At 34.9% G+C, this 144,179-nt stretch overlaps 1 protein-coding gene across 4 annotated transcripts; it reads right to left on the bottom strand.

The window, feature by feature from the left end:
* Positions 1-41,726: 41,726 nt before the first annotated feature.
* On the bottom strand, positions 41,727-109,469 carry LOC149547623 (uncharacterized). Of its 4 annotated transcripts, none has more exons than XM_089791732.1 (4): positions 109,004-109,469; positions 42,352-42,397; positions 42,168-42,246; positions 41,727-42,061 (listed from the first exon to the last, which is right to left on the bottom strand). In XM_089791732.1, the coding sequence occupies exons 1-4, from the start codon at positions 109,273-109,275 to the stop codon at positions 42,012-42,014; spliced, it is 447 nt and encodes a 148-aa protein (XP_089647858.1). In that variant the 5' UTR covers positions 109,276-109,469; the 3' UTR covers positions 41,727-42,011. The 4 variants fall into 4 exon arrangements, with proteins under 4 accessions (XP_089647858.1, XP_089647857.1, XP_089647859.1 ...); XM_089791731.1 differs by having other exon boundaries at positions 41,727-42,064; positions 109,004-109,447; XM_089791733.1 differs by lacking the exon at positions 42,352-42,397 and having other exon boundaries at positions 41,727-42,064; positions 109,004-109,450.
* Between the last annotated feature and the right edge of the window lie 34,710 nt (positions 109,470-144,179).

The raw sequence follows: 144,179 nt of genomic DNA, 5'->3' as shown, positions 1-144,179 counted from the left end.
GGGATTTCAAATTTTTGAATTCCAACAGTCAAATCCCATTTAGGAAGGAAACTAGTTTTTAAATGTTTAAACATCTTGTAATGAGTTTGAATGGATGGAAATTGGTTGAGGGATTTTTAATCCATCATATAAAGCATGGTCAAGGCATACAATCAAGGGGGCAAGACAAGTAGTACAAATCTATCAGCATTTGTATGAACTAGTGATGAAGAAGCAATAAAAACTCCATTTTGTAAGCTTTTGGTCTATATCTTTGATTGGATTGGTTTTCGTATATTTGGATGGAAATATAAACATATTTGAATATATTACAACCTATTTCTTATGCTTTAATCCAAATACTAGTTTCTTTTTCCAAAAGTGTTAGTTGCAATTTTGAAGATTTCATTGTTTTGTGAGGTCTTGAGTGTTTAAGAAGAATTTGATCATTCCATGGATGTAGGAATATAATTCTCATGGAATGATCCTATAAATATATGTGAATAAGAATTCTAACAATCCTTGGGTTGAAGATTGCAAAGATGGTGATAAAAAATGGAGGCTATGTGGTTATAAGTAGATGAAATGCCTGGCTAGGGAGCAACAGTGGGAGTTCTAGCCATTGGAGGGTGATATTTTATGGTGTAGTATGCCTACATATGTCATGGAGATGATAAATAAGCTCTTAGTTGATTGATATAAGGTTGGGAAGGCACATATTAAGGAAGCCCTAAGTTTGAGGGTTTATGGGAGACCAATTTGGGGTTTTCTTACTTGCAAAGGCTAGAGCATCAAATTGACTTGATATTCCTTATATTGGAACCATTTGAAGGGACTGTTGAAATTATTGAGTGTTGAGAGCAAGTAGAACTTGTAGTTTCTTTGGAAAATAACCTTGTTTTATGCTTAAAAAGGGTGCACAATTAGAGGATCTGTTGGTTGAGCCAAAACAACTTATACCTGATTAAAAGATGCTTGTGTTAAAAGATGAGTTAATGCTTTAAGTTGCGAGGTTGTGATGAAAGCAGTAAAATATTTATCATCATTTCACAATGGTTAGTAGAAGGAAGCAGTAAGTAGCTGCAAAGTGGCGATAAAGCATAGAATGAAGAGGTCGTAGTTTCGCAAAGCCATGCAGTCAATGAAGAAATAGGGTTGCAGAGCAGCGAACAAGATCAAGTGCATCATTGCAGGTTTGGCATGGAAATTAGAAAAAATAGAATGATCTGGCATAGTACTTCAAAGATATAAGGCCATGTGGTGAGGTTGACTATTGAATTTAATTGACTCGATGACACTGCTGACCTGGCATTGTTGTAAGCACTATAAAAAGTGGCTCATTGATGACAAACAAATTTCATTCTACCACCACCATTTTTATCCATCTACCTGTTAGAGCAGTTATGGTCATTGTTCCTATCTCTTCAGGGCTCGAGCTTGCACATAAAAATTAGGTTTTCTGTATAGGGATGTGCATCTGATTAAATCTTCCTCGAATCAGTAGTTATTAATCTCAATAGCTTGAAGATAGTGGTTGATTTTTAGGGTTTTAGTTGAAGTCTTCTTACTTATGCCTAAGCTATAAAGGCAATTTTTGTAACTCTTCCAAAGGGTCAATCTCTTCTCTAATTTTGTATCAGTTGTATTTCATACTCTGCTACTATAATTTCCTTTGTCTCTGAGTGAATATACTTCTCTATTGTACCTCTCTCTTCCACTAATATATTATGCAATATCTTCTTTCCTTCTATTAATGTGTTGCTTCCATTCTTCAACTTGTATGTCGTACTTCCTTATAACATTCTATTGGTTTATGATCTACATGTGGTTGTTGAGTTAAAGAAAAGATTGAATCTATGTACTTTGGCATTATATCGATGAATTGTGTAGTTCTAGGCAGAGATGAGACTGAACATATTAGTTGGTGTATCACTCCTCTAGATTGGACTAGGGAATTTTATTTCATGCATTGTCTTCTCCCTTTTCCTTCAAAAAAGTAGTTAGGTCCATCTTGATAGTGAGGAATTTGGCCTTCTTCGGAGACTCAGTCTCATTGTTTAAGTCCCACAACTTGGAGATTGTTTCCATGTTTCATAAGGTTGCCTTTAGGTCAGACTTCATGAAAGGGTGCAAACTTTTGTGACAATAGTAACTTTGTATTGAAATAGTCTTATTATAAGACAAAAGAAAAAATATTATTGGGAAATGCAAGATTGTCCTTACATCCAGGATGCTTTTACATCACCATTTATGTTAATCCATTTGTTAAAATTTATTACTACTTTAGGAAGTTTTTGAGTTTTGCCTCATTTTCCTGATGCCTTATCTATAGTATTGAAATTCCCTCCTATGATTGAAATCTCACCTTTATAAACAATTTTTTTTTCATCTCTTTCTAGACTCTAATTTTCTCCATATCTTGAATAGGGCCATACACATCAAAAATCTCAAACCTCAAATTCATTTGGGAGCTTCATACCAAGTCATGACTCAAATTTCCATGATCTTCTAAAGATGTTATAGTTAGAAAAAATTTGTCCCATTTGAAAGCTATAAACCTCCTAAGGGTCCCCTAGTTGGAGATCCCCATATCTCCCTATATCCTAGCTTCTTTTTAAAACTATATCATTCCTATCTAGCTTTATTTATTGTACTAAAATGAGTTCTATTTTTTTATATGTTGAATTTTAAGACTTGATGCTTTGTTAGGGTCATCTAAACTTGTAACATTCCAAGTTAGGACATTCATGATGACTTGGGAAGGATCTTCCTATTCCCTTCATTAAAGATATCTTTTGATTTGGATTGACCATGAGCACATCCATCCCTCATTCTCAACTTTTGTAGGGATTTTCTTCCTCTCTTTTTTTTGTACAATCATGGCTATCCCCAACTATTTGTGAACATTTAGTTTATGATCTTCTAGCTCTACTAGTAGTTTTTCCATTTCCACTTCCTCCATTGGATCATCACATTTTAGCTTTTCTTTGACTAGCAATTCTTTCTATCTCAGTAGTTCTTCCTCATCAAAAATTTCATCCACAAATTCATTCATTAGTTCATTAACTACATACTCACATAATTCTCATAAATGATCCTAACATCTTCCACTACTCTAGATTGGCTATCGATTTCCTCATTTGAAGGGCTTGATGGACATAATGTTTCCTATTTAATATATATGTCATTATTTAGGTGATACCCTCATTCTTAATCATTTTCCTCTCTCCTTTTACTTGTTTCAATTCATAAGCCTCCTTCTTTATCATTAAGTATAATTTCTCTATCTTTTGAGGCTTATCCCTTTTGAATCCCTGCTCCCTACCTTTTTGGTTTCTACCCTTACATTTTTGCTAAGATATTTCTTGGAACTTTTTCCACCCTGTATTTATCTACAACTATCTCTAAATTCAGTTAGGTTGAAGGGGTTGTTGGCAATATAGTTAGACAGATATCTTGATGGTTGTCATTTATGGTAACATGTATTCAACATTTCATTTATACATTTAGAGATAGAAAATTGTCTAAGTGTTAGACAATTTTGCAACAAAACAGAGTACATATCTTAGGAGTACATACTACTCATTGAGAGTTAGCCCATGCACAATTGAGGGAAGCTTCATGACAGTATCATGATGATGAGTACTAGTGCGCAGATGTGTATGGATAGTACATCACAAGTTATAATAAGATTAACACTGCGGGTATTTAATAATGCAGAATAGAGCATAAAAATAAATAGATTTCTATGGCTTTAGGAATTATTTTGGTTACAAAATAATTACTAAGTTATGTTGAGCTGACTACGACCATGTTATTTCATAAGTTATTTTATATTATTTCAAGCATGTGAAGACATAAAGGTCAATAGTGCAGAGTTTTGTAAATGTAAAAGGTATGATCTTATCTTGCATAGATATTGGGAAAGTTGTGTGCTTAGATGTGACATGAGAACTATTGTGAGCCTTATATGATGGAAAATCTAATGTAAGATTAGAGCAAGTGTGACTTACAATAGTAAAGAAAGTATTGCATGTGTACCTATCTTGTGAAGGAATTAAATTGTATAATTGCATGTTAGGGCAGTGGGCTCTTCTTGTATACATTGTGATTGTTCTACTAACTCCTAACAAGGTTGTAGCAACTACTAATAGGGTTGAGGCTTCTAACAAGGCCTAGTCCTCTAACAAAGACTCGAGACACTATATGTACTCCATAGACTCCTAACAGGGTCAATATCCTTAACATGATCCTATTGTTTACTAAATCATCTAGTGGGTATCAACCCCACCAAGGTTTTCCCTTGGCTAGGGTTTCCCTAGTTAACAAATAATGGTGTTATGAGTTCTTTATGTGCATGGTTATATTTATTATTTAGGATTGTTGGTTTACTTTCATATGCAGGTTATAAAGTAAATAACAACATTCAGTTATGGGCAAAAGCTTGTAGAATACTGATTCACCCCACCCACCTCCCCCCCGCCCCCCCCCCAATGTTATCTATTTCTAACAATTGGTATCAAAGCCCAATTACTTTGAAGAGGCTTAACAACTTAAGTAAGATACCAATGAATATGGAACAGTTGAAGAAGATTCTTGAAGAAGCCCTTGAGTAGATTAATCGTCTTACTAAAGAAAGAGATAACTTGAAAGATAGATATAAAGATGAAAAATTTTACATTGACAAACTAAAAGATGAAATTGATGTTGAAATCAGATTGATAAATGTGTTTCAATCATTGTTTTGTCACTGATGTCAAACCTTCTTTTTTTTGGTAAGACAACTGCATATATGATTTAAGTACTATTACATATTTGATTAATGAAGAGGATTTGATCAAAAGATGTAACAATAGCACCTAGAGGAAAAGTTATGATATACAAAGGAGCAGAAGAATCAGCTAAGACAGTGATATCATAGTGCATTGATAATCTACTTAAGGTCACCAAGGTTGGTTACACTAAGCAAGTTCATAAGAATAGGTTAAACAAATTTTGTCTATCAAGCTTGACCAAATGGATAATAGGTGTCAAGCGAAGATAGTGCAAGTCGAGTAGAAAGTCAGTTGGAGCCAAGTAAAAGTTCATTTTAGCATATGTCGAGAAAAACAATGGATGTCAAGTAGAGTTTAGTTGATGTCGAACACCAATAAACTTTAGTTTGTGCTGAGTGATTTTATAAAGGATGTCGAGCAACGCAGTATGTGTCAAGCATCATAAGCAAGTTAATGATAAGTGCATGCCAGCATTAACAAAAAGATCATGAATTCAATGGATCTGAGCCAACAAGTTTGTTTTCTTGGATTGTGTGAACCAGGTGAAAGATAAGATTGATGAGTTGGTGGCACAGAATTTATGTTAAACTATTTTGAGGTGAATTCAAAGAGAATTAAAGGAGAAGTTTCTAGAAGTAATATGGAATGAGGGGTAGATTCATTGAATCCTACCTAATCTATCCTAACCCTAAATTGAACAATGAAGAATGAATGACAAAAGATCTTAATTCTCTATTTATAGGGATAGTTGGTCAAAACAAGGGTTCTCATGTGTGAGAACCTAAGGAAGACAAGGAGTCAAGGGTATTGCTTCATCAAGTGACCTAAGTGAAGAGTCTACATCGGCATGTTAAGCAAGAAGGCCTAAAGGTATGAATTCTTGAAGGGTGACCAAGCTATCATAGCTTAAATGTGTGAAAGCCAAGTAGCATGGAGGACTGAAACAAAGATCTGTAATCTAAAAATGGAGTTGTAAGTTGTTATCAGATCAAGCCTTACTGTTACTCTCTAATAATCGTATCAGTCTATGGTAAATCCTTTGGATTACGGTTGATCTAACAGTTATTTGTAAATCCTTTAACCAAGTGACATTCCAAGTGAATGGTCTAAATTCCTCTAACAAGGCTCACTCCTAACAGGGTGATTGAAATCTTTTAATAGATCACATTTAATAGTGTATTGTAACCTTTAACAGGGTTGGCCTTTCACAGGGCATTACTTCACAAGAGTGAAAAAGAGTAGCATGTTACTATTGATTTTTCCAAATTGGGTTTTCATGTAAATCATTGTGTCAAATGTGTTGTTGAATCTATTATATTTCATATTTACATTTCAACAAATAGATTTGGCAGTAACCTACAAGTTTTTAAGTGATTGAATAATCTTATGGATGCATGCATGATGATATATATTTTATGGGTTCAATAAGCTGTGAAAAGTTTTATTTATACATCTAGACCTTGGATAACTGATTCACCCTCCACCCCCCTCTCAGTTATTCTAAAAAAATTCAACAATTTGTATCAGAGCCATCTACTTAAGAGGGCTAGTTTGAAAGTACTAGAAGCACAAAGATCAAGATGTCAAAAAGAGATGTACCCAAACTTAACAGAGATAACTTTCTTGCATGGCAAAGTTTGATGAAGCTACACCTTGGAGGACCTAGAGATCATGCACAATATACCATTACTATTGAGCATGTTGATCTTTCTGGAGCTCTAACTTTCGAGGATATGAAAAAAAAAGGAACACAACCAAACAATGTTGGAGATTTCCTCTGCCCTAAGCTATGCTGAATTTGATGATATCAAAAGTCTTGACAGTACAAAGAAAATGTGGGATGCTTTAACCACCATCTATGGAGGAGACAAAAATGTTGTAAGAGCCAAAGCTGAATGTCTCAGAGGTAAGTTTGATGATATGAGAATGCAAGAAGGTAAAAATATTGCTCAATATTGCTCAAGGATAAAAGATGTTAATGCAATAAGAGGAGCTACTAGTACAATAGATGATGATACTATACTAAGCAAAGTTTTAAGAACATTGATGCCTATATATGCTATTAAAGTTTCTGCACAATACAAGAACTGAGATGTATATAAGGGAATACTCTATCTTTTGAAGGTCTGGTAGGTAGGCTCACTGCTTTTGAGCTACCTAACTTTGATAATTACAGACCTAAAAATATTGAATCTACTTTCAAAGCTAAAATATCACTGAAGGAACCTGGTGAGAAGAAGAAGAAGAAAAAGGAAAAATGTGTCCAGTGATAGTGATACAAATGAGGGGGATGTAGATCAACTTGAAGCAATACTAGGAAGGATATTTCACAGAGGTAAAGAAAATTTTTAAGGTAAATTACCTATCATTTGTTTCAATTTGCAATGAAGTTTGTCATATTGCTACTAGATGTCCAGAGAAGAAGAACTATAGAGGTGGTGACAAGTATGAAAGTAGAAGAGATGAAGACAGCAAGGATTACAAAGATAAAGGCAAGAAGTCATGCTACATTTTTGAAGAGGAAACAAGAGATGAATTTGATGAACGTGATGATGAAGTGGTGTATGTTGCAATGAAGGATGAATCTGATGAAGATGAGGAAACTGCACTTGTGTCTTGTGTGAACAAGAATGATTAATGGATCATTGACAGTGGATGTTCACATCACATGACTAGAGATAAAAGTAAGTTCATTACCCTAAATTGTTATGATGAAATAGTGTAAGATTTGGTAATGATGCACCGTGCTTGATAAAAGGAAAAGATTCTATCAAACTCACTGAAAAGATTTTATGTGACAATGCATACTATGTTGAAGGACTTAACTACAATATGTTGAGTGTGTCACAATTGAATAATTTAGGATGTAAGGTTGAGTTTGAAAACAAGATTGCTAAGATATATGATACTGATGGATAATTGATTAGAAAGGATGATTAGACTAGGAGTAATCTATTCTACCTTGATATAGAGGATGCTACTTGTTTAATTGAAAAAATTTGATGATATGTGGCTATGATACAAGAGATTATGTCATGTTATTTTTTATAACTTGGTTAGTATCAGTAACATGAGAAAAGTTAGATGTTGCCTAAGTTGAAGAAGCCTGATAATATAATGGGCAAACAATGTCAATTATGAAAAATGGAAAAGTCAAGTTTTAAGAGTAAAAATCATACCTCTAAAGGAATACTAGAGATTATTTATAATGACTTTTGTGGACCAATTGAAGTACAAAGCTACAAAGGAGATAAGTACATTATGCTACTTGTTGATGATTATTGTAGAATGATGACAGTTATGTTTTTGAAACAGAAATTTGATGCTTTCCAAATGTTTAAGTGGTACTTAGCAAGAGTTGAGAAGGAAATAGGTAAAAATTTGAAATGTTTGAGAGCTAACAGAGGAGGAGAATTTATATCAAATGAGTTTGAGATGTTCTATAATGACAGAGGAATCAAAAGACAGACATTACTCCTAGAACCGCTCCACAAAATGGAATTGCTAAAAGGAGGAACAAGTTTGTAATGGACTGTGCTAGGACACTCATGATGGATCAAAATGTTTCTTTAATATACTAGAGAGAAGTTGTAAGTTTAGTTGTCTATACCTTAAACCGTGTACAAGTCAAGAAAGGTACTCATTCAAAACATTTTGAACTATGGTATGGACACTCACCCTATGTAAAATATTTTAAGGTATTTGGAAGCAAATTCTTTATTCTCAAAGATTTTAGGAATGGTAAATTAGATGCAAAAAGTGAAGAAGGTATATTCCTAAGTTATTCCACAAGAACTAAAGCTTATAAGTGTTTAAATACTAATACTAACAAAGTTGTGGAAAGTGCAAATGTAAAATCTAATGAATATATAGAAGTATATGAGGCTGAACCTATGAAGGAACCATAAGAATAAAAATCATTTGTATACTTTTATGAAGGTATTCCTATTGAAGAAGATGCTACAGATCAAGCTACAAACGAATGGCAAGTTTTAGTGACTGTCAGGTCACATACTATGAATGTCAAGCTGCATTCAGGAATTAAGCTACATTCAGATGTTAATTTAAAGAATGAAGTTGAGGTACATTCTAATTCTGAGATTAGTGCACATGAGAGAGATGTTGAAGTACTTGACAAAGATGTACATAGTGACTCTGAAGCTAAGAGATAAAATGAAGAAACTAGAGCTGAATCGAGATTGTCTAAATATGTCAAGAGACATCATCCTACTACACAAATCATTGGAGATAAAGATACTAGACCAATGGAAAGAAACAAATTGAGAAATGATACATGTTTTCTAAGTATGAAAGAAACCAAATCAGTAAAAGATGCCTTAAAAGATGTAAACTGGAGTAAATCCATGGAAGAAGAGATTGAACAAATTGAGAAAAATAAGACATGGACTCTAGTTCCTAGACCAAAAGACAAAAATGTGATTGGCACCAAGTGGGTGTATAGAAACAAGATGGATGAAAATGGTGAAGTCACAAAAAACAAGGCAAGATTAGTCTACAAAGGATATGCACAAGAAGAAGGAATTGATTATGGAGAAACATTTTCTCTTGTTGCTAGATTGGAAGGAGTGAGAACTCTACTTGCTTATTCTGCATACAAAAATTTCAAAGTTTATCAAATGGATGTTAAATTTGCATTTCTAAATGGTATATTAGAGGAAGAAGTTTACATAAAATAGCCAGAAGGATTTGTTGATGTTAATAATAAGAACATGGTATGTAGGCTACACAAAGCTCTATATGGTTTGAAACAAGCACCAAAAGCATGGTATGAGAGACTTAATAATTATCTTATAAAGATTGGATGTGAAAGGACTGATGATAACATCAATCTGTACATGAAGACATAGAAAGGAAAAGGTATTTTTTTATCTAAAATTTTTGTTATGTTATCATATTTGGAGGTCAAGATGCTTTATGTAAGGCTTTTGCAAATGAAATGAAGCAAGAATTTGAGATGTCTATGCTTGGAGAGATCAAGTTCTTTGTGGATTTACAAGTACATCAGATAAAATATGGTATATACATCACTCAGTCAAAGTATGTCAAGGAGATACTAAAAACTTTTGGATTGGAAGATTTCAAACAAGTACATCTATGGTGATAGGACATTAATTATCAAATAATGATGATTCAGCTAAGCTGAATCAAACATCATATAGGTCTATGATTGGAAAATTACAATATGTAGTACATAGTTGACCTGATATTGCATTATCTGTAGGGACAGTTGCAGAATTCTCTACCAATCCCAGGGAGAATCATTTGATGGTTATAAAGAGAATAATGAGATATCTGAAAGGAACAGAGGAATATGATCTATACTATAAGAAAAATGAGAAATTTGAATTAAGAGCCTATTCTAATGCTAATTCAGCTTGAAACATTGATGACAGAAAAAGCACTAGTGGAGGAGCATTTTTCTTAGGTAAGAGGCTGACTACATGGACTAGAAAGAAACAAAATTGCACTTCACAATCTACTGTTGAAGCTGAATATGTTGTTGCTACTATAAATTGCACAAACATTGTATGGATCAAAAAACTACTCAAAGGTATGAAGGAAGAGATCACTAAACCAGTGATACTTTATTGTGATAATACAAGTGCTATAAATATATCACAGAATCTTGTGATGCACACAAAGACTAAGCACATTGCAATCAAGTATCATTACTTAAGAGAATTAGTTCAAGATAAAGAAGTGAAGATGGAATATGTTAACACAAAAGAGAAAATTGTTGATATCTTCACAACAGCATTACCTAAGGATGCTCATGAGTATCTAAGAGGTAAAATTGGGGTGATACCTCTATCAAAGGCTATCTAAGTAACAAAAGGAGTGCCCTGCATCAAACAAGCTAATTGCCATATGTTACAAATTGATGTAGTGGATCTTACTTTAGGAGTTTCCTAAAGTAATCAGAGTGCTGAAATTACAAATTAGTCACAAGCAAGGTGACTAAAGAGAAACTGAAGAAGTTCATATCTACATATTAAGATGGCAAGTCTTTGGCATTGTTGTCAAATAGGGGGAAATAAGAGATTAAATTGATCGTGAAGGGAGAAATATGAGCAAAGAGGGAGAAATCCTAACACACAATATGAGGGAGAAATGTTGACTACTGAGAAAGAGAAAGAAAGTGTATCTATTGAAAATATCTACCTAGTAAGAGGGAGATAATGGTAGAAGGGAGATACAAGAAGTAATTCAGAGGGAGTTATAAGGATGACACAAAATAATTTTGTATAGAGGGAGAGATTTGAATATAAGGAATTATTATTTTTTTGGTATTTTGTTGGTCTTACTGTTTTAACCTAAGTAGTTTGGTTGATCAATTAGGTTTGCCATCAATGCCAAAGAGAAAGATTGTTGAAATCAAATTGATACAAGAATAATAAATGTGTTTCAATCATTGTTTTGACTCTAATGCAAACCTATTTTTTGCTAGTAAGACAACTACTTATATGATTTAAATACTATTACCTATTTGATTGATGAAGAGGATTTGATCAAACGATGTAACAATAGCACCTAGAGGAAAGGTTGAGTTATGATATACAAAGGAGTACAAGAATCAGCTAAGACAGTGATATCATAGTGCATTGATAATCTACTTAAGGTTTCTAAGGTTGGTCACACTAAGCAAGTTCTAAAGAACAAGTTAAACAAAGTTTTTTTTCCAAGCTTGACCAAATGTATAGTAGGTGTCCAACAAAGATAGTGCGAGCCGAGCAAAAAATCATTTGGAGCCGAGTAAAAGTTAATTTTAGTGTATGCCAAAAAAAATAGTGGATGTCGAGTAAAGTTTAGTTGATGTCAAGCACCAGTAAACTTTAGTTTGTGCCAAGTGATTTTACAAAGGATGTCGAGCAACACAGTATGTGTTGAGCATCAGAAGAAAGTTAATGTTGAGTGTCTGCATTAATAGAAAGATTGTGAATTTGATGGATTTGTGCTGACAAGTTTGTCTTCTTGGATTGTGTGAACCAGGTGGAAGATAAGATTGATGATTTGGTGGCATAGAATTCATGGTAAACCATTTTGAGGAAAATTCAAAGAGGATTCAAGGAGAAGTTTCTAGAAGTAATATGGAATGAGGGGTGGATTCATTGAATTCTACCTAATCTATCCTAACCCTAAATTGGATGATGACAAATGAACGAAAAAAGATCTTAACTCTCTATTTATAGGGATAAGTAGTCAAAAGAAAGGGTTTTCATGTGCAAGAACCTAAGGAAGACAAGGAGTCAAGGGTATTGCTTCATCAAGTGACCTAAGTGAAGAGTCTGCATCGACATGTTAAGCAAGAAGGCTTAAGGGTATGAATGCTTGAAGGGTGACCAAGCTATCACAGCTTAAATGTGTGAAAGCCAAGCAGAATAGAGGATTGAAATAGATATCTGTAATCTAAAAATGGAGTTGTAAGTTGTTAACAGATCAAGCCTTACTATTACTCTCTAATAATTGTATCAGTCTAGGGTAAATCCTTTGGATTAAGGTTGACCTAACAATAATTTGTAAATCCTTTAACTAGGTGACATTCCAAGTGAATGGTTTAAAGTCCTCTAACAAGGCTCACTCCTAATAGGGTGATTGAAATCCTTTAACATGGTCATATTTAATAGTGTATATTGTAACCTTTAACAGGTTGGCCTTTCATAGGGCATCACTTCAAAAGAGTGAAAAAGAGTAGCATGTTACTGGTGATTTTTCCCAAATTGGATTTCTACATAAATAATTGTGTCAAATGTGTTATTGAATTTGTTGTGTTTCATATTTTCATTTATGCAAATTGATTTGACGGTAACCTACAATTTTTTAAGTGATTGCATAATCTTATGGATGCATGCATGATGATAAATGTTTTGTTGGTTTACTAAGATGTGAAAAGTTTTATTTATACATCTGGACCTTGGATAACTGATTCACCCACCCCCCCCCCCCCCAATTATTCTAAAGAATTCCAACAATTGATGTTCTTAAATCTGGCAAACAACCATTTGCGCAGATTACTGCTAATGATGATACAGAAAATCTCAAGAAAGAGAATGAGATCTAGAAACATGAGTTGAAAATTGTTGAACTAAAGTTGAGTCTTAAGACTAGTGCCAATAAGAGTGAACCTAATCTAAAATATAAGAATGCGAACCTTAGATCCTAGTTGAGTCAAGTGACATCTGAATTAGATTCTATTAAGATAGAGCATGCTGAGTTGGAAAAATACAACATTATTATGAAAGGAGAGTTGACACAAGCAAAACATGAGTTAGAGAATCTTTAAACAACTTCTGAGAAAATTGATGAACATATATTTCATCAAAGACCTTCTTATGAAAAGATAGGCCTTGGATAGCTTCTTGGAGAGCATTTAGCCAAGAAAGATGATATTATGATAGAACCAGATTCTATACTAGAAATCCCCAAAGAAAAGTTCAAGTGATCTGATGAAGTTGAGAAAATTGATTTAACAGAGAAATTTGATGAACCTAGAACAACAGAGCAAGTTGAGGAACCTAAGAAAGATAATACATCCAAAGAAGTAAGACATGAATTCAAAGGTAGATGTTTCATATGCAATGAAGTTGGACATATGAAGAGAGATTGCATAGGTAAGTGTTTTAAACCTATTACTAATTTCTATTGTTATAATTGTCATGGTTATGGACATAAGGCAGTGGAATGTAAGGAACCTAAATTTGTTGATAATAATGAAAATAGTAGAATGTTTAGGAATACTAACCCTACATGTAATAGAAGAGATAGATCCCAAAGCAGATCTAATGATGGAGAGAAATCTGACGGTAAAAGAAAGCAGTTTGTTTGTTACAAATGTCACAATCCTGGACACATTGCAAGAAATTACAGAGCTCCTGAAATTCAGAATGGAAATAATCAGAGGAGAAATGCACCTGTATGTTAGTTGTGCAATAAAATTGGACACACAACAAGATTTTTTAGAATGGATAGAAGGAACCTTAACAAGAATCCTAATCACAAGAGGAACAACAATATGAATGATAGAAGGAATGAAAATGGAAGTGACAATAGTTAGAAAGAAGAAATTAAGGAACATGTTGATGAATTTAAAGAAGCATTTGTGATGCTTGTAATCTAGAGAGTTCACATACAGTATTAGAAGAACAATTCTTTGATGCACCTAATGGAAAGTCAAAGTCATAGATTATCTGTGGCTCAACCTGTTTGAATTAAGCTATTATAGAAGTAGCACGACATCATTTGGTCAAAATTGATGTTAGAGAGTGAGTTAGAGATTGTGCAGTTAAAAAAAGGTAGAAGACATAGAGAGGAAGCTATGGTCAAGTGCGCAAGTCTGGATGTGATCACAGTAAGAAGGAATTGTAAGAACAAGGTCACTAGTAAATAGAGACAATATTCTGAGTTTGTGGTAGACATGCATTTAATGTGCAATGCAATTTGAAATTATTTAAGGATCGCAAGCAAGATTTAGTGTACCATTTGTTCATGCAAAGTGTCTTGAGTGAGTGAATTGAACAACAATTTGATAGTATATTGAAGTGCGAAGTAAAGTTCGTGAAGCTAAAAGTTGTAGAAGCCTTAAATTGTGAATTTGAAGTATTTTACGGAGTATTGAATCCAGTTTATTGTAGTATTTAAAGTTATAGAGAAATGGCTAGTCAGAAAGTATACGACGTTAGTGACAAACTAGGATATGAGTTCAAGAAACAACCATTTGTTTCTTTATTGGATGATCCAATAGGCACATTTTTGCAAGTTCCAAAAAATGTGTTGCATGTAGAAGAAATTAGAAGTTATATACATTGTAAAATAGAGAGCGTGGGTGATGAGGAGATTCAAAAAGATTTAGGAAAGATGTGCAATAATGACTTGTCCCTGAAGTCTAAGTATGCACACCTAGAAGAATTGAATTTGGTGAAGTATATGTTTTATACAGAATTCGATAACCATGAGTGGACCCGAATCATTCTAAGTAGAGTACATGATGATATGTTTTGGTTAGGTGATGTAGTGATTTTATTGGCAATGACCTAATTCACAAGGTTATAGGATTGAGCAATGAAGGTTGTAATCCCGTCAATGAGAGAAATGTTAGGAAAATGGTTAACTTTGTATCAATTGGATTTCTTCATGCAACATATGTTATGGTTGTTGAAGAAGAAAAGTAAACTTATGTGACATTATCAGATTGTAATTGTTGGACAACATTGCAAAGATCAAGAGAATGAAGAGCACAATGTTTAGATTTGAGCCCCTATTGAATCATTTGTTCTTTTATGTTACAAAGAAGTTTCCTAGAATAATTAGTTAGGATAGTAGCGAGTGCACAATGAAGATAGTGATTCAATGCTATAGATCCAAACCTGAGAATGTTAGAGATAATGACATTGACAAAATGATAAAGAGCTTTCAATCAGGAGATGAAACTAAGGTAGAGGATACCTCCTTCTATGGTGGAGAAGTACAAGGATGATTATGCTTCATGGTCAAGACTGACAACACCTGTATAGAAATAGTAATACATAGAGTTAATTCATTGAGCCTATGGGCTATGAGATGAGCATAGAATTGATAGAAGGGTATGCACAGATCATACTTGAATATGAGAAGGGTACAAAATTCCCTAGATGAGGGACCTTTGATGAAAGATCAAGAATAGTTGAATCTGAACTTCATGGCAAAGAGAGCAAGAAAAAGGTTGAAAAGGAGTTAGATTCCATCCTCAAGGAACTTGGTATGTCGAGAAAAGAATTCAATGACCTAGAAGGAAATGTGTAAGAGATGAAGGCGAATGGGTAGTCTACAGTGTTGGTAGAAACACCTATTGCACTGGTGGGACCTTCAAAGGGAGTAACAATGGCACAACCTTGTGCGCAATCTCCTATTGCACAATATGCAACAATTGTGCAAGTACAATCAGTGAGAGATAGTTATGAATAGGCAAGGAGGCAGCCAAAGGTGGAAGCACCTACTGCGTAGAGGAAGTATGGTAGATTGGTGAAGGTTAAGCAAGAACCTGCACCACAAGAAAAGAAAAGGATCAAGTAGACTACTAGTGGACCAAGAAAAAGAAAAAAAACCATGCAAGTTAACAGTTCTAAGAGTTTAAGAAGATGATGTTGAAGATAAACTTGTTGAACAAGATGCACATGAAGCTAAGAAAACTATAGACAAGAAAGCATGGAAACCAAAGGTAGAGAATCTGAATATGTAGATTATAAATGATGACAATTTTATTCAGTTAAATAAATTTCATAACATGTATAGTAGTATGGATAGGAGGCAGTTAGAGAATGCCACCATAAGAAACATGATTTTGAGAAATAAGAAATTTGAAAGCATACAGAATAACATTCCTAAAGACCCAAACAATAGGTTGATTAATAGGAAGAGAAAAGTAGTAGAAGAAGATTTGAATATGATGATCACATCAATAAATAAGTTATGTGATGTTGGATAAAAGGAGGAATCAAAAAAAAAATTGAAGGTTATTGAGCCCTTGCTGAGGAAAAAAAGAAGAGAAATTCTTCTAATGGGAGGCAATTATGAGGAGGTTAGGCAAGAAACAGAGGAGGCTATAGTGAAGTACATGTCCTCATTACCTAAGGTGAGTACATAGACCAATGCTAACAATCTAGTGTGTGTGGAAATCCATACACCTTCCAAGGAAGAGGAAGAAGCAGAGGAGACACAACATGCACTTTCACCACCTCACATTGTTATGGGTATTGAATCCATGCAAGTGGATAGTACACACATAACTGTGGACGCAAAGGAGAATCCTTTTGCAGGCTATGGAGCAAACATTGTTGGCATTATCAGCAATATCACTACCTATTCTAGCTCAGATAATGAGGAAAAAGAAAACAAGAAGAAAGATCAAGAAAAGAGGAAACATGAAACATAAGAAAAGAAGAGAAGAGAAGAAGAACAAAAGAAGAAAGAAGAAGAGGAGAAAAAGAGAAGAGGAGAAGAGGAGAAGAAAAGAAAAGAAGAAGAGGAGAGAAGAGAAGAGGAGAAAAGAGGAAGAAAAAAAGAAAAGGAAAGAAGAAGAGGCAAAGAAAAAGAAAGCATAAAAGAAGAAGAAGAAATAAGAGGAAGAATAGAAGAAGAAAGAAGAAAATGAAAAGTAGAAGAAAGGGGAAGAAAAGAGGAAGAAAGAAGAGGATGTGAGGAAAGAGGCTGAGGAAAAGAAGAAAGCAGAGGAAGAGAAATCAAAAGTTACTGTACCTTTGGTAGTATCAATAGCTAGAACATCAGCATCAATACATATTCCTTCTAATGATGAAGATTAGATAGAGTTAATGGGCACCTTGGGCAAGTTGTTTAAGAAAAATAAATTTGTTAAGTCTTTGGAGAAGACTCTTGCTGAAGTCTTGGAGTGAATGCAGAAGATAGTTTCCACAACTATAGCTAATCCAGACTTGTAGGATAAGGCAAAAGAATTGGTGAATACCTTTGATGGGGAATTCATAACCTTAGCTAAAGTAGCAGCATCGCAAGCACAGACAAATCATGATGCAGCCCTATTCAACATAGAGTGCACCAATGTGTGCAATGATTTGAAGGTACTTGATGGAAACATCAAGGGACTGAGAAAGTGTATTACTGAAGTTAAGAAGTTGTATGGGTAGTGTGCAATGTCTTACAATTATCTATCATATTTTGATACAAAGATCAAATGTCATTTAAGTGAGCTTTAGTCACTCACTACAAGATTGTAGCAACCAGAGATCAAAATTTAAGATTCTAAAAATGTGATTGATAATATTCACAATGCTATCATAGGCATTGAGTTTGACAAGGAGAAGGTAATAACAAGATTCTCTATTCTCAGAGAATATCTGGCACCCAAAGTTGTAATTTTGCAAAGGCAGTTGGAGGAATGTCTTACAAAAAAGAATTCCTATGAAAAATTTGCCTATACTAACTTGAGCATAGTTGAAGTGGCATCTTATGCATTTTGCATACTCATCAGTATATCAAATATAGTCAAAAGAAATTGGAAGAAGGACTTTGACTGACTAAAGATTGATTTTGTAGATTGCATATCTAGAATGATGAGTTGATCAACAACATGCAACAAGTTTTTGTGATGTAGTTTTGGCACCTTTGCCATTGATGTCAAAGGGGGAGTATTATGTAGAGGAAAATTGTATAGATATAAATGTATATGTAAGGGGGGACATATGTATGTATTAATGTAAAGGAGTGATAAGGAATGTAGAGTGATAAGGAATTTAATGATCCATTAAAATAGGAATAAAATTGTTATGTTTTGAAGGTATTTTTTGTGTAGTTACTTCTTCTTCTTTTTGTTATGTGTGACATCATTTTGGGACTTAGCCAATTTTCCCAAATGTTGCCATCAATGCCAAAGGGGTAGATTTTTGGAAATATAGTTAGATAGATGTCTTGATGGTTGTCATTTATGGAAAAATGTATTCAACATTTCATTTATGCATTTAGAGATAGAAAATTATGTAAGTGTTAGACAATTTTGTAGCAACACAGAGTTAGATCTTAGGAGTACAGACGACTCATTGAGAGTTAGCTCATGTGTAGTTGAGGGAAGATTTATGACATTATCATGATGATGTGTACTAGTGTGTAGATGTGTACAGACAGTAAAGTGCAAGTTATAATAAGATTAATAGAGCATAGCAATAAATAGAGTTGTACGACTTTAGGAATTATTCTGGTTACGAAATAATTACTAAGTTATGTTGAGTTGACTATGAGGATGTTGCTTTATAAGTTATTTTATATTATGCCAAGCGTGTGAAGACATAAAGGCCGACAGTACAGAGTTTTGTGGATGTGAAAGGTATAAGTAAAGATCTTATCTTGCACAGATATTTGAAGTTGTGTGATTAGATGTGACATGCAAACTATTGTGAGAAATATTTGTGAATCTTATATGATGTGAAATTTGATGTAAGATTAGAGCAAGTGCAAGTTACAACAGAAAAGTGAGTGTTGTATGTATACCTATCTTATGAAGGAATTAAATTGTATGATTGCATGTTAGGGCAGTGGGCTCTTCTTGCATACATTGTAATTGTTCTACCAACTCCTAACAGGGTTGTAGAAACTCCTAACAGGTTTGAGGCTTCTAACAAGGCCTAGTCCTCTAACAAGGACTCGAGACAGTATATGTACTTCATAGACTCCTAATAGGGTCAATATCCTTAACATGATCCTATTTTTTAGTGTTTTGAGCATCATCTCCATCAGGGTTTTCCCTTGGCTAGGGTTTCCCTAGTTAACAAATAATGGTGTTATGAGTTCTCTATGTGCATGGTTATATTTACTACTCAACATTGTTGGTTTACTTTCATATGCAAGTTATAAAATAATTAATAATATTCAGTTGTGGGCAAAAGTTTGTAGAATATTGATTCAACACCCCACCCCCCGTCCCCCCGCCCACCCTCAATATTATCTATTTCCAATAGGCATTGCATTCATGATGAATCATGAAGCCTCCCCTTCTTAATCTTCAGAGATAACAATTCTCACTACAACTGAGGGGGGTGAGGGTGCAACTTCTCTTATTTCCCCCTCCTCCAAATCATCCTATACAGGGGATTCCATAATGTTAAAACCTCCCTCCCTCATTAAGCATAATCTACATGTTCGAAAGAGGATAAGGAAAATAAGAGCTATGATTTAAGATCAAAGAAGTTGATGCAGGGACCTCTATGAAAGATCATTTTTTTTCAATCTCGGTTCCATTATCAATGACCTTCCCTTAATGTAGATATTTGAAGGCTCGTTATAGAGGAGCCCGAGTTGTTTGGGTTGACGAAAGGTTGTCAGTCAAGGACTCCAAAACATTTATCTTTGAAAACTAAGGGAATTTTTAAATAATTTTTTTTCAAACTGGAGCTACAGTAATCAATATAAAGAAAATTATTTTCCAAGATGGTTACTTCTATTTTCTTACCATAAGATTATTTCAACCATCTCACAATATATTCTACCTTTGTACCTATTCTTGTCCATCTAGCATAGATTTTGTACATCTAGCATTGTCTCCGGGTATATTCCACTTCATAACCTTGAAGATCTAGAGTGAGGATTTCCTCCTTGTCATTCACCATTAGACTAGGGACAATCACTTCATGTAGGCTTGTTCGGGCATCCTTCCTAGTCAATTCAGCTATGGGATCTTATCTAAATTTTGGCAAGGGAAATCTCAGGATTGGATATCTCAGAGGAGTGAAAGGATTAGAATCCAAATGATGTTTGTTGACACAAAATTATGCACCATTTCTTGAGGTATGACCCTAAAGCGACCTTGTGTAACATGGAAATGACCTCTGAGTATAGGATTTGTGCTCCAAGGTCTAATCTTCACAGAAGGTCAGCTTCCTCACTATCAGGATGCACCTAAACTACAGCTTGAGAGGGAAAGGGAGAAGGAGAAAAAAAATTAAATGCAGAAAGGGAAAGGGGGTGATGCCTCGAGATTGACATGGTTACAATCTCTGCCTATAACTACACAGAGCATTAATGAAACACCCAAAATACACTAATCTTGACTCTATTATGTTTCCAAATAGCCACATGCGAGTTTGGAACTGATTGAAGTGTTGAAAGGGAAAGATATTTTACTATGCAACAACTAGTAGTAGACTTGGCACAACTTATGAATCAAGAAAAATAGAAAAGAAACCTTCACTACAAGGCAATAGACATGCACAAATAATGAATGGCAAGAAGGTAAAGCTAAGATTTTCATTCATTTAAGGCAAAAGGGTTACAAATATAGATCATAATACTGCTGCAATGAACTAGAGAAAAACCTAGAAAAAATATTTACAACTACCTTTTAAAGAGTTCAGGCATAACTTTGATTTAATTATAGAGTTCAAACCCCAACCAGGTGGAGTTGAGTTGTAGAGGAGAGCAATAACTACGAATCAGAAAGAAATATAATCATGAAGTGCAATTGTTGTTGGAAGTGACAGGAAGAGAAAAATTATGCATTTAGCCATAAGAGGTCAAATCCCCAAGGATTTGATCAATCCATGCATTAAAGAGGTATGGAGTGCATTGGCATCGTGTAAACAAGGCCCAAGAAGTCGCTTAGCATTGAAGAACTGGCCCTGATAGAGTGTCATGGCCAAACAAAACTGTGGGGAATGATATCACGTGTTATGCACCCGCAAAATGCAAGGTTGACCGTGGGGGAAATCTGGTTTCCCCAGAAATAAATGTTGGCCATCAAGATAGATCTTCCCCTTGTAATGAACAACTCAGATGTCGCGAGAATCTCCCCAATGAAAGACTAAGTCGCCATTGTCGATGTAGATCCTCTTTATTTCTTGCAAACCACTGAGATGCAACAAGGAGATCCTCTAAGATGTGCCAGATCCAACAGTTGTGCAATTTTCGGCTTCAGAGCTTCACAGAGACTCCGCAATGTGAAGAAACATCAGAATGGCGACACTTGGCAGCATCTCGTACTTTTGTGAGACAAGAAGACCTTCTCACAAAAACACACGGGCCATTGATGTGCTTCATCATTTGGTAGAATGGACAGTGATTTTTTAATCTTCCATTGAATCTATGTTGTCAATCTGTGCATGTGCATGTTGGGCTAACCTAAGCGTCAGAGATAGGACCCTCTACGTGGCACAATTCTAGATTTCGAAGCCTTGCAAAGACTCTGCAACATGAAGAAACATCATAATGGTAACATGCAACAACATCTTGTATCTTGGGGAAAGATGGGCAGATAGCTCGCAAGAACACGAGAGTCGTCGGATCACCGCAACATGAGCCAACTTAAGCAAGAGCAAACCAAGTCAATTCAATCAATGAAGGGACCGAGCTAACACAAAATGTTAGTCGCCAACCTTAGTGGGTTAAGCTGAAACAAAGAATCTAGCTCGCTAAAAATCTCTCAGATCAATCATCAATGTCGAGCTAAATGGGGGGGAAAATAGCCAACAATGTCTAACCAGAGTTGATCTCAATCTTCTTGTAAAGGGTGGTTTTGACCTATGTGAGTTTTGAGTTTTTGGGGATTAAACATTGTTTTTTGTCATCTGGATTATTTAGATTTTACAATTATCCAGCCCTCATCCTTAAATTCATTCTTCGCTTGTTCAAAAAGATTCCAAGGAATCAAGTCTAGAATAGATTTGCAATAAAAGAAGACGGCGTATTTTATGCACTAAAAGACAAAACATTGTCTATCGAATTTTTCCCTAGCCGCTTGGCTCACATAGATCGAAGAAAACACAGACTTCGCAAGATTCATTTTTGCATATTTTATTGTCGAGGGTTTTTCTTTAGATTTATGTTTTGAATTTATTTTCAATTTATAATTACCAAGTGGGGAGCATGTGAAATTAACCTGTAGGATATTGTGAAATTACACAAAAATGTAAAAAAATCATAAAAAAATTGCAGAAAGCTCACAAAAATTTATAGAAATTACAAACATCACACACAAACAAAGAAATTGAATTTGGAAAAAAAAGTATACTTTGACTATTTAACACTTTTACCTAAGAATGAAACATTAGCATATGATGTTTAAGCCGTGCAGAAATTACACACCCTCCGTTAGAGTGATTGTGATCTCTAACCTCTATTCGCTACCCAACACATTTAATTGATGTTTAGCACATGTGGAGAAAATCACTGCCTAAAATGGCCGATGTGATCGAAGGGTGTTGGATCTAAAGTCGTTGAATGATAGATCAAATGTGTGGATCACAGTTGGGCGGGTGCGAAGAAGATTTTCGCGATAATGAGCTACGTTGGAACTAAGACCAGAAAGCAGAGTAGATCTTTGTAGGGGTTCCAATTATGAAGATCTTGTCGCTTTGAAATGTATGGAAAATCATTACCTGATGTTTTTTTGTTTTCATTTTTAAGTGCTATAAAAAGGTTTGAATTTTAGTATCAATTGGTGCTAATTCACTGCTCTTATTTGCATACATTTTTCATTTACTATAAAAGTGAATTTGCAGAGTTTACTGCTTTAATTCGCTGCCTCTAACTTTCTTTTTGTTTTAATTTTCTACTTATTTCTGAAGGTGGCAGAAAAAGTACAAGGGACAGTGATGAGACTGTCGATTGTTGTGATTGTGAAGGAGATTATAGGCAATCTTCCAAAGTACGATATTTTTGAAGCAGAGCTCAACAGGCGCGCATTTTATCATGTGTTTGACCAAGATGTTTGTTGGCTATCATTGTTCGCAAATCACATATTATGAAGAGAGTTAAAAGTTAAGAAAACTAATACTAAAAATTACTATTAGATATGAAATAAAAGTACTAAATGTAGACGGAGATTCAGAGCTAATTGTGTCATTCTGTCTCAAATTAGAAATAGATTTGTGTGTAAAGATACAAAGTTGAAATATTATAGAAACCAAGTTTTGGATCAGCTAGAGTTATTTGATTCTTTTTCAATAACCAGATTGATAGATCTAAGAATATCTGCTATAGCTAACTTGGCTATCAAGCAAAATGATATTCCATTTGAGGACATGACACAAGTGGAGATCAAAACAAGGCTGATGTATTAGACAATATTTTAAAATGGCAAGTATTTGAAGATGACTTTGTTGTAATGAAATTTATCAATGTATGAAGATTACTACGAAGATCAACTCATAAATTGGAATACGTACATATGTGGAGAAAGATGATGGAAATGAAATGTTATTTGGAAATGAGATTGTGCAGTTGAAAACAAAGAAAGTTCCAAAGGGATTAGTTGCATTGGAAAGATATTTTATGTAGCGAAATTGAAAGTAAGTGCAAAAGAAGGAGATGGTGTTGAAAAGATAAATCTTAGGAATGAGCATATAGTTAAAAAGAATACATAGGAAAGAAATTTACCCCCGAGATCAAGTCAAAACTAATTAGCCTCTGAAGGAAATATAGGCATGTATTTTCTTAGTCATATGATGACTTAAAATCATATATAGAGGACTTGTTCCAACATGAGATCCCTTCGAAGCTAGACACCAATCCATTTAGACAAAGAAAGCACCCAATAAAACCAACATTGGCACCAAAGATGATAGAGGAGTTAATTAAAATGAGGGATGTAGGAATCATAGAATTGATCAAGCATTCTACATGGGTATCAAATTTAGTACACATGAGAAAAAAAAAATAGTGATATTAGGATGTGTGTAGATTTCAGAAATTTGAATGTATCATCATTAAAAGACAACTATATCTTGCCTAATATGGAAGCACTATAATAAAAGGTGACAAGAAATGTATTACTCTCTATGATGGATGGTGTCTCGTGATATAACCAAGTGAAGGTCAAAGAGAAAGAGGAATATAAGACAACCTTTACCACTCCATGGGGAATGTGTGTATATGCAAGAATGCCTTTTGGATTGACAAAAATAGGGTGCAACCATTCAGAAGGTTGTAGATGTGGCCTTTGATGGCTTAATTGATTTTATTTTGGTTGTTTATCAAGATGATTTAACAACCATATCTCCACACTTTTGGAGACGTCTTGGAAGAGGGAGATTTGCAAATTTGAGAGCTCACAACAAGAATTCAAAACTAGGAGAGCAATGGAGACTAGCTACAAAGAGTAAGAGAAGGTAAAGATTATATTTTTATTTGATTACTCTTTCATTGTTCATTGTGTGTGCATGTTGAATAAAATTTAGGCTAATTAGTGGGTTAGTGATAGATTTTTATACATTAGACATCATTTTTGTACACACTAATAAATGATATTTATAATTTAAGTATAAATACATGTGCACAAATCACATTTATACACCTCATGAATAAAGCATAAAATAAAGTTCAACATAAAACAACAAAACAAATTGTGGAAATATAAAACACTTTTATGACAAGATAATGTCAAACTGAATTTTTTTAAATTTTGTATATGTAAATCTAGATTTGTTAACATACTGCAAATGTGTCAGTGAAAATTGCCTAAGTAGAGCTAGATGCATAGCTAAGTGTGACAATCAAATGTATTAGGCAAATAAATGTCTAATTATAAGTGTATGTATAAGCATATAAACAAGCACAACTTAGAGATGATAATCAAATATATAAGTGCATATTTACAAATATGGTGGAGATAAATATTTGAATATGCGTACATTTTAGGTTAAGAGCTTTAATTAACAACTATCTGATCGAGTAACAAATTCAAATCAATACAAAAATATGTAATATAAATGCAAGAAAACTAAATGATAGTAATTATATCATCATTATCCAACAAACAAAAGAATATAATTGATTGAACATAGGAATGCATTAAGATAGAAACAATGCATGCAAATTAACAAGGATATTGAAAGAAGTTAATGAATAGATTTGAGTGATAAAATATGTATGTTTTGTTGACAAAACAAAGTTCTATATGAAAGACATAGGAAGCATCCATTTAGTTCTAAAAGGATTATATAATTTTCTTAATCGTGTTGGAGAATGATGATAAAATTATTGTCATTTAGTTTGTTGTGTTTATATTACATATGTTTGTATTGAATGAAGTTTGTTGCTCGATTAGATAGTTTTGAAGTACACCTCTTAAACTAAAAGCTTCTATTTTAAAGTGTACATATAACTGAACAACTAGGTTTGTGGAATGAAATTGACATAAATAATGTCATTTGTCATTATGTATATGTACTAAGGCATTACCTCAAATTATAAACAAAAAATGGAAATGGAATTCATATAAAAAATTATCTCGATAATAATATACACTTAAATTTTGTGTTACTAAATTTGAAATAGGTCATTAACATGCAAAAGGCACATGTGAATGATATAGTCATTTCAATTTTAGAACATAGGGTACATGCTAGATGCTAAGTGAAATGCTCAGGGTAAAATCACTCTACCGTGTGTTTAATTACATGTTATACTTTATGTGTTTGATCTAATCTAATAACCTTGTGGTTTTGAATCCCCTGTCTTAATTTGACAATACAATATTAATAAGAAACCTTAATTACATAAGAAATTACTACAATACAATGATTTTCATTTTATGAGTTTCTTCAACTATTGTTTGGGAAAGGTAATTAAGCATAGTTATGTAAAAATTTTGTAGTTCTAAATATCTGAAGTCTATTTTTTTAGTTCTAAGTCTCTTGCATGTATTTTTTTAGTTAAAATTTCTCGGGTCTATTATAGCAACTAACTTTGATTACAATAAAAATGTTTTAAAAACATAAAAAATTAAGAATTAACTTTCAATTAGAATAAAAATTATTTTAAATGATTTTAAAAATGTAAAAACTAACATAAAATTATAAAACAACATTAGAATGCCAATTTTTTTAAAATGATTTTCAAATGAAAACTCCTCATAGATCTCTCATGTTCCATAAGTCACTAAAGTCCAAATGAGTTGCTAAATGCTTTCTTAAGGCGTATATATTTTTTTAAGTTCCAGTTGAAACCCCTTCGCCACCTAGACACTACTTGGCTACCACATGGGTTCAACCTAAATTATTGGAATCACCTTTACTTTTACTTTTACCTATCACCTATATTATCTTAAAGTGTGACACTACATTTTACTTTTACCTACCACCTCAACTGATGTAGGAGCATCCTAGGCTTGCCTGCAATCCTGCATGTTTGGAGGGATTTTGGCTAAGTGTTGAGGAGCATCAAGCTTGGAATTTGATGGAGTTATTCTTTCATGGTCAAGGATGTGTTGGAGACACATTGGGGAACTTTTCCTCATAATTGCATAGAGATTAGATGGATTGAGTTGAAGTTTGAACCATATTTACGTTGCTGCTAGAGCTGCATTTTCTGATTTATGGGTACCAGTTGTAGGCCGTGTAACTAATTTTTTGCAATGAATGAGAGGATGTACATTTCAAGGATTGAAGAGGTCCTAGAGTAATTCCTTTTTTTAAAGGCACAAGTTCTAATTCATTATAAGTTGGGAGATATGGCAATTCTCCTGGAGTATCAATTTTTGGTAGTTTGTGTGACAGGTTTCTATGCATAACTTTTGGGATGGATGTGCAGATATTCTTAATGAATCAGCCTTTATGCATTTCAAGGGTTGTAGAGGACCTAAATTTCTACCTTTGGTTTGAAGCAAGAGTTCTAATTCAATCAGAGCTATGAGATATCGCGATTTTTCTTAGATATCAATTTTTAGACATTTAAATTCTATTGGAGGCCGACTTGTGGCTCTTCAAGTATTTAATGTTAGGTTTATTTAATTTTTAGCATGTTGGGCTGACTTGTGGCTTAGATTGATATAAGTAGGAATCTTGTGGATTCTTCTATTCATTTAGTTGGGATGTAAGGATGGATGGATGTGAATTTGAAGAGCTAGAGTTGTGGCTTAGGAACTAGAGGATCTCTTAGTGGACCTGAGGGTACAAGTGTGGATTCTTCTTGGTGTTCTTATCTAGTTGTGTATTTGAACTAGTTGAGATTGGTTTTGTAAGTTGGATCCTATTGGATCTTGCAGAACTAATTTTGTAATTATTGTTTGTATTTGGCCCTAACCCGGAAGGCCTTACAATCAGGCATATTGCATGTAATCAGTTATATTTTATGAACAAATTATTGTAATTTGGTATTAGATCTTGCATTGTTTCTTCTTGTTGTTGTGTTTCCATTGTGTGGTTATATTTTTGGGGGCTAGGACATCTCCTTTGGGGATACTCCTGCCTTGTGCTGCGTCAGGTGGTATCAAATCAAAGTTTGTTCCTGAGTGTGTTGATAGATCGCCGAAGCTGAGGTAGTTTATACTAGGATTTGCAAAGAAGGTTGATCTTGTGGCTAATTGATCTTCTGGATTGGTTGATTTGTTGCTTAGGGTTTGCCAAATTTTTGGAAGATGCCTCCAAGAAGATTGGACCCTAGGGAAATCGATGATCTAAGTGATGTTGTAGAAGAACGGATCTCAGAGAAGGTTAAAGCAAATTTTAGATTTGAGATGGAGGAGGTTAAAGCCAGTTTCAGATCTCAAATAGCATTGATGAACAGTGACATGATTTTTGAAATTGTAAGTGCTTTAGGTGGTGTACCTAGGCATGTGGGTACTGAAGTTAGTTATGAGGAAGTTGTTGAAGACTTTGAAGTTGTTGGATCTAGTAGTAAGGATAGAAGTGATCGTGTGGAGAGATCTATTAGAATTAGGGTTGGTCAGTTTGCTCAACCTAGATCTCAGTTGAAGTCAAAGCATAAGATGGAGGTTTCTAATTTCTCGGGTACTTTAAATCCTAAAGACCTGATTGATTGGATTGGTGAATTGGAGGACTACTTTGAGCTTGAGGATATTGAGGATCCACTAAGAGTAAGGTTGGCACAAACTAAGCTGAAGGGACATGCTGCTCTTTGGTGGAAAGAACTATAAAGAGATAGGGAAGAGGAAGGTGAAATGAAGATCACTAGATGGAGATTGATGGTGACTAAGTTTAAAGCTAAGTTCATTCTTATTAACTATGAACTTGAGTTGTTTAAGAAGTTACAAAATCTGAAACAGAAAGATATGACTGTGAAGGATTATACCATGGAGTTCTACAATTTGACTATTCGATCTAGGCATAGAGAATTGTCAAAAGAGAAGGTAGCTTGATATATTAATGGTTTGAGATTCAATATTCAGGATGAGGTTGGTACGTTGAATTTTTCTTTAGTTGAGGATGCTTATCAATATGCTTTGAGAGCATAAGAGAAGCTAAAGAGGAAGAATCAAGGTAGTCCTGAGGGAAGGAGAAACAAGATAGTTCAGCACAAGCTAAATTGAAAGCAGAAGGCAAACCAAAACCTGTTGAACATAAATGAAGGACAGGTGGAGGTGGGTTCAAAGGTAATTGTTTCAAGTGTGGTCAAGAAGGGCATAGATATTTTGAATGTTTGATTGGGAGGACAACTATTGTTGTGAATGAAGTTGTAGTCTAGGACAGTCAGCCTAAGCAAGGAGAGAGTTTGTTGGCTTGACAAGTACTGGTTGGTGAGAGGACATTGGATTCTCGTCAAAGGACTAGTTTGTTCATGACTTGTTGTAAGTCTGATGGAAAAATCTGCAAGGTGATTGTGGATGGTGGTAGTACTAATAACCTTGTTGTTGAAAAGATGGTTAAGAAACTTGATTTGAAGAGAGTGAGACATCCTTATCCTTATTGGATTGGCTAGTTGCAAGGTGAGCATGCTTTGGAAGTGAGGGAGCAATGCCTTGTTGATTTATAGATTGCACAGTATAAGGATCAAGTGTTGTGTGATATTTTTGATATGAAATTTGTCACATGTTACTTGGCATACCTTGGCAGTATGATTGCAGGGTTGTGCATGATTGTGTTAGGAATGTGTTTACTATTGAGAAAGGTGGTAGGAAGTTTTCCCTAATTCTTTTGCAAAATGAAGATCTCAATAGGAGAAACCTAAGTATTGGCAGCCGAGTTGAGTTGGAAAATTCTAAGAAGGTTGGAGATCAACATGGAAAGTAGACCTATGGAACACCTATGGTGGATGTGAAGAAGAAGAAGAAGAACAAGGGAATGAGAGCAAGTTGAAGACTTAGAGGACATGTATGTGAAGAATCAATTTGAGATTTATGTGTTGAATCCCAAAATATTTTCTTCCAATTACTAGAACATCTTTTCGAACCTGGGGTGTCTAATGTAGGAGCATCCTAGGCTTGCCTGCAATCCTACATGTTTGGAGGGATTTTGGTTAAGTGTTGAGGAGCATCAAGCTTGGATTTTGGTGGAGTTATGCTTTAATGGTTAGGGATGTGTTGGAGACACATTGGGGAACCTTTCCTCATGATTTCATAGAGATTGGATAGATTGAGTTGAAGTTTGAACCATTCTTACCTTGCTACTGGAGCTGCATTTTTTGGTTTCTAGGTGCCTGTTGGAGGCCATGTAATTAGTTTTGTACAATGAATGAGAGGATGCATATTTTAAGGATTGAAGAGGACCTAGATTAATTCCTTCTGTCAAAGGTGAAAGTTCTAATTCATTATAAGTTGGGAGATATGGCAATTCTCCTGGAGTATCAATTTCTGGTAGTTTGCATGATAGGTTTTTGTGTGTAACTTTCAGGATGGATGCATAGATATTCTTGATGAATCAACCTTTATACATTTTAGGGGTTGTAGAGGGCCTAAATTTATACCTATGGTTTGAAGCGCATGTTCTAATTCAATCAGAGCTATGAGATATTGCAATTTTGCTAAGATATCAATTTTTAGACATTTAATTTATGTTAGAGGCCAACTTGTGGCTCTTCAAGTATTTAATGTTAGGTTTATTTAGTTTTTTGCATGTTAGGCTGACTTGTGGCTTAGATTGGTATAAGTAGAAGTCTTTTGGAGTCTTTTATTCATTTATTTGGGATGGAAGGTGTGGGCTCTTGATTTAATAGATTTCAAAATAACCAAGGAACCAAACCAATACATCTAAGGCTAGCAAATTCCTATGATGGATGCACTTGACTGCAATTATTGGGCCAACTATAAGGCATAACTCCTTCTTCACTTCAAGCTCTACAACACCTAGGCGGTTAACCTTGAGGTTCTAATATATGGTACCAGTGCAAATAAACATATAATCTGAACCTATTAACAACAGATGAAACCCTTATATCTTCTGATACTTAAGCAATAACATAGGAATGAAATAGCTACAAATCATAACCTATGAACCCATAAGCTAAGTGAGAGTTAATTTCTTTCAGCCTACTACAAACATGAAAAATTGAATTGATTTGATTAAAATGATTTGTACAATTGACCTTCATCTTAGCCTACATCTGATTTAGTGACCAGTGCCTTATCCATTGCAACAAAGTCACTACCAGTAGGATGACCTAACTTGATTGCCTTACGATTAAGTTTATCAACTAAAATCCCAAAACTCCATTCTTACTAGCATCCTCTCCATACACCCAAAAACCCTATCAAATCATTGAAGCATTTACTTAACTCCTTGAATTAAAAGCAATAACAGATCTGACACACAACTCATCCAGGTTGTCTCAAATTAAATTAACCTTATTCATTCAATCACAAAGTTAATAGCATATGAAGAATTAGGAGACAGAATAAGAGAACACAGATAATTCATTGTAAATCCCCTTTTGTATTTATCCTTGGAAAGACTAAATACATTAACTAGTAACACTAAATGAAACTCAAGATATGTCACATGATCTATCATCAATCTTCATTATCTCAAAGAAACAAATACATGAAATGAAACTAGAAAACTACACAAGAGTGGATGTGTGGCCTTCACAGCTAGAGCTTTGCTCAATAGACAGGAAGTAAAACCAACAACAACCCTGGTCTCACAGTCAAAAACTGGAACCCTTACAACGGATGAGAAAAGGAAAGATATAGAGGAAGAATGGAATCCTGGATCTGATCTGGAAGTGACATGTGTCCACTTGAACCTCCATTATTTGTTGTTGTAACACATCTCTCATCTTTCTACTCATGAGATATGATATGGTTTTCATCATTATCTTGTAACAAATCCAAAATATCTCTTCCTCAATGATGAAAACCGTGGTGTTACTAAAATATCTGAAATGCATCATGAAATGCTGATAAAATCTAGATTTAACTGACTTGAAGGTGAAAAAACTAGACCCTAACTGCATTTTTATTGTCTTTTACACACATTCCACTCATTACTTTGCTAGAAAACACATTTGAACCTCAATACCTGAATGTGGTTGCAATTTGAGAAACTAGGACAAAACCTCATATAACTTGAATAGATGGCTTCATGTGTGAAAACAAACTCTAGAAATGGAAATTTCATCTTCTCCCGATTTCGGCGATATCTAATATCGCTATATTTGCCCATCAAAAAATCCAGAAACTCATTTTGAAAAATATGCCCTATTATGGTTCTCTATAGTTTACACTTCTATTTTTCAAAAATTTAAAATTTCCTAAAGTTGAAACTTTAATTTTACCTTTTTTGAATTTAAAACTTTGCACGGGAATCTTTTAGAAAAATATTTGAAAGTCATTTTTTAATATTTTTGATTTTTTGCCTTAGCCATGTATTTCGGGTCAACCATTTGTTTGACCTTTTTGCCATGTGGCAGCATGCCATTGGTTAGCACCTGCTACATCACCATCCACCTAGGTGTCACATGGCACCCTCTTATTGGTTGACACATCACTGCCACGTGTCAGCTTTTTATTCACTTCACGTACTGCCCTGTCATTTCCATATCACCTGTTAACTCAACTACCATGTCATTGTTGACCAGGGCTTGTTGACACGTGTCAGCTTGGTGCATTACTGCATTACAATCAGCAAGTTTCTGACTGTGCATTCAAGGATGCACCTTTGTGGCACATATCCCCCATGCCATGTCAGCGCACTGAAATTCACAACATGCTAGAGTTTTCCTTGCCACTTTTCGATTTGTTATTCGTCCACAGATCTCTAGGTCATTTTTGATGTCAGCATCTTATCTAGCACGTTTGTTCAAAATTTGCACCGTCATTTCCAGTTGGTCGACGTCCATGGGTCCCACCAAGCATTTTCTTTTCCTTTGAAAAGGCTTGTATCTTAAAGACACTTATAAGCCTTGTGTTTTACTATTTAAGCATCTAAAACGACTCACCGCAATGAATGTGGGATAATGGAATTATTTTGTCTTCTGTGTTGCTTCACTACCTAGTCCTAATTCCAACGTGGATGAAGGGAAAGATTGATTGCATTTTTTGTGTAGGAAAGAAAGAAGGTGTTTGTAGCTATTCAAGCCTCCTCTTTGCCATGTTCTCTAGTTTCTCCTATCATGAATCGCCATTTCTACATGTTGTTACTAAACATCTTTCAACTGGGTAAAAGGCCACATGAATCTCTCCATGCCCTTTCTTTGCAATACGGACCGCTCATGACTCTCTGCATTGGCATGAAAACAACAGCGGTGGTCTCCTCACTGGCCATGACAAAAGCGGTCCTCAAAATGCACGACAACATGCTCGTCGGGTGGACGGTAGTATAAGCATTCAAAACCCTCTCCCACAACAAGGTCTCTCTAATTTTTGGTGAGTATGCTCCATACTAGTGCAATCTTTGACATATTGCAACTGTTGATGATCTCATGAGCCATGCTACCTTCCTCTTGTAATTTTTGACCTAAGTAGGTCTAATATCTGCTTCATCACTACCACTCACAAGATCCATTCTCGAGAAACAATTCCTATCATCAGAAATGAGAAAGACTTCCAACTATAAATGAAGCTAGATGAATCTCTTGAATGTGAGCCAAAACCTACATGATGGTGCTTACATGGCCACACCCTCTTATTTTGATATTTTCCCTTAAAGGCAAAAATTACCTTTAGAGAAAGGTCCAAATTACTTGCAAGATTAGGTACAAGATTATCGAGTGCACAGACAAGCTCGTCTTGGATAGCACACCTATCCTCAATGCACTCTATTAGCTTCTGGGCCCTCTCCTTCAGAAAGATCAATCCCTTATTTCCTTCAATTCGCATGTCTACTTTCACCATCACAACCTTCTCCTTTTGTACTAGACTCCACATGTGGCAATGTGAGTTGATTTTAAAATAACATAAAGCTTCATGTAATAACACATCTTCTGAATTAACCAAATTTATAATTAAGAATATCAAATAATGGAACTATCTGTGAGTGTGATAGCTATACAAACACTTCTCTTCAAAATGATATTGAAGTTCTAACCATGGCCTTTTGAATGGGCCATTGGTATGCTCATACTAACCAAACCTAGGTTGTGTTGGAAAAGAGAGATTTTCTCACTTTGCTTCTACTATTGAAAAACAACTACATTATCAAATGGTCCCTTGCTCCCTTGCTGACATACCAAAACATTTAATGATAATAATCATTAAAACTTTTGAGCAATCTCACTCCCTAATAGTTTATCAACTTGATGGAATCAGTCGGGTCCCAAAGTGGGTCTGGCTATAAAAAAATTTGAATTTAAACACCTGGACTTTTAAAATGGCTCATTCACCATCTAGCACTGATTTGAAACAAAATTGATCACTGGAAACAAATTTGCAACTCACTTTACACTTGTCTGCCAACTGTCAACTTCATGCCAGGAGGTCCTTTGACTAGCTTTAAAAACTGACAAAAACAACTAACCAGGCTCAAAAATCAACAATACTGATTCTTTGTTCCGCATTGTTGCACCTTGTTAAATCTCGTGCCATGAAAAATTTGGGGTCAATAGATATTGGCTAAGTTGCCCTCTCAGAATTGCATGTAATAAAACATGTCAGAAAACAATAAAACCTGTTCGAATTTGGCTTTAAAAATGGGGCAAAATGACACTTGGGGAAACGAAAACTGGGGAATTGGTTTACTGTCATGAGGAAAACATAAATCTAGGATTAGAGCTGATGATACATAATGAGGAAAATTTGGCAAGGCGGTCAAAGTGGGCTACTCAAATTTGCAAGACTAGAAACACTGGCAAAAAAGTGGTTTTTGCAAACAGAACGGACTTGGGAAAGTGTGCAGATGGATTCATCAAAACTTACAAATTGGCACAGTTAAGGTATTTTTAGAGTAAAACAAAATGGTACAATCCATTTGATCTCACCTATCACGGATTCAAAGTTATGACATCACAAACAAGGGTATCAACTAATCTACATTTATTGACACCAGTAAAACATCATAAATTACATTTGGAATCGCATTTGAAAACTGATCAAATGGACTCGTCATAAGCTCAAAATTGAAACATAGAAAGTCTCTGACCTCTAGAATGAAATGCAAAAGAAATTTTCTAATTTTGATCAACTAGGTCAAAGTTATAACAAGTCAAACAGGGCCTCCTAAAATTCTGAATAGTTTGCATCAACATGACAATACTAAACAAATGACTTTGAGGGATTCAAAACCTAGTCAAAACATATCAAAACAACTCGAAATCTAAAATATAGGTTCTCTGGTATGGATACTAAACACTTCCAAAGCAGTGAGTCATGAAACGTTACTGGGTGCGAGATATTCAAATGCAAACTAGGCCACCTGTTGTTATTTGACACTCGACAAAAATGCAAATTTGGATATTGCTCAAAACGAAACTTCACAAGATGACTCGGAATGGCAATTTATCTTTAGAAAATAAGTGGATATACTAAATACAAGGTGTTAGAAACATTAAACACCTTTTAGGCCTCAAATGGACAACCGGGTACACATGCATTAAAAGCATTTATAGGGCTTGATTTTTTGGATGGTACTTGAAGTCAGGGCTTCAATTTTGAGTCCCAATAGAAGGAAGGATAGATGTGAATTTGAAGAGCTAGAGCTTCGACTTAGGAACTAGAGGATCTCTTGGTGGACCCGAGGGTACAAGTGTGGATTCTTCTTGGTGTTCTTATCCAGTTGTGTATCTTGACTAGTTGAGATTGGTTTTGTAAGTTGGATCTTGTTGGATCTTGCAGAACTAATTTTGTAATTACTGTTTGTATTTGGCCCTAACCCAGAAGGCCTTACAACGGGGCATATTGCATGTAATCAGTTGTATTTTATGAACAAATTATTGTAATTTGGTATCAGATCTTGCATTGTTGCTTCTTGTTGTTGTGTTTCCATTGTGTGGTTATATTGATGGGGGCTAGGACATCTCCTTTGGGGATACTCTTGCCTTACGCTACATCATCAAACCCCTTCATTATCTTAATAGGTGACACTACTTTTTACTTTTACCTACCACCTTTATTAACAATAGTGGTCAACCCCACTTCATCTGCAATTTGATTTACTCAAGTAATGGCATTTTCCACCCCTAACTATGTATACACATCCCTTTTCTCATACATCTGATGTTCAAAAATCCAACGATGTTTATAAACCAAGAGCTATTTTCTGGATAATTTACAAACTCAACCATTGATGACCAAAATATTCATGTAATTAAGAATATTACTAAAGAACCAACATATTCTACAACTTCAAATTCCTCCCAAGTATTTCAATAGAAATTATAACATATTCCAAGAGAGGGCATTCTAACTTAGAATATTCCAAAAAATCTATCTGTACATGCAATTATTTTCAGCAAGCAAATGGGGAATATTCTAGCTACCTACAAAATATATCGACAACAACAAACATTGATGTTTGATATGTAATCTGCAATGGCCTCTTTACCCCTTCAATTTTCCAAAGAGGATTTATTTATTACTTTTCAGTGGTATAGGTCTCATCATCATATTTTATTGTTAGTATACGTTATCTTAGTCAAAATGAAATATTCATTTTCTACTTCCAAGGTTACAATCTATCACCAATATATTTGACTTCTATGATTCTTGTGATGTCAAAAAAGTATTTAAGAGACCCTTAGGCTTAATCATTCATTTTTTTATAGAAACTACAACTACTACATTTCATTCATTTTTTATGTTCTCACATTTTTAGTACATTACTTAGATGTTCTACCACAAAGAAAGGATCTATTTGTGTGATTTTATTTTATCTACATTATATTCATTGAGACTATTGATCTACGTTTCTTTATTTGAGATGTCATGGATTTATCTATTCATCCTAATGTTGCAATTGTAGAAAAGTATAGTGTTGAGTCTTCACAAAACATCATCCTTATACATCATAGGTAGCACAATTGTTTGCCATTTATGTATGGATTTGAACCTAAATTGACCACACTAAAGGGAAATTTGGCATAAGGTATTGTCAATTATCACGTTGTAGGAGTTAATTTGTTCTAGTGTTGATTCTAACACTATGTTTTTTACATCACACACTTTGGTCTAGACTTTGGGAAATCCATGTAGTCCCTCATATTTCTTAAATATTCCTAGAAGATCATATTGTATATTGAATTATTCCCCTTGCACATTCAAATTATTGCCCTTAGATGATGATACTTTAGAGAAACTTGGGTATATTGCATGTTTTACACATTCTAATGGTTCATATGCTTGTCTTCCAATTCCTATTCCTTCCATTAAGACCCAATGTCCATCTCTTGTCATTCTTGATAAACTTGGCATTTCTATATCTATGGCTCATATTGATTTAGTACATCAAGATATTCAACATCTTTTAGACATGGCTACTTGGGAGTCTAATATTGGATGCATATCATCGTTTTTGTGGAATTTCAAATTTTATATTTTCAAGAATATCTTGCAAAACTTCACCTTCTATGTTGATAACCACATCATTGATGTTATCCCAGATCATCACCCATATAGCTTATTTTACTTTATTCTTCATAGATTTTTGGATTGACATTTTCTAATTTCAACATTGTTGCCTTGCTTCCCATACCTACCAGATTGGGAGAATTTCATCTTCTGGAGTCAAAACAAATTCAAATGTGCCAAATTGCAAGCTTTAAAAGAATGTAATTTATTGCATTTTTCAATGATCTTATAGTCTTGATGCTTCAAGCTCATCTCCAACTCTGCTAAGCACTAGAAATTTTCAAAATCTAGCACCTGAGTCTCAAATTACAAGAGGTTAATAAAAGTTGTCAAAACATGTGTTTCTATTGATGCAAACATTAACCTTTAAAACTTTAGAAGGTTAAGAATTGAGGTTCAAAATGGATGTTTCCATTCAAAATCTTAACCTCTCATCCCAAAAAGAGTTAAGAAAAACATTTCATATGCTTGTTTTGAATCCCAAACCTTAACCTCCAAAAACCAAAAAGGTTAAGCTTGAGACCCAAAACACATGTTTTGGAGATGATTTTAACCTCTTTGCCCAAATGCTAAAGGTTAAAGAGTAAGAGATTAATTAACCTCACCAGAAACACATAATTGGGAGGTACTTATTATCCACATAAGGGTAGTTTCTTAACCTCAAGTCTATATAAGGGATCATTTTACTTTGTAAAATGACTTTTTGGATTTTGTTGAGTTAGATAAAACTTATGTTGGAGTTTTGGTAGCTAGGCAATTTTTGGAAAGTGTTCACAGATCTATTGGAGAAATTGATTTGCCACACATTCCATTGGGCAAAACCACATATTTTTCAAGTGACAAATCTATTTACCAACAAACATGTAGACATTTAAGTGGTTTAAAAGAGACACATCATTTGGATTTGGATTCATGATTTGTCCATCTTTTGGCAATGGCTTCTCCAATCACTAGTGGATGTGTTTCTCCAAAAAGGAGAAAAAATATTTCTAAGAGTTGTTTCATAATGTTGGATTCATCTTTTGCACAAGAGTTGTTTCATAATGTGGTATTCATATCATCATTCTCTCTCCTATCTTATGGACATCTATTGTACTTATCTGACAAAAATGTCATTGGGAGGTCACATTGATTCCTCTTCATTTTCTTCCTCACTAGTGCATTTATTTATTTTCCATTTTAGGGAGGACTTTTTTCCAATCCATGTACCTATTGTTGCATTCATCATTAAGTTTTTACCTTCTCCCTAAGTTGACTTTAAAGTCAGTATTGGAGTAGATAAGTTATTCACCTTCGTAATTAATTAATTTGTATCGTCTTAAAATGGAAGCACTTTCATGTTAAGAGCATTTAACCCTCCAAGTAAGTGGTTTGGGGTCATGTCAAGCACCTTGAATGGGTTTTTGCATGGATCTAGTTGTTTTCCCCCTATTCTACACCTCTCTCTATTTCCATCCTATTTCTAATAAACTACTTTGCGAAACTGAGGACTTTAGTCTCTAGGTCAAGGACAACCTTCTAGGTCAAGGTCGACCTCAACCCCAACCTAGGGCAGGGTCGACCTTGTCCCTGACCCCAAGTCTCATTTGTAATTTTTGAAAGTTTTGGGATCTCAAGCTTTGAAAAGTTTCTTTTCCCGCTTCCAGGTCGATTGTTTTGGGTTTTTGAATGGTAGACTCTTAAATTACATTTAATCTAGGTCTATTCCTAGGGGTTAAGGTTAAATGAGATTTAATGCTCCTATGTCGGCCTTCTCTAGGATTTTGTGCCCTAGATCTATATATAAGAAGCCTTCTTCCCTCATTTTGACATCTACTTTTCTATGAACTAGGAGCTACCCTTTATGAAGTGCATTCATTATTCTATTAAGTGAAGATCTACTAGCATTCAAGCATTCAAGCATCCAATTCATCAAAGAGGCCCATTGTTAGCTATTGAAGAATTAAATTTCTATGGAGCCCTCTTGTTGAAGATTTATCTATCCATATTCATCCAAGTCATCTTTTATGGAAAGATACATTCAAGATTGGTGTTGAAGATCAAATGACATTGATTTGAGACATCCTATATAGATTTCTACATTCATTTGGTGTATATGTACTTGTGGATTCAAGGATTCGAATCCTCCATAAGGATTTCCACATAAGCAAGGTGAATAGTTCCATTTACTTTGTTTATGCATATATTATTTCAATTATATTTCAAGGTTAATTCCAAAATGAGGTTTGATTGAGGCAAACCTCCCATCCAACAAACAAACTACTCTTTTTTGCAAATATAGGTGTGAAACAATGAATCGGAGAAAAGATTTGGATACCCTTTTCATCAAAATTGTGAGATCCGTGAATAGAAATTTCAGTGGAGCAATGCAGGTCAAGGTCGACTTTTCAAGGTACAATTGTACCCCGAGGTAAGATTGTGCCCCACCAACGAGGTCAGGGTTGACCTCCCTTCAAAAAGACAAGATTCTAGGGTTTTCTCTATCTCAACATTTCCAATCCAGAACAAGTTGCATATTTCCCCGAAACTATACACAAACATCATAAATCAACATTTTCCAAATTCAAGGTTAGTATTTGTCTTTTATCTATTTCAAGATTTAAGCACATACTCCCCCCATAATAGAAAGATCATAAAACCTCCTTCCTCCCTATTCTCCATCACATTATCCATTTCTGCATTGATCACTTTCTTGTGCTTAATTATTTTGGATCATCACATTGAAAATAGGGTTATGAAAGGAAACCTTATTTTCTTTCTATTCATAATCATCTATAATTGACTTAAATTTCTATTGCTTTATTATGCTTAGGCTAAACTTAGGAGTATTAATCTATATTTAGATTAGGCTAATAATGGGCAATGTTGTCTCAATTCATAAGATCGAGACACTTGTCATGCTTTATCTTAATACTCACTTAGAGTTGTATATTTTTGTTTCTATAAGCAATCATTGTGGTCTTTGTATCCATCAACTCAATCTAATTTTAATCAATTCTATACAGGTTAATCTTAGTATCAAATGGTTGTGTGGATCAATCTCTCTCAAGGTTGCATATCGCTCAATCATAATTTTTCACTTAAAATGTGATAGGAGTTTTGGTTGCATGTAATTATTAGAAGATATGGAGTTTGCTATCAACTCCAACAAGACAGCATACACAATATACTTCTACAACACCTCCTCCTTGTTCATCTTGAGTAATCATTAATCTTGTTAGGATACCTCTAAGGAAGTCCACTTGGATCTAGTTGTGCTCATGGTCAAATTTCTTGTACATCTTAGTAGATTAGTCCCTACCTAATCATAAGTTTGAGAATTGTTGCTCTAAGTCTAACACCCCTAGTACAAGAACACAGCTTAGCTTTAGGGCTTTGGAAACCTACATCTTTGAACACCAACACAATCATTAATAATGTGCACCTTCTTGTTTATGTTGAATCATGTTCCATTGGCCATGTTTTAGGTGGAAGTTTCCATTGGCTTGACCAAACTCAAGCATGCATCTTTAAGTAACTATTCACCTCAAGGGATTGGGCAATTGTTTGTATTCTTTAAGAAAGTGTGCTTCACATGCAATAATTTTGACTAAAATGTGGTGAGGTGTAGTCAATCTTAATTTGTCATACTTTGAGCACAAGTTTCCAATCATTCAAACCCTTTCAAACATACGTAGAACTAGTGACATTTTTAATGGCCACAAAATCTTTGATGTACACCTAACTCAATAAATATCAAGTTCCTTTGGACAATTTCTCATTAAGTGTTGGCTAAACCTTTCTATCATCACTCCTCAAGCATGCCTAGAGAAGCTCTTGCACTCCTTGTCATCCATCTTGCTTTACCTCGTTTTCATAAATTAGATCTTTGTTGATATCATCCTTTCCTTGCAAGAATTGATAATATGAACAGGATCGAAAACAACACAACTTTGTTCAGTTTTAGCCAAAAGAAAAATAGTTTTCTTTGATGCATTGTCAAACCAACAAATTGACAAAGGGATGCTTCATAATCAAGTTTTGAAGAGGTGCCAACAAGATTATTTACACTACAATCACCCCATGAATAGAAACATGCTTAGCTCAAAACTTGTTACAATTCATAGTGCCTTGAGACATCAAGATCAACAAACCATTGAGCATCATCAAACTCTCATTGAGTGTTGGGAGGTCGATCCTCAAGATGTTACACGGAGGAGTTGCAGCAAATAATGTTCTGGCTACCATTGGATGATCTAATTTACAAAGAGTGATAGTGATACAAATGGTTCTAAGTCTTAGGATATGGATAGCCAAAATGTGACTTACTCCCATATTTGAGACATCTAGTGTTTGATAGACCATGGTATTTTGATGTTTGATATTGTTATACTATTTTATTTAAGTTTATTATGTTGTTATATTAATGCTCCAATGATTTATCTATATATTGTTATCTGTCATCGACATATCAATCTATAATATATTAAAGAGATATATGTCAATGACTGATAGCCATAAAATATATATATCCCCATCATACTGAAAAAATGACCCTCAGACTGCCATTCCCATCTCAGAAATTGCTCCAACCAAAAATCAGCTTGCATTGATTTCAAAATTCCTGTAGGTCAATTGGCTGCAAGGGTGTTAATAAAAATTATCATTATTTTATTCACTGATAATATAACAATGCTGGCAAATGCCACTGAGTATTTCATCCATTTTACTGTTTCTTTGAAGAAGAAAAATATCAACTACTTTATTTTAGTATATTTGTATATTATATGACTCCGAATAATTCAGTCTAGGTATAAATATATATGGATTTTATTAACATTTCTCCACGGAAATTTTTTGGAGCTTTCTCCCTCCACAACAAAAATAAGATTGAGATTCTATATCTCATAGTTTCATCACTTTCCGACACAGAACTTCTGGAAGCAAGAGTTTGTAATCTTCCAAAACAAAATGAAAATCTTAGTCTGTAATGCTTTACTTATATGGTTTTTTTCATAATTGGCATCATCTTCATCGTTTTAATATGTATCTTCTAGTGCAGACGAGTCATAACTCATTCTGCTAATCTCTTATCACAAATCTGATCTTCTACCTTTCATGTCTTCCACAGTTACGACGGAACCTGCTTTATTGAAAACAACAGTAAAATGGCACAACTATCAACACAAATTACATAGATAAAAGTGCTCATTATTACTCGTTAAGCTAAAAAAGACTATTTATAGCACCTTCTCTTTCACTACTGTCATCTTCACTGCTGTCATCTTCACTGCTACTGTCATGAGGTAGCACAAAACTTTTGAGGGCCTGCATAGTAGGAGATAAATATACAGTTGTTTCTTTTATTAAAATGTAGAACAATTGCACAAGACTGCCAAATTATAGTGAATGAATGGAAACAGTGAAACATACATCCAAATTAAAAAGTCTTTGAAATGAATAATTGTTGTGATGCACCCTGAAAACAACAAACCCAATAACAGACAATGTTATTTTCAAAAATATATAGACAAAACACTAACATACTAGAAGAAACTTGAGAAAAGCTATTAAAAAAGCACTACGCACATGGAGGAAGTGTAAATTCAACATACAATCTAACAGTTTGATGATATGTAGCAGTAATTGACAAAATAAGTAATCAAACGTATAAAGCACTTCATTCACTCTCATTTGTCCAATTCTTTTTCCTAAGTTCTGTTCCCCACCTCTTGCCACCACCAGTTGAATGTATGATTTCCTTAATCAAGCCCTTTGGGATGCTGCCCTTGATTCTTACCCCTACAACATATATAACCTCAGAACTCACCTCCATAGATACTGACCTACAAACTAGTGGCTTCATGACAAGCATAAATCTCTTGATCAAAAGCTTGAATCCTCCTGAGCCCATGACCCCACCTCTGTACCCTGCACCCACAAGGAGTATTGTTGTATTCCCTGATGCAAGAAGCAGGAGTTTCTTCCTTCTTGGCAACCTTCCCCACTTGTAGATCATCACTGCTCCCCAGTATCTTTTAGCCAACTCTTCTCCCAAGAAAAACTAAATATACCGCTGCTGACATTGGCTCCATTGTGGGGGTTTCTGCCTATGTGTGCTTAATCATCCCATATTCATAGCCCCCACTCACAGACAACTTTCTACTCTTTACTCCAGATGTATACTCAACAGGGCTATTTGGAAGTTAATTGCCAGAGAATCAGCAGATTCTGACAGCCCGGCGTCCAAGTTAAATACATTTAATATGGCATGGATCCCCTTGCATGCATTGTGGAAAAAGTTGAAAAACTTTTAAATGAGGTGAGTTATTGAAGATTAATTTGATGTTGGTCCTAACAAATTATTCATCTATTCATAAATCTGAAGATTTCTTCAACCTTCTTAACTACAGGACCATCATGATTGGGTATACATTTGCCTTACTTTGTAACGGTTTTATGCAAGCAGATTTCTAAACACATAGAGAGAGGTAATCTTAGAGCTAGAGAAGCTGACTTAAATTTTTTTTAGCCAGTGGCCACATGTTAATACTTCAATCTGTTATTGAGGAGGCTTGTTATCAATCTTCCACAATCTTTTGTTGCCGTATAGGTATCAAGAAGGCCTTTGACTCAATTCTAAGACACCTACCTTTCCAAAGGACAGGTGACGTCAATATTTCTCTCATTACTGCAACTTGGATGCCTCATTTGACAATATTGGGTAGTGTTGTGACCTTTTCAAATATTGCCCGTTTGCAAATGGGGACACCCTCTTTTTTGTTAGTGGTTTAGTCATTTGGGTTTGGTGTTGGTTTTAGTTGTTTTTGTTGAATTATCTAGGATTGTTTTCTGTAAATGTAATAACACTGCCATTGTAAATGCAGATTTGAAGATTTATAAATATGACAGACGAGACATGTCTCATGAAGAGACGTCTCTATGGTCAATCATCATTAGATAATATTAATAATATAAATATCCATATATACTATATATATTATATATAAGAATATTTATCTAAATAATGATTTACCATCAACAATGTATCTTATGATCGAATCAATCCGAATAAAGCTACAAACTCAACACTCCCTCTTAGCTAGGGAGGATTGTTATAGAACACATTATGTTTTCAAGTATATGAAGAGATATCATCTCAGTATGATATTCCTGGAATGGCATATTTAAGAATAATATCCATCAAATTAGATATTATCTTTCAATATAATCTGAAGTATGTTTAAACAAGAAATATCAATTATATGATATTCACCATACTTATATTCTTTTGGTATTTACACTGGCGTCAAATCTCTGATACCTACCAAAATAATATGTTATATCCTAGTAGGATATGAGTTATCTGATCTGGCACTCCAAAACAACAACTTAATGAAATCAATCAGATAACTAGTAATCAACATGTCATGAACAGGTATCATGATCTATGGCATTCTGAGACAACAAGTTAATGTAGTATGATCATGATACATTCATTATCATGACTACCGGCACTCCAAGACAGCAACTTAATGTAGTTTGTCATGATAACAAGTCAAGTTATTGATAAGATCGTCACCATACAATAGCAACCCTTCAAATGCATATATATCAATGAAAGATTGTGGTGGAGGAGCACCCACATAAAGTTATTTTGGACATAATTTCTGCACAAACCGACTTGAGGAATTTATCCCAATTTCGTCATTAGGATAAGATCTTTTCTTGGGATTTGTTCAGACCATTGTGGGGTCATTCTTCCCTATTCTATATTGATCTAGAGTATTTTGTATGTCGTTTTGGCAGGAAGTCTCTTTGGGTCGGTTTTCCTATTTTCTAATAATCTAGAATGTTCCGTAGACCGTCCTGACAAGTATAAATAGAGTTTTTAGGTTTAGGTTTAGGTCAAGTTTTTGGATACGAAATTACGGGGAGAAGAAATCTGTAGGAGAGCAAAGTGTATATACTGTTCATTTGATGAATCAATTAGAAGAATATTGTTATCTATCTTTTTTTGATGCTGGTTACTTTTGTTTTTGCTTCCGTTGAGTTTATCTCTGCATCATTTTTGGTATCAGAGATTGAGGAAAGCTCCTGAGGCAATTGGATTTTATGTCTGGATCAGAGTCAAAAGCTAAAACATCAAACATGGTCACCAATGCTGAACTGGCAAAGAAGATGCAAGAACATGAGAAAACCAATAAGTGGTTATTGGATGAATTTGAGAAGCTAAAGGGCTGGATGGAAAAGAGAGCAAAGATTTCCTCAAAGCAAGAGGAAGAAGGGGAAGAAGAGGATACCCTTGAGCAGGAGGTGGTTAACTTACCTACAGACCAGTTATACTTCATAGAAGCCCTTGAAAGAGTTGGCAAGAAGGATACCAAAGGTGACCTACCCATCTTCTCGGGAGAGATGGATGTTGATGTTGTTGTGGATTGGATAGAAGCCTTGAACAACCATTTTGAATGTGAAAATAGAGCAGAAAAGGACAAGGTAAAAATTGCCAAGTCAAAATTGAAGGGACCAGCCCTCACTTGGTGAAATTTCACCCAAGGAGAAAGGGTCAAAGAAGGTAAGAACGTGATAACTTCATGGGAAAGGATGTGTGCCAAGGTGAGAGAAACATACTTACCTGAGGATTATGAAATCCAACTTAACCGAAGGAGACAAAGTTTAAGACAAAAGGAGCTAGATGTCATAGACTATACTGAAGAATTCCAAAAATTAAGCCTAAGGGCAAAGCAGAGTGAATGTGAAAGTGTAAAAGTTGCTAGATATCTCAATGGATTAAGGTTGAGCATTCAAGAAGAACTTAATTTATTGTGTCCTGATACAGTACAAAAATGTTATCAACTAGCATTGAAGGTGGAAGCCAAATTGAAAAGAAGGCAAGAAAAAAATAGCAAAGGAAGAGGAAGAAATCAAAGGGGAAGAGGAAATTTCCAAGGAAGAGAACAAAACCATGAAGATCATAAGCAGATAAAGCAAGAAACCAGTCAAAGCGAAGGAAATTTTAGAAGTAATTTCAAAGGTAGAAGAGGCAATTCAAGAGGTGGATTTGGTGGTAGAAGGGCAAGTCTAATCATTTGTTTCAATTGCAATAAGGAGGGACATTATGCATCTAGCTGTCCGAATAGAGCTAGTTCAAGTTCACAAGGTGAAAGAAGAACACGTTTGGTACAAGATGATGAATACCAAGAGAAGGAGATGGCTAACTCAGATAGTGTACCTGAAAGAGGAGAAAGTTTAATGATGAAAAGAACACTTTTGAAAGTGCCTACTACCATGGAACCACCACAAAGGAAAACTATCTTTAGGACTGCTTGCAAATCTAGAGGTAAGGTATGTAAAGTCATTATTGACTCAGGATTTACTGAGAATTTAGTTTCTCTTGAAATGGTTCAAAAGTTAAAACTTAGGAGAATACCTCATCCTTTTCCTTATAAGATTTCGTGGCTAACAAAGGGTCAACAAACTCTTGTAAATGAGCAAGCATGGGTTGATTTTCAAATTGGAAAGTACAAGGACAGAATTTTTTGTGATATAGTTGACATGGATGAATGCCACCTATTATTTGGTAGGCCCTGGCAATATGATTTGCAGGCACAACATGATAGAAAACTCAATATATACACCATCAAGAAGGATGGAATCGTGATTAGATTGATTTCATTTGCTGATCATGAAGAAGTGGAAGAAAATAAAGAGAGGGAAGCCAAAATTATGATGGTTGATAAAAAGGAATTCTTATGGGACATGAAGGATGAACCTAAGCCTTGTTTTCTTTTGATGCCTAACCCACAACCACAAGAACCCATTGGAAATGACAGAAAGGAGGCTGAAACAAAGAAGGCAATCCCTAATGAAGTGAAAGAACTTTTGGATAAGTATGAAGGTTTGATTTTAGAAGGTATGTCAAAGTCTTTACCACCTATACGAGACATTAATCATTGTATTGATTTCATTCCTAGAGCTACTTTACCCAATAAGGCTGCATACAAGATGACACCTCAACAAAATGAGGAGATTGCAAGACAAGTAAATGAGTTACTCAATTCTGGCTTGATTTCGAAAAGCTTGTTGTACCTGTTGTTTTGGCACCCAAGAAAGAAGAAACTTGGAGGTTGTGCGTTGATTCTAGAGCCATTAATAAGATTACAATCAGATATAGGTTTCCAATGCCAAGAATTGAAGATTTGTTTGATTGTTTGGGAGGTGCAAAATATTTCTCCAAGATTGACTTAAAGAGTGGGTACCATCAAATAAGGATAAGAGTTGGAGATGAGTGGAAGACAGCATTCAAAACCAATTATGGATTATATGAATGGAAGGTAATGCCATTTAGACTCTCCAATGCTCCTAGTACCTTCATAAGACTTATGAATGAAATACTCAAAGGCTTCAATGGCAAGTTCATCATAGTATATTTAGATGACATATTAATTTTCAGCAAGACAAAGGAAGAACACCTACAGCACATTGACATGGTTTTGAGAAGACTTCATGAGGAGAAATTGGCAATAAACTTGGAAAAGTGTTTGTTCATGCAAGAGGAGCTGACATATCTTGGTTTTGTGATCTCCCAAGGTAGCTTGAAGATAGATAAAGATAAGGTAAGTGCTATACTATCCTAGCCACCCCCAAAAACAATTGGAGATGTTAGAAGCTTTCATGGTCTTGCTACATTTTATTAGAAATTCATAAGAAATTTCAATCACATATGTGCTCCTATGTTAGAAACTATTAAAGGAGGAAGGAAGTGTAAGTTTGCATGGATTCAATCAGCAAATGAAGCTTTTGAATTGCTTAAGAAAAAGGTTAGTGAGCAGCCAATTCTATCTTTACCTGATTTTAACAAAGTTTTCCAAGTAGAATGTGATGCTAGCAAGGTTGCTATAAGGGTAGTTCTTAGTCAAGAAGGAAAACTAGTGGCTTTCTCAAGTGAAAAGCTCAATGACGCTAAGCAAAAATACTCTTCATATGACCTAGAAATGTATGCATTGGTTCAAGCTCTCAAAAGGTGGAGATATTACTTGTTGCCAAAGGAGTTTGTTGTGTATATTGATAACCAAGCACTTAGTTTTCTAAATAGCCAAGACAAATTAAGTCATAGGCATATGAAATGGGTGGAGTATTTACAGGCCTATACCTTCACCATCAAGCATAAGAAGGGCATATCAAACAAGGTTGTTGATGCTCTTAGTAGAAGGAATTTGACTATCTCCTAGATATAGCTAGAAAGTGTGGCAATTGAAGCACTCAAGGACATGTATGTAGCAGATCCAGATTTTGGCGACATCTACAAGGTATGTATGGAGTTTGGTGAAAGATACATGCTCATTTTCCTGATTTTTTGATACAAGACAGACTTCTTTTTAAAAGAGGACAACTATGTATACCCAGGTGCTCTATGAGGACAAACATTATCAAAGAGAAGCATAGTGGAACAATGGATGGACATTTTGGTTTGAATAATACCTTAGAATTGGTTAGAAAGTACTACTATTGGCCTAAACTTCAAACTGATGTTAGAAACTTTGTGGAAACATGTATGATTTGTCAAAGGGCTAAAGGAAGGACTATAAATGCAGGGCTTTATCAACCTTTGCCAATACCATCTACACCCTGAGAAAGCATAACGATGGATTTTGTAATAGGGCTGCCACGAACACAAAAAGGGCATGATAGTGTATTTGTTGTAGTAGATAGGTTCAGCAAAATGGCTCACTTCTTACCATGTAAGTCGACCTATGATGCTTTTCATATAGCAGATCTCTTTTTCAAGGAAGTCATAATGATTCACGGCCTACCTCTCAACATAGTTTCAGAGAGAGATGTGAAGTTTGTAGGACACTTTTGGAAAACTTTATAGAGGAAACTTGGAACCAATTTATCATTCTCATTAGCCTACGACCCTCAAACTGATGGCCAAATAGAGGTACTTAATAGAACATTGGGCAATTTGTTAAGAACACTCACAAGACAACATGCAGCAAAATGGGATGTAATCCTACCCCAAGCTAAATTTGCATATAATGAATCCATCAATAGAAGTACAGGAAAGTCACCATTTCAAGTGGTGTATGGAATTCATCCTAGAGGGATCTTCGAGTTAAGACATATGAGTTCACAGCAACAAGTTAATGCCCAAGGAGAAGAATTTGCTACAACCATAAAAAAAATCCATGATGAAGTCAAAGCACAACTCCAACAAACCTCTGACAAGTATAAGAAGCATGCAGATTAAAAACGGAGACAGTTAGAATTTGAAGTGGGAGATTTAGTATGGACAAATCTCAAGAAAGAGAGGCTACCAAAAGGTAAATCTACCAAGCTTATGATGAGAAAACTAGGTCCTTGTCAAATGTTGAAGAGGTTTGGAACCAATGCTTATGAGATTCGATTACCACTCGAGATTGGCATCTCTCCCATCTTCAACATAGTAGAACTCACACCATTCAAAGCAACCAATGAAGAAACTGATACAAGACAGATTGCTGATACAGAAGGCATTAAACATCTACCATTTAAGAAGACACCACAGCTAGAAAGGATACTTGACACCAAAGTCATAAAGCAAACAAGAGGAAAGAAGTCCAAACAATATTTGGTAAATTTCAAAAGTTATTTGGATCTAGATGTTGTGTGGATGACCGAACAAGATATCATAAAGCAAGGTACCACTCTACAAGAGCTCATCTCAAGTGGGCTTGAGATAAAAATTTTTGGGGAGTATGGTGCAGGAGCACCCACATAAAGTTATTTTGGACATGATTTCTGCACGAGTTGACTTGAGGAATTTATCCCAATTTCTTCATTAGGATAAGATCTTTTCTTGGGATTTGTTTAGACCATTGTGGGGTCATTCTTCCCTATTCTATATTGATCTAGAGTATTCTATAAGCCGTTTTGGTAGGAAGTCTCTTTGGGTCAGTTTTCCTATTTTGTAATAATCTAGAATGTTTCGTAGACCGTCCTAGCAAGTATAAATAGAGGCTTTAGGTTTAGGTTTAGGTCAAGTTTTTGGATACGAAGTTATGGGGAGAAGAAATCTGTAGGAGAGCAAAGTGTATATACTGTTCATTTGATGAATCAATTAGAAGAATATTGTTATCTATCTCTTTCTGGTGCTGGTTACTTTTGTTTTTGCTTCCGTTGAGTTTATCTCTGCATCAGATTGTCACCTTTCATGACATAGTCCATATATGCAAAATAGTAACCACCATGAACCAAGTCAAGGGTGGAACAAGGACTTTCGCCTCAACTTCTTCCTCAGAGAAGAATGCATTACAAGGAATTTCACTTAGAACTTCTCTTTCATAGAGAAAATACCATTCACAAGGGATTGCACCTCAAAATTCTCCCTCTGAACAATGATCCTAGGAAGTCAGGTCCTATAGTTATTCCCTTAGAGGTCGTCTTCCCCCAAGGATGCCTGTAATAAACTGTTGGACTCCTTTTGGATCTGATATCAATCTTTGACTTTCTAGTGGTATTTCATTATTTCCTCATGATGTACACAGGTAAAGACCCATCAAAATCATGCAGTCACACACATGTATTTCTAGACTCCCTCTAAGTATCAATCTTCTAAGCTACTGCATTGCCTTGAAGAAGTGTTAGACTCCCTTTTAATATAGAATAATACTCAAAATCTCAATCATCAAAGATGTTTGCTTCAAGAACCTCATTTTATCCAACCTTATCATTAGATGACGAATAATTTTTAGATCACGGCTTCTTTGGAACTACTGTCATAAGATTGTGTTTTGCTACAAGATCATCTTCAGGTACAAAGGAAAAGATCAAGGGAAATAACTCACATAGTATATATAGAATTACAAATAAGAGAGACTATAATGAGTAGATAAATGTAATACTTACGAATAATAAATACTTATCTATAAATCAACATCCTTGATACAAGTTGCTTCAATGAAGGCCCATATGCATCAAATCAAAGGATGATTCAAATTTGAAACTCTAATAATGTCCCTTCGCTAACATCTCTCATTTAAAGATGGTTCAAGTGGGAATGGAATAGTGGTTATTGTTATCCCCCCACAATGTACAATTCCCACTCATTCCATTTTAAAGAGTTGAAACATTTCTTCCAATTTGCTTTAGGAGTGAGCCTGTAATCCATCCGTGATCTCAGTGTATATTTGTATAGACACGATCATTGCTATCCCTCATATTACCACCATCGAATGAAGTATAAGTTGTCACAGAAGACTAATAATAATAATAATAAAACTATGCCCTCCATGCTATTCCAAACCTCTAAAAGCATCCGAATTTTGACTTATGTATAACATCTCATCCAATAAACCATATGTATCATCAATTTTGTTAACTTGGAATATTGGGGCAACATTACTGTAATATTCCCTATTTCAAACAAGGTTTGGAAGTTGTAACCAATTAGATGTACTCTGGTATGATATGTCTTATGTCCCTCCAATGGTCTTTCTTTGAAGTATCATTCAGTTTCTTTATTTACTACTCTGAGTTTATGTATCTACTGGAGATGTTATTGGATTCCACGTTCTCTATTCTCTTTATGATGTTGTAATCATATTTATCCCTTCCCTCTATCTATGATTACAAATTACAATATTTTCATTTACTATTCAACACTAATGCCTCCTACTTTGTAGTTGCTAAGTGTTTGTTCCTTTCCTATTAAATGCATATTTCTAATATTCCATCAAGACCTCTTGTTCGCTGAGATAGAACTTAATCTAGGATGTTGAATAGGATTGGCCATTGACTGTGTTCAGAATCAACCATTTTCTCCTATCTTCATCGATGTCTATTATCACTGATTATAAATCTCCAACAATGATATTGTTGATTCACTAGTTAAGCAACTCTGGATATACACAGACTGATGTTTGGGAATTGAGTGTCTCCTGTCCTATCAGATCTACATCTCCAACTAATATTCATGAAATGCTCATTGCCAGTTTTAGATACCTTAATTCATCAGTCTGTATATTTCTCTTGTCTCGTCTCTAATAAGAATCAATTCTTTTGATCCTATTGAGTGCTTCTACCATGTTCCTCTTCCTTGCTGGCTTCCTCTTCTTGTCTGCATAGGACTTCTTTCTTATACTGTTGATATATACTATGGCTATGTTTGTGTTGCTTTTCACCATTTCAATGTAATCTGTTCATTAACTAATTCCTTCCTCAATATAGGCCTCATTTTATTTCAATGTCCCAATATCTCTGCTGTATCATATATTGTGTTCCTCTCATCGACAGTTTACTGTCAATCCTTGCGTTGAAGTAATTTTTGTCTCTATCTTATGAGTTTATCTTGCTCGTCTATGGGTATCCTTCCCTTATTCTTGGGACTATGTCTAACATCTTTGATTCTGTGTAGAATCTCGTTTGTCCCTTATCTAGTTTAGTAGATGGGATGAGTAATGATTCAATGGTTTGTCTTTGTTTTCCCATATATGCAGTGTATTTTCCGTTGACTGACTCCTTCTTCGAGCCGGTTAGTTCCCGCTGGAGTGACATTGAACATGATGGTGTAATATTATTTGATTCAATCTTATCTTGACGCCGTATGTGATAATAACGCCGGGAGGAAGTCTTTCATCTTTCCTTCTATTTATACTTCTGTCTCTATGCTATGACAATTATCTAATTAGTCAGCTGACTGATGGCTTCTGACTATAAATTGTCTTATACAGCTACGTGGCTAATGTTTCTTATTTTCTTTCACCCTACAGGGTGCCCTTTATGATATGTGTTTCTTTTAATGATTTTTAATCCTTTCTTCATTCTATTATCAGTGATAGTTGTTCAAGTACCTTACCTAGTTATATTCCACGCCGCTTCTATGATTCGATAGTTATATAAATATTTCCCATATGTTTCATTCTTCCCACATATAGTGCTTGTATAATCTTCCTTGTTTTATTTGATGTATGTATTTCCATGTGTGCCCGAGTCAGTTGTCTAAGACGTTAATCTTCTTATCCCTGTCGCTGCTTGTATGACCTGTACTCTAATCGATGTCAGCAATTGTGTTTCTATCTTTTCCTTTGTTCTCTAATTCCCATGCCTCCTTCTCCCTCCTGTTTCTTCTTCTCCTATTCTTCCGTCTATCTCCTCTGCTCGATATGACAATAGGTTACTGATGTGGAATATCCTATACCCCACTATCCCCTTCAATGCCTTCTTATATATGCATATAAATGAATGGTCACCACCGCTCGTTATATTTAGTTCAACATGTTTTATTTATATTGAGGGGTTTCATTAATTATTTATTTTTAAATGATAATATATATGTATTATATTTTATATTATTTAATCAAATATTATATTTGATATATTTCAATGATGGACAGTATAATTTAGAGTTATGTTGAAATATTATTTATTTGATTCATTTGATTTGTTTGATGTGACATTATATATGTCATTTCATTATATATTTTAATATAATATATTATTGTATTAATATAATATATTACTTTTAACTATGGTGATATTATAATGTTATATTCATCTTATTAATACTTAATCTCTCTTCTATTTTATTTTATTTTATTTATGTTTACTTTTCTTTTAAAATATATTTTATTATCATTTATTATTAAATTCTACTTGAGTAGGGTCATTACAATTACATTACTTCTCACATTTGCTTTGGGTGAAATTATGCCATATCTCACCTACTATATTTGGATTGAACATATATACATATATTATCAGAATGACTTAAGATTTTTCCCAATTTTTCAATCTTCAAGAACTTGTTTCTCTTCACTCCTTTAATTGTGACTGGCGTATGTACTCATTATGAACTGAAAATAGATATAACGATAATATCTTTGTGCAGATATTATACACAAGTCATCTGTCACAAAACAATTCTAATATAGATATATCTTCTATCGCATAATGGTTTGCAATCCATGCAATTCAATAATGATCTCTACCTATTATGGTGATGATTATTTGTTCTTGTTCATACTCATCTTTGATTCCAATGATGGATTTGTAAATGACTAATGTACTATTGTCACAACATTTATATTTTCTGATCCTTGAATAAAATCACTCTATTTACGCAATCTAGGTTTCATATGCATAATACTTTATAGTAATTCTTCTGCTGGTATGAGATTCAAAGGTATGCACTAATTCCTCAAGTGATATCATTCACCTCTTTTGATAATATCTCCAAAAAAATCTAATACTTGGTCCCCCATTGAAAAGCTGAAGTCATGTATGATATAGTCATGTTTGACCAATCTCACTATACACATTACCGATTGTAGTATTAATTAAAAATGCTTGACCACTATACTTATTATGCTGACTGCCTTCTCCTCGGCATTTTTCTGGATGCAGTCTACAATTGACATTTACTCTCATGTGTTTGATTGAACCGCATATGCAATTTGCCCCTTACTATTGTGTATGGAACGATGCCCAATTATGACCACAGATAGTCTGATGTGCCCTTCGCTCGTATCACTGTGACGGAAGATATCTGAATTCTCTCTTCATATATATTCTGAAATGTAATATTTTTATTCCTGTTGTACATTGGTCACTATGTCCATATAGCTTGGTCGCTGACTGTAAGTCTCTATGCAGACGGTACAAGCATATCTCTATCTTCCCGATCCCCATTTTCTCTTCTTCCCTCATACTTGGATGGCAAGAAAATTTGTATTTATCTTTTCCTGAGAGGAAGAGAAGTAATCGATGGTCCCTTGCTTGTATTACTGTTCAGTCCATTCAATATGTTGACTTTATCTTTGCTCCTTTATTCCTTAGTTTACTGACTGTATATTTCTTTGCTGAATTGAATTGGAGTTCACTGCCTGATCAATTCCTCTTATATGACTCGCTGATTACCAAGAAAGATAATCAATAGTTCATTATATACATATTGGGTTTTATCACTTGCCAAAGATGAGATAAATCAAATATCTAATCTCTGAATGTTATGAACAAACAGTGACTCTTTCCTTTCCAATGACTTGGATTGTATTTAACGGAATGGATCCTGTTGTCATCCTCCTCGCTGACTGGGCTTTAATGTCTTTCTCCGCTCTTACTGGTGTAGTTGGTCTCTTGCATACTTGAGATTGCAGATATTTTTTCGTGCTAATCTCCCCTCTACACTGTGTATTTCCAGCTGCATACGTGCATCTCACGTAGTGTGATTCGTCTTCCATAATTCTCTGATACATCCGCAGTTTGGCTCTGATACCATGTTGAATTATCTAGGATCTTTTTCTGCAAATGTAATAACACTGTCATTGTTATTGGTGTATTTTTAAATGCACATTTGAAGACTTACAAATATGAGAGAGGGGACATGTCTCTATGGTTAATCGTCATTAGACAATATTAATAATATAAATAACCATATATATATTATATATAATATAATATTATATATATATATATATATATATAAGAATATTTATCTAAATAATGATTTACCATCAACAATGTATTTCATGATCAAATTAATCCAACTGAAGCTAAAAACTCAACAGTTTTGGTTTCTAAATCCTCTCCATAGGAAATGAACAAGTCATCAATCCTCGCTCTTACATTTGTGATCAAGTAGTAATGGGTTTTTGTGAGATTGCAGATTGACGGGCATGTTGTCAAGAAATTGCCAAAGAGTTGATAAAATTCTAAGTGAGAAAGTTGTTTTTCTAATGAGGGATGCCACTTTGTTTTGAACGTCAACATGAAGAGGTCATGAATTTGACAGGGAACAGACCAGATGAAGCAATTTTGGAATATAAGCCATAACCATTCAACTTCAAATTCCAATTGGAAATGCTAATTGGAAGTCAAAGTTTAAATGGCTAAGCAAGGAATAATTGAAATTTCAAGTCCTCACAAGAAAAATACAAAAGGTTCAAATGCAAGTGAAAAGGAAAGAAAATTTTGTGGATTTCCAACTCCTAGCTGGAAATCCAACCCCGTTGCTACCCATTTCCAACTCCCTAGTAAAATTTCCAACCCCCTAGTAAAATTTCCAACCTCATTGATTACCCATTTCTGGCTCCTTAGTAAATTTTCGACCTCCTTGAGAACCCATTTCCTACTTGTTTGTGAACATCCAACCCTGCTTCTTGTGCATTTCTAGCTCCATCAACAGAATCTGCCCAAGATATATAAAGAAAAATTACAAGAAATCAAATTACCCACAAGTGCTACATGATCCTTGAATTTCAAAGGAAATTCATGAATTAACATAAAGATGATTGCAACACCAAAATCAACATGGAGGTGTTGATGTGAGTTTTACTCAATGTTTCAAAGTGGAACATCACATATTCAATTCTCTTGATAAAAGGTCACTTCTTATGCTAAGCCTGCAGAGTACGATCACACTGTGAATTAAATTTTAATGTTTCCACTTTAAAATCACAACTTGGTCACTTGATTTTTCTATCACCCCTCAATCTTTTAAAGCTCTAATTACTAAATGCAGTGCCAAAAACATTTGAACCTAACAACTACAAGAAAAGGAGGGGGTCCCCATTTGCAATGTGGTGATGGTGTGAAAAGGTCACAACATCTAGCAACTCCACTGAGGAATTGTTCCAAAACATTTCAAAAATATAACTTAGATTCAAGAATCTTCAATTAATTCCCCCGTCACCTATCAAACGACTAGGAAATGAACTCAAAATGGAAGAAAGACCACAAATTGAGCTAAAAATATCAATCTTTAGTTGCCCACATGTGTGCAAGCGTGTTCATTCCTCAATCAACAAAAGCGTCAAAAACCTCTTAGATCCATTGAACTTAGCTATTTTATAACCACACTCCAAAACATCCCGGATAGACCGCTCAACAAGAATGTGATTAGATGAAAATTTCAATGTAATCCCATGATCAAATGCCCAATTAAGATATTACAATTAAGGAGAAGCAGAACCATTATCACAAACCAAAGCATAAGGACATCCAAACATTGTAACAATCTCCTCATCTAAGAATTTAACAACTTCAACAGCAGAATTTTTTAAGGCCTGGGCTTCTGTCAACTAAGTACAGTAATCAATAACGGTCATAAATTGAGTCCCCACTTCACTAATGGTCTCACCTCAATCACAGGCTGGAGTAGCATCACAAGATTCTTCTAACAAATAGCAGGTTGTTTGGAAAATGTGGAAAGTCTTCACATGGTTGTATATATCTTTAAACAAAGTCACCAAATAGTAGCCTACTCTTAATGTTTTATATGTTGTAACCAAACTTGTTGCAAGTCATATTCCAAACTTGTCATAAAAATGCTCTGGGATTCTCTTTGCTTCATCCTTCCCGACACATCTTAAGTAGATGCCCTCGTGATTTTTCTTGTATAATGCTAGTCCCTGCAAGATAATTCTTTTTCTTTTCAACTGCAATGCCTTCTTCTGTACTGGATTCAAATGAGATGCACATTTGTGATTCAATAAGTAACTAATAATATCTTTGTACCATTCATTTGGATGCACATCGTCCAATTCATAAACATGTTGCACTATGCATGAGCCTTCAAATGCAACCGTTTGTGCTAGCTTTTCTCCTTTTGACTAGCTTCAATGGCTGAATATCTATGTCAAATTCCGAGAAAATGGCAACCTACTTTCCTCTTCCCTCACCTACTTCGTTCTGCATCAATAAAATCTTCACAATATCAAGAGCTATGGCATGTTTACTTCTCAAGATGTAATGTCTAAATTTCTCTATTTCCTTCACGAAAGCCTAAGCTTGTTTTCCACATTGGGGTAATTTAAGTTTGCACCTTTAAAAAGGCACTCGTGAAGGCAATAGGATGCTCTTAATTCTCTTCAGTTCTTTGAGTAAGAATTACCACGCATGTGTGATCTGAAGAGAACGAGTATATGTAGAACGTCTTTTTCATTAATTGGACTGACAAGAATTGTTGCCTTAAAAATCACTTATTTTATCTCTTCAAAAGATCTCATAGATTCTAGAGTTTGATCTATCTTTGCATCTTTTTTTAGCATGTCATTCATAGGCTTTACCATCCGTGTGAATTTTGACATAAATTTTCTCACAAAGTTAGTATTTCTAAGGAAATATTTCAATTCCTTCTTGCTAGCGAGAAAATTTAGCTTCAAAATAGCCTCCACTCTTTTAGGATCTATCACAATTCCCTATTCTGAAAGAAAATGTCCGAGCAATTTTCCCTCTGTTACCCCAAACATGCACTTCTTGGGACTAGATTGGCAACCCGCACCGGATATATTATCTTTGTTCTTCACCGCCCTCTAGCATTGCTTGAATGGCTTTTCCATCCTTCAATGGTATTGTATGTTTGATGATAGAGGGATCATACACTTTCAAATCTTTGTATCCCCATACAATCAAAAACTCTCTCATTAACTTGAGAATGCCTTCCCTTTCCTCAAAAGTGCAAACCTTGCCAACGTGTATGATCTTTGGTTCCTCTTTTGTTCCTAAATTTACCTTCTCGCATTCATCCCCTCTTGTGGGTTGATACTTAATCTTACCAAATTGATCCAAATCAAATATCCTTTCTAGTTGGATCATACCCTTTGGTATAATGTTTGTCTTCAAGTTCATGATCCCATCTAGGTTTATCTTTGCTTCTTCGATCTCGCATGATCAAGTATTTGAGTTGTAAGACATAAGTATTTGTCAAGAAATCTAATATATGTTTTTCATCATCAAACACTCGGAAGTTTGTCACATTATTTGTACTGATTGGGCCAACATAAGCTCTACTCTAAACTTATTCAAAATTTCAAATGAAAGTGGTGTTAGCAAGCTTGCTGCCTCTGCTAAAGTGTTTGCCGCTTTGTTGCCAGATACATAACCAAGTTTGATTCCAAAGGCATCAAATCTCTTAATTAGATCCAACACTCTGTTTCTACTTCTCTTCAATCTTTTGTCATGGCATGCATACTTTTGTCAAAGTTAGGCTATTACTAGGTATGAAATCTCCTAATACATGAATTACACTCGCACCTTTCTTGACGGCATACAACAGACGTAAAATCAGAGCTTCATTCACAGCCATGTTGTCTGTACAAGGAAACTACAATCTATGTGTTGTCATATATGTTTCTCCTGTTGGACTAGTCAACTCATACCGAGCTCCTGAACATACTTTACTCTTGGAACCATCAAATGCCAACATCCAAATTTGATTGTCTTCTTGATGTTCCTTTTCAGATTCCTTTGATGGACTTGATTTGCCATTCACGTCTTCATGAAACTATAAAGTGGGTAATGAACTCTTTGCTGCATGTTGGGTATGGATTTGACTATAGTGAGTGCTTCGATGATCCTAAGAAGATGGCGATAATGGGGTTAGTGTCATTTCTAAGATGGCCTAACAGAGCCAATCAGGAACAGATTGAGGTGGATTACACGGACAAGATTAGGAAGCAGTGGACTAAACTCAAATGGGCAGTTCAAGAATACCCAGAGATTGGAGGCAAACCTAGTCTGTGGGTGACACTGTATTTTCTACAACGTATCCGCTCATTTAGGGTCATGTGTTTCAAAATAAAAAAAAGAGGCTAAGGTGGGTGATTGTGTTGATGTGACTTTTGGTTCCTCTCTGATTTTGATCGAATTGGGTGAACTTTCAAAGTTATTTTTTGGGCATAGGTAGTGTTGACTGAGGATAGCCATTATCTCCTTTCTGTAATAAAAGTAGTTGGTTCTAGTTTTTTGGCAACGAAAAGCTCGTAATGCCTGAAGCTGTTGGAAATTTGCAGTCAGTAGTTGTGTAGGATTAGGGGCTTTGTAAAAGATGCCCAATGCTATATAATGTAGGTAAATGAATAGTTTGTTTAGGATGTAAGGAAGTAAGGTTTATGTAATTCGAATAGATAGCTGCAGATGGAGATAATGAAATGAAGTTTATATGTAAGTCTTTTTTTTAAATATAAATAAATAAATAAATAATAAATAAGTGACAAAATATAAATAATAAAATATTTCAATATCAAAATGTCAATATATTGATTGGGCAACTTACTTGAAACACTGCATAGATATTGAAAAGCAGATTATTATTAATTTACTATTAGCAACGCCTAAGAAATAAAAGTTCAACTAAAAAGGATTGATCAAAGAAGACTGGCATCCATCATAATCATTGTCCAAGGGAAGCTAATATTAAATAATAATAACTAAGCTAATGGTAATTGGCAGTAGCATTTTAGAAGAATTGATCATCTAATCAGGCAATATAATAGCAGCGACTTAAATATCAAAATGATGAAAACGGTAGTCGTCGCATGAATAAGCAATCAGTGCCTGAATGAAACAATAAGTCTCAACTCAGCAATCATGTTAATAATTATAAAGAAAGGTCGATGACTCAGCAAATTACTAACCATTAACTTCAGTAAGGAAGTGTTCAGTCATGACCACCGATGGTAACAGCCGGTTGTTAAGAGATCATTAATAACCAATCAAGAGGGCAGTGATTAAAATTTGAAAAAAAAGATTATTAATATGGTTGCACTAAACCTGACTCCATATCATCAATGGAACTATTAAGGCATATCACATGTTGTTCTAGCATGATTGTTGCAAGGATATATTGATAGAAGTAGCACATAGAAAATGTCCATTATTAATATAAAATTAAGCTCCAGTATTTATCTAAGGTTTCAAATATTTATAAATGATCTCCTATGGTTCCTTATGAATATATACTGTATATGCCTCCAAGCTTGCACGGATTAAAGTCTAGCAATAGATTTACTCGCAGCAACCATCTTCCTTAGAAATAGAATCGGCCCAATAAAATACCAAGAAATATATTAAGATTCTCAAATAATATTAACTTCGTCTCCAAAGATATTAACAGCAACAATCTTCACAAATTATATTTGTGAAATAGTCAATGAATATATAGGCACCAAAATACTTGAATATCGGATATATTATAGTCAAAGATGATATATATAAAGGTGTGGAGGCTAAGTATGATTATCATGAATCTCTAATAATTAACATCGTTGGCGATTAAACCTCTAATAATTAACATCATCGTTGATTAAACATCTAATAAGATTACAATTAACACTAATCAATATTGGTAAACAAATAAATACTGAAGTGAAACATCTTTAAACACCAAAGGATATATATATATAATTGCAGCGGATGATATGAATCTGGAAGAATGATTATAAACAGATTTTCTACTCTTCACAAGGTAGAGATCATGAAGGTATAGATCTTACATTAATAGTATATACATTAAAATTAATAGTCATAAAAATGAGAATAGATATATACCTAAGTTACTGATGCTGGTTCTGATGCTGATGTGAGTGCGGGGTGCTGATGAGCGGATGCACGAAATTTTTTTGGGGGAATTTTGGATGTGTTTGGCTCTCTCTCTCTCTCTCTCTCTCTCTCTCTCTCTCTCTCTCTCTCCATACATACATACATACATACATATATATATATACATACAAATACATATACATATACATATACATATATACATATATATAAAGCAGAGAAATGCAAGAAAACAAACCATTCCATAGCATGATACTTCACCATTGATAGTTCAAGTTGAAATAACAAATTAGTAAATTACCAAATTAGACGAGAGCCCAACTGCAAACGAAATGAGAAGAGTGAGCAATGAATGGCCTCTTCTAGGGTTTAGGAGCAAAAAGGAGCAAAAAGGGAACCATAAAAATCAATTAGGCACAAGCATTTTAAAGTCACTTAAGTGACTAGGCATTCAAAAAGTAGCGGGTACTCTCCAAATGCACCCAGGTGTTGTCTGGGTGCTCGTGGAAGCATCCTAAGCGCACCCACAGTGGTTGGGCATGCTTCGTGGCCGCACTAGTGCACCCAAACGAACCAGCGCATAGAGATTTTCAAGGCACAACAGTATCTTGGATATATATAGAACCTATTACTATTTGACTTGTAGAAGAGAAGTTGTAATGTTACCAAGGAGGGGCTTGTATAAATTCCAAACAATGGATCTTTATCCCGAGATAGGGTGGGGATCAGTGACCCTAAGCGCCTTGCAGGCATCGACCCAAGAAAGGCTTAAGGACTTGGCTTTGCAAACTTTAAAAGAAACCATTGCAAGTTGGTCCCTAGGTAACTTGGATAACATCTACTCCTTCCATCTTTGAGCTGAATTAGTAATAAGGTTGGATATGAGTGTTAACTTAAATCTAATAAGATGAACAACTAATCGTATCAAAGAACACTGCAATCCAAACCATAATCAAGAAATATAAGATAAATTGAGTAAGGTCCCAACTAGGGACATTACATGCTGGATGAAGGTATCAAGCTATAAGCATGTTAGAGCACTCATACAGAATGAGATACTATAAATCCCTAGCATGATGGAAAATACAATAACTCAGTTATTGGGTGAACAAGAGATATGCAAAGATTTATATATCATGAGTCATTGAGGGATAAGAAAAATATGAAGCTTACACTGGGAGCATTTAATAAGAGATTTGCCAATAAAGAAGAGATAAAACTTTGAGGCAATAAGAAAGGAAATCCTAAAGTTCTCAATGCTAAGTGTATGAATGAAAATTTGGTGGCAATCACAATTTTTAGATGGAACTTGTTGGTTGAGGAATACCAATTTAAAATAGCTGAAAAAAGTATTGATTGCAAAAGGCATTAAGTACAAACCATGTTGAGGATGATTCCAGATTTTAGATTTTCTTTCCTAAAGATGTTAAGCACACTCCACACTTTCCTCACAGCCAAAGAAGAGTTTTGAATACCAAGGAGGAGTTTTCAGTCCATGACATGGTTGAAGTGCTCTCAATGACTGTAGGTCAGTTTCCAACCTTAAAACTGAATAAAGGAGTGCAGTCTTGCAGTCAGAATATAGTATTCTAATTGGTCATTTTGCAAAAATCTTATTTTGGATTGATGATAATGTTCACGAGTGACTAGATATTTGCAATTCTTCTCTGAGCCAAAAAAAGGCAAGTGGATGGCCATAGATAAGATAAGATAAGTTAATAATATTAATGTCCAACAAAAGACCACAAAAGGTCTATGGGATTGAGAGTTTACAACAAGACAGCTAACAACAGCAAGAGCACCAAACGATGCCAGAGATAAGCGAACAACGATAAACAAGAAGAGGAAGAGAGAGGCGCAAAGAAATGCCAAGACAAAGACTAGGAATCCTTCCTTAGCAAAAAGAAATCAGACACAAAAGGATACGACTACAAGTGGACAGGAAACCTAATCTGTCTCTGTGAGCTCATGGAGGAGTGTCGCTGACCTAAGAAACTACTACGGGGTCTGACAGACCTAGAATGACCAATGGAACTGGTAGAACTAGACGGCCTTTTCACACCACATAAAGGAGATAAGGGTGAGAAAAAGGAAGTAATGACCTGATCAAAGGTATGCCAGCAAGGAAGTAGTGATTGTAAAGTACTATCACAAAGCAAGGTGGCCTTCTGAAGATAGAGCGCGAGACACCACTGGTCACTATAACTTAAGAAAGTTGAAAGAGAAAAACAGTCCCATAACAGACAATAAAATCTCCCTCTAATCTCATAAAAGATAGGGCAATGGAAAATAAAGTGAGTTTCCGTCTCGACCTCCTCTAAAGTACACAACTTACAGATCCATTATCCGTTGTCAATATGGTGGCGGTCTAAGCTATAAGACGATGAGAACTAACTCTAAAGGACCCCAAAGAGATACGCAGAGCATGACACCATTGTCGAGATAGGTAACTAGGGCGAACAATAATCCCATCAATGATCTCCAAAAAGTGCTCAACATAAAAGGCCATCCTCGAACGTAAGCCACTAGGAGGGTTACTCCAGGTGGTGATAATGTATTATCTGTAGATACCCAATCTCATGATAAGATAAGATGAGGCATCCAAGTTGTTGCAATTGATTGTATCCTGTCAGGATAGAGTTGAACCAACAATGTCTCCTAGGCTTAATAAATGGATATCGAGGAATAGGATGGTCAAGAATCTAAAATTCTCGAATAATTTTCATCAAAGTAGTCTAGCAGTGGTGATCACATAGGAAAATTGCACATATGGTGATAAAGACAATAAGAAAGCAAGAGCCAAAGGGAAGCAAGGATGCATGATTACTACTACTAAAGAGGATAATCTATTATTGAGTCTACAGTGGCACCTATGATTAAGGTATATCATTGGCATGAACTGGGCGATAATTAAGTAATATTTGGGGCAAAAGGGTTGTCATGTCCCAACCAAGCCACTCAGCTAAGATGATTCTTCTGATAAATAAATAAATAAATACTAAGTGCTCTTTAATACTATATTTATATATTCAAAGATTAAGATTATTAAATGAAAAAATTGAATTTTCATTAATTGATTTTCAATCATGAGGAAACCCTGAATTTAATCTAGGGTTGGGCTTTCTAGAAATCAACTTGGGCTGACCTCTTAGAATCCTAGTATCCAAATAATGGTTTGTATATAGTAGGGCATGGTTTTCCTTGGCATAAAAGCAAAATGAATTAAATATAATTCCCAGTCAATTTCTACAACAGTACCTCAAGGATGAAACCCCCATCACTGTCCACGTTTTGAAGCATTTATTTTCAGATTGCTCTCAAAATTTGTGGCCACAAAGGCAACAAGACATGCAAACACACTATAAAAACTTAATACGAAGGCAATAACAGTATGATGGAGGATGGAAAAGGTCGATGCCAAATATTAATCAGAGCATAATTACAAGGGTTGAAACTGAATAACCAGACACAGGGTGATGAACGATGACTCTATGTAATCGCCAGACTTCATGAAAAGTGTGACTTTACGGATGGTCATTGCAAGATGCTAAACAGCATATTTGTGATGAATAGGAAAAGTCGTCATGCAGACCTGGAGATGTTATTCACGAGAGTAAGACAACAAAAGTCTGAAGGGATTTAGATAAGAACAAGCAAGTGTATCTATTATGTACTAGAATTTGCACCCTGTACTGAACTAAATGAGTTCAGCAATCCTGGTATAACATGGGAATCACTTCTACCTGGGACATGGGACATGCAATGAAGTGAGACCGGTTTCTAGGCCGATTCCTATCAGATGCTTCACTTAAAACTTGAAAAGATTTATGAGGGAAAGAGATAGAAAGATACGAAAAAGAAAAACTAAACCTATGGTAATTGCACCTAAAGTTTGAAATGATGACATTTAGATAAATTCTAACTCTTGAAACCTAAAAGATTAGTAATAGATTCACACAGCTTGCCTCTGTGATGCATGCACATCAGTGTTTTGCAGAAAAGTATAAATGCATACTTGCCCAATAAAGGAAAAGATAACTTTCATGATAATGAAACCTATGACATCCATGTAACATAATCTACAACCTGCACATTGCACTCTTCATAGAATAGGCATAATAGTGAGACAAAACTGAAGGAAAAGAAGAATTTCACTTAACAGCTTGATCCAATCACACTAATACACAACTCCATAACTAGCAAAAAGGTGATAAAACTCATCAAAAATGGTCTCCAAGGTGATCTCTGCATATGTCATCAACTGAGTTACAAATGAAATGTAGAAAAATGGCCAAAGGATAGAGAAAATCACTAAGAGTCCACTTCTGCATAACTAAGAGCTCCTAAGAATGAATTGCAAAACTCGTTAAGTACAAATGCAACTCCACCTCTAGTGGTCAAATGCTAGAAAGAAGGCTCTAAAAATGGGGTCTAGAAGCCATGAAAGGAGGATATCTGTTTTGAAAAAGTCTTTTCAACACATAGGGAACTCAACACTTCGCTTAAAATACACTAAAAATGCCTTGAAAGCTCATAGAAACCCTTCGATAATTATGATAAACTCCTAATTTGAGTTTACACCCGACTTTCTCAAAAACCCCTATAAAATCTCCTTATGCCTTCAAACCAACTCAAACTCTATGAACAAGTCATCGAACTTAAAATCAGCAATAAAGATCTCCCTCTAATCTCCTTTTTTGAACAACTTTGACCCTTAATAAATGCCATTACCCCTTGTCACCAAGACTTAATCCAAGATACTTCCATTTGGCATAAAACTCGCCAACTCTTCTCTTGACTCTATATTGCATTTAAGACTTTAATATCACAAAGTGATCTATAACAATATCACTCAAATAATATTAAATTACACTTTATAATGGCAATATTTATTTTAATAAAATGAAGACCCCTCTAACTTGAATAATGAATATAGTTTCGATTGATAATAACATGATTCATTTTTTAAATCAAAAAGCCTTCTCATTCTCGGCATTACGAAGAGGTATTAATAAAACTTTGAAGTCCGCCCTTTTAATTGCCTAAACTTAATCATTTTTTTCATTCAAATCCTCTGGAAGAGAAAATAAGAAAGAAGAAAAGGCTCACGGCAAGGGTTTTCTAAGAAATTTTGATCTGGCTGCCATTGTTAGTCTGGAAGATGACTTTTTCTTGTGCACTTTTGGAGGCCACCACTGTTAGGAGAGAAATTTTAGAGTTTTCCTTGCAAAAATGAAGAACATTTTGGGTGTTTTCCTCTGATATTTCATTTCTTCTATATCGGCAGCCGCCATGAATGAAAACTAGAGATTTGCTGAAGTTTTTGAGGTCATTTTCATGGTTTGGATGTAGTTATTTCTGTGTGATTGTTGTCAGAGATTATGATGAAAATGAAAAGCCGTTTTTTCCCCTGCAGATACTCTGTTCGAAATGTCTACTCATTTGTATTGTTCAGAAACACATTCTTTCTTTTCATGCTGCTTTTCTGCCACATATCATATTGCAGATTAGATTTGTAAACAATGGTTATTGAATATATCTGTCTGTGCTTTTAATTTTAATTTTTTTACCAAACCGCCATGGATGAGATTACTTCCAAGCCTCTGCTACTTTGAATCTTGGCATCACGAATTTTGTCACTTCTGGGATTTTCATATCTTACAAGGCCGCAACTACTCCTGAGTTCGATTCTTTTGATGCTGTAAATGATAATTTTTAGTTTGTTGTAGCTTGGACTTTGTCGTGGGATCGATGCCGTGACTTCTGGAAATCCTACTCCTTTGCACAAATAACTTGATGTCTGCTTTCTGCTCCTTTCCAATTTCTAAATACTAACAATGTGAGAAGTTGCTACTGTTATGCCATTTTCCATTTTGCATTGGTTTCGTATCTCATAGTCTTGGGTAATTATTTATACAGACATTTTTCCTCTTCTCAAAATATTCATGATGGAAAATATATAATCTATGGCTGGCTGTAGCTTCATAGTCACCATACTTTGCTCTTGCTCCAGCTATACGAATCTGAATAGTTTTTTTCCTCTTACAAAGTCTGCTGCGTTTCATGTTGGCTCTTACCTCAAACTTGAATACCTTCATTTTCCTTTCCACTAAAACCACAGAGTGCTCAATCTGTAATTGGAATTGCTGCATATCTCCACTGTAGCAGATTACTAAGTCTAAAGCCATCTTATATGTAAGTTTTTGTGATGCACCCCTGTAGCAAATCCCATTACATTTTTTCCTTTGACTACTGAATCTTCTCCAGAACTGAAACTGCTGATCTGGAGTTGTCATGAACTGAGAAACAAAATGTTCCTTATGCAATTTACTTTCAGACATGCAATCATCAGTTCTTGCCATGAAATGAGTGTCACATACTTCATGCTGCTCTACAATGTTTGGTATAGACAGCGATTGAATAAACAGCTATAGAGTTTGTTCCAACTTCCTCAAAGTGTACTACTAACACCCAACAGTCCAGCTTGCGAACAAATATATTTCCAGTTTGTCTCCATAGAGCTGTAGATTGATTATCACTGTGAAAACTGTGATGCACTTCACTTCATCTTGAATCATGTTTATTTTTAGGAAGATTACTTTCTCTATCTTTGGAGAGTTGCATGTTGTTAAAATATTGCTTCTGTTCTGATTCAGTACCACTACTACTTGATCTCCTATGTTACACCTTCAATATCTGAGTGTCAAGAAATCTACTCTCTTCTTTCTTTCAATATCACTCTCCAATGCTGATGTGGTGTTTGTTAGCAGAATTCATTTGCTAAGATTCATATCATGGTATTCCATCTGACTACTACTTTGTACAATGCCAAAAATTGGCCCTTGTTTGCTCCTGTCAGTACATTTGCATCTCATTCAGTATAAACTTTATTTGTTGTAGTTTCCCTGTTTGCTTATAGTTTTTCCCTTCAGATAATCCCTCTGACTCATCTTTGTCTGCTTGTTTATTTGGTGCTGATTCATATTGTTGTCAAACATTTGCTTGTTATACAATTTCAGCAGTATCAATCATTATTTCTTTGTTGCAATCTTTAGATGAGCTTCTTCGATCTTATCTTTTATAGGTACGCCAGGCTCAATAACCCTCGTGGAAGCCTACGGTTATATCCGCATACCTATGAAAGATAAGATTCTGCATAGGAAATAAACATGTTAATAATAAAATTTGATGTGATCATGATTGCCTTTGATATATTGATTATTTCTCTGTTTTATGCAAGTGCATGATATGATGATAGCATAGTTTGTTTGCACATGAGATAAGGTGTTTCCGTCATTGCTTAGATCCATTGGATCTAACATACTTCTTTGTATGCAGGACTCAAAGATTTGGAGGAAATGCAGTTTGGGGCAGCAAGCAAGCATTGGAGCAATGCAACATGACCAGTCATTACAAGCAATGACTGGTGCCCCATGACCCTCTCATTCTATGCTCTTTCTTTCATGTTTACGCACTTTCGTAGAATAGAGATAGATATTAATAAATTTGAAGGTTACTCTCACGGCCAATTGTGTGAGAGAAATTTACTTTCAGTATTTCATTCCATTCTATCAGTTGTAAATATCATTTGCATCTATCTTTTGATTAATAATACAAGGATATTCTTTTGTGAAATGAATGGCATTCATGTACTTTCTTTGTCTTCATACTTAAATTTTACACGTGCAAAATTTTAGTAACAATATCGATTTTTTCAAGTAAATAAAATATTAAGACTTTTACTTGAAGGTACTAATGGAACCCTAATTTGTATTTGAGAAATAATGTCGGAGATTGATAAGGTATTAACATTGATGTCATAGAATGTGAATAAGTATAACCCTTATGATATCCAAATATCCCTGATTAATAAAAAAATTAGTTATGTGCTAAATAGGAGTAGTCATTGTCAGTTAGGAAGACAATGAAGTCATCATTCTATGGACTTGAGTTCGTTGGTGTTTAGAAGACACACTAGAAGTAATAAGAGAGCTTAGAGACTCAAAGAACTTAAAACAACAGTAATTGTAATCAATACATCAAGGAATGAGATGTTACCAGCAATAATACAAAGCACCGATTGAAAACATGAGTTCAAATGGAGACTGATATGCATAAAGATGTATCTGAAATAACAATTGTTTAAAATCATGATGAATGACGGTAGTGATGGAACTCAGAGAGCGTACAATTAGTGATGCTGCGCAACAATGGAGTCGAACAATGGAAGATTGTCATTCAAACATGTTTATGGTGAAGTTTGAAATTAAATATGAGCATATTCATAGCATATTCTAATTCAAACATTACATATATAAACCATGACACAAGATGAAAAGTCCTCAAATAAATGCAATGACGGTAAAGTCAACATATAAAAGTTTTGATAAACACACAAGCAACACTTAAGAAAACAAACAAATACACCTAGTGATTTAGCACAAAGGCAATCTTGAAATATATAGAAATAATAGAATATGGGGTACAAAACTCATTACAAACTGTAAATTGGAAGTGCCTTAATATTAAGGAGATATGAATTGAGGAAGTTGGTTCTGCAATCATGAAGTATTTCCTGAATCAATAGAAGTTTGATTATTATTAATCACTCTACGGATGAAGTCATGCCCAAATGGAAATTATTCCTCTTTCTATGCGATGTTGTGTTCAAAGATGTGTTCATAGCCCCTTAACGATGATGATTATGGTCAGTTTTACTGCATCATACTAATTTCTTGTTATTGAAGACCAAAGGATTTGAAGAAATGTCGCAGATCCTCTATATGCAAAGTTTCTGGAGGCATTTTATTGACCATTTAATTCATCTTCGTGCAAATCAGAGGACGGGGAGGAAATATCTATAAGGCATGGAATAGATGTTTCTTGAAGCCCAACCTGGAGACAGAAGCAGCAATTATCCTTATGCTTCATACATCTGTTGCAGGTCCGTTTGGCTAACACACATCATCAACTAATTATTAAATAAAGAATTACAACTTGGTTCGAGTTGGACGGAGAGCGGAAATATTTACAGCAAAAGAATCATCACTATAAACGCTAAAAAACTTCAAAACAAGTTTATTATGGGATTGATCTATGTAGAACATAAGATGATTTTATGAAATGAAATAAAACCCATACTTACCTTATCGGTGATTTAAATAAAGTGAAGTTATGAAAAAGTATGAACTAATAAAAAGGCGCATAGTCTATAAAAGATGTGTCCCTTAAAATTGGAGCAAATATATATATAAGGAAGAAGTCAAAAAAATATGAGACAATAAGCAATGAGTTAATAAGAAGAAAATTATATATATATATATTGGTAAGGAGGAATATGAATTATAGAAAATGATTTCTATCATGTATTCAAATATATTATTTTAATGAAAAATTAAAGATCTGTGCTCGTGTTTGCTTAAAAGGCAAAGAGATTAAAATTGTGATTAAGATTTGTCCTTTATGATTAGTACAAAATTATTGAATTATTCCAAATAATGCTCATGTATTGGATTTTGTCGCCGCATTCTTTGTTCAATAAATAGGGATAGTGTGGAATATACATGTATTTCCTTGTCTCTGGCTAATCGGACTTCCCACCTAAGAAGTTGAATTCCTTTTGGATTGACATCAACTTGCATATAAAGATTTGTCTTTTGCAGAAAACAACAGTAATCGATGATATTTTGATGAATATTGTCTCATACGGTTGTACATATTAATCTTCATTATAGTTGACTCTATTGCCCAAATTTCCTTGAATTTGAATTTGAATAATCTTTGAGCAATATAAACAATAACAAAACTTTGCAGATAATTTCCAGCACAACCAGTAACCAGTAGAGATTCCAATAGAAATTTTATCAACTTATCTCAGTTATAACATTCAAATTTAGAAATAAACCAAAATGTAATACAATGCTATAATAAGACCAGAAGATATCCCACATGAATATAACTGTTATTTCACAATAGCAACCAAGATGGCGAACAGATACCCATGAATTACAAACTGATAATACGAAAACCAGCAAACTCTAATACTACCTTCAACAATGTCATTGCCTTATGCAGTAGCAATATAACAGCCAGCAACTAAATGTTATTGTATTATACAACAGCAATACAATAACCAATACCCAGAAACCAATCCTAAATACAGATTCAACAGTTGGATTGGGATGATAGGATAAGAACCTGTAAGCACGAATGAAACACCTGAAGTGATGTTCCCCTGGACAATGGGTTTGCATCCACTGTCTGCTAGCACGAGGGGCTACGTCCTCCAACTAGCTGAAAGCTGAAGCTTCCCGAGACTCTCTCAAGAGAGGAAATCTGAATTGAATAATAAAATTAAGCATGCCAACAATGAACTTCTTTCCTCTTTTAATACCCAATCCTAAGACTTTTCGGCTCCCCTCTGGCCTTTGTCCTATTCCTTGTGATACTTCAACTTCTCTCTGATAAATCGTCTTATTCCTCCCTTGACCTCTTGTGACCACATGGAATATTAATTTGACCTTTACTAATAAAAATCTAGCTTACATAGTCAAATTTAATATTGTAAATTCATTTCTTCTTAATAATTCTAATGTCCCCAAAGAAGGGACATTGCACAAGAATGCCAAATATGGCCAAAATATTAGAAAGAGAGGACGAAGGGGTGACACTTGTCACATCTTGGAGGAAGAATGTAACGCTTTTAACAGAGCATCAGTTCTTCTTTAAAGTTACAAATTTAGCTTTGTAGGCCTTCATTGTATCAGTTACATTCTTCATCTCCATGACACCTAGAATGAGGATATTGTCAACTTTGCTCAATAGACTAGAACCAACCCCCCCTTCAATGACAAAGAAGAGAAAGATAGAAGAATGAGGAATCTCGGATCTGATCTGTACATAAGTGTCCACTTGAAATCTCATCTTGTTGCTGCTACAAAGCATCTCTCATCTTTCCTCTTTCTGTTGATATACAATACTCATTTATTTGAATCAAAATCAAAGCTCTTTCCAAGCTTAGTCAAACCCTAGTTGACTACTCTTGACACGTGGCCTTATGTGATTGGTCGTGTGATCCTTGTCACCAGCTTTATCATATTACACCTGGGTACTTCGCCATGTCATTACCACATGGCCTCATCTCACTACTTCTCATCTTTGACAGCTCTGGCTTGCAGTTGTGCAAGATTTCAACATGTAAAACCTTGGTCGTATCTTCGAATGACTTTTCAAGTCGATATTGATCCTTTTAATTTTTTGGCCCGAAGTGGATTTGAATGTGGACAAGTGTCATTATTCCGAAGACTTTCTCCAAAAAAATTTGTCCTTCAACATTTAGGCTCGAAACATGACTAGGGCCATTCGATCTTTGTTGATCGAACGGTGTGTAACACTTGTTAAGGACGTGGATGTCATAATAGATGTTACGTCAAGTATGCCACATGTCCTCTTTTTGGAGAATATGTAAATACAAGACGACTGTTGTCCAAAATTGACCCAAAATTAATTCGGAGTTGGTGATCGAACGGTGGTAGGCTTGATGCCCTATCTATGCTTAACTGTCAAGCATAACTTCATGACTTCCTATTTGACTGCACAACAAGCATTAACATTAACTTCTCCAAAACTTTTTCTCCTTCAACATTTAGCCCCGAAACACGACTAGGGCCATTCGATCTTAGCCTTGTTAGACAATCAGGATGAATTGATGATCTGGGCTCGAAACTTACTAGGAGGAAGGAGATCTACAGCTCCCACTATGCCATGAAGATTAAAGAGTTTGCATGTGGCTAAAGAGGTAAAGTGAGGGTCATTGGATTTAATCGCTTACTAACCACTTCACTTGCCTCGTTGTGCTTCCACCGCCACGTGGATCTTATCACTGAGATTTGACTCTTCAATGCTTAGTCACACGAATCCTTACTTATATGATATTTGACTTTTCTTCCTCCCAACGTGGCTAATCACGATTTGATCTGGACCGTTGCTCTGATCACATCGACAACCCGAATGCATTGCCAACTTCTGTCTGTGCTTTCCATGATCTCTTCATTCAACTAGCTGCTTCTCCATCGCTCTGGCTCTGGATCTTCATGGAATCTTTTCCTCTGATGTACACAGAATTGGTTCTTCACTTCAAGCAGGTTCTGAGCATGGATAGAAGTATCGATAGAGCTCATTTAGCTTTCTTCTCATCTTAGGAAAAGCTTGACACTTGCCTGCCCATCCTAGAATCAGCTAGCTGACTGATAGTGCTTGACTTGCTCCATTGCCCACATGGGTAGGCTCACAAGGGTAGATGAGAAGAAAAGTCATCCTAATGGCAGGCTAGACTTGACTTGACATATTTTGCATTGGATTACCATTCACTTAGGAGCTCAAAACTGGGAAGACCTAAAGTACACCAACAGGGCAAACCCCTGTAGTTGGGGCTACTGTGTGAGACTCTGCGTCCATATTTTAATTCTGTCAATCTAGTGTTAGTTCTTGTATGGTGCTTGAAATGAAATGTGTCATCAATGAAAACTGTGGGATTGCAAATAAACTGGGTGTTGTTTCTTTCTTTTCAGTGATTATAAGCTTGATTTCCTTCATTTGCAGTACTACTTCATTTCCTCTGTTCTATACAAGTTAGTGCATGTGCATTTTCATGGTTGTATGAGAAGTTTGGGATTTGGTTAATATTAGGTGTTGAGTAGGAAGCAAACAGTTGTTGTGGAATCTCAGTAACTTGGGCAATTTGATTATTGCTTAGTTAGTCAAACATCCTCTCTTTATACACTACATTGTTAGGTAGTCATGCATTACTGCATTTTGCATTCTGTAGATTAAATAGGCTACATTTAGGAGCTGAAAGAGCTTAAAAGTGAATCATATGCATTCATAACTATGGAGATTGTGAGTCATCATCTAAAATCCACCTAGATTGCTTGAAGTGTTGGACAATCTGGTCATACCTCTTCTGCTCTCTGGTTAAGCGCATACCCCTAGATATTGTTAATCTACTAAAAACAATATTCATTGCAAATCTTTGCGCACAAGGGAGCTGTACCTTTCAATTCAAGGGTCCTTGATAGAAAACCTACATTGACCCATTATGTTGCTAACTACTTTGTCTTTCACTACATTGGACACATGAAGAGTCAAGGTATAAACCAAAATCCAAGGAAGACAAACTGTTAACCAACGGTTTTTGGCAACTCTACTGGGGAATCGAATGTAAAAGATCTTTAATTTACAACACAAAAGAGTCTTTGTTGTTATCTTCCCCAATATTTGAAGTTGATTTTATAAATCTAAATCAAGCATCTCTCAAAGACAACTATGCTCTCCCCAACATGGATCATTTGTTGCAGACAGTGGTAGGTTCTAAAATGATGTCTATGTTGGATGGTTTCTCTGAATTCAATCAGATCAAAGTACACCCAAATAATCAGTTCAAAACAGCATTCACCACTCCTTGGGGAACTTTAGCTTACGACAAAATGCCCTTTGGGCTAATTAACATTAGAGCTACTTTTCAGAGAGCCATGAATAAGTCCATTGCAAATTTAAAAGATAAATCATTGTTATCGATTTGGATGATTTGATAGTATTCTCCAAGAGAAGAGAAGATCATTTGAAGGACTTGGAGAAAGTGTTTAAGAGATGTAGGGAACATGGAATTTCCCTTAACCCCAAGAAATTTGTCTTTTGTGTTGCAGAGGGCAAGTTGCTAGGTCACATAGTGTCTCAAGAAGGCATTAAGATTGATCTTGAATGAGTCAAAGCTATTCAATAGCTCGACCTACCAGCAAGCAAAACTAGAGTTAAAACTTTTTTTGGTCAAGTAAATTTCTTAAGGTGTTTTGTTCCTGATTTCACTAAAATTACAAAGTGTATAATTGACATGATGAAGGGCAATCAGAATTTTAAGTGGAGTGACTCTAGAAGAAACGCCTTTGATGAGATCAAAACTGCCATAGCTCATGCCCCTATCCTAATTCATCCAAATTATACCAAAGAGTTTATTTTATATTGCTATGCATCAAACCATAAATTGTCTGCCATACTTGTGCAAGAAAACAAGAAAGGCATCCAAGCACCTATTGCTTTTATGAGCACCCCCCTCAAGGAGCATGAACTGAGGTACTCCAAAATGGAAAAGTATGCCTATGTTGTGGTCAAAGCCCTAAAGAACTTTAGGTTCTATGTTCTGGATTCTTATTCAATCATTTATGTTCCTCATTCAGCAGTCAAAAGTATCTTAACTCAGCAAGAAATAGGATGCAATTCAAGAGGAGCCTGGATAGCCAAAGTCCAAGAGTACGACATTGAGCTAAAACCTACCAAGTTGGTCCGTGGCAATGGTTTGTGCAATGCAATTGCAAAAAATCAAGAGGTCAGTGAAGAGGAACAAGTCTCAAGAGTCCTAATTGTAAGCCTCCAACACCCTTGGTTTTCAAATATTGCTTATTTCCTCACTTATGGAGAATGCCCCAATGGACCGACCTATAAGCAGAGAAGAGATCTTGGGGTCAAGTCTACTAAGTATTTCATTTATAATGATCAATTGTGCAAAATGGCAACTGGTGGCACATTTCTAAGATGTGTAGATAAACCTCAATAGGAGAGGTTTCTCAAAGCATTCCATGATGAAGCTTGTGGTGGGCATTACTCTTCTACAGTCACAACATATAAAATTTTGAGGCAATGTTATTACTGGTCAGGTATGTTTAAGGATGCCTACAAATGGGTAGCCCAATGTGAAAAATGCAAATTGTTTTCTGGCAAACCTTAATTGGCTGCCTTGCCCCTAAAGCCAGTAGTCATAGAAGGCCCCTTTCAGCGATGGGGAATTGATTTTATTGGCCCAATTAATCCCTCCTCTTATGTTGGACATTCATTTATTATTACTGCTATAGACTACTTTACTAAGTGGGTGGAAGCAAAGCCTACTAAGAGAACCACCTCCCAAGTTGTCTATGAATTCATGAACGAAAATATCCTTGTAAGATTTGGTGTCCTACTAAAGTTGGTCATGGACAATGCTACATATTTTTCTTCAGTAGAAATTGTTGAATTCTGCTATGATAACAATATCCATCTGAGTCATTCTTCAGACTTTCCCTCAAGGAAATGGTCAAGCAAAAGCAAGTAACAAAAATTTAGTCAACATCATGAGAAAACATGTCTCTTACAACCAAAAGAATTGGCACAAGAAGCTACATGAAGCTCTTTGGGCAAATAAGGTAACACCTAAGAGGGCCATTGGTATTTCCCCATTCGAGCTAGTATATGGAGTTGAGGCTAGTCTCCCCCTTCCCTTGGAGTTATCAGTTTGCAAGTTGCAGCAGAAAATTAAAGACCCTGTATTAAAGAATGGTCTGGAAAAGCGAATAATGTACCTAACCAAGCTGGAAGGGAGCGTGCAAAGTCGGTTGACCACATCACAGAGCATCAAAAGCGCATGACGAGCTTCTTTGACAAAAGAGCAACGCTAAGAAAATTCATGAAAGATGATCTAGTCTTGTTGTAGGATAAGAGACGTGAACCCAAAGGTATGCACCATAAATTCGATTCTCTTTGGAAAGGTCCCTTCAAAATTGTGCAAGTGAATAAAAATAATTCTTTCATACTTTCCAATCCCACTAGTGATGTTCTGTCATTTTCCTAGAATGGCTAAGATTTGAAATTATATCAGTTACACAATTGAAAGCAGGTAACCCCTACAGTTAGAGTTAGTATAGGTAGCTTTCCTTCCCGCTGAGTGCTTTAGTTTAGCTTCCTATTTTCCTAGTTTAGTTTCCTTTCTATTGTGTGTTTAGTTTAGTTGTTGTCCTCTAAAGTTTGTCGTTCCGGCTATGCAAAACCAGAGATATCTAGGTCCCTACTTAGACATTCTCATACCTAAGTCCCCAAGTCAGAGCCAATTGTTGGTGTACTTTAGGTCTTCCCAATTTTGAGCTCCTAAGTGAATGGTAATCCAATGCAAAATATGTCAAATCAAGTCTAGACTGCCATTAGGATGGCTTTTCTTCTCATCTACCCCTGTGAGCCTACCGATGCGGGAAATGGAGCAAGTCAAGCACTATCAGTCAACTAGGTGATTCAAGGATGGGCGGGCAAATGTCAAGATTTTCCTAAGATGAGAAGAAAGCTAAATGAGCTCTATCAATACATCCATCCATTATCAGAACTTGCTTGAAGTGAAGAACCAATTTTGTGTACATCAGAGGAAAAGATTCCATGAAGATCCAAAGCCAAAGCAATGAAGAAGCAACCAGTTGAACAAAGAGATCATGGAAAGCATATACAGAAGTTGGCGATGCGTTTAGGGTCGTTGATGTGATCAGAGCAACGGTCCAAATCAAATCATGATCAGCCACATCGGGAGGAGGAAAAGTCAAATATCATATAAGTAAGGATTCATTTGACTAAGCATTGAAGAGTGAAATCTCTAGTCATAAAGATCCACGTAGCAACGAACCCATAGAGAGCCAAGTGAAGTTGTTAATAAGCAATTGAATCCAATGGTCCTTGCTTTACCGCTTTAGCCAAATGCAAACTCTTTAATCTTCATGGCATAGCGGGAACCACAGATCTCCTTCCACCTAGTAATTTGTGGGCCCGGATCATCAATTCAACCTAATCATCCAAAAAAGCTAACATCGAATGGCCCTAGTCATGTTGCAGGCCTCAATGTTGAAAGACAAAAAGTTTTGGAGAAGTTAATGTTAACGCTTGCCACACAATCAAAGAGGAAGTCGTGAAGTTACGCCTGACAGTTAAGCGTAGACAAGGCATCAAACCGACCACCGTCAAATGGATCCTTGATCAACAACTCTCGCTATGTCGTTATGAAAAGTTGCAAGTCCTTTAGCCAAAGCGACATAGCAACATTGTGACACATGTCTAGTGGGGCCGGGCAACTGTAGTGGCGCTCAAAATCAACTTCAGCCGTAGATTGACCTAAAGATCAACCATCGTCGTTATGTCGTTATAGAAAGTTGCAAGGTTTTTAGTTATAGCGACATAACGCAAGTGCGCAATGTGTCCCACTCAGCATTGGAGGGTTTTAAATGATTGTCAACGCACGAGGATTTTCTATGGCCAAGATTTAACCTTTAACAAATCGTGGTCACCTATCAACTCATCAGAAGATTAGAAGATCAACGACTCCAAATGAATTTCGGGCCGATTTTGAACAACAGTCGTCTTGTATTCACATATCCTCTAGAAAGAGGATATGTGGCATACTTGACGTAACATCTATTATGGCATTGGCGTCCTTAACAAGTGTTACACACCATTCGATCAACAAAGATTGAATGGCCCTAATCATGTTTTGGACCTAAATGTTGAAGGACAAAAAGTTTTGGAGAAAGTCTCCGAAATAATGACACTTGTCCACACTCAACTCCATTTCGGGCCAAAAAATTAAAAGGATCAAAATTGACTTGTAAAGGGCAGCCTAGATTCAAATTATAAAGGCAAAGAGCTCGCGTGATCGTGGTCGTAGATTTTGAGGAAATCAACGACGGTCGCAAAACAATTGAAAAGATAAATGCATGGTCCTAGAGCAAATAGAGTAATGCCACGTGGGGGTGCAGACGCAATTTATTAATAGATAGTTTCCAATCAAAGCGCAAAGACTCAATCGTGATCATTGATCCAAATTAATCGCAGCCATCTATTTTCTCAATGAAGGAAGGATAAAATTAAAGGCCCAATCAAAGTACAAGGACCAATCTTGATCGTCAACTTGGTAATTGAAGATGGTCCACCGATGGTCCATCGACGTAGAGATTTAAACTCAGAGAAACAGCTAGAAATATGAAATGGAAAAGATGGTGCGAAGGGTTTTGCTGAACCAGTAAGGGAAAATGAAGTGTTTCGAACACATAACAGAACGACAATGAACTGCGGAAGCCATGAAGGATGCCAAAGGTTAATAAGGAATATCAGGCTATCAAATCTAGAGTCAAGAACGTTACCAAAACCATGTAATGATGCCAAATTGTTAGGGTTTTGAGGGTCTCTGACCATTTCTGCTTTTTTCGGTGATGTATTGAATTGTAACTAATGACTGATGATTCTTGAGCGATTCAAATGCTCTATGATTGTAACTGATGAATCAATAATTGGCCAAGAACCCTAAGAGGGGGCCTATATATGTAATTTTCACAGATAATGTAAGGCATTGGCAAAATTGGGATTTGGGCAAACCCCTGTAGCTTGGGCTACTGTGTGAGACTCTATGTCCATATTTTAATTGTCAATCTACTGTTAGTTCTTGTATGGTGCTTGAAATGAAATGTGTTATCGATGAAAACTGTGGGATTGCAAATAAATTGGGTTTTGTTTCTTTCTTTTTAGTAGTTGTAAGCTTTATTTCCTTCATTTGTAGTACTACCTCATTTCCTCTCTTCTATACAAGTTAGTGCATGTGCATTTTCATGGTTGTATGAGGAGTTTGGGATTTGGTTAATATTAGGTGTTGAGTAGGAAGCAAACGGTTGTTGTAAAATCTCATTAACTTGGGCAATCTGAGTGTTGCATAGTTAGTCAAACATCCTCTCTTTATACAATATGCATTGTTAAGTAGTCATGCATTACTGCATTTTGCATTCTGTAGATTAAATAGGCTGCATTTGGGAGTTGAAAGAGCTTAAAAGTGGCTCATATGCATTCATAGCTGTGAAGGTTGTGAGTCATCATCTGAAATTCGCCTGGATTGCTTGAAGTGTTGGGCAATCTGGTCATACCTCTTCTGCTCTCTAGTTAAGAGCATACACCTAGATATTACTGATCTACTAAAAGAAATATTCATTGCAAATCTTTGCACACAAGGGAGTTGTACCTTTCAATTTTGGGGTCCTTGATAGAACACCTACATTGCCCCATTATGTCGCTAACTACTTTGTCATTCACTACATTGGGCACATTAAGAGTCAAGGTATAAACCAAAATCCAAGAAAGACAAACTGTTAACCAACATAATCATTACCATTTTATCAATGATGTTCCTTCAACAACAACGGAGTCATTGCAAATCTTTGCACACAAGGGAGTTGTACCTTTCAATTTTGGGGTCCTTGATAGAACACCTACATTGCCCCATTATGTCGCTAACTACTTTGTCATTCATTACATTGGGCACATTAAGAGTCAAGGTATAAACCAAAACCCAAGAAAGACAAACTGTTAACCAACATAATCATTACTATTTTATCAATGATGTTCCTTCAACAACAATGGAGTCAATATATATATATATATATAATGTAAAGAGTCACATCCACATATGGACATGACTCTACGTGGTACAAGTACCACGTAGGGTCATGTCCCTACGTGGACTTTGATTAGTCAACATGATAATACCCATCAGCGATAATCAAATCAGGAGTTTTGGGATACATGGTATGTAATATTATATCGGTGATTATATTACCATATTAACAATATAAAAGAGGCCCAATAAATATGAGGTAAATAACATGATATCTAGTTTGGTAAATCATAATTTATATATATATATATATATACAAAACATATGTATATATACATTATTTTGATTTACCACATGCTTCAATTCGACTGAAGTTACAACTTTAACACTCCTTAGCGAGGGAGGATTGAATCATCGATGTTTCCTCACCATAGTAAACTTCACTTGAAATGTGCACTAACATCAAATATGTGACGTCTATCAAGAGAATAAGTTATCTAATATACAACACTCCAAGACAACAACTTAATAAAGTCGATCAGATAACAAGTAATCAGAATGTCAAGAACTCTATCATGACAAGTATCGTGATCTCCAACACTTCGAGACAACAACTTAATGTAGTTGAATCATGATACATTCGTTATCATGACTACCGGCACTCCGAGACAACAACTTAATGTAGTTTGTCATGATAACAAATCTGGCTACTAATAAGATCGTCACCTTACAATAGCAACACTCTCAAATACATCAATGAAAGATCGTCACCTTTCATGACATAATCCACGTATACAACTCTCATGACATCCACCATGAACCAAGTCGGGGGGTAAATCCACAATAGCTACTCCTAGAGGGTGGAACAAGAGTTTTCACCTCAAGCTTCTCTCTAATGAAGAATGTATTACAAGGAATTTCACCTCGAACTTCTCCCTCTCTATTTGTTGACCCTTTTCTGTTCAAGGTTACTTCTGATTGGAATATCAGACTCCTCTAAATCTGATATCAGCCTTCTAATCCTCATACAAGTGACTCCCTCTTCATATAGAAGGATAGTCATAATCTCAATCATCAAGAATATTCACTTCAAGAGCCTCACTTTATCCAGCCTAATCATTAGATGACTAATGAATTCTACATCACAACTTCTTTGAAACTACTGTCATAAGATTGAGTCTGCACAATTTTTGATAGCATGTGTAAAATACCAACATTCTTTTCCTTTAATATTACCTTTAGTACCTCAATATTCAATGGGTGACATCATTTCCTTGATGGTATTTCCCACTCCTATCCTTATTAGGGGAGTCGGTCATTCTATCCATGAAAATATGGGCTGGACTCACAATATCGTGCTTTGCTTATGTGGCAGTAATGAAGGTACTGTCTTTTCATTATTTTCTTATCCATGTATTCTACAACATCTTTACTTGTCATACTTTTCCCTTGTCTCTCCGGGCATCCCACGATGATTACTCTGCTTAGTGGCTCGTCTTACCCACATGGCCCATGAGTTGGTTGTTTTCAAATTCCATTCTTTATCTGGTCATTTCCCTAGTTGCTGCCTTTCTTGGATCATCGTTTTCTGCCTTTCTTGAACTTTTTCTCCTTTTGTGGGTTGCACATGAACTCCAGCCAAATTGTAATAGTGATACTATTTTATGTGGAAGACCCAATATACAGATTATTGCTTTATCATGTTGGGCGCTTATAGTATTTTATTGACTCTATCATTACAGTATTTGTTTTCTCTGTAGTTCCTTCCTCACTATGGTTCCACAAACTCCATGCCATCCTCCCATTTAATGTGTAGATTTTCTCCTGCATATCTCCCTTTATTTTATTCTTTATCTCTTTGTCTAATTGATCTGACATGAGCATACTGTATGGTTCTATCCTCCACAAAATCCATATCATATACTAATTTGGTTCCTCTGTTCAAACTTATAATAAATCCTTGGTAATGCTATACCTTTATTGTATGCATTTTATCCAGAATAATACTTTCCTGATCTTAATCGGATGACATTGGCACGTAATTTGACTCCGTTGATCACACCTTATCACACTGTCATTCGGTATTCTCACTTGTACTTTATATTCATCTCCTTCGATGATAATTAATGGTAAAGTTTTCTGATTGATATTTGATCCGCTGTCCTTTCTCAGACGCTTTCCAAAATGCCGCGTATGCATTTTTGCTATTTCTACAGTCTGTCTGAAAGTGGAGGCAGTGATTGACTCGTCTTATCCGTCTATCCCCTTGCTTTCTTTCTTTCTTAAGCGGAGGCAGTGATTGTATTGCCTGTGGGTGAACAATTTGTTCGATGCCTGCAGAGAACTATTTACCAAATGGAACATCTTCTTTGAGCTTTTATTCAATTATTTCCAAATAATCTTCTTACCGTCACTTCCATTAGAGCATTAAAGTTTATTATTTTCTCTCTGATTCTTAATTTGTAATTCCTAAATGTTGATCGTATTTGGGAAATAATATTGAGTTTGAACCATGATGGGATGACCTCACTCAATCAGTTCCCATTTGTATATGATCCAGTCTGGATAGTGCTAATTGTTGAGCTTTGCATTCGAAGCTGCCTTTGTGAAATCCTATACTCAGCTACAGGGGATTAAAAAATTTTATACTGAAAGATACGTGTTTGACGCCCTCTCAATGCTTCATAGCTGCGGTAGAGCCTGTCAAATTTGAGGATATATCTATTTAATATCTTTGTTCAAATGGAATATCTATTGTGGAAGAGATTCACCAATCAGGAATGTCTAAAATTTAAAATCAAACCTCTTCTTCCATTGACCATCGACTGTCGCATATATTTCCTACTTCCATAGACTCGGGATGAATTATATTTACAAGCGGAATCACCCTCATATAAAAATTGAGTGTGTGCACCCATGAACTTGATTTCTCCATCACATTGCCTCCAATATAATGATATATGATGTGCCCATATATGGTATCCACAAACAAGAAATAACATAAATCAAAAATGAGTTCCACCAGAAATGTCTTGGAAATGATTTGTATGCAGTCATTATGTGGTCACTCCTCTGTACTGCCCTCATTTGGAGCCCTCCTCATTGCTGCTGTTAATGCATATCCTATACCTTACACTATCTTATTTGTAACCTGGCTCTGATACCATGTTAAACTTTACAGGATCTCTTGATAGAGTAGTGATACCAAAATTCTGATGATAGTTTACTGAAAGTCTGATATTAACTAACAGAAGATTTGAATACTATATATTGTTAGAGGAAAACATGATCTCTGACAGAGCACAGTGTAAGTAGTAATTCTGATATGTATTTAATTCCAATATATATAATCTGCTACCCCCTGCGAGTATGATATAGAATAGTGAACTGTATATAATATTTGCCTTCAGATTGACTGCGATATTATTCAACTGTCAGCAGTTTGGAACACGTGCAGAGTGATATGATTTACTGCTGAAGTACTAATCATTTCCTTTTATCGATGATGTTCCTTCAACAGCAGCTGAGGCAATATATATATATATCGTGTAAAGACTCACGTCCACGTATGGACATGACTCTACGTGGTAAAAGTAACACGTAGGGTCATGTCCCTACGTGGACTTTGATTAGTCAACATTTGTGGACATGACTCTACATGATAAAAGTAACATGTAGGGTCATGTCCCTACGTGGACTTTGATTAGTCACCATTATAATACCCATCAGCGATAATCTGATCAGGTGTTTTGGGATACGTGGTATGTAATATTATATAGGTGATTATATTACCATATTAACAATATAAAAGGAGCCTGAGGCAAATAACATGATATTCAGTTTGGTATATACATATATATAATTCTGAATTACAGCATGCTTCAATTCGACTGAAGCTACAACTTTAACAGTTTAAATTTATCCCCTATGACCCTATGATATTTTATTTTAAAATCAATCACTATTAATGGTGAAGAAGTTAATTTCAGTACAAGTCTTTGACTATCAGAATTTGCATATCAAATGTTGTCTGTGTGAATTTTCTCTGATTGGTTTTCCCAAAGAAATTAAATTCAATTAGACTGGGGTTTGTGTTGCCAATTGAAGCTTCAGCTTTTGAAGTAGTGGATGGTATAGCATTGTCTCTCAGGGTTGAATATAAGGTCTGGAGAAAATTTGACTCTATTTGCCCAAGGCTGGATAAGGACCGGTCTGCAATTTATTTTGTGAAAATGGGTTGATGTCTGAGGTCTTCAAGTTCAATATTTTGCCATATCCATAACTCATAAACACTATTCCTGTCATTTAAATAACATTCATGTCATTAGTAAATATCCTAAAGCATTCATATAACTTTTATTTTGATCAAGTTCAAAGATTTTTGCCAGCTTAGAACTCACAAGATTAAAAGTTTTGAACCAAGTTATAAAGGGTTTAAGGAAGGTTTAACCACCTAGGTTTAGTAAAGCCTAAAGTGCAGGGATATTGAATCAGAAGGCTATTCCCGTTTGTTGGCCATAACTAATTGAGTAATCCTATTAGTGAATTGGCAAAGCACTCGGATTTTCAATCTATGGTTTTGGGAACCAACAAGTATGATGCCCTAAAACAAATTGCAAAAAACCACGATTTTTTAGGACAATTTTTTTTTTTTAAAAGACATGATTTTTGAGGTGAAAAATCTATCAAAACCAGACAACAAAATCTGAGACACTATCAAAAAATACAAAGCTTTGTTTTTGAGGTAAAATGGTAAGACCCAAATTTTAGGCAAAATTTATAAACCCACCAAACAATTTTTGAGGAAAAAATTATAAACCCACAAAGGAATCCCATGCAACTTTGTGAATTACAAAATCAATTAAAAATTTAGGGAGAAAAATATGAAAACCCATCAAATATTTTTCAAGGGAAAAAAATGAAAACCTATCAAATAATTTAAGGGCAAAATTATGAAAACCCCCATCAAAAAAATTGTAAGGGAAAAATTATGAAACCCTGTCAAAAAAATCTTAAAAAATCCATCAAAGAAACTTTCATGTGGCAAAACACATAAAATTGCATGGTAAGACAGCACATGCAAGCAACATGCAACCTTTAAAAATAAGAGACTTTTGTCCAAACTAAGATATCATGCAATCAAATCCCTCCACTAGACTTGCGATTTTCAACACAAATCTTCGAAGACGAACCACAAAGTTTTCATTAAATAACTCCAATGATTTTTTTTTCAGGAAATCAAAAAACAAATTTCTAGAAAAAAATAGATGAAGAGGCTCAATTTTTTCTTAAAAAATTTGCCACATTTTATGAAATCCAATTGACCCGCTCTAATACCATGTTACTGTAAATTACTGTTGTTGTAGTTGTATTAAACAAAGGAGATGAAAACTCCTTATATAGATTTACTGTTTACAAAGACAATGTTTCTAAAAGAAACAATTATGAACTAAAAATGGAAATAGAAACTACCTATAAACTAAAGACTAACTAAGATGACCACTAAAGAAACATTATAACTTTTAATAAAACTTAAAGTGTATTTTTCAATTTGTAGAGGAGTTATGGTAGTTAATGAAATCAGTAGTGTTTGTCTTGATTGTTGAAGCTTTGTGTCTAGAAGACTCTGTTGAAACTATAGCCCAGAAATCAAAGATAAATAACCAGCAAATAGAAAGAAAAAAACTGAAACAAAGAACACCAGAAATATCCTGGGAAAACCCTTCGAGAATGAAGGGAAAAACCCAGCCACACAACAAAATATATCTTTATTGACAACAAAAGTTCAAGTGTACAATATCCTTTGCTTGACGCCAATATATATAACAATAGGAGAGACTCTTCACATTATAACCGAAGGTCTCTTGAGATTCTCATAACTCCTAATTAATTAATTATGACTCTTCAAATATTCATGCCTCAATGCATGTGAATGACACGTGTCATTTACATTTAATATTACAAATTAAACTTAAGTGTCCTTTTCAGCTAAAAATGACAATAACGATAATAACGTTCATATTTCCAAATATAAAGATCTCTATCGCAGCTACTATCTTCAACAAACTCAAGGTCAACCACAAGACGTTGTTTCTTGTGTTTTGATGGAGTCACGTAACAGTTTTGTTGATGTTTATAATCAACATCAACAAGTATTCTTGCAGTGTGTTTGTAAGCCAATTTAATCGCTAAGTCATTTGATCATGTAAAGGTGATGTCTATTAATGACCATCCAGCAATTTATTTATTTTAAAATCTCAATTAGTTTTTTTGTTTTTATTTTTTGATCGGTAAGAGGCTGAAGCCAAGGTTAATTATTATTATTTATTGTGATTAATTATTTCAATTTTTAGTTAAACTTGAAGAGATTTGAACCCAAGACCTCCCAATTAAGAGGCTCATAATTTACCGTTGTGTTGTAGGCTCTTGCCTAAAAAAATCTCAATTGTTATACTTTAAATCTAGGCTTTTTAAATTTTATCTAAGTTTTGTAAGCTACTAGAGTCAATCACCCTTTGTTGGGCCCTTGACAGTTGGACTGCATCAAAATTGGCATCAGAGCCAAGGATTCTTTGCTTGGGTTGTAAACTACCACTAAGAGTGTAAAAAGATAGTGGATGCAATGGACTCCAAGTGGGCCAATTTAATCGCTAAGTCATATGATCATGTAAAGGTGATATCTGTTAATGTCTCAATCGTTGTACTTTTAATCTAGGTTTTTAATTTTCATCTGAGTTTTGTAAGCTACTAGAATCAATCACCCTTTGTTGGGCCCTTGACAGGTGGACTGCATCAAAATTGGCATCAGAGCCAAGGATTCTTTCCTTGGGTTGTAAAGTACCACTAAGAGTGTGAAAAGATAATGGATACAATGGACTTCAAGTGGGATGTTGGTAGATGGCGTGGAAGATTTCAAGCCTCTAGAACTGCAGAGGTAGCTGAACAAATAAGGGAGATCCTACCAAGATTAGCTTTAATAGAGACCACCCAAAGGAGGGGAGTTCATCTTGAAATGGGAGTGATAAAGAAGTTACTCAAGCTCAAGAACATGAGGAAGTGGAAGGCAGTACCGAGACCAAATTTCTCAGAGTCGTGACAAAAAATGGAAATACACCAAAGCTAGATCTACCCCATTATACTGGGAGCTCGAAAATCATGGACAGGATTCCAGAATAGAACAAAATTTTGATTACAAATCAATTGAAAAATCCTTAGTAAAATTTGCTTATACTATGCCATGTAGCCTTATGTTTGTACAATGTGCAGACTGAAAGACAAAGGGAAGAAAAAGAGAAGATCAGAAATTGGAATAAGATGGTGTCAAAAATATAGGCCAAATTCTTACCTTCAAATTATTATGTGATCTTATTCAAGAGATTAAAAAATGTCAGAAAAAGGGAATCAGATGTAAAGGAGTTCTACAAACTCACTATAAGAGCTGGCCATATAGAAGATTCTTTCAAAAGAGATAGCAAGGTATGTAAATGACCTTCATAAAATATCCAGGATGAAAATAGTTTTTTGAACTTTAAAAGCATATAATCTTATTGGTGTGTCTTTTAAGGGAAAGAGAAACTTATCCAAAAGATGATCATCTAGCTCCAAAGGAAGAGACAGATAATCAAGGGTAAGGGTTCAATTGGGTTGAAACAAAAAGATTACAGAATAATGAGGGGATTCAAGGAGTCCTTGCAATGAATAACATACTAAAGGTACTAGAGGTAGGGAAAGTAGCTTCAGAGGTAGAGGAGCTGTTGAAGGAGAAAAAGGAAAAGGTTTCACTTGTTATCAGTGTGGAGAAGAAATCCATTGGACTTATGAACACTCTCAAGAACCCTTTGATTATGGAAGGAACCATGTTTATGAAGTTGATGAAGGATCTTCATCATAGTGTATAGTAACCCGAACGTGGATAAGCTCTAATGCTAAAAATAATATTGATAATGACAGAGAATGATGGACTTGAACCAGCACAGAGTAGAAATTTGTTTCAAACTGTTCATAAATATCAATACAAATATTGCAGGATAATAGTAGGTAGTGGTAGTATTGATAATTTGGTGTAAGATACCACCTTGATTGCAGCAGAAAACAAACAAGAAATATGCAGTTGTATAGCATTTGAATTGCCAATCCTTAAACACCTAGAAGATGAAATGTGTCAGCCAAAAATGCATTCTTAAATTATTTCTAAACCTGTTTCAATCATGTGATTGACCTGAAACCATAACTTCACAAATGTAGCCCTCTAATAAGCAGCCCAATCTCCTAATGGTATTGAGTATTCATCCAACCTCAAGGGTTTTCGTCCTCAGGTTCTATTGTTGTTGTTAGGGCAGAACTCCAACTATTCTAGGCAAGCTGCCCATGCTATTACTGTTTTCAAGCAGTATGATAGGAAAACTATTAATGATGGTGAGAAGAACACATTCACCATCACCAAGGATGGGAAGGAGTATATCTTAAAACCATTTAAGGATATATAGAAAAAAGCAAAGAGTGGACGAAAGGTGTCTCATTTTAGAAAAACAATTTTTATATTAAGTAGAGAATGAAAAAGTATGTTGGGTTTTATTCCTAAGCTTGCAGGGAAAGAAGCAAAAGAAGAAAAGGAATAAGAAATTTCTGCAAAGAAATAAAAAAATTATTTGAATACAAAGATCATGTTACATGAATTGCCAGAATGCCTACTTCCAGTAAGAAGCCTAAGTCATTAGATAGATTTGATTAAGGCTGCATATTGAATGACTCCGAAAGAAAACAGAGAAATAAAGAGGCAAATTTAAGAATTATTAGATAAAGGGCTGATCAAGAAAAGCCTAAGTCCATGTGATGCTCCAGCAATGTTAGCACCAAAAAAGAAAAGAATGGTGAATGAATACAGATTCTTGGGCCACTAATAAATTCACAATCAAAAATCATTTTCCATGCCACCAATACTTAATCTATTGTTTGAATCAAGCAAGGTATTCCACAAAATTTGATTTGAAAAGTGTCATCCATCAAATTCAAGTAAGGGAAAGTGATTATGGAAAATAGCTACGTTACCCTGGTTCGCCCCTAGACTATGTCGGACCAGCCTAGGTATGAACTAGTACCTGATCTTGGTCCAATTTGCTTGCTGTTCCGAGAAAGGTTCAAAATCCACAGACTCAGTTCAAACTAGTAGGTTGGAAAAGAGAACCTAGGTGAACTATGCCCAAATGGATTGAACCCGGGCAAACTTGGCATGAATTTCAACGAACTGGGCCCAGTGGATATCAATAAAGTGACATTTTTTGACAAAATTATGAAATCTTGACATCCTTAACCCTAAAAGGTTGAAATGAAAGGCTTGTGTTGGCTTCTAATTCTCATTTACCCATTAGTTGAACTTGAAACAATGATACTTGGACTTCTTGTTATGATTCAATTTTAATATTTTGAATCTTTGATGTTGAACTTAAAATATACTACGTTACCGAGTTCGGACCCTGGAGGCTAGATCCAGGTCTGACTTTGCACAGGTATGGATTCTAGCTTGGGTTTGTTGCAGGTCTGAGCAAGGTTTGGATTTCAGATTGTGGGTCCGCATGGGTCCACGCCAGAGACTTTGGGTCTATGTGGATCTAAAATCCGGACCCTGTCCGAGCCCCCTACGGACCCAAGCAGACCCACGATAGACCCACGGCAATGGGCTCCATGAAGCTTAAAAAACCACTTCAAACAAAGCAATTTTTAATTTTTTTTTTGTAAACCTAAAAGGAACCTAATAAAAAATATTTCACTCATTTGCTCTCTCATTTTAGTGTGGTCATTTTGCAAGTTTGAAGGTAAGATTGTAGAGATTGTTTGTGAAGTCTTAAATCCTTCCAATAATCAGTGTTGAGTGTTCCAAGTATGCATTTGATTCTTCCTTTTGCTTCTTTGATAGTTTGTTTTAAGCTTATTTATTGTTCTAAAATTTATCAAGTTTTTGTATAGGTTTTCAATTGTAAAGTTTTTATTTTTATTATAAATTGCAAGAATAAGTAGTCAAAGTTCAGTGGGAAGGGAGAGATCACAAGATTTAAAATTGATAAAAGTTATCCTTTGTAGACGTATACAACAAGAATTAAAAAATGTACTAGAGGGGGGAGTATATATGGAAATGCAATTTTTGCAAAACCCAATGTAAAATCTCCTATTACCAAGTTAAACATCATTTAGGCCCTGGGGGTAAAGGGATCAGCATGTGCAAAGGCGCAGATGGAGATACGAAGGGGTTGTCGGTTGCTCAAATAGCAGACATGTTAAAAGAACGAGAAGATGCTAAGTGTTAAGGGGAAAACAAGAAAGGTCAAAGCACAAACCACCACCACCCTCTCAAACAACCACTAGCCAACATCCCTTCCTACCTACCCCTTCTAAGGATGAAGAAGAAGTAGAAACACCCCAATCCACCACCCGCAAAAGAGGCCCATTAGATAGGCATTTCAAAATGAATTGAAAGAAATTGCTTACATAAAGGTTGGGTGTTGCCTCTTCGTGAATGGTCTTCCATTCAATCTAGTGAAATCACCTTATTGGAGAGAGATGGTGGAAGCAATAAATGAAGCACCTCGTGGTTACCGAGGCCCTGGATATGAAAAGTTGAGAACCACTATATTGCATGGTGAGAGAAAGAATGTAGAAACCCTCCTCAAACCAATAAGAGATTCTTGGATCCAAACAAGGGTGAGTATTGTCTTTAATGGATGGGAAAAATGCAAAAACCGTCCATTAATAAATGTGATTGTTCTCTCCCCCAAGGGGGCAACATTTTTTAAGGCAGTTGATTGTGAAGGACAAGTGAAGGATGCAGATTTTATTGCTCGGATTCGCATTGAATCCATAGAGTCCATGGGAGTTGACAATGTTGTCCAAGTAATAACGGACAATGCTAAAGTTTGCAAAGTTGTGGGTGCTTTGGTAGAAGCATGATATGATCATATCTTCTGTACATCATGCACTATCTACTCCTTGAACTTGGTGATGAAAGTAATTGGCACCCAATTTGAATGGATGAAAAAAGTGTATGAGGAGGGTAAGGAGATCCAAATGTTTGTGACAAACCACCATATGTCATAAGCAATTTTCAAAACTTTGTCCCTCTTCAAATTATTGAAGGTAAATTTTAAAGTTCATTTAGTTTCATTTATCATTTTGTGTCATACTTTACTAATTGAATAAAATGATTTTTGTGTTGTTTATATATATAATTTGTTATTAACTGTTAAATATTAACCATGATATTCATATTGGTCTGAGAAGTGCAGACTGCACCTTAATCTTCTCCCATTATATCATAAAAAGCATATATATACACTAGACTCGGCATTAGAATGGACGGCGATCCTTGGCAGAAATTATATCTTGTACTAACTATAACAAATTGTTATGTTAGTTAAACATTGTATTATTTCCTTAAGGCGTCAATTTCTACAAGTGGTGTTTGGGCCGACCTAGAGAGGGTCATGTCCCTTTAAGGTACATGCCCTTTAGTCTTGATATAAAGGGTAGGTGTTATTGTAGTCTAAGGACACACAATAAACATAAGTCTGCTCCCTCAAGCAATAATACCTAGACGAATTTATTGCAAATATAAAACAAATTCAAATCAGAGTTAAAGATAATAACTCCTCCTACCTTCAGAACATTAAGAAGATCATCTTCAGCAATCCAAAAGGATATTATAGAAGTCTGAGTTTTAGAACAGAATTTGTAGAAACTTTACATGGTATCAGAGCTCTGGTAGTCAAACCTAGGCTCTGCAAATTAAGTAATTAGACCTTATATATATATATATATAGAATCATTCTCCTATCTTCAATGGCATACATAATCAAACCTGAGGACAGGTTTGATGGGAAAAAACACTTTGATGTCTGGAAATTTGCAATCATGATGATTCTTGAAGAAAATGATGTAAAACAATTTATAGAATCAACATCCAGAAATAAGAAATCTATTCAGATCATATTAGATGGAGTGAAAAATGATATTGTACCTATGCTAACAAAACATCAAACAACATTTCCTATGATGAATACACTACTAAATGCATATGAGGTTAACAATGCAAGTAGAGTTCTTGCACTAAAAAGACAACTAAATCACATACAAATAAAGAAGGGAGAATCGATGAATTCTTACTTCCTAAAGGTTGCCAGCCTAAGAGATGAACTTGCAAGTATAGGAACCATCATTAGTAACACGAAACTAAAATTGATGGCTATAGATGGATTACCAAATTCATGGGAAACTTTCACACAAGGAGTAAGTGCCAGAGATAAACTTCCTGACTTCAATAGACTTAAGGGAGATTGTCTTCAGGAAGAATCCAAAAAACTAAAGAAAGGAGGGAAATTGAAAACGGAAGATGAACTTCATGTTCTTAATATAAACTCCTATAAAGGCAAGAAGAAAAGGGGAAATCAAAAGAATGACAAATCTAAGAAAGATCTATCCAAAATAAAATGCTTCAAATGTGAAAAGTTTGGACACTACAGATCTAATTGCCCTAAGAATTATAAACAAGTAGTGAACTGTTAAAATATTACTAGGGAAGAAGATAACTATGATTTTGAGAATCATGTATTGTATTCATCACTATCAAATGAAGTCTCAAGTAAAGCATGGGTGATTGATAGTGGATCATTTAGACATATTAAAGGATACAAATAAGCACTAGACTCTATATCAGAAAAAGTTAATGATGAAGTCACTGTAATATCCCCGTCATAAAATAGTTTATTAAGCAAATCTTTGTTAATGGGCCAATTGATTTAAAATATCTTGGACCCATTTTAATTCTGTTTTCGTAGGTAAGTTGAATCATCGGCTATCTTTGTACACCCTCGGAAAGTTTTCCCGAAAGGTATTTAAGTACGGCTTGTAGGTAGTCATAGGTTTGCATTTTTGGATTATTTCTTTTACTGTGAATTTCTATTCAAGTTATGGATTAATTTGCTATTTCGGAAGTGAAAGATCTTCCCTATTTGGCTCGTGCAGTTTCGGTCAGATTCAACCCTCACCCTATTTTGTTGTTGCATGTAATATTTTGCTCGGATCTGGCAAATCGGAGCATCATCTTTTGGCAAATATATATTCAGAGTTATTTGTGTTCAATCTTCATTCTTTGGGTGTATTTAATGAATTTGGATCTATAAGTTTGTTGCATGATTGGACATTCTTCTTTCCACCATCCGTAAATCATTTGTTTCCTTCCCCCACTGTACGGATAACTCTGTGTTCATCCCATACCCCACCTCGCCACCATATCGTCTCCTTCACTCCACCGAATATCCTCCCCACAATACCGTACGACCTTCCCCCACCTCCATCTTACAACCTCATACTGTACAGCCTCTTCTCATCACCACCATATGTAAGCTGCTACACTGTACGGCTTCCATTGTCCTTCCCCCCGTATGATCTCCCAAGATCCGTACTCCAGCTGCTACATTCATCCCTAGCAAATTGCCAACCGTACAACCTTCTTGCCAACCATTCTGTATAGTCATTCATCATTTTGAAACTCACCATCAAGTACCCATACAAACATAACATTTCAGTCACCATCAGTGATAATTCAACACATTCCGTCAAAGGAATTGGAAATTGTACCTTGAAACTAAAATCAAGAAATTCTCTTCTTCTCAAAGGAGTACTCTATGTACCAGGAATAAAAATAAATCTAATCTTGCTCACAACACTTGAAGATGATGGACATGGTGTTGCATTCATGGATGGTAAAGTAATAACCTGGGCTAAGAACTCCTCAATTAAGAAATCATAATTGATTGGTCAGAGAAAAGGGTATTTGTATGAATTAAATTCATAACCTAGTCGACCTCTTCAATCCTTAATTCATGAAGTTGCATACATAAATGAAATAAGGCACAGAAGGTTAGAACATCTAAATTTCAAAACCTTATCAACTATGGAGAAGATGGTTGTTGGTTTACCTAAATTAAATAAAGACCACTCAAGCATATGCAAAGGGTGCGCTATGGATAAGAACACCAAAAGTGCATTTCATGATAGCACTAGCAAAACCAACAATGTTTTGGAATTAATCCATTCATATTTATGTGGACCTATGTCTGTTCCTTCTCTTGGAGGATTCTAGTACTATATTTTGTTCATAGATGACTTCTCTAGAAAAACTTGGATTTACTTCTTAAAATACAAAGAATTAGAAGAAATCCTAAAGAGATTTAAAGAATTAAAAACATTAACTGAGAACTTATCAGGACATAAAATTAAAACTCTTAGAACTGATAATGGAGGGGAATACACCTCAAATTTGTTTAAAAGATTTTGTAAAGAAATTGGAATTAAGAGGGAGTATATCGTTCCTTATAACCCAAAACAAAATGGGGTAGCAAAAAGAAATAATAAAACAATTATAAAAGCTATTAGAGCTATTATATTTAATCAAAATCTAGAATATTATCTTTGGGCAAAAGCCTCTTGTATTGTTGTTTATATTCAAAACAGAAGCCCTCACTCCAACCTTAGAGATAACTCTTCCTAAAGAAGTCTTTACTAAGGTTAAACCCAATATAAGTCATCTTAGAATTTTTGGGTGCCTTGTATATACCCATGTTCCAAAAGCAAAGAAAACTAAGTTAGAACCCTCTGGGAGGAAAGGTATTTTTGTAGGGTATAGTGAAACATCTAAAGCATATAGGATTTTTATACCTAGATAGAAAAATATTGAACTTAATAGGGATGTAATTTTTGAAGAAGATCTAGCATTCAAAAGAGCCCTAAGTTCTAAAAAACCCTCTCCTTTACCTAGTTCTGAAAGAAATACTAAGTCTGAGTCTCAGAGGGACAACATGAAAGAAATTGAAGATGAAATTCAAAACCTTAATCTTGGAGAAACTCAAAATTCAAAGAAAAGAGCACTTTGGGCCATTAAAACAATCGAGGAAGCACAAGACTTTGTTGCACCTTCTGAAACAATCAAAGAAAGAAAAAAACCCAAAAGATTTTCTAGTTATACAGCAAACATGAATGATTTATCTAAATCAAAACCAACCAATACTTTAGATGCTATTAAGCATACAACATGGAAAGAAGCTATGACAGAAGAATATCAATCTATTATGAAAAATGATGTTTGGGAAATTGTTCCTACACCTAAAGAAAAATCTATTGTTTATTCCAAGTGGATATTTAAAATAAAGCATGTTGTTGATGGTAGCATTGAAAATATAAAGCCAGATTGTAGCCAAATAATTCTCTCAGAAAGAAGGGATTTATTATGAAGAAACTTTTGCTCCTGTTGCCAGATACACCTCTATAAGAGCAGTCCTAGCCATTGCAACTGTAGTGCCTACCCCTAGTTTACATTTTGTTATTGTTTTCGAACTCTTTTAGGCCAGTTTTATGCTTGATGATTAATAGTATTGTTTTGAGATTATCTGATATTGTTTCAGATTCAGTTGATTTATGATGAAATTACTTGGTACTCTATACTTCATGTATGCATGATGATTATTACAGTGTTTTCAGTTATTAATGACAATTAGTTAGATGGATTATCACATGTGTTTTCTTATAGATACTTACCCCATACTACATGTGTATGGTGTGCATGTATGTTTTATTTATGTATAGCGTTTCTGATGTGGTTAAGGAAGGGAGTCGTAGTCACCTGCTAGTCGAAATCTACACGATGCACCACTTCCTACCATTGTCTGTTTAGTTTAAAATATTGTGTTTGTACATGCGTGAATTTTATGCAAATTGCAAGTACCGGGTATCAACTTCCCTGAATTGTCAGGATGAGCGTACCCTATCACATTATCTCAATGGTAAGAGAGGGGAGATAAATTCTTAAGTCCAAATCCTAAACCCAAGTACCGGGTATCAACTTCCCTGAATTGTCAGGATGAGCGTACCCTATCACATTATCTCAATGGTAAGAGAGGGGAGATAAATTCTTAAGTCCAAATCCTAAACCCTCAACCCATTTGTCCTAGAAAATTAAGACAATTATCCAAGTTGTTTACCCTCTGAATGCATCGAATGACGTTAATCCGTGATTATAACCCTTTAGTTTGATCTTGTATGTGTTTTTTCTATGATGGGTTTTCGTATTTTGTTTTATGAGTACTTGGTGATTTTTCTATTAATTAAGTCAAATTAAATGATTTAATTTAATGAAAAATTATTATGGTATTTTAATATTTAATTATATTTAATTAATTGGAAGATTAATTAAATAAAAAGAATTAAATTTAAAGATGAAAATTATAAGAATAATTTTAGAACGTGATAATATTTATTTAATCTAATAATATATTTAGAATTCATTTTTAAATAAATGCTAAATAATATTATTATTCAAGTTAATAAATATTTTATCAATTAACATTTCGAAAATAAATTAAAGCATGAAAAGATATTAATTTATTAAGAGTTTTAAAATTTCATAAAGTATGCATGAGATTAAAATATAACAAATTAAGTAAAAAGTGAAAAAAAAATTAATTTATTGGGAGTTTAAAAATTGCATAACGTGCGCATGAGATTAAAATTTAATAAATTAATTGAAAAGAGAAGTCAAGTGAAAATTAAATGAAGTTATTTTATAATTCAATAAACGTGCAAGCAAAAGATAAAGAAAAGATAACAAGAGTTAAAGTCTGGTGAGCAAGGAGTCCTCTAGGGTGAACGCACAATTAGTGCCCCGATTTTAAGAGAGAACTCCTTATCACCAATTGAGGGTCCATTTTCAAGAACCGGAAGTTTTTGGGAAGGAATGGCAAATTGGAAGGAGAATTTTCGAAAGAGAAAAGGTTTTGAGAGAAGAAATTTCTCTCACAAATCTTCTGGAGGTTTGTGTATTAGCATCAAGCTCAAGTACGATCTTGTGTTTTGATCATTGAATGAATTATGTAACTTGGTATTCCTATCTACATCGTGTTTGTGGAATCTATTTTCCAAGTTTCATGTGTATGAATCTTTCTATCCTTTGTTCTATATCTTTTGATTCCTCGAATCGATCTTCTTCTGTATGCGTAGAGTTCAAACATCATTAAAAGCCTCGTTTAGTAAATTTTAAAAGTGAAGAATAAACAGGAAAGGGTTTTGAAATAATATAGAATTTTTAAATTAAAAATTTGAATGGTTCATTGTGCTTTTCCTACCAGAGTATCGATAAGAAAATTTATTAAAAATATCTATTGAAAATTTTTATTGGGGAGGGGATTATTGTTTTATTAAAATTTTAAACGAAATAAAATTTTAAAAAAATATATAAATAAAAATTAATAATGGGGTGGGCGGGGGCCACCAACCCCCCACCCCACTTTCTTGCCTTCTCCCACCCCGCGTCGCAGCAAGTACTGCCGCGGCAGTAGTACCCTACTGTGGCAGCCTCCCTACCGGCCGTGCAGACCTTAAACACAAGGTTACGTTAGTTATTTTTTAAAATTTTATTTATAAATTTTATTAAATGGTGATTTTAATTAATTTAAATCATTATTATTATTAAGTTTATTAATAACTTTATTAATATCATCAATTTTTATTTTTATTTTTTTTGGATCAGTAAGAGGCCGAAGCCAAGATTTATTATCATGTGTTGTGATTAATTATTATTATTATTTATTAAGAGTGAGTAGATCCGAACCTAAGACCTCTTCAATAAGAGGCTCACAATTTACCACTGTGTTGTAGGCTCTTGCCTCATCAATTTAAATTATTATTTATTAATAAGTTTATTAATAATTTTTATTAATATTTATTAATTTGACTTATTATTTATTAATAATTTTGTTAATAATTTTATTAATATTTAAATTATTTATGGATGTTTATATATTTATTTTATATAATTATTAATTAATTTAATTATAAGTGTAATTTAATTAAGATTAATTAATAATGAAAGGCGTTCAATTAAGTTCTAAATTTATTTAATTATTATAATGTTGATTTTAATAAAATCATAAATTATTTTATTTGAAAATCAATAAGTATTATTTTAATAATTTAAATAAATAATTACCCTTGGATTATTTTTAGGAAATTGATTTAAAATCAAATAAGGGTAATTTTGTATTCTATTCGAACATAAGAATGGGTTAATTCGTAAGGGTGAACTACGAAACTTATTCACTTGAAACATATATTAAACTGGAAACTGAAACCTTACATTTAACTCAACAATATGTTTTAAAATCAAACCAAACTTTGATACCTACACTTTGTTATCTGTATGTTTTCTATGTTTTGGGTTTAAGTTGACCTAGCTTTGACCAGTCTTAGGATGTTACCAAAGGCTTGAGAGTTCTATGTTTGTGAGGTTATGATGATTTGATTTCAATCGTTGATACCCAACCATGGTAATGTGTCTGTTATGCTCTATGATGTGTGTTGATCTATTGATTGTTATTGCTTTCCAGTGTTCTTGTGTGACACTAAGGTGAATGTATGACCTATTTGACTTTACCATTCTAAGTCTTCGATCAGTATTTTTGAGATGCTTTCTAGTTGCTCGTAGAGAACTGATGTGTTATTGTGATTAGCCTTTGATGCCTTCTAGTCACTTGTATAGGATTGAGGTGATTTTTATATGATTCTTTGATTTATAATTTTTATGAACATAGGGTAGGTTATCTATATGTAATGTCGGAAAGTGGCTTGCAATGGGGGCCAGGGCCCTAAGTGGCTGCCAAGGTAACCCATTGTAAGTTGTTTAATAAGTGAAAACTACACTAAATGGGAATAAAATGAACTTAATAAGAGTCTTTATATGTTCTTGCCCATACCTCAAGTGCTAGTGCAAACTACGATTGCAGTAGAGAGAACGCTTGGTTGCGACCTTGCATCCGTAGTATGCCTTGTCAGTACGAGAGGATACTAGTGGCCACATAGGGATCACTAGGGAGTTGGGGTCCTCAGAGACTGCCAGGGTAACTCTAGCGTGATTCGTGTGATGACACTTGCCTGCTTACATAGTAGGTTTCCTACATGTCCTATGTGCCTCTAGGCATAGATGTCGACTTATCTTGGAACCTTTGAGTTAGATTACTTTTAGGGTTTCCTGAACTTAGAGAGTATTTTTTATGTTTGGATTGATATGTTGTTTGGGACTTGAGACTATCTTCTCAGCGCGGTGGGAGTGGGCCATTTAGGTTCCACGTAGTCGGGTGGTAGTGCTTTTTACTCTTACCATTGAGATCCGTCCATTGCTATCGTAGTTGGATTTTCCTTGTTTGCATATCCTTTCATTCTATCTTTGTATCATTATGATGGTGGTTATATCTTATGATGGATGTTTATATCTTTTATGATGGATGGTTTCATTTATGGTATTGTACTTTGTATCATGGATTTGAGGAGGATGATGTAATTCTATTTGTATAAATGTATATTCTATTAGCCTTTCATACCCTGTGACATGTACAGTGGATGATTGAGCATTCCGAATTTTATTGCCAAGTGGCATTCGGAATAAATGTATACTATAATGGACATTGGACTTTTTAATTATTCTTTCATATGGATGTGGTATTTGATGGACTTAATGATAATTAAATTTAAATGTGATTCAACATCATGGGATCCTTAAGGAATGTAACCTGTTATGTATGCTTATAGATGATTGTATGTTGTTGCTTCCGCTACTTTATGTTTGATGTGTATGATATTCTTCTTATTCAAAAAAAAATGTTTGGTAAACTTAGTAAAACTTTAGGTTATTTCTTTTGGAGCCCTTGGCGGGGCGTTACAACAACATTGAAGGGGTGGAAAGTACATCAGATAGATGTAAAAACAACATTCCTAAATGAAAAGATTACAGAAGAAGTATATTTGGAGCAACCTGAAGGATTTGAAACTCATGATCCTAATGTTTTTGTTTGCAGGCTCAAGAAAGTTCTTTATGGGCTTAAGCAGGCTCCAAGGGCTTGGTATGAAAGAATTGATAAGTATTTCACCGGCTTAAGATTCTTGATGCAGGAGCATCGTGCATGGAAAAATTATTGAAAAAAAAAAAAAATTGGACAAAAAAAAAAAAAAATTCTGAAGGAGAGAGAAAAGTGATGAAAATTAGAGGAGAAATAATAAAAAGGGGAAAAAGGAGAAAAGAAAGGAGAAAAGGAGAAATTTCTATTTTCGAGGTGCATAGGTGGTATAATAGAAAAAATAAAATTAAAATGGTTGTCATTCCATTTATCGAGGTGTGGGTAGAATTCTAGAAAGTTATGAATATTGTAGAAAGTTGTGGATATTGTAGAAGGTTATGGAAGTTGTAGAAGGTTGTGGAGGAATTCTAGAAGGTTGTGGATAAGTCATGCATGGGGTGGTAAGTGCCTATTTAAGCAAGGCATATGAGCATTTCTAAATCAAGCTCAAGGAGAAGCTCAAGGGGAAGCTTGAGGAGTAGAAGCTCAAGGAGAAGCTTGAGAAGTAGAAGCTCGAGGAGTAGAAGTTCGAGGAGTAAAAGCTCGAGGAGTAAAAGCGTGAGAAGTAGAAGTTGTGGAAGGTGAAGCTTGGAAAGCTTGGAAGGCTTCAAGGTGTGAAAGAGAAGAAGGAAGTGAAGAGTGAGTTTTCCTGAGTCTGTGAATAGAGCGCCGAATGTGAGGCAGTTTACAGCAGGATTGTGATGGAGTTGTGAGTGTGTAGACAGAGCGCCAAATGTGAGGCAGTTTACACTTGGATCTTGGATTAGGTTTGTGAGAAGAGCTAGTGACTGCGGTTTAGAAACAAGGAGGTTGCTTGGCGGCTTGCGAGCACAAGTTGAGATCTCAGAGGTTTCTACCAGAGTGTGGATCTGGGCTAGCTTGGGTTTGGATTAGATCTTGAGAGATCTTGTTGCATTCTTTGTCATGAGTTGGTAAGGGTGGTGTGGCCCTTCGTCAGTGGTATCAGAGTAGTACCTTCATCAAGTGGTATCAGAGCTGTACTTCATCAAGTGGTATCAGAGCGTACCTACATTAGTGGTATCAGAGCCATACTTCATCAAGTGGTATCAGAGCGTACCTACATTAATTCTTCAAAAATGAAGTCGATCCAAATTTATATTATAAACGAGATAAAGATGATATGGTAATTCTAATACTGTATGTTGATGATTTACTAATAACAGGTGATGATCATCTCATAGATCAATGCAAGAAAGATCTAATTAGAGAATTTGAGATGAAAGACTTGGGACTCCTCCATTACTTCCTAGGACTGGAAGTACGGCAAAATTCGGACAGTATTATACTTAATCAAGGGAAGTATACATTAGATATTTTGAAGAGATTTGGAATGTGGAATTGCAAGTCTATATCTTCTCCAACGGAGACTAATCTACATAAACTTAAAAAAGCAGCAGCAGAATCACCTTCCATAGATTCTACTCTCTACAGACAGATGATTGGGTCCCTTATGTACTTGGTAAATACAAGATCTGATATTTGCTATGTTGTTAATGCCTTAAGTTAGTTTATGTGTGAGCCAAAGGAGATTCACCTAGTTGCAGTAAAACACATTATGAGATACTTACAAGGCACTCTTAATCTTGAGTTCACTGACTCAAATTCGGGTGGAAGTGTTAAAGACAAAAAAAGTACTTCAGGATGTTGTTTCAGTTTAAAATCAACAATGATATCTTGGATATGCAAAAAACAAGCTTCAGTAGGACAAAGCTCCACAGAAGCCGAATACATTGCAGCCGCAATGGCCTCTCGAGAAGTAGTTTGGTTGAGGAAGTTATTTGTGGGATTATTTGGTCAAGCCATGAATCCTACGATTCTTCATTGCGATAATCAAAGTTCCATCAAGCTTTCAGTGATTCCAATTTTTCATGACAGGTCCAAGTATATCGAAATTCCTTACCATTATGTAAGAGATATGGTAGACAGGAATACTGTAAAATTAGAATACATTTGCACTGCAGATCAAACAGCAGACATTTTCACCAATCCTCTCTCTAGAATGAAGATAGATCACTTTAGGAAAAGAATTGGTGTGGTTGAATTGTAATTCATTTGTATTCTTTAAATTATTTGTCAAGCTATTGACTGTTGTGGGCTCCACCATCTATATTCATTATTTAAGAGGTGAGGATCTCTAAGGTAATGAATACTTGTATTAAAGACATTATGAGAGATGACGATCCCTCAAATAATGTACTGAACAGTATAGAACTACTATTAGATCTAAGTGAGTTCAAGATCATTTGTGACATAAGCATTTCCATGTCTATGTATCACAACTTGGATAAAGGAAGAATTTATTCTTCAAACTTTATCCTGTGTTCTAGTAGATCTTAACTCAAACTCAAGTTGTGATATAGGAGTGCCAATTCTTATGAATCACAACCTGGATTGAAGAACTTAATCATTCTTCAAATTTTATCCTATGTATTGCATTACATGCAATACTAATATCACTAGTATAAAGTGATATGTCATATCACAAGATGGTTATATGACTCAGTATCATATGTTACATAATATCATTTTTCTCAAAAGATTCAAATAGATATAGAGTATCAATCTATGCTTATTCATCGTAATTGATGATGCTAGATATGTTCTCTCTCAGTATGATTATCAAGTTAAGAAAGAAAGTTAAATATTAACCATGATATTCATACTGGTCTGAGAAGTGCAGACCGCACTTTAATTTTTTCCCATTATATCATAGAAAGCATATATATACACTAGACTTGGCATTAGAATGGGCGGCGATCCTTGGCAGAAATTATATCTTGTACTAACTATAACAAATTGTTATGTTGGTTAAACATTGTATTATTTCCTTAAGGCATCGATTTCTACAAGTGGCGTTTGGGCCAACCTAGAGAGGGTCATGTCCCTTTAAGGGACATGCCCTTTGTTCTTGATATAAAGGGTAGGTGTTATTGTAGTTTGAGGACACACGATAAACGTAAGTCTGCTCCCTCAAGCAATAATACCTATATGAATTTATTGCAGATATAAAACAAATTCAGATCAGAGTTAAAGGTGATAACTCCTACCTTCAGAACATTACGAAGATCATCTTCAACAATCCAAAAGGATATTATAGAAGTCTGAGTTTTAGAACAAAATTTGCAAAAACTTTATATTAACTTACAATTAACATGGTAATAGGTTACTGAAACAAGGTTTACTTCACACACAATCGTCCTTAGACGACTTGTAAGGGTGAAAGATGCATTGTCCCAAATGCTCATTAGCAACCAATGGAGTGTATGGAAGCAATGGAGTATATGGAAGCAATCCAATACAACAAGGGCTCAAAAGGTAAAGGCAATGATCTTGGATGATGATTGGTGGGGTAGGGTGGATTATGTATTAGAATTCACCAAGTCCATCATGTCTATGCTTTGGTTTGCCGATACTAATGAGCCTTGTTTGGGGGGCATATATGATGCCAAGGACTCCATGCTAAAGAGAGTGAAAATCGTAAGTTTAGATTTTTTACAATTGAACAATACTTTATCCTTGTTTATTGAGAGATTTTGATTTTTAATTTTAATTGACACTACATCAAGGTAACTTATATGAACATCATTTGACATCCCAAGTCATTCATAGGAGAGCAGGATTCTGAGAACACCTTGTACAAAAGGTGGAGGTAATTGTTCTACATCTCTAGAAAAAGATGACTACACCTTTACACATCCTGGCATATGCACTTTCTCCCAAGTATTATAGTAGTGAGATGCTATTCTTGGTAGAGTATCACCATCAAAGATCCTAAGGTTGTTGGTGCGTACAAGAAGCCGTTGAGCAGGCTCTTTAGCACTCCTAAGGTGGCATCGAATGTTAGGAGTAAGTTTGCAGAGTTTGTCTCAGGAAAACATGCAGACCCTAATGCAATCAATGACCAAAGTAGAATGGATGCCATTGGATTGTGATACTTACATAGAAAACATTATATGTACCTCTAACCTCTTGCCATTAAGATCCTGTCACAAGTAAGTTTTTAAGTTTTTTTTTTCCTTTTTTTCTAACCGCTTAGTTTCTAGAATTAGCAAAATTAAATTCCTATTGCATTACAATTTACAATTTCTAATTTTTTTAAATTTTGTTGGTTGTCTCTCTAAGCTGCGAGCTCTTTTGTTGTTTAGCATAACTAGAGTACATACTCTTTTATCCACTCAATGAAGCGTAACCGGTTGGTTTCCAAGAAAGCAGAGGACTTGGTATATATTCACAACAACTTGTGACTCCTGTCACACAAGGATCCAAAATACAAAAAGGGGCCAGAGAAGTTGTGGGATGTATTACCCGAATCTAGTGACTTGGATATGACCATCCAATATCTAACTATAATTACCTTACTAGATGTTGAGGTAGAGGAGGAGGATATAGCAGCATTTGGGGCTAGTAGAACCGATTTGGATTCCAACAATGAGGATCTAGATATAGTTGTAGTCGGGGATGAAGTCATTGATCCCTCATTTTTTGATGACCCATTTGACCTTCGAAGGGCATTTCATACTATGATTGTTGATCGTTGATAAACTATTAAACATTTGTCATTTATCATTATGTTTCAAACTTTATTATCTGGTGAACTAGTCTTTGTTTTAAAATTTCATTTTGCAATTTAGTAATTCAATGTATGATTTTATTTACAATCATGAACATAGATTGATGAGCGAGTATTTAATGTGTGTGTGTGTATCAAAGTAATGGGAATCTATTTCAGATGGGAATTGACCATGAATCGGAATTGAATCAGCCACGAATCCGCAAACTTAAAAAATCCTGAAAATTTAGTAACTTATTTCATAAACCCTTTATCGCTGATTCGATTCCCCGATTCACAAAAAATCATTTGGCTTGAATTGAATCGCCAAATCACATGAATCGCCACGATTCTCATTACTCTCTCTCTCTCTCTCTCTCTCTCTCTCTCTCTCTCTCTCTCTCTCTCTCTCTCTCTCTCTCTCTCACGAACCCAACCATGAACCCAAATGGGAAAAAATTTGCCCGAACCCAGAACCTAAATCCATCCCCAAACCCGAATCAACAACTTAAGATATATATGATGATATGATCACAATTCCTGATGCTATGATTGCAAGTTTTAAACTCTATGGCATTTTTGTTGTTTAAATCATATGATTTTATGATACTATGTAATATTCTAATTTTGACGTGTGCTTCAAGACTTAATAAATATGTGTATATATAATTTTTACATGTTTTTGTACAAAAGAACCCAAACCCATTTCCAAAATTTTGCCATACCAGCAGACCGATTCTTTGAACCTAAACTTAGAACCGAACTCAAATCAGTAACTTAGGAAAATAGCATCCAAGGCCAAAGATGGATTGTCCAAGTGTTTGGTCATGCCATTTGGGCTATCCAATGCACCAAATACATTTATGAGGTTGACTAACAGCCATATATTGATAAGTTTGTGACATTTATCTTGATATATTGAATTATAGAAAAACTATGGATCATATGCAAAATTTGTAATAAGGTTATAAATGCTAAAAGAAGAAAAATTATTAATAAGGTTACAAATGCTAAAAGAAGAAAAATTATTGAATAACTTGAAGAAATTGGTATATTCAAGCTTTGTAGAGCGGCCATCAGCTAAAAGCACTTTTGAAGCAAGGAGCTTTCATGGTTTAGCTAGCTTCTATGGGAAGTTTATTAGAAATTTCAATGGTATTTGTGGTCCAATAACAGAAACAATGAAAGGAAACATAACCGATTTTCAATGGACGACAGCAGCAAAAAAGAGTTTTCAACTTCTCAAGGATAAGGTAACAGATCAACTTATATTAACCTTACCTGACTTAACAGAGTATTTCAAGTAGAATGTGATGCAAGTGGAACAGCCAGTGGAGAGTTTCTGAGCCAAGAAGGAGGACTTGCTGTCTATTTCAACAAAATAGTTAAATAAAGCCAAAAGGAAATATTCATTTTATTATGAAAATTATATGCTACTATCCGAGCACTAAAGAAATGGTGACATTGATTGATTCACAAGTAATCTCTTTTATACACAGATCATCATGCACTACAATACATTATATTAGTCTTACCTGATTAACAGAGTATTTTGGGTAGAATGGGATGCAAGTGGAACAGCCATTGGAGGGGTGATAAGTCAAGAAGAAAGATTCATTGTCTATTTCAACAAAAAATTAAATGAAGCCAAAAGGAAATATTAATTTTAGTATGAAGAACTGTATGCTAGTATTCAAGCATTAAAGAAATGGTGACGTTAATTGCATCCCAAGTGATCTGTTTTATACAATGACCATCATGCACTGTAATAAATTAATAGCCAACATGAGCACAATCAAAGATGTGAATTGGGTAGAATTCTAGCAGAGTTATTTGCTTGTCTGAAAACATAAGAGTGGGAAGACTAATCAAGTAGCCGATGTTTTAAGTAGAAGAAATCTTTTGCTAATTGAAATGAAAATCGAGGTCGCGGATTTGAAGCAATCAAAGAACTATATGAATCAGATGCGGATTTCAAAGAGGCCTAGGTTGCATGTAAAATCCCAATAGAACAAGATAGAACTTCATGATTTGATTACTTTATCCAAGCGGGATTGCATTTGGAAGGCAAAATGTTTGTGCATAACACAAGGGCCTAGATAATTAATAAGAGAAAAGCATATAGGGGACCTGGCTGGTCATTTTGGTGTAGACAACAACCTGGCACAAATAAAAGAAAACTATTATTAGCCTAGAATGAGCAGGGACCCACAACATTTGGTTCAACAATGTTGAGTTTGCTACGTTGCCAAAGGAAGGAGACAAAATACCAGATTGTACCAAATTTTGCCTATTACCAAGAACACAAACAAGCAATGATTCTATATTTACTGTAGTTGATCAATATTTTAAATGCCTCACTTTATTCACTACAAAAAAAACAAATAATGCTTCTTGTATCGCCAATTTATTCTTCGAGAAAATAGTGAAGCTTCATGGTCTACCAAAAAGTATAGTTTCAGGTCGTGATACTAGGTTTATCAATCATTATTGAAGAACATTGTCGAAGAAGTTAGATACTAATAAATTTCAATTCAGCCTATCACCCACAAACAGATGGGTAAACAAAAATTGTGAACAGATGGGAATAGTCCTAGCACAAGCAGAATTCACTTACAACAATACAATTAACAAAAACTACATTTCAGATTATTTATGTATATCACCCAAGGAAGTTAGATACTATGAGAAATAGTACTGGTGTTGGACTTCCACAAAAAAAAAAAATTCATTAGCATTTTTCCTTCATTGATTCAGTTGGCTAGCGTGGATACCAACCAATTACTATTTCTGGAATCATCTCCTCTAAAATGACATGCTCACGTCTGGCAAAAGGACGAAGAATAAAATAGAGTCAAATATAAACTGGGAGTAATTGTCCTGTACTTCGAAGAGGAGTGATGTTAGTGAAATAAATTATTAGTGTTTGGTCGCTGAAGGTATGTGTCTGGAAGAGTCAGGGTCAACAGAAGGATGTTGTTTCTTATGTTTTGATTGAGTTTTATAATAATATTATAATTATGATGATGTTTCTAATGAAGGGCATCAACTATTCCTGTACTGTGCTTCAATTCAACAGCTGTCATATGATCATTAACAGTGATATTTATTGATGACCATCTGCTAGTTTTCAAATAAGATACTCAATAACAATTATCTTAATCTAGTTTTTTTTTTTTTTTTTTTAATTTTCATCTGATTTCTGTAACATGCCAGGGTCAACCACTCTTCCTTTGGTCCTTGACTGTTAAACTGCATTAGATCTCCATTCTCATCCATCTTGAAATTTTCAGTGGAGTAGCTCGCCCACTTCAAAATTTCAGTGAAGAGGCTCCCGACCATGCTGTCTATCCTAGCCCACTACAAAGGTTTCCAGTCAACAGCTCTTGCCTAGTATTTACATCTCAAACCCCTGATAACTATGGCATTCTCCGATAAAAAGAATTAGATCACATTTCGTTGTTGCATAAGTTTGATTTTCACCTCTTAACATGTTTTCCAATGGAGATATGATTTATATGTCACCATTGTCTCGCAACTCTTATTAAGAACTTTTCGAATATATAATATCTTCCTGGTTACCTTCACAATTCTTATCAAGATTAAACTTACCCAATTACACCCTACTCTTCCTAAGGCTCTACCAGCCTGTTTTCCGTTGACAAAGTTGCTTAAGAATGTACCTTCTTATATGCTATTCTTGACTCAAAACTCTTATCAAAACATTAAACCAATTACCAATCGAATGAATTCATGCTAATAGCTGTCAGGTAATTAATCCAAGATGAAAGAATTGTCAGCTTCTACTCGGTCCCGGAATGGGTTTCAGATGTTCCATTTAGTTAACCCTAAAAAGATATAAGAACTTAAACCAAGCATACAATAGGATCAAGTAATCAATAAAGGGCGCAAATCATATAAAACAAAACAGAATAAACATGTAAATGTATATGGATGTTGGGAAAAAACGGAAAAAGCAGAGCATTGGCTGGATATGGCATATACACATATAATGCTGATGTACTAAAGTAAAGAAAGATAATGGATTTGCAATCTCACGGCTGTATGAGTTGAGCTCCTTCAACTCTGTTCTCTTGCTGCTGCTTAATTTCTTCATTGTTGTGGGCAAACAACTGCTGTCGGTGGTCATTTTCATTCCCTTCTTTTTTCAGTCCCTCCTGATATTTTTTTCTTCTCTCTTCTGTTTCTACTTCCTCTTCTTTTCTTCCGTCATCCCCTGCATTATCGTTATTTTCTTCCCTTTTTCTCTTATCTTCCCTTTTTTCCCCTTCTTCTGGTGAGGCGTAGCTGGAAGACAAAGAAGATTCCATGGATGAATAAAGAACAGATAGGTCCAGCCCGGGTTAAAAAATGTCCAGCGTCCGAAAACTTGCCTCGCATGCAGTACGGAGCGAGCAATTTAAATTAGCGCGAGACTGAAGGAGGGAATTGAGAAAAGATGAAAAAGGCTGACAAATTAAGGATCTAAGGGCCCGTTTGGTTGCAAGCGTAGGAATTGAGAATTAGAATAGAAAATTTGAATGAGAATGGAAAATTAAGAATAGGGGAGAGGATCCAGTAGTTGAACACCCTAACTTCACGCTTATCAAAATCTTACGTAAAAATTTCAAATTGCTCTTAATTTTTTACAGTAGCTTACTTGGCGAGTCACCTACTTATAACTAAGGTTTCAAGTCCACGTCACCTGTTATGATGCCACATCAGCATACTTTTTGCCAAGTTGTCCAAAACAGCCCAAGAAAAAAGTGAGACCAATAATAGCGCATAAAGGGTACCCATAGTTGAACAGCTGATGTGGCATCACATCATTGGTTACTTTTTAAAACAAAGGGTACATTTTCATTCAATTTTGGGTAATCATCATTGTACTAACAACTTTAAAGTCACAAGTATTGGTACAATTTTTTCAAAAAAATTGGACATTAAGTGAACAATTACTATCACAACAATTGGAACCCGTTCAACTACTGGGTCCTCTCCCCTAGTAATGGAAAAATGCAATCCAATTTTGTTTATCCCTTGTTTAGTTATGCAAGCTTAAATTGGAATAGGGTTAACTTGCAATCGGCGTCGTTTGAAAATATTTCTGAAGATGCAATCTACGCTATTGGAAAATCGCTGAAATATTTGAAAATATTGAAAACAAAGTTCCTGCGCTCACCTCAGGTCAAAGCGGATTTGAAAATTTAATCAAATTTGAGAAAGCGAAAATGAATGCAAGAATAGCAATTCTAATTACTAGTATTTTTTGGAATGGACAAAAGCTCATTTTGGGGCTAAAATGAGAATACGTATTCCTATTCCCTATTCCTATTCCACGCACCAAACAAATAATACAAATCATATTCTAATTTCCTATTCCTATTCCGGTTGTATTCCAGCAACCAAACGGGCCCTAAGACTCCTCAGTTAAGAAATTGTGGAAGGGTCAAGCAAGTAAATGATTCTTATTTATTTTTTCATTATCTATGTTTTCAGGCAAAAAATTAGTCTGAGAAATGGAAGCTTTAACTTAGAAATGGAACTGAATTCTTGATCTATTGAAGAGTAGACCAATATTAGAAATCTCAAAGTTCAAATTTTGATCTATTACAAATATAGATTAAAATTTTGATCTATTTTGTAATAGAATTTAAAAATTCTAGAATTGAGTCTTGATCTATCTATAAAAGCACATCAAAAATAATCAAAGTTAACTTCTTGATTCATGTGTAACATCTTATTGAAAAAATTGAAGGTGAATTCTTGATCTATAGTAATCAAAGTTAACTTCTTGATTCATGTGTAGCATCTCATTAAAAAATTGAAGTTGAATTCTTGATCTATCTTAATAGACACTGAAAATCTGGAAGTTGATTTATTTTTATCTATATGTAATAGAGACAAGAAATCTTGGAATTGAATTCTTATTTCATCTATAATAGTACACCAAAAATGTTTCGAGTTGATTTTTTTATTCTTTTGTAATATCAAACCAACCATTTTAAAATTGAATTATTGATTCATCTCTAATAATAGACAAAAAAAAATGTGAATAGTGTTCTTAAATATTAATGTGTACCATTAAGAAAACAAGATAATACCAATAGCTATTTGACAATCCTCAATTATATTACAAAAAAGATAGGTTTATCTTGATCTATGTCTTCATCAATCTTCAAGCTTATTACTCAACACCTATAAAAATGTGTTTATCTTCATCACTTTTCATTAAGGAAAAAGGTAAACACTAATAGCTATTTGCTTTAGTGATTAATGTAGTTTAATGTGTAACTAGAATTAATATTAGAATTGCAAATTTGTTTGATTTAGGGTTAGAATCTAAACTAATTCACTGTAGAATTAGAACTTATTTGATTTTTATTTTTTACATTTAGTAATTTTTTATATTTTGATATTTACACTTATTTTCATTTACTTAGAAATATTTGAAAAAAAATAATGAAGAGATTATAAATTTCTTAAATATAAGATTATAATATTTAAGTATATAAAATAACAATATACTGAATAAAATAAAAATAGAATAATTTTCAAGAAAATAATAATTTTAAATTTAAAAGTATTAGTTAAATTGAATGACTTGTCAGTATACACGAGAAAAATCATGATTAGTATAGTACGTAAAATACATCTATATAATAATTATGGTATTTAAATATGGTTAATACATTTGTACTAATCCTATTATTTTTTCAAATTAAGTTAGATGGATGTTACTCTTTAAGAATGTATATATGTTTATGTAGGTAAACATAGAAGGTATGCTTCTAAAGACCCCAAGACTTATGGGGCAAATGTACTATCTACATGATTTTTTTCCAATAAAAAATATATATTTTAATACTACTTTGTTTTTTTTGTTAATTTGGTAAGAAGATATGCATACTTATGATTAATTCTTTCTAACATACATTTTCTTCTTTATTTATCATAGTAAGATGTTGTTTTGAATGCATTGTAGGCTAAGTGCATGGATGTTAGTTAAGGATAGGAATTATTATATTTTGGTTGGGGGGTGTCTCCACTACTTGCCCAACAACCCATTTTAGGGCAAGTGGGATGAAACTAGCCACCCTTGGGGCACGTGCACACACTGTACCATAAAAATGATTAATTACAACAAATAATAATAATTAATCTAGGTTGTGGCCCATTGCCCCATCAAAAAAAATATCCTGGTTCAATTAAATAAATATTATATATAATTAATTATTATCATTATTTCCCTATTAATCAAATAAATATTATTTATTTAATTAACTAATGTCTACCTCATTTTCTTAATTGGTTAAATTAATACCTTTATCTATTTATAGAATTTGTCATAATATAAATTAATAGGTATATAAGAAATGTCATTTGTCTCTTAATTCACTTTTATACTCCTTTTTGTCTCTTAATTCACTTACATACTTCCTTTTTAAAACATGTCTAGTTTCAAAGCTGTTACCAAAAGTACCAATTTAAAAAAAAGGATGTTACCATAAGATGATCTCCACCTAGTTCTCATCTACCAGTCAAGGTTATCCTTCCATTTCAAATCAACGTCTTAATCTTATTTATTATCACCCACACTCTTATCTTAGCAATTTCACCTTTTAAATTTTTAATTCCAATTTTTGGTTTTAAGGAGACCTACATAAAAGAAAATCTTTCATGAGAGAACAATGGTTGGGTTGTTTAGGATTTATAATAATTCAGAATTTAGTATACATATCTATTTACAATTATCCAATATTGTTAGTGAAATAAGATTTGAACTTGTAGTAGCACTTATGGAATTTTATGTGTTTTCCAAGTTATTAGATGAATGAATATATATGTGAAATAAAGAGGCATGTCTCTTGAAGAGACATGTCTCTTTAACGTATTAACTTACATTAGTTATAGTTATAATACAAGTAATATACCCTCAATATATTATAATTGTTATAAAACTATATATATATATATATATATATATATATATATATATATATATATATATATATATATATATATATATATATATATATATATATATATATATATATATATATATATATATATATATATATATATATATATATATATATCACTCTTAATATAAGTTAATTATTTCATATATAATATTTGTCATATATTATATATCTCATATATATAATATAATTTATCCGATCGAATTATAACATTAACACTCCCTCTTAATAAAGAAGGATAAAACACATAGATATTACACCATAGGTAATATTTCAAAAACAATACATATAAGAAATCTTTGATCAAAAGATTTCTAGAATATGATATCATGTAAGTATTGGCCTATCAGAATATCAACATATGATATTTGCCAATTACTATTTGATATCATATTTCGTAACATGAGCATTGGCCTATCAAAATATCAATCAAATGACATTCACCAAATACTCTGAGTAATGGCCTATCAGAACATCAATTAAATGATACCCACCAAGTACTCAATGTGGTAATGGCCTATCAAAATATCAAGGCAAGATATACACCAATTACCAAAAATATATCTATACAAGCAACTTGTAGATAATCAAATTAATCATATCAACAACTTAGTTGTTGATTTATAAGATAAAGCCTTTACATGAAACAATTTTGCAAAAATGAATTATGTTACATATTATTGTAAGGGCATCACTTTACAACAACTTCTCCTAATACAAGTGATAATCATTTAGAAGTCATCACTTCTTCATGATGTATACAGGGGATAGGGCCATACACACATGACATTAAAAGTTCACATGAAGTTACTATTAATACTATCATGTGGTGTTGTCATGCCATCTACCAATCATATCAGAGAATAAGGTTTTCACCTCAAACTTATCTCTCATAGAGAAGAATGTATTACGAAGGATTTCACCTCAAACTTCCCTCTTAATGTGTTGATGTTTTCTATCCAAGGTTGCTTCTGATGGAAGGTAAGACCCCCTCTAAAACTGATATCAACCTTTTGACCTCCCCGTAGAAGGTTGTCTCTGATGTGGTGTTAAACTCCTTATGAATCAATTCGATCAAGCTCATCAAAAATTTTACTGAAGTATATCATCTATTTTCTCCCTCTCTTTGTCCAAGATTTCCTCTAATGAATTGTCAAATGCCCTTTTAATGTAGAAGGGTACTCAATCATCAAAGATATTTATTTCAAAAGAGCTCACTTCATCTAGCACAATCATCAGATGACTAATTAATTCTAGATCAAAACTTCTTTGGAGCTACTTCCATAAGATCAAGTCCTGTACAATATCTGATAGCACATCTAATGTACCAATCTTCTTTTCATAGAAGAACATCCCTACACATTGTTGACAATGTCTCTTTTCTGACATCTATTTTTTTTTTAAGGATAGTTTAAATGGGAATGAAACATTTTTATTACTCCCCACCACAATGTAAAATTCTCACTCTTATATTGTTGAAAAATTTGCACCACATCAAATATTGCAACCTTCTTTGTGCTCTTTTCCTTCTTCATAGAGAATCATTCCTGGGAATCAAAGAAAAGAACAAGAACATAATAAATAAAATGACACTTATATTATATGGATATAGTTAAAACATTTACTATGATATGAAAATAAAATTAGAATTCACAAGGTAATAACTAGCAATACTTATCTTAAGATGTTTAATAACATCCTTCATGATGTCATCTTCTTTCTTCCTTCCAATTTATAACATACTCCTAAATCATTTCCTCATACCTCTCCAATCCATTATATATTTGTCATGTGTCTCATATGATTTCATTGTGTGAGATATTGACATCGATTATTCTCCATAACTTATACTATCATTACTATGATAATAATAATTATTGTTACTATCCTTTATAATTTAGTCAAATAATCTGATATTCCTCCATCTTTAATCTGTAAACACTTGAAGTCTCTATTGCCCATCAATTATTCCTTGAATGATTGCAGTCCATGGCATAGTCAACGTGGGTTCATTTTCAATCTGCAACAGTGACATATGATCTAAGAACTTGATTATAGGCTGAATAAGATCTAACATGGAGGTTCAAGCTAAAGATGTATTCACCATCGTTGTTAACTTTTGTCTACATTCACTAAGTGAGATCACTCAGGTATTGTGAATTAAGTTAGTGTTGCAGAAGTCTTTCCAAGTAGTAATAAAACATTTGCAACTTGTATTGTTCAACATGAAATGTGATGTTATAGAAGGGCAGGGTCTTGAAGATGTATTCAGTTATCTCAAGTGGCTTCTCAATGGCTCTACTTTTAGTGATAGGAGAATTCCTCCACATGCCAAGTGCACTCCTTTGTAATTTATGGCTCAAAAGTGTGTAGAACTCTAAGGTTGGTTCGAGAACTATACCCACCTCACCAAAATATTCCACTTCAAGAATAACTTTCTGACTAGAATACATTTCCATTTCCTTTGCTACCAAATCCAATATGCAACTTCCTGAGACACGAACCTTTTGGTGCTACAACCTTTCAACATGCAATTCTCTTTCACCAACCAAATTTGGGTTATTAGCAGTCTGTTGTTGTTGTAACCGCTGCAAGGCACGAGACAATCCAGAAGTAGTTGAATGAAAATATTGCCTCCTTGTCTCAAATAGAAATAGGAAGGGGCAGGCTTTGGTCAGTTGGTGACACCATGAAGGCAGACTTCCACTGCATAATGCTAGTGCATCTTGAATTTTACGTGATAATTTTGAAGTTAGTTTGTTGCTTAAAAATTCTTCTTGTCGAACAATGGGGCCTACAATTCTCAATTCATCAAATGTCGACATCTTCCCTTCTGCAAATCCATCTAATGCTACTCCAACCCTTAAACGAGGTGTTAAATAGTTAAGACCTTCCAAAACTCATAGTAGCAACAAAATATTATAGGTGGCATTTGATTTTTCTAGATCACATGGAAGCTCTCCTTACATAATGCTATCCAAGAGTGATGCGTGTTGCCATGAAGTCACAAAGCTGGAACTGCTAGTAGTTGCATTCTTAAAAGTCTTATGCATGGAAGAGCCTATAGAGAATCTTGTTAAATCTCTCTCGGATTGGAAATCTTCCCTTTTATATGTAATTGTGTAAATCTCCTCCCAAAGCCTTTGACCCTCACCAGGGGCATTATCTAATCCAGTATATCTTTCATCATCATCTTCATCTACTATAGCTTGGCGTTGGATTGCTTGATATATTGTTAAAGATCTCTTGAGTTGCTTCCCACATGACAAGAAACTCAGTCTAGGAGGATCATTTGTACAATTGACCATGGATAAAGAGCAATGGTCTCTAGTCCCCATTCCACCCCTACTACCAGAAGAAGAAATCCCAGCCATTGTTGCTACTGCAAAAGATGTTGTTTTTGTGCCTAAAGAATTACTAGTTTTTATATTAGTGTATTCATTTTTTGTTAAAATGGTAGATCTGCTTCCAGATCCAGTACATGGATGTGATTGAATTTTTCCTTGTTAGTACATAACCATTTTTATATATTTTTCCTTTGATAAATCAAATCTCTTTATGTTGTCTGCAAACTCCAGTAGGCAACTTAAACTTTCAAATTCATTAATTCATGATGACTTTATTATTAGTTAATTCTTTTTCCTTTAATCTTTGGTAATATCTCCATTGTCTCTGAGTTATCACAATAACTGCCTTAGTCCAATTGATATTACTTTTGTGAATATCCCAAGTTCAATATGAACCCTTTTAGGAATCCAAAGATTTCTACAACACATATATGAAGACACAATTAGCCTCGATGATGGTGGAAGATAATTGTTCTGGCCTCATTAATCTTTGAGAACAACCAAATGCAACTATCATAAGATTTCAACTATACACTGATCTGCATGCAGTAGATGTTTCTCATCTGAATCATTGCCTTTTGTGTACCATTGTTGTATCAAATTCGGCTGGAACAACAGCATCAACACTCGATCATTATATATATATATACATATATATATAGAGTTTTTAGTGACATCATACAATGATTTTTCAAAAATTTGGAAGACCCTACACATATCCATTTACAGGAAGCACTTTAGTGATCTGCAAAGAGCATGGAGAATCCATTTCTCCAATTGATTTTTCTTCCAAGCTGGTTGTAATCTTAACCCAAGGGTTTGAACCTGGCTCTGATACCATGTTAGTGAAATAAGATTTGAACTTGTAATAGCACTTATGGAATTTTATGTGTTTTCCAAGTTATTAGATGAATGAATATATATGTGAAATAAAGAGGCATGTCTCTTGAAGAGACATGTCTCTTTAACATATTAATTTACATTAGTTATAGTTATAATACAAGTAATATACCCTCAATATATTATAATTGTTATAAAACTATATATATATATATATATATATATATATCACTCTTAGTGTAAGTTTATTATTTCATATATAATATTTGTCATATATTATATATCTCATATATATAATATAATTTATCTGACCGAATTATAACATTAACAAATATTTACCTCCCTCCTCTTTTTAATTAAATGAACACCTTTCTTTAGTTCATGGGTTTCTTCTCTCTTGTAATTTAATATTTATTTAATTATCTAGTTTCTAAAGATAATGGAACTAGGAGTGACAAGAGTGTTTGTAGGGTAGTGGTTTGGACCTAGTTGCATTTCTTTATCTGTATGAGATTTTGAGCTTGTGTAGTATGGGGTGTGTGGGGGCCTTGAAAACTAATTTTTATAGATTCATTTTTGTTGGGTTGGGGATGTGTGTAATCCTAAATTGTAAGCACCTATAGTTAGAGGCTCAAGTAGGCCTAATTTTAGTGCCTTTGGATTTTCGTGTTTGTCATGTTTAATCCATCTTTGTAATTTTGTTAAGCTTTATGGCGTTCTCTCCTCATTCTTGACTCCCAAAACTAACCTCCTCAATTTTGGGGGGAAAATAATGCCCACAAAACACATTTCTTAATTTTTTCTTGAAATTTGAATTAGGGGATCATCTCAATGGTGAAGTATGAATTTTAGAATCCCATTGACCTCCTCCACGTTTTGAGCCTTAAAATATGGGAAAGGTATACAAACACCCTGTCTCTCTTCATTTTGGCAACCATGATCAAGATTTTTAAGCACTCTCTAGATTTCAAGCAATACATATTTGAAGGCAAGCATTCAAACATTCAAGGCCAAGACTTCTTTTCAAGCGTTTTTCAAGTATCCAAAGCATCACTTCAAGGAAATATTATTTATTGTACCATTTTTCACTACCTCTTGAATGCCAAGTAGAGGAGACCTCACTCAAGGAAGAAGATCATTTATCCATTCACATTCATTTACTCATTCCTAAAAGTTAGAGTCAATCAAGCATGATGTCCATTGAGTCTCAAAGAGTATTTGAATATCTATGAATTTGTGAATAGCATAGTTGATTCTTCTCTTCATTTCAATATTCAAAAATTACATACAAGCAACTCAAAAACATCTTCATTGACATTGTGACGTTGAGTCCATTTATGAAGGTATATATTTTTATGTTTTAGGTCTAATATATACTTTACATCTACAAGATTTTCTTCTGTGCAATTTTGTTCTATTGCAAGGTTGATTCTTCAACTTGGTTTTGACCAAGGCAAACCTCTTTCGACGTAATATTTTCCCATTTTTATGTGTGTGGGTATATGTGGTCTTCACATTGAATTAGATCTAGGAATTTTAGGATTTTGTAGACAAAGAAAAATTGAAAATAAGTGAAAGTGTGAGGTAAGTAGGCCTGGTCAACCTATTCCAAGGATCATGTCATCTCAATCGGTGTAAGCCCCTAAAAATAGGCTCAAAAAGCTTTTACAAGGCATTCCATAATTTGAACTCTATTTCTGGCATATACACTAAGTTGTATGATCTATATTATTATTTCATATCTTTAAGAGGTTGAAGCCATGATTAATTAGTATTATGTGTTGTGATTAGTTACTATTATTATTATGTGTTGTAGGTGTGTGCTAAAATGTTGTCACACTTCTATGAATCATTACATGTAAGAAAACTCAAGAATGAGCCCTCACAAATCGATCCATAGCTCTCTACTCATAGAGTGCAAGGGTTTGCAATGGAGGCCCTCAGTTTGACCTATTTTTGTGCCCATGCAAGTACACCATGAGATGAGAGATTCAAAGAGGAAAAGCAAGAATGCTAGTCTCCATGATCTTCAAATATGCATGAAAATAAGATCTAATCTATGAAAGCAAAATCTAATCTATAAATTCAAAATCTAAGCTAAAAGCCCATGATGGGTGCAAGAGAGAAAAAGACAAGAAAATAGAAGTTCTCCACAAAAAGCTTTTGTATTCAAACTCCTTCAAAAATTGGTCTTCAAACCTGCAGCATAACGATAGCATAATCATGGGTGTCTAACATGAGGAGAGAGCTCTCCCTTATAAAGGAAATTATGGAGGTGAGAGGCTTCTCACAACCAATATGGGATAATAGAGCTTGATCCATGTGGGACAAAATTCCACCAATGAGAAAAGAGGAGTGGTTGAGAAGAAAGTGGTAATCCATGTGAGACAAGATTCCACCAATTAGAAAAGAGGAGTGGTTGAGGAGAAAGTGGAAAGATAAATCCCACTTAGATCACATTTTTAAGTGTAGAGAAATTAAATAAAAAGAATTTATTTTATTTCTTTTTTTCATCAAAAGAGATATTTAAGTGGGATTTTTATTTAATTAAAAAGGAGCAAGTTCTTTTTAATTAAATAGAAGATATTTAATTAAATTAAAAGAGAGGTTTTTCTCTTAATTAATTAAATGTGGATGAACTGTTTAATTAAAAGAGAGGTTTTCTTTTAATTAAATGGGGATTTTATTTTATTTAATTAAAAGAGAAGATTTTCTTTTAATTAAATAAGACTTGGAATAAAATGATCAATCTTAGAAATTAAATAAATCGAATTTGATCAAGGAAATTGATTTGAATATATTACAAACCATTGATTCAGAAAATTTGATAATTTGATAAATTGAATAATGGGGGCCCATAGTCTAGGCGACCATTTTTGGGTGCATACAGTAGGCTCTTTCCTCATATGATCTATATCATTGTTCCCATCCTAAAACTTGTACTTCTTTATATTTAGCTCTCCATCTTACATTAATTGATCATGTTTCTCTAATCAATCTTCTCAGGTACACAAAAATAAAGAATCGTTGCACTAACTTAGCACTTGAGCCTCTTAAGCCTATTTTTCCATCTTTCTTCAAATTTACCTAAAGGATTGGTAAGGTATTTCATTAGGAAACCATTCTAGAATTCCTTATTGTTCTCCTAAACATATTCCTCACTTGTGGGTTCCTTTAATCCCAAGCCCTATATGTTTCATATGAATTTTGATGATATAAACATGACTACTAATGACATTTCCATTAATATTGAAAACCTTTTTTCACACACTTTTTGTGACAAGGAGGAAACCTTAAGCATGATCCCTGTCCGAGTGCAAAAACTCTCCTAAAGTTTTGAATTTTTTTAGCAGTGATTAGATAAGGGTATTCTAGAATGGAATTCATCTTGTTTGTATAAGAAATGAGGCATTTGATTCATAATGATGAGAACAATATTGATTTATTGTGTGTTTTATCTCATCTTTGATGAAAATGTTAAACCTATCAAAGATTGTGCTTAAGGTCTTAGTTTAACTCGATCTAAGACTAGTGTTGAGACTTCTATTCTCATTCCTAATTCATTACCTAATTTTCCTATGTATTCCATGGGCCTCGTGACAACATTATTTCAAACATTAATTGTACATGTGTTACTCTTAGAAATATTACTAATCCTACCATTCCTACACCTGCAAGTGTCCCATTTATTTCTTGATGATCATCCATACCTACTTATAGTGATGTGTCATTTTCATACTCCAATTTTCCATGGAACATTTATCATAATGATTAAAACCTTTCACACACATCCAATGTCAATCCCTCCTTCAAACTACTATCAATGGTCTTGCCTAACCTACTTTATCCTTGCAATAATAAATAGCCTCAATCCAAATTTAATATTTTACTTGTTTCATTGTTATTTCTTTCTCCTTGGACATCATTCATGTTATTATCTTTCAATTCATGAAGATACCTCACCTGGAGACAAATATTAGAAAAGGCTATCCCTTGACTCATGTAAAGATATTTCAAATAGCGTGTAGTGATTTCTCTCATGATCATAAACTCGTGGATAAAATATTTAGAGATAACGCCTTATAATGTTATTATTCTTTGACTTCTTATTCCATTGATTCATTTCAAAAAAAATTATAATGCTTTCATTTAAAAAATTTAGAATAACACGGGTCCTCAGATTTTGTTGACAAATTTGATATATTGTACACAATATGTTAAGGAAAAAGTGAATAGTTTTGTCATTAGATTTAAAATCTGCATACTCGAATTGTGTATCTTGTGTCTAATGTTGATGCATAATGTATTTCCATTTCTCTATTACAAAATCACATTTCAAATAAGATATTTTAATTGAATAGTCCAAATAACTAAGGTGGGAGTGAATTAGTTGTCCCAAAACACTTGTTTACAAGCTTAATTAATTTGGAACAATACTAAATGATTCAGATATATAAAAGATATACAAAAATGAAAGAACATAAACACCATAAGCCATGAACACTACAATTAGCATAGAAACACAATATGTAAAAGGCCCATAGAGAATTTAATTCTTGTGAATAAACGCATCAATTAAGGTGACACCAGATAAGTTGATTTTTATGAGGGCTTGTTACATACCAAATTGTGAGAAATGTTAAGATACTTATCATTATTGTATATGTTATGTTTAGGAAGATTCAAGGCCTTGAAACAAAGGAAACCTAATCAGCCAAAGATAAGATGCCAATTCATTATCTTCATAATGTAGGGTCTTGGATGGTTCTTCATTTTCCTGAGAAAATGATATGCAAGAGAGGAATATAATCTTTAAAAGTAAATGTTATGAAATAATAAAGGGATAAATTTACCCACCTTGAGGTCTAGTAGAGGATGTCAATTTTATATCTAATATGAGTTGTCAAATTATTAAAAAAATCACAAAAGAAAATATCTGGAATCATGTAGGGAATGCATAGACTGTGAAGATCTAGTGGTGACAAGACTAAGTCAAAGTGGAAGATCCAAGCCAAAATGGAGGGACAAGGTCAACTTCAACCTAGACTAGTTAGGCTCAAACTATAATAGAGATATAAGTATTCTAGTGTCTTTCTTCTTGGGTCAATCAAAACTCAAAATAAAGGATAGATTTGGAAAGTTCTCTAAAAGGGGTTCTTGTATCTTCAACTAAAACTACGATTCTAAATGTGCACTTGCACATCAAAGAGAGGGTAAATTATTGGGGGGCAAAGGCTTGCCATATCCAAGCCCCATCTAGGAATTAACCTTGAATTGAGATAAAGGAAATGAAACAATAACATGTGGTAATGATTAAATCTATTAGTATAAATGTATCATAACAATGTAGATACAATTGTGATTAGTATGTGATCAAGTATGTTGGTGCAATGGCCTTAACACAAAACCCTAAAAGGAAATCATGTAAGACAAAACCTCAAGTAGTAGATGCTTGTAATTTCCCTTAATGATGGACTAAAGAAATTCAATACATAAAAGTGAATCTCCTCCTTAATAGACAACTCCACTACCTCCAAAAGCTAGATCTAGGAGAGAAAACGCATGATGAATGATGGAAATGAATGTCTTGATCACTTGCTAGCTTAAAGACTCCTTGAATGCAGTTGTTCAATTTCTTGAGTGTGGATTGCTTCTAATAATTATGGATTATCAAATAAGGTGAAAATGCATCCTTTTATACCAATTTTTGACATCAAAGTTTAAATGGATAACTACACAATGCAGGAAAAGATTAATATTTTGCATCAAGCCTGTAAATCAATTAAAATGTACCTCTCAGGTTGAGGTCGACCTCAACTGCAACCCAAAGATGTTAACCTCTAGGTAGAAGTTCTTGGATCCAATAAATATTAGGGGTTTAAGAGGAATATGATCATATATGTGGGAAAATCAATAAAAAATGCATTTAAATCATGCTTTTTGTGATTGGAAGAATAAATGAGAAGTCATATATAGAAATTAATGTTAGCTTAGAGACTGGAAGATGAAAAAGGACCTTGATTTGAATTTTTAAATGAAATAAGAGGTCCTTATCCACCAAGGAAAACTATAGAGGGATAAAAGGTTATTAAAAAGGAAAGTGTGAACTTTTTAAGATAGTACTTTTTGTTGGAAATATGAGGTAGGAAAGGTTACTAAGAGGGGAGGGGTGAATCAGGAACCAATAAAATATTTTTCTTCTTATTTCACCAATCAATCATCCATATGATATTTTGATCTAATTGCATGCATGAAAGAATGAAAGTAGTAAAACATTCATAACACTTAACACAAGATATGGTAACCTAGAAACCTTCCAAATAGAAAGTAAAATTGGGGTGGGGATGATACCTACAATCTTTGGCACTATAGTATAAAGTTGGCCTATTAAGGCTTAAGATTGACCACTTTTGATGATCTACCCTATTAGGAGCAATAAGGACTATGAAGTCCACCTTGTGGAAGGATTTAGAAAACATACAATGAAGTATGCACTCGGTAAAGAGATTTTACATAAGAGTACTAAGTCTACCTTGTTAAAGGATTTAACTAATACACCTATTAGGATGAACCAGTGGCTAATCTCTGATCTACAACTTTTCTTTTTCTAGTTGAGATTCCTTGAATAGTAATGATCACCTTGTTGTGACAGATAAATCTTCGTTGTCCCTTATATTGCTTGTAGCCTTCTTAATTTGTACTTCTGATCATTATAAACTCTTCATATATCTTATTTGGATATGAAATAATGAATTCCATATATATCAATCCAAATCACAACTTACTGGAGTCAGCTACAATACAAGTTTCATCAAAATCCACAAAGTTGACCTAATTGTTGTAACTTGGGCTCTAAAGACAAACTCGGTGATGTTCTAATACTCGACAACCATTGTCAACACTCCACATCATCTGGCACTTAGTTTATGAAGAGGCTCAATTCATACTAATCACTTTCAAGTAGCTTGAACTCGGTTAGTACTGTATGACTTGGTGAACACTACAAAACTCGACATACACTAAATCACTCAATTAACACTCCATGGGGTCAACACTAGATTCACATCACTAACATTGCGAGCTTAGTAGACATTGAAGAACATGGGTAACACAAAATAATTTGGTTAATGTTGTGGTCCCACAACACACACCCCATTCCCTGCTAGGAATGGGGACCCCCTACTTTTTCAAATCCTTAGACTCACAATTTGGGATACGAGAAAAAGTCAAAAAATTGAAAAAAAAAATTAAAAATTGACAAAAGTCAAAAAGTTGAAAAACCAAAAAAAGATATAAAAAATGTAAAATTGGAAAAATATATTTTTTTTTAAAATGCACCATCCACATGGTCTGTGCAAGGGCGTGCCGCACCCCGTGGGTGGGCGGGATTATAAAAACCCTTGCCTTCCCCAAAACCCTTCAACTTTTCTCATTCACATTTCCTCAAATGATTCATGACCTCTGCAGTTACACACTCACTTCCAAACCTATCGCACACAAATAAGGTAAACATAAAACCCTGTGCATGCTTTGCAGCCCGTACACATTGCATTGTGCACCCATGTGCTTCACCTGCACGTGTCGCCTGCGCATGTCTGTCGTAACTGTGTTACAACACATCCACCGCGGCCCGCGTGCATGCTGCATCATGCCTTCAAAACCCATCCATGCACTTAACACGCCAAAACCTATTGCACACCATACCACGCCTTCAAAATACTACACCGTGCATACAGCGCCTTGTGTCATGTTGTGCCTCCAAAACATATGTCGCAGGCTCATTCAACATGCTATGTGTTGCGTGCGTGCCATGCACCACCATGCCACACACCATGAGCGCCCTATTTCACCTTGAAAACCTTATATATATAATAAAATAATAAACAAATAAAGACGCACCTTCTTTTCATTATTTTTTTGGTCATTAATTAATTGAAGAGTAATTAAACATTTTTGCATTTTCTTTAGGTTTCCATTATTTTGAGCTAATAAATGTCTTCCTTGTATCATGCAGAATAAATGTCATCCACATCTGAAGAGAAGATGGCTCCTAAATCTGTTGTGTTCAAATTCCAAGGCATACCATCAAAGTCAAGGTTCCATGATGATCATGCAAAAATCAAAGATACCGATTTGGGACATAAAGACTTGGGAGAGTTCCACATAATTTGTAACAAACCCACAAAGAGATCAACAAAATTGATTATGACACTAGCTTAGAATTTTGTTTCTTAAGAGAGAGTGGTTAAGAGCATGACAGGAGAAGTGGTCTTGGACCTCTGACCTGACAACATTGAGAGGGTCTTCCACCTCCTGAGGGTAGATCAATTTATTAGACTCTCCTATGAAGCAGTAGAGAGATGGTATAGGGAACACCCTAAAGAAGCGTCTAAAATCATCCAATCCTCATATCTCATTCAGAAGACTCCTTTGGGAAAGGTCACAGGAAAGGTGGACATTACTAGGGGATATATGAAAGAGGATATTAGTTGTTCCATCATCCTTTTGAGTAGAGTCATGGCTCTACCAGCAGCTGGCCACCTCAGTGCTTTTATGGTCAATTTCATTGAGATAATTAGGATAGTGAGGATGCCACTAGACTGGGCCACCACACTAAGTGAGAACTTGTGTGAGCAATTGGGGGTAGTTAAGGACAGGAAGAAGTTCTATATGATTTCTTACATGGTTTATCTTCTTGTAGCAAGAGCAACAAACTACCTTAGTTTGCACAAAAGATGCAGTATGTAGGATCCTAATGCTTGGCCCTATATTGTTTACCCTCAGCTAGTGAGGAAGAAGCTCTCAGCACAAAACAAGGAATATAGAATCGTGAATGACACATTCATTTGTGCGGTCATCCGATTCATAGAGGGTGATTACGCAAAGAGGTTATCCAATGAGGCAAAAGCACAAATAACAGCTCTCGGGGCCTACTTCATCCAATTTAAGACATTTATGTATCTACGAGTAGTTGGTGCATCTATCAACCCTAAGAAGCTCCCCAGATATCCAAGTGACAAATTGGTGTTATTGGAGATTGCTCGGTAGATTCAATTTGCATATGAGAGGGTGAAGAGACAAAGGAGACATTGTTGGACATGGCCCTTGGTCATTTGACCATACCAAGTCAAACAGAAGCAAGATATTTTGTCCTTTGAGTGGGAATGGGAAAATTATCCCCTCGAGGAATACAATTCCCCTAGGCTCTATTTTGACAATATCAGGACAGTGGAGAGTCTAGCTAGTAAAGAGTTCCACCATGAAGATGTTATTGAAGATCATTAGATGAATGCAATAAATGACTACAATGTCTACATAAGGGACTATTGTAGGATGACTTTGTATCTAGTAGAGAAGGCTCTCAAGCTGAAAATCTCAGAGGAAATAAGGAAACAAGATTCACGGGAGCTGTTGGACCCCCTATTCAACTCAGACAAAATAGGAGAGAGGCTCATCATGAATGCCAAGGTTAACAGGGAGGAGGGCAATGATATTAATCATTGGATAAGGCATGTTGTCAGAATGACAGAGGATTGGATCAAGAAGCCTTTTCAACTTGATCTAATTCCTGACATCATGATCTTTCATGCACAAGCCCACCCAGAGAAAGGTAGAGGGAAGAAAGTTACAATTCCTACCTTTGTGGCCCAATCTCCCATCAGGCCAGAGATAATATACCAACTTGACCACCCAGTTGGATACTACCATCCTCTAGAGAGAAAAGGAAAGAATAAAAGGAAGAGGACCTCCCCTCAAAGGATTCAAATAGAACAAGGTGAAGCATAAGCACCTTCCCAGTAGCAGGAAGAGAGTGTGCAAGGGTCTGAGGATACTAGAACTACTCAAGTCCATGATGACCCTCAATTGCCTCCCTTTATGACTAGCCAATTAGAAGAGGGAGAGAGTCAACAAGTTTCCTTTCCTCCTTTGCAAGAAGAGCCATTATCCCCTTTTGCCTCCACAAAACAAAAGAGGATTAAAATTTGAATGAAGAAAAGGCAAAGGGTGATTAGGAGAATGGTGGCTTTTCCATCTGTTCCTGAGACCATCCTAGAAGGAGAAGAGGAGGAAGAAGAGGAGATAGACGAAGAAGAAAAGCTACCCCTATAGAGAAGAACTCGACTAGCTAGAGCAATAGAGTAAGAAAAGACAAGAAGTACGACGGGCGCAACACCATCCACCCTAACAGAACCCTTGGAAATCTCTTCTTTAGAGGATGAAATACAACAGTGGGTGGATGTGTTGGGTGAAGAAGGTGATGACATTTTCAAAACGTTAAATTTTGATTTTATGCCCATCGGAATAGAGATAGTTGGGGATAAGATCAGGGATACCCCTACAGGTGAACCCCAACAAGAAGATTGGACGCAAATGCCACTAGATTCATAGGGTCCTGATCTTACTCCCCCATCCCAACCGCAAGTCACGGTGGTAGATAAGGGCTCAGTTACTCATCCACCTTAGATTTTAGAAGAAGAATAGGTTCAGAAGGAACCATCACAAGGGGAGGAACTAGAATAAATGGCGACTGATGAAGTGGCAAAGGAGGGACAAGCGGTGGAATATTCTCAACCACCTTCCCAAGACACTAAGGTGCAAGCTGTAGGGTCCACTGAGACTGAGACTGTAGAAGGAGAGCCCTCACAACATGAAACAACTCTAAGGAGGAGCGATAAGTGGAAAGAGGTAGTAGAACACACCACTTCGTCCTCAAGAGGTAGGTCTTCAACTGAGCACATCCCAAGATGGCTCAAAAAATAAATAATGAGGAGTACCAGACCTCAATTCCATGCTTCAAAGGAAAATATTTTTGAGATTGTGGAGATTTTGAATAAACTCGAGTCCCCGTCACATGAGGCAAGATCGTTGGCCTTTGTCACCAATACACGAGACCAAGAATTGTTTGCACAAGTGGTTGTCCCTCCTAAAGACACACATGTGGAAAGCCTTGGTCCCCAAGATTATCAATTGAAAGAGGTTATGTTGGGAAGACCCACATGGGATATAGCCTGATTGATGGTGACCATGGGAATCAAAGAAGTCTTTAGGAGCATGGAGCAGGAAGAGGTCGAACTCCAAACACTTCAAAGGTAGATTGAGATCCTAAAGGGATATTTAGCTAAAGTAGTTGGTCCTCTAGATCCTAAGCACCCTGAGGAGGCATTGAATACCGTACTTAGAGAAGGGGGAAGTATACAATCAGACCCATTTTTGAAAGCATGTCAGTAGTGGGGAAAGTTTTGAAGAGAAAGGTATTCTGATTATCTCGGGAAATTTGAAGTTATTGCAGGCTACGCAGAGAACATGAATAAAATCGTAGCGATTTTGAAGTAGGACTACAACATTATGGATGAAGTAAGGGCCTGGAGTAAGGACTTACACACTTTGTAAACCATAAAGGGGCAAAGGTACCAGATTTTGATTGATGTATATATAGGAGAAGAGTTAGATATGATTGATGATTGGATAGACAAAATAGTAGATAGCAATAAAGTAATGGAAACATTACATGCAGAGATTCATTAGCTCAAGGACCTAGCCTAGGAACAAATTTTGGAAGTAGAAAAGCATTACAATGATGCTTGCTTGGATATTTTTGAAGATGAGGAATGAGAGAAGTTATTGCTTATAAATACAGTGGTAGAGAATTTTAAGAAGATTTTTGTGGAAGCTACTAATGAAAAAGATATCTGGCAGGCCTTCAAGACTGAGGAAGCTTTTTTAGAATTGGATACCAAACTCAGGGATTTTGCTGACACCTGAATTGACGTAGATAATTGCAAGTAGAAGGTTAAGGACAAGTATGAGGCTTTAAATTTACCAGATGCAACTAAAATTACTATGATTATAGGAAAATTCAAGGGCAAACATCCAAAAAACATCCAAACATAGTTTTCGGATGAAGAAGAACAAAACACAGATGCCAAAATTTCAATTTTGACACTCAATAATTTTTTGAGATTTCAAAATTTTTTTGAGGTGCACAAGTCCGTAGGCACGTAGCTCTGTAGGTGCACATTTTCAAAAGTTCTGCCAACAGTTAACTGGTAGTTCTGAAAATAAAGCTTTCCATGTATCAAGAACACATTTTGACAGCAGTTTGACTTCGACAAACACCCTGTGAACGATTGGCTTCCAATTTTAGTGCTTCCAGACACTTCCACTTCGACTTAGAGCTTTCTCATTCTTTCTTCTCTCATAAATTTTTTATTTTTGACATGTAAAGGCTCATGCATCCATTTAATGAATATAAAATGGATGGAGTCCTACTAAGCACTAGTTAGATGGTTAGTTCGTATATAATTAGTTTGTTTTATTAAATTAAATTATTGCATGAAGATATCTCTCACTCTCAACACAAATTGAGGAGATGATTTCTTATAAATACTCCATTGTAATATGTAATTGGGGCTGCTGTTATTTTGCAATGAAATTATGCTTTTGGTGCTCATATTTTGAGTGTAGTGATTGTTGCTTGAGTGTGTCATTATTTTGTGAATTTATGTTCATGGAATTGTGATTGAGCCAAAATTTTATTGCTTTGTTTCTAGTTGTGCGATTTCTTTAGATCTGGTGTTTGCTATAGTTTGACAAATTTTGCTGACGTAACTAGCTTGAGAAGAAATCATCGAGTTGTGCCTACATAACTCTCTGTCTCACATGAGCGCACTTTTCATGGCCTTGCGATTTGATGAAGGGTGAAATATCATACTATCATTGAAGTTTCTCACCAACGATTGCATTAGTGGAATTGAGGAAGCCCTGCTCCTACTTTCATTGGTTACCTACCAATTTCTTTGAAAGCTTAACTCGTAAACATGTTTTCCATAGCTTATGTCCATTAGGATTTTAATTTCATGTTATTTGCTTTGGATTTCATGTTATTTTCTTTAAAGTTCTTGTTATTTTCTTTATTAACCCCCTTGTTAGAATAAGATTTCATTTTAGCTGCATTGTTAGATTGCATTCATAAAAAAACATAAAAATACAAAAACATAGTTATTTTTTAGTGTTATTTTGAAATAGTGTGTAGATTATTCATTTCATCTAAAATCAAAATGAACTAGCAAAGGCCTCCTCGTGAACATTCACATTTATCTTCAATTGAGTAGATTCTAGTAGGTCACAAGGCCACCCAGAACCTTGGAGTTGAATCACAAAATCAGCTTTTCAAGAGAGATTCCTGCCATTTAGCATTGTGTAAAATGACAGCTCAACAGTTAACATTGTGTAACTTAGTTGACACTAAGGAGCTTGATTAACACTAGAGTTTCTATCACTTGCACTGAACAACTTGGTAGCAACTGTAGATTGACTACTTGGCTCGGGAGCAAATGGAGCACTTGGTTAACACTACAAACTAAAAGATAAGCTCAGTAGCAACTATAGATCTTAGTAGCAATGCAACCAATTGACTAAGTCTGAGTCACTAATAGAAAATTGACCTTAATGTCAACACTTTTAGCCCCCACTTTAGTGTGTGCATGAGACAAGCTCATACTTATGGTTAAGTAGAGATAGATGAAAGAGAGGGAAATGATTGTGGTGAATTATAAGGGGATAAGATGTTACTTAGTCTAAGGAAATAAGTCCTTAAAATAAGGATCTTGACTCCACATCCATGAAAGGAAAATAATCAAAGTCAAAGGGTTAGTTCTAAAAAAACTCTAAATCAACAAGTGAAAAAGACCTATAATTAGAAGTGTCACACCCACTAATATCGTGCCTAGAAAATTATTGCAAGAGAACAAATGATCAAATAAGAAGATAAAGATAATTTCCAATGATGATACAAACTCCATGATCTAACCTAGTAGCATTAAATCAAAAGAGTGTGAGGGGGTGTGATTACCTTGATCATAAAGATTTGTGTATCTTAATGTGAACCACATGGGAGATATAATCAAATGGTTTAGATAGTTTGTGTGTCATGTTAATCAACCCTAATAAAAACCTTACACCTTATATAATATTTTCCTATGTGTGTATTTATGGACCTCATGAATGCATCAAGGCACATTGTATCGATGAGGATTGATTTGTCTATGCACCCCATAGATCAATTAATCTGTCACCGTGAAAATTAGACATGTCTATGTCAAGATAGGTCAAATAGTCTATAAAATTATATTATGGTAGTAAACCAATCCTAAATATGTGAAAGGGTAGAGTAATTATCCCTAGCAAGTTATGTTATACTATTGTGCCATTTTGTCATCTTAAGGAGGCGATGAACAATGATAAAGCAATTTCAACTTCGAGATAATATACATAAAAAACACTATTCCAATACAAAGAGGTCACAACTCCTATGAAGCCATGGAAGGGACGAATAAAAATGAGACACCATGTAGGAAATAAAAAGGATCCCTTCGAAGGATGAGACATTGTTTAGTCTCCAAGGTAAGGGACTTATTTACCATGTAAAATCAATTGCAACAATAAAAAAGGTTATAATCAAGGATGCATATCCTTAATGTATACCATTATGTCATTAACAAGGATAAAGAGGGTGTATTATGGTACTACAAAATAGGAGCTTGCATAATAATGATCCCCAAAGGAACAAGATAACAATGGTACATAGTGTGGAGCAATATAATAGGGACTTATATGTTATTTAGGAAAAGTAGTATCCAAAAATAACTCATTGAGAAATGATATACAAATAATAGCATTATCAATTTTGTTTTGCTATTTTAATATTAATCTTGATATTATTTAATAGAGTGATTGTGATACAAGTGATACATGTGAAAATGAAGAGTTATAAGTGTCAATCTCAGATTGGTTTTGACAAGTGAGTGTCAACACACTTAAGTTATTTACTTAGTTCATGTCGAACAAGTAACATATGTCAAGAAAACCATAGACTATGCCAATTCATAGTGAGTGCTGAGCCACTCATGTGCTGAGTAGACAATATATGTTGAGTGACATTGGAGCCGAGTAAACAATGGATGCCAAGCAATGCAAGTGTCGAGTCATAGTAGAAAGATTAGTGCATGTTGAGCATCAAAGACTTTAGATGTCGAGTGACACAGTTTTGACATATTTATTTGTAACAACACAAACAACTATGTAAACCATTTTTTAGCTGACTGAAGATTAAATTTTGATATTTTGGAGATAAGGAAAAATCTCTAGTTGGATTCCCTATGCAATTACATGCAGTCAATCAAAAAATGGGAAGGATTAAGTGGAAAAATGGATGAATCTCAGCCATAAATTCATACCTAACCCTAAGTCACAAAGTCTTCTTAAGGAGGACGAAACCCTAAACTCTGTATGAGTGTGTAAGGAATTGAAGGACAATAGACCATTCATGGCGGCTTGGAAGTTATAAGTGAAAGTACATTGCAAAATTAGTTAAAGAAGAACAAAGGATAGAGAAGAGTATACAACATAGAGACATCTGATCGAGAAGGATTAAAAAGACAAATATTTGGAGGTGATCTGTTATTAGGTAAGTAAGTGCTAACCACAAGATCAAAGCTAAGACATTCTAATAGGTGATTTCAGTCAAAATCTCTTGATAGAGTAGTCCTAACAGGCTACATGAAATCCTTTAATAGGGTGCTTACTTAATTGTGAGTTGAAGTCCTTTAGCAAGGCACACTTCTAACATGGTGTTGAAATCCTCTAACAAGATGAGACCTAATAGTCTTTGTAAGCCTTTAACAGGGAAGACCTTTCACAAGGTAGATCATGACTCATGATCAAAACATTGTAACCTTCATTGTATACACTTTATTACTACAGCAGTGAAGATTTGTGGGTGTCATTCCCACCCCAGTTTTACCTTCTCACTTGGAGGGTTTTTGGGTAATCATATCTGGTGTTATGTGTGTGAATGCTTACATGTTTACATGATTTAGATGTATATGCTTTGTATGTTATTTCAGTTTTCTCATTGAATTTATGAGATGGATGTGTGGTGAAAATTTTACGAGTTCAAGTTTAAACTACTAATTCACCCCCCCCCCCCCCCCCCCCCCCCCCCTGCCTCTTTCAGAAGTTTACCTTTCCTATTGTAATTCCATTGGTATCAGAGCCTAGTTCTCTAAAAGAGAAGCTTTACAACTTTGAGGAAAGATCTTGAAATGGAATTCTACAAGTTGGGAAAGACTATTGAGAACCAAGAGATTGAAATACATCTCATGCTACATCAATTGAATCAAGCAAGAGAAGGCCTGAATAATTCTTTGAAGAGAAGGAAAAAAATTGCCATTGTGGAGTATGATACACAATACAAAGAGATAGATGCTACTAAACTATTTGCAGATGGAGACTCAAATGAATTTGATGCAACAATTGCAGATCTAATGGAAAAGAATAGAGCCGAACTTGAGGAAATTAGAAATCTCAAATTAGAACAAGAATCACAAGCTATACTATTATGTGAAGTGGTTGAACAAAAGAAGAAAGCCATGGAAGACAAAGCCATGATTGAAGAAGACAAAAAGGTTTTGGCCAATAGAATGGAAGAGAAATCATCAGAACTAACCAAGATTTCCAACATGCAATTGGATACTCTAAGTCAAATGATGATTGCTAACTATGAATTGAATGTCAAGGACATTGAGATAACTACATTAAAGTTTCCAAATGAAGCCATCAAATACTTTGAGCAATTATTGAGATCCCCTAGATTCAATTATGATACATCAGGACTGGGTTACACAAGCATTGAAGAAGGAGAATCATCCAAAATTATAGAAGAAAGAAACAACAAAGGTAAGAACTCCAAACATACTTGTCATTATTGTGGTAAGAAAGGACATATTGCTAATGTGTGTAAGACTAAGACTGTAAATTAGAATGTCAAGCCTAAGGACATGGTTCACTACCATAAGTGCAACAAATATGGTCATTAGGCACATGAATGCAGAACCAGGACCATGCATACACAAAGATTTGAAGGATAATGCTACAACTATCAGAAGTATGGACATAGAGCCTTTGAATGCAGATCAAAACCCATGTGGTCATCAAATAGGCAAACAAAGGTAATTAACAATGACAACTCTTATAATTGGGATTATAATACAAGATATAGCTACCATTATCGTCAAGAATATGGACATGTTCCTGAGAATTGTATTAGGACACATTTCAGTGGTAACTATCAAAAGTGGTTAAGTCAAACCACATGTTTTAGATATTTGAAGATTGGTCACATCAATAGATATTGTCCAACTAGGTCAAAAGCACGAACTTGTGAATTTGATAAAGGAAAAGGCAAGGCAAATGTTGAACACATATAAAATGAGATGAATAAGACATGGAAAAAGAAAGATGACTAAAACACATCAAATGGAGAAGGAATCACTTCACCTAATAGGTTAGGTGATCACACCTCATCAAACTAGGCAATCAAAAGGTATGTGGGACTGATATTTAAAAAAATATCATACATTAGTTCCAAAGGAAGCTAGTACTGAAAGGACTGCATTAGCATGAATAAAGATGCAAGCTATTGTTAGAATTAAACCACAGACAAAAATAACAATTACATGCAAATATAACCAATATCAAAAAATAATAGATCACACAGAAAAGAACACAAGACACCAAGATTTAACGTGGTTCACCCAATCCCTAGGCTATGTCCACCAAACAACAAGTTTGATATTATTACGATCTAGTGATTACAACCTGATTACAATTTGTAATCCCTTACAGCTCAGTACCATCACAAGAACCAATTTTTGCATCACAACAAATGAAGCAATCCCTAACCCTAAGCCCTTTTATATAAGTATTTTCCCCACTTTAGGGTTAAAATTATTTAGCCATACATTGGCAAATATAAATAATAACCAATTGGCGAATAGTAGCCCAAAATTTTGTGCCATTGGTGAATAGTAGCCCAAAAGAATTTATGAAGTATTTCTAGTACTTTCCTGATCAGTCACCACAAATTAACAAATATTGTTAGAAATTCAAGATAAATCTTTGTGTTTTTCATGTTGTTGTCGAGCATGAAATATTTCCTATGTGTGTCGAGTGAAATATTAGAAGATGTTGAGCTAGCAGTTTGGCTAGTTGATGTCAAGCTTGTAGTGGTTACTGAGTGATGGAAATATCAATGGATGCTGAGTGAGCCTAAAATTGGTTGATGCCAAGCTTACAGCTATGTAAGCACTCAACATTAATTGTAGGGTTTTCAAAGGGTATTTGATCAATTTTAACTCATTTTTTATCATTTAAAATTTGAGAGAGAGCAAGCAAAGCAGAAGATGATCTAGAAATCCATCTAAGTAGTTGTAGGAAGATCTAAGCAGTGATTCTATGCCAGTTTGTTAGATTTCACAAGGTATTTATCAAGAGCCAAGCTATGCAGTTTAAAATTTTGTAAACCCTAGTTTCTCATTATGGCATCTAGTTTGAAGAATGTAGAAGGGAAAGAAGTTTTGAATGTTTAGTTAGTAAGTAATGAGGTCAAGCAACACATTTTCAAAGCCATTCCTGACATTACATATAAGCAAGACCCTTATGGTGTATTATCAATGATTCTACTGAATGTAATAATGGTGCAAGATGTAAGAAAATGCTATAACTACAAGATTGGTAGCATTGGTGACATGGAGATTAGGGAGGCATATAAAAAACTTTTTGATAATGGTGTTTTGAAGGAAGAGTTCAAAATCATTGAGAGAAAGGGATTAACATGAGCCCTAGATTTTCCAAATGTATTCAAGACAGAGTGGATTAGGATATTGCTTAGTTGAATCCATGATGGTTCATTATGGCTAGACAATGGACCTATTAAAATAACTAAGAGAATAACCCATAGGGTTACTAGTTATCCAACCCTAGATTGGCCTAAAACACTAAGAAGTGATTCTAAGGAGGTGATTGAGAAGAATATTGGAGCTGTTTGGAACAAGAGAGGCATGACAATAGATACAATCATTGATCCATTGATTAATTTTGTTGTAAGAGTAATATCACACAAGTTCTATCAATCTAGTAGATTAAATAGCATGCCCTATATAGCTATGGATGTGGGATATAAGATTGTAAAGAAGGATCATACATATGATCTAGCTGAATTGCAATTGCAACAATTGATGGAGAACCTTGGAGCAATTAGGAAAACTAAGAGTGCATAGTGCAGATTTGGTTCAATTTTGATTTGTATATTCTTTTATGTGCAAAACACATTCCCCTCATTTGGTACTGTAGGATGGAAAACCAACATATTAGTAGCAATGCAAATTAGTGAGTATATTGAGCAGCTAGGAGAGAATTTTGAATCTCTAATGACAAGCTATTTTGAAGACTTAAAGAAGTCAATGAAGGAAGGGTTAAGAATACCAGTATCCTTAGTTGAGAAACACTATAATGATGTATGTTTTGTTGTGGATGTTGACTATACATTTGTGCAAGCTGCTAAACGAAGAGTAAGATGGTTGAGACCATATGGTTATGAAATAAATGTGGATGAAACCTCTACAACCATCACATTTTTACTATCATAAGAGGTAGATAAAAGTACAAAGGCATTTGGAAACTAGGAGGTGGTAAAATCCAAAATTACCATGGGATTGAAGACTACATCAGCTTTGAAGGAAAAGGAGAAGATAGTAAAGAAGTTGAAAGCTAAGTTCGGAGAGGGTGTCAAGGAAGAAGAAGAAGAAGAGGATGAAGAGGAAGAAGAAACCCAAGCACAATCACTTGTAACTTTGACACAAGGCATGGGAGAAGATCAAGAAGAGGAGGAAACTGAAGGTGTCGAGGGAGAAGAAGCTGAGGAAGCACCTACTCCTGTTGAGCCAAAGAAGAGGAAGGCCAAGGCACAACCTGTGGCAAGGGCTAAAAAAATTATAAGCCAAGCTTAGCTCACTACACCTATTACAAGAGCCAACACCCATTCAACTACACAAAAGGCCAAGGAGAAGACAAAAGAAATCGAACAAGGAGGTCAAGAACAAAAGAGACCAAGAAGAAAGTACGTAGCACAAGTAGAGTCTGATGAAGAGAAAACATAATCAGATGACAACAACTAATTTAAGGTGGCGAGTCATAATCTTCTCTCAAATCTTGAAAATTTATGTGAAAATGTTAGAAATAGTGCAGACCTATTAGGATTTGGTCATGTTGATTTTGATAAGTTGGGTAAAGTAGAGAAGAATCAAGTGGAGGAGGTCATATATGCCATGATAGAAAAATTCAAGACAACTCTACTAGAGATTGCCAACTCAATGCCTAAGAGTCTATATGACAAAGTTGAGCAAAAATGGCACCATTATCTAAACTTAGAGAAATAAATAAGAGAAACATCTCTAGATCAAGTGATGCTAGAATTAACAAAGGCACAAATTTCTAATGCTATGAAGAAGTATGCAATTAGGTTTGTACCTAAGTACAGAGCCTTCAACATTCTGCAAAACAACATTGAGGATGTTGTCAAGAAGACCACTTAGATGTGGAAACTTACTTATGGGTTGACAATAGTAAAGGAAGGAGAAGAAAAACCCATTGAAGTAAAGGATGATGAAGATGATGAAAAAGGTGACACACTTGGAGGAGGAATAGAAATGCAAGAAGATAACAAGGCAACAACTGAGCCTGAGCAGCCAGAAGAATAGAGTGTGCAAGACACATAATTGTTGAGTGTTAGTCCTCCACATGTCACAAGTGAGACTACTAAGCCAATAACTGTCAAGGATGTTTCTGATCTATCAGCTCAGAACATGAATCCCCTTATTGCAGATGATTTGAAGAAGATCTTAGATCACTCTACACTATAGGCCAAACTTTGTGACAATCTTGTTTTGGTAAGTGTGGATAAGCTATAAAAGTTAGTGATTGATGTTGCAGGGGAAAAGGTGAATCCACAAGAACCACCTTCCATCATCCCTCTGTTAGTGTAGTTTTTTATTTTTCCTATTTTGATAGGTTTTTTCTACACTTTTAATAATCTCACTTAGGTTAATAAAGCATGTCTTATTAGGTGAATGGTTGTGAGGTGTCACCTTCCTACATGTGAGCATCCATTAGCTATCTTGGGAAGATACTTTGCTATCTTTAGTCCAATAGATGGTTGCTCCTCATTGGTTGATGTTGCCACCTTCTCCCTCTTCCTAGCCTATATAAGCATGCTACCTGGCTTGTATTTGCATCTCTTGTTTTTGCATCCTCTTAATGCTATTTTGCTTCCAGCATTTGCATTACTCTCTTGGAGACTAACTCTATGATGCTATTTTGATTTTGTATCATTTGCATTCATAGTTTAGATATTTACTCTTTGCACTAATTTTCTGGGTTATTAATCTTTTCAGATTCTAACATGGTATCAGAGCTTTTCTATGTGCAAGAGTAGATTTTAGTTTCCTTATTTGAGAGATTCGGGGGGGGCAAATAAACTTTATTGTAGTTTTTTGAAAAATGAAGTATGCTCTTCTCTTGCATCTTTGGATGATCCTGAGAATCAGAAATTTTTTGTCAAAAACAGTTTTTCTCTAGGGTTTCAATCTCAAATTTGACAACCAACTTGCATATTTGGAGTTTTCAATCAGTTTTGCAGGTTCCAACATGCCATTGATGGACTTAAGAAGCTGATCCAGCATTTGCATGTCATATTTTGGTTGCTGGGGTCATTTTTTGATTTTTGGAGCCATTTTTTACTGTTAAAGGCGTTTGATTTACACTACAGCAACATCTTCTGTACATCAACAAGAAAAACGCTTTTTGGGTTTTGTTAGCAACCTCGAAAAACCATCTGGGTATCTTTTAGATTTTGCATGCAAGCTGTATATTTTGCAGAATTGAGCATGCAAAGCTACAGCCATACCCCTCTCCATTGGTAGTCGCAGATTTGAATGCAGTCTTCAAATGTCTCGTTCTTGCTCATACGGACTCTGATTTTGATGATTCTTGTTATGAACTTGGCTATTTTTTTGTGCTCTATCCACTAGTGGAGTTGTTTTTTGATTTTCATACATGAATTCTTCAAAAATTGCAGATTCTCAGCCGTGACTGTGCACAGTTCTCATTTTGGAAACTTCGAAGGATCATAACTTTCTCATACGACCTCATATCGAGGCGATTCTTTTTTTGAAAGTGCATGATTTTTCGAGTAGATTGCAGTGGTGCTATTTGTTTCCTTGATTATTGTGCCCAAGTTTCACTTTTAGCATATGCTCTTCATGAGGGTTTGTAATGCATTGAAATCAAGACCACTAAGTATCTCTTTCTAGTGGCAGTTGTAAATGTACTAAAATAAAGTGCCAAATCATATTTCTTTGGGGGGGGGTTCTTTGATTGAGTAAAAAGGGGGGGGGGGGGGGGGCATTGTCGTGGCTGGGTTCTCTTCTTTTTAGCATTTCTTTGCATTCCTTCATCATGGAACAAACAAATATGCCCATCCTAACTCCATACAATTACTTTGAGTGGAAATCACGCATGATAATTCACTTAAGGAAAGCTGGATTAAACAGGATAACTATGGGACTTGAAACTGAACCTGCTAAAGATGAAGATAAGCCTAAGTGGTTTAACAAATGTGATGAGGCATTTGGAACATTGTGTTTGTCTGTTTCTCCTGACTTGCTATTTCACATTGAGTCTTTGGATACACCAAATGAAGTATGGACAAAGCTAGAAACACTATTTGGCACACAAGATTCAATGAGGGGTCATATGTTGGAAAATGAATTAATTAGTTTGAGTCCAGGAAATTTCAACACAATCCAAGATTTCTTCACCAAATTGAAATCACTAAGGCTGCAGTTAAAACAATGTGGAATTGAAAAGAAAGATGAACAACTGATTCTTAGTATTCTCTCTAAGCTAAGTTCAGAATATTCTGTGTTTGTCTCTACCTTCTATGCTACTAAGGGTGCACTTGGTACTCAATTCACCATGCCATCTTTAGATGATTTTGCTATCAATCTCACTCGAGAAAAGGACAAGCTAATCCATATGGGCACTCTTACGTCCTCTAAGTCACATGCCTTGGCTGCCAACCAAGGCACAAAAGAACAACAAGGACAAAGTAGTAACAATAATAGTAAGGATAAGAAACAAAAGAATAGCGAGGAGAAGAAGGATCAGATATCGATTTCTTCAAAGCAACTATTGGTACACCATCTTCCAAGGGCGATAAGCCTAAGAAAGAAAAGGTCAAATGTGCCTATTGTGAAAGACCTGGTCATGATGAACATAAATGTTTGCAGAAACAACTTGATCACTTGAAATACATTCTTGAGAAGAATAATATCAGTGTTCCTGAGTCTATCAAACAAAGTTTTACTGAAGGGTCTAACAAAGAAAAAGAAAATAGCAAGGGGAAAGGAAAGGGCAAGGTTCTTTTTGCAGTTGCTTCCTCACCATCCACTTGGGTTCTTGATTCGGGTACTTCACACCACATGGCTTCATCTAAGGAAGAACTTCCATCCTTGGAGCCGTGTACTATGCCTTCTATTTTGATGGGTGATAACACTCTTGTTGAGGTGTGTGGGAGAGGGTCTGTTGATGTGGGGGATGGTACATTCCATGATGTTCCTTATGTACCCTGATTGTCAACTAATCTCCAATCGGTACACCAGATCACTCACACAGGTTTAGGCAAGCGGGTTGAGTTCACTCCTAGTTCAGTGGAGATATGTGAGTTGCACAATGATTCTACAGTTGCAGTTGGGAGAGCAGATCATCAATCACAACTCTATATGTTTTCTCACTTTGTTCCTGATCCTCCTTTGACTGTTTCACTCACTCACTTTAATGATGTGGGCAGATTATGGCATGAGCGGTTTGGCCATCTTAACTTCCACTACTTGCATCAGCTTAACCAGCAGAGCATGGTCACAGGGTTGCCTTCTACTTTGACATTGGAGTCACTTGGAATACATGATAGATCTTCTAATGGGTCAGATTCACTTGAGCAGTCTTCTACCTCCACTTCTGATGCAGAGAGTGATTCAGAGGACTCAGCTCCTTCCTCTCCTAGTCATCATTTACAGGTTGATGATTCTCCTCTAGATTCTCCATCTTCTGGTCCACTTTGGGTTAGACAGACCTTGCAGTTTGCAGGTGATTGGGTTGGGGATCCATCAAACACCAAGTAGACTCGTTCACAATTCCAGGATGCTCTACATATCTTCATTGCTACTACCTCAAATCCACAGTCCTTTCATGAGGCTTCTGGTATTTTTGAGTGGGATATAACTATGCAGGAAGAGTATAGTTCCTTGACGAGGAACCACACTTGGGATCTTGTCCCTTTTCCTAAGGGAAGAAAACTTGTTCGATGTAAGTGGATCAATCGAACAAAATTTGCAAGCTTTGCTGGAGGTGCGGGATGCTTCATCTTTTGGGAGGGCCTCTTCCTCTCACTTGGAGTCCTAATTTTCTTTGGGGAGTCTCTTTTCTCTCTCTTTTGGGAGAATTTTATGTACATGGGTACCTCATCAGGCTTGACTTGCCGGGACCCATTTCTACATCCACCTAAGCTTCGCTTATGGGGGGGTGTTAGTGTAGTTTTTTATTTTTCCTATTTTGATAGGTTTTTCCTACACTTTTAATAATCTCGCTTAGGTTAATAAAGCATGTCTTATTAGGTGAATGGTTGTGAGGTGTCACCTTCCTACATGTGAGCATCCATTAGCCATCTTGGGAAGATACTTTGCTATCTTTAGTCCAATAGATGGTTGCTCCTCATTGGTTGGTGTTGCCACCTTCTCCCTCTTCCTAGCCTATATAAGCATGCTACCTGGCTTGTATTTGCATCTCTTGTTTTTGCATCCTCTTAATGCTATTTTGCTTCCAGCATTTGCATTACTCTCTTGGAGACTAACTCTATGATGCTATTTTGATTTTGTATCATTTGCATTCATAGTTTAGATATTTACTCTTTGCACTAGTTTTCTGGGTTATTAATCTTTTCAGATTCTAACACCCTCTAGTCACTAATGTACAACCTTTGGTAAAGATCCCAGAAGCCATATCAAACAAGGTTGATACAATTGGCAAGATTGATATTGTAGAAAAGAGCATAATAGAAGCACAAGTTGCTATTGTAGAAATAGGTCAGATAGAATTATATATACCTACTGCACAAGGAACTAGGGTATGCTAAAACCCTACTGAAGAAAGACCCCAAGCTTTCTACCTTAGATAGTCTAGTTCACCTTGCTATTGAGCTTGCAATCCAAATCAAGTCATTGGATGTAGCATGTGAGAACTAGGATGCAACTCTTAAGATGATATTAGATGTCCATAAATCTTTTTTGGACAAACACACAATCAATGTATAGCCCATTGACATAAGTGTCAAAAAGGAGGAGATATATTTTTGTGGGAGAGAAAGAAATAGAGAGAATAAGATAAAGAGGGAGACATATTTTTGAGAATGAAAATGACATAAGAGGAGTAGAGAAAAGCCAAAATCAACTAAGGGAGAGCAAACATCAAAATACAAGAAGTATCAGATGAAAGAGAATCAACATGAAGTCAAAGTGTATCAATAGAGACAAATTTACTGAATAGGAGTACCCAATTTTGGATATAGAACAGACATATCAACTCAAGGGGAGTTATCAAACTTTAAGGTATCTAAGTTATTGCAAAATTTTGAAAATTTGAAAATTTTTCATATAAGCCGAGTTGAGATATGTTATGCTCGTAAGATTAAGGATGATAATGTATACTCAAGTGTTTTTGACACTCATGTCAAAGGGGGATATTGTTGATCTTAGATTGGTTTTGACAAGTGAGTGTCAACACACTTAAGCTATTTACTTAGTTCATGCCAAACAAGTAACATGTGTCGAGCAAACCATAGACTATGTCGAGTCATAGTGAGTGCTGAGCCACTCATCTACCAAGTCACTCAAGTGTTGAGCTGACAGTATATGCCGAGTGACATTGGAGCCTAGTAAATAGTGGATGTCGAGCAATGCAGGTGCCGAGTCATAGTAGAAATATTAGTGCATGCCGAGCATCTGAGACTTCAGATGTCAAGTGACACAATTTTGACATATTTGTTTGTAATGGCATAAACAACTACGTAAACCATTTTTGAGTTGACTTAAGATTGAATTTCAATATTTTGGAGATAATGATGAATCTCTAGTTGGATTCCCTATGTAATTACATGCAACCAATAAGAAAATAGTAAGGATTAAGCAACAAAATAGATTAATCTTAGCCATAGATTCATACCTAACCATAAGTCATGAAGTCTTCTTAAGGAGGATGAAACCCTAACTCTCTATGAGTGTGTGAGGAATTGAAGGAGCTAAGAAAGAAGTTTTCATGTGAAAATAGAGCATTCATGGTGGCTTAGAATTTATGAAGTGAAAGTACATTGCAAAATTAGTTAGAGCAGAATAGAGGATAGAGAAGAGTATACAACATAGGGACATCTGATCGAGAAGGATAAAAAAGACAAATGTTCAGAGGTGATCTATTATTAGGCAAGCAAGTGCTAACCACAGTATCAAAGTTGGGACATTCTAACAAGTGATTTCAGTCAAAATCTCTTAATAGAGTAGTCTTAATAGGCTATATGAAATCCTTTAACATGGTGCTTACTTAATTGTGAGTTAAATTCCTTTAGCAAGGCACACTTCTAACAGGGTGTTGAAATCCTCTAACAAGGTGAGACCTAACAATCTTTGTAAGCCTTTAATAGGGCAGGCCTTTCAGAGGGTGTATCATGACTCATGATCAAAACATTGTAACCTTCATTAGATAGACTTTATTACTACAATAGTGAAGATTTGTGGGTGTCATCCCCACCCCAGCTTTACCTTCTCACTTGGAGGGTTTTTGGGTAATCATATATGGTGTTATGTGTGTGAATGCTTACATGTTTACATGGTTTAGTTGTATATGCTTTGCATGTTATTTAAGTTTACTCATTGAATTTATGAGATGGATGTGTGTGGTGAAAGTTTTATAGGTTCAACTTTAAACTATTGATTCACTTCCCCCCCCCCCCCCCCCCCCCAAGAAGTTTACCTTTCCTATTGTAATTCCAACAATAAGATGTGGACTACATTTTTTTGTGTTTAGGTATAGTAATCACCTTAGCACAAAGAAATTAAGGCAAAC

Source organism: Cupressus sempervirens, chromosome 7 (genome assembly GCF_028749045.1).
Source record: "Cupressus sempervirens isolate cs-2001-9-10 chromosome 7, ASM2874904v1, whole genome shotgun sequence".
Classification (NCBI taxonomy): Eukaryota; Viridiplantae; Streptophyta; class Pinopsida; order Cupressales; family Cupressaceae; genus Cupressus; species Cupressus sempervirens.
Note: the sequence above shows the minus strand (reverse complement) of the source record. Positions and strands in the feature narration are given on the sequence as shown.

What these genes read in the sequence shown, in the direction of transcription:
- LOC149547623 (XM_089791731.1), bottom strand. Translation starts at nt 109,275, where the DNA reads ATGGAATCTTCTTTGTCTTCCAGCTACGCCTCACCAGAAGAAGGGGAA. An exon ending in AAAGACTTTTTAATTTGGAT is followed by an intron (nt 42,247 to 42,351) that starts GTATGTTTCACT and finishes CCTACTATGCAG; the next exon opens with GCCCTCAAAAGTTTTGTGCT. An exon ending in TGACAGTAGTGAAAGAGAAG is followed by an intron (nt 42,065 to 42,167) that starts GTGCTATAAATA and finishes TTTTCAATAAAG; the next exon opens with CAGGTTCCGTCGTAACTGTG.